At 34.7% G+C, this 144,179-nt stretch overlaps 1 protein-coding gene and 1 pseudogene across 1 annotated transcript; both read right to left on the reverse strand.

The window, feature by feature from the left end:
* Window positions 1-4,971: 4,971 nt before the first annotated feature.
* Htr1b (5-hydroxytryptamine receptor 1B) lies at window positions 4,972-104,054 on the reverse strand. The gene is made up of 2 exons (XM_063226927.1): window positions 102,819-104,054; window positions 4,972-5,095 (listed from the first exon to the last, which is right to left on the reverse strand). The coding sequence occupies exon 1, from the start codon at window positions 104,048-104,050 to the stop codon at window positions 102,881-102,883; it is 1,170 nt and encodes a 389-aa protein (XP_063082997.1). The 5' UTR covers window positions 104,051-104,054; the 3' UTR covers window positions 4,972-5,095; window positions 102,819-102,880.
* Window positions 40,761-44,556, reverse strand: LOC100717319 (eukaryotic translation initiation factor 5-like; annotated as a pseudogene).
* Window positions 104,055-144,179: the final 40,125 nt, after the last annotated feature.

Genomic DNA, 144,179 nt, shown 5'->3' on the forward strand with positions numbered 1-144,179 from the left:
TCATGAATTTTCAAATCAACCTGGAATGAAACATCAGTTTATCTAATCTTTATTATTTAGCTGATTTTGCACTGTCTGCCATTTTCGAGTTCTAGTTCCAGACAATTGGTTCCCTTTTCAGTGCCCTTGATTAGGTCCACATCTCAACCACTTCCCTTGTTGTACTCACACTCTGAGCCACACTCCATCTGCTGTCTTTTCCCCAAGACTAGATACAACACACGTCCAGAGCCTGCTGAAAGTATGTGGCTTGGCCAATCCTGACCTATTGGGGACCTGGCCTAAATCCCCAATCTCCCAAAAGAGTGTACAGTGAAGACTTAACATAAATGAGATAAGGGGTATGATTCTAGGGCTCCAGAAGGATCAAAACCATCTATAGAGTTTGAGAACTCCATGGCTAAGACAGGGAATGTCTCTGGATTGCCCATATTTATTTAGGGGGTTAGAGTTCAAAATGCAGGAGGTTGACCTGACCTTGGGAGTGGGTCAAGGACTTTGCAAGTAACAAATCACGATAACAAGGAGAAGTATCTTAGAAAATTTCCATGTTGCATTTCACTACAGGGGTGAAATGCCTGTGGCTACAGTCTATTTAGTTAATTGGAGTTGGAGCCAAGTATCCTCAGCTGTGATCTTATCTTGCCCCCTGCCATGTAGCAGCCCTGCAAGTGTTGTTCAATTTCCAGTTTCAATGGCTCCCAACACTGACTTTGTTCACTCTGCCTCACATTTCCTTCCTACAGAAACTACAATAAAGATACTTGCTCACAGTCACCCACACTCAGGGTTCCTTATGTGGGGAAGGGGGCAGTAATTCTTCCACTCTGTGGTGTGGCTGTGCTCTCTCCAGGGCATTGTGAGAAACAAAGCTGCAAAGCTCTTGCTGTTTTTCTCTCCTGGTCTGTGTCTGCCCTCACCATATTATCTTCATGCTCTCAAACAGAAATGTGCAGAAAAGGACAGACTTGCCTAGCATCTCTTGAGTAGTTCTTGTCAGAGGTGGGTCCAGAGTTCAGGTTTCTAGTCACAGCTTTCTAATTCGTTACTCCATTCTTTAGGTTTCACATGAAAAATAGATACCTCCAGAGAATAAAAATATAATGAAATAGTAATAACATAACAAATTTGCTCAGTAACTACTGGAGCTTTTTACTTTGTTTGGCACTATATACACACAATTCTTCAAGGTGTATATTATAAAACACTGCTGTACGTTAGAGATCTGATACCCAGAGAAGGGAACTGGCTTTTACCTTTTCACTTCATCATCAGAAAAAGAATTCACAGTCAAAATTCAAATATTGAAGCTATCAAATTGACAGACTACCAGTCACTGCCTTCTTCAAGTAACATGAAGCTCATTGTTAAAAAATATATAGTAATATGGAAGCTATAGTTTAAATATGCCCCAAGACTACTCACATAACCACATAATCAAAACCTAAAGTCATTCTATTTCCCCTAAATGCTGACTCTAATCAAAAATTAAATTAAAAACAAAATGTAAACTTTACATCATTGTCAGTTTGATTCAGTGAAATTAAACCAATCAGCCATATGTTGATCAGCCTAAGTAGAAACAATTGCCCTAAAAAGAATGTCAACATATAGCAACCAATCACAAAAAAGGATGACATACTTCCTCCTTTCTGCTTCATAAATGATTCTGTGACTCTTGGGAGCTGGGATTTTTACTGTGGTGGATCTGACATCTCCTGGTTCATGAATTGTTCTTTGTGAGCAGAAGAAATCTTTAATTTTTTTAAACTTGTTCTAAATTTATTTTTGACATAAAAAAATCAAAGATCCTTCTTCATATACAGGAAAAAGAGGAAAAATCAAGGCAAGGAGGAGATAAGTGACAGTTGTGAACTGTTTAATTTTAATGAATTCACAAAATAAAATTAGCATAAACTTACATAAGGAAAATGTGTAATAGCTATTACCCCTTCTTGTCCTGTATTTACATATACCCTAGGTTTAGGTTTTAGCATGTGTATTGAATGCACATGATATACCAGATACTTTTCAAAATACTTTACCTGTAATGCCCACAACCCAACAAAGTATAGTTAGCCCCACTTTGAGAAAATGGAGGCACTCAGCACATAAGCCAAGCAAAAGGACTCCAGAGTCTTCCTTGTTAGCCACTATACTAAGCTTCCTTTCCTATATGAAACACAATTATAAATCTAATATAAATGTAGTTTTTCCACTGACAAGATCCAGCAAATAGTCAGGAAAGACTCAAAATTATAAGCATGGGATCTTTACTATAATCTTCCCTCAAAATGTTTCAGTTTTCTAAAAGTCAGGATGAAGGAAAGCCCATTACCACAGTACCATTAGACTATGAACTATGGATAATATGGGTGCCAAAGGATTTTTTTGGAGAATCAAGTTTCTTGAATATTTGAGGAAGGAAAGTTTGGTTTTGTATGAAAATACTTTGTCTGCTATGATACTAGAAATACTATACTGTAAATTCCAAATCAGAAAACAAAACCATGCAGATTTGTGAATATTGATTTTTCTTGTGAAACAATGTAACTTTAAGGAGAAGGATGTGGGATCGTGGCAAGGCTGATGGTGGAAGTCTAGAAGCAGGTCTGATTGTACCCATTAGCTTCCTCCTCTCAACTTTACTTCCTATTATGGGCTGCAGTGTTCTACTATGAACCTTTACATGGTTAAGACACAATCAACTACAGAAAGTCCTGGAAGGCTGAAAGGTAGGGAACCCACTAGATGACCTAATGGCTATAGGAAGTTCCTCTTGGGCTTAAAGCAGAAATGGAACCATGCCAGAGAGAAACAAGTTGATAAATGCGGAGAAGAGGAATACTCTAGCAGCAACAGAGGGACTTTCCAGCCTGTGTTGACCCAGCTATTTACAACATCCAAGTAATTAAGAACAGAACTTTTCATTAAGCCAGCTCTCCTCAAATTTTCTTTGTTTTGGTCCTCTACAATTTTTGCAAGACTTGAAGTTATTTGAAATGTTTAACATCCAACAAGAGCCATTCTCACCAATGATATGCGATTATTTTCTACAAAAATATTGTAGCACAATGTCTAAGATACGAATGACCAAGATGGGGAGGTACCAAATGACATACTTACACTACCTCAGCCCAATACCTATTTGATTAAATAAACTTTTATTTCAATGCAGTAATGCCTCCTTTCTTGCCAATGGCTTCCTTCTACTATGGCAAAGTTGAGAACGTGAGACAGAAACTTCATAAAACCATGGGTATTTTAACAAAGCAAATCACTTACCGCAGGACTTAGAATAAGTTCACTGATTCTTGTTTTAAGGATCTTAAAGGTAACTTTCTCAGAGAATTTCTGTACTAACTGTTCTCCTAGATTATAGAAGTACCAGTGTGGTCGGAGGCATCCTCTCAATATTTATTTCTTCATAGTCAAGGGTATCTTCAAGATCAAACATACCTCCAGGGAATTTACATTCTTTCCGCTACATCAGGCCGCTAACTACTGTGTCACCTGATTATCCTTATCCCTGCGGCTGGCCACATAGCCCTCACCTCTCCAGTATTACCTCAGGGCTGGCAAAGGGCACAGAGACCGAGATTACAGCTAGCAAGCAGCCATAGCAGCAGCACTTCTACATAAAGCCAAGAAAAGCACAAATATTCTTGAATATCTCAAAAATTTCATGAGTGTCTCAAACATAACTCATATTAACAAGTTGGGTAAAAAATTGTTAGATGAAATGAAATCTACTTTTCATGTACTTCATTCAACCTGCAGTCTTGTGACAAAATTATATAAAAATGGTTTAATTAGCAGAAATTACTGCATAATAATTTATTAAACTTTAAGAAGATAGGATAAATTTAGACATTAAAATTTCCTAGGGAAGCACAGTTAAAAAGCGTATGGCTTATACTCTTTTTCTTTTCCTTAGAATAGGTTTGCATCCTGTTGGTTATACATTTGGCTTCTCAGGACTCCAACTTTGAGATAAGATTGTAGAAGAGGCCAATAATTCTTTCAGTTCTTCATTAAACAATTATTTATTTCTCCTCTATGCTTCAAACAATACTGTCTAGCCTCCTGTGTTGATGGCCTCATTCCCTCTGTACTCATGGGGTTTCAATCTCAGGACAAGGAACATTCTATGATTCATCATGTAATCCTTTGAGAAAATACACAACATCTCCTTTATTAACCACGGGCTATCTTATCTTTTCTATCCTTCTGTTTAGTCTGTGTCTTCCTGGAACAGTGTTATTCGTCAAATTTTGGGCTTACAGGCTATATGTTAGAATGCGAAATCAATTTAATTGATCAAAATAACTTTTCTTAATGGAAGGGAATGTAATAAGTAAAGATAGAGAAGATAAAAAATAATAGTACATCAAATTTACTAAGCAGACACATTTTTATATGTCACTGCAAGGATATTACATATTATTTATAGTATATTTGGACACTATACAAATGTGAGAGTTGTATAATCTACTATTCAGGTATCTTTTCTCTTCTCTCGGTTCATCTTTCAAAATTCTTCCTTTAGACCTGATTGAATCTGTAGTTATATGAAGTTATTCAGTTATTTCTTTTTATAAAAACATGTTTTCAGTACATAATGATTACATTCATCAAGGAGAGTTGTATATCTGGAGTTTTTCTGAGCCTGAAATACTTTCAAAGATTGCTTTGCTTGCTCTTTCTTAATTGTCCTTTTAGGTTAATTCAGTTGGACGACTGTTATCTGTGTCTTGCCTAAACACAGAAAGAAAGTTTTACCTTGTGAGATGTAATGTGACTGTAGGATTAGAAATTTAATTACTAATTAATGTCTTTTTATGTTTGTAAATTGATCATTTACTGGCTACCTTAAATTCTGAAATGAACATTAGACATTTATAACAGCTAGTTCATAATGCATGTTTTAGTTATTTTTTGTCGCTGAGACAAAACACCTGATGCCCAAAGTTGGGAAAGGAAAGGTTTATTTCTTACAATTTTTGGAGGTTTTAGTCCATACTGGGTTGGCTCCAAAGCAGGATGGCATGATGAGGCCTCAGTTTATGGCAGCTGCAAATAGCAAGGCAGAAACCTGCAAAAGAGCAGACACACCTTTTTCCTGTCATTATATCACCTCCTGGCTCCACCTCTATGTGGGTATAGTATTGACACTATCCATCTAAGAACTAGACAATGAAGCAATCACAGATACATAATGCAAATGCATGAGGCCTGAGGGCCACAGACATAAACCATGTCATTTTACCCCTGGACCTCAGGACTTATGTAGATCCTTTATATAAAAGATATTTAGTCCATCTCTAATAGTAGTCAAAGTCTTAACAATTTTAGCATTGTTGAGAAGTCTAAGTCTCAAGTTTCATTTAAGATCTATGGCAAACTCTTAACTGTAAGCCCCTGTACAAATGAAACAAGTTTAAACATTTCTGAAATGCAAAGGCACAAGATAAACATTACCATTTCAAAAGTTACAAACAGAGAAACATAAAGCATTGAAAACAAAGCAAGTCTAACATCCAGCAGGACGGAACATTAAGTCTTAGAGTTTTATGCTCAGCATTTGAAGCAATATGGTTGTAAATTCTAAAAGGCTTGGGTGATTTCACCTCCGTGGCACTTTTAGAGATTTTAGCTCTCACAGCTTTTCTTTTAAATCTTTTTTGTTTGCTTTTTGTAGCTTTCCTTGGATGATCCACATTTTTGGCTTTTTTAAACTTTTGGGGGTCTCTACTGTATCTTTGGCTTCACCCTTACATCTTTAGATATTGCCCTCTCAGGGGCACACTGTTTGGACTTGCAGGCCCTTTGTAATCGAGGTGGAAGCCATTTTACCCTCAGAATTTGTGCACTTTTTTGCACCTAAAATCAGCACCATGTGGATATCACCAAGGTTTGCTGCCATTTGGAGCAGTAGCCAGGCTTTTTTTTTTTTTTTTTTTTTTTCCTTGGCTGCAGGGATCCATTGCCTGGATCTCTGGGCTCTGTGAACCTGATTGTGAAGAAAGGCTTTTTTATGTTGCCGCCATTTTGGAACCTCATGTGGCCTGTGTTGCCATTTTGGAGCATGGTGTTCTGTTGCTTTTTTCTCTGAGCAATTTTTTTTACTTTTTCAGTTTTAAGCTTGCAAAGGGTGGAGACGGGCTGCTTTTTGGGATGCCCCAAGGCCATCTTTTTTATCTCTCTGTTTCTTCTCAGCAATCAAAGTCTCAATTCTGTCTTTACAATCCACAGCTTTCCTGGGATTTTTCTTTTGACCAAACTCACAGTATTGTAAATTGTCCTGTTGGGCTCTTTGCTCTTGATTTGCAAAGCTGGCTAAAAGCCCCCAGCAATAGCCATGTCACAGCCTCAACATTTGACTGCCTCGAAATTTTCTTTTCCAGATTAATCATCCCATTGCCTTTAGTCTCAGTCTCAGGCAAAGTCTCTGCAAAGTCTCTGGGCATGAGCAAAATGCAGATGAACTTTCTGCTAAGCCTAACACACATCATGGGGAGTCCAATAACCAATGAAGTCCTCTTTCCCAGCAGAAACCTTCAAGCCTGGTCTTTACCATGAGGCTTTATATCAGCCTTTTGCTCTCCTGAGCTCTGGCCAGAATCTCCTCTACAGAACAGCCTAAGGTGCTCTAGCTCTATGCATCCAGGTGACATGTCCAAACTTTTCTAAACTCTGCCCACAAGCCATTTTTAAAGCCCCTCAAAAACATGGTCAGGTATAATCACAGCAAATGACCCAACTCCTAGGTACCAAACTCAGTCTTAGTTACTTTTTACTTGTCGCTGAGACAAAACACCTGATGTCCAAAGTTGGGGGAAAAAAAGGTTTATGTCTTACAGTTTTTGGAGGTTTTAGTCCATACTCCAAGACAGGGTAACATGGCAAGGCCACAGTTTATGACAGCTACAAACAACAAAACAAAAACCCACAAAAGAGCAGACACGCCTTTTTACTGTCATTATATCACATCCTGGGTCCACTTCTATGTGGGTGTAGCACTAACACCATCAATCCAAATATAAACACATGCCTGAGGGCCACCAACATAAATCATGACAATATATAAGCTTATCTAGACCACTGTTTTTTAACAACTCAGTAAATGGTTCTTTGAAATTGAAGTAGCATATTCCAGGAAAATTCTAAATAGACAAACTTTCCTGAGAATGAGAAGGAGCATCATTTCCACTGACATGGAAATCTGTTCTATTTCTCAGCCCTGTGGACAATGGCAAAGGCAATCTCAGTTGGCTAAACTCCAGTTCATCTGATGATACAGTCTTTTGTGTTTCCATAAGATGCATGATAAAGGCCCTAGCTTTTACTAATGCCTTGATTATTTTCTCCTATAACTCCACTAATTGACTTAGTAGAAATTATATTTTACATTTTACAATAAGGTAATAAATTTTGTATCAGTGAAAAGCATTAAACCATGCATGGAGGCACACTGTAAGACTGAGGTAGGGGATGTTAAGTTTGAGACAAACTTAAGCAACTAAGCAATTTAGGTGGATTCTATCTCAAGACAAAAAAAAAAGTTTAAAAATAATTAGAGAAATAACTTAGGGAAAAGATCCTAGGTTAAATCCCTTTCAAATAATTGTTTTCTAATTTTAAACAGATTATAAGAATGACCATGATGTATTTTATACTTGTCATTCTTCAGAGGCAATATTGAATTTTGTCCTCTAACTTGAACTAAGTGACTTCTGGAGTCCATTTCAAATGTCTGTAACCCATCCTATAAGACACTATGATGTGTACCTACCTATAAACTTGGCCTATGCTTAATGCCTCTATCCATCTTGTCTGGTTCACCACTGCAAAGTGCTCAAATGCATTTACCTGACACCCTTATCCATGGACTCCCATTTGAACACTTTCTCCTTGCCTTGACTTCACAGTCCCTGTGATATGTCCATCAGACTTCACACAGAGCCTGCTCCTCAGGAGACTTTACCTGATCTTCCTCACCTACGTGGGTCACACCATCCTCTCCAACTAAGAGCCTATAACTTTTCTTACATATATCACAATAAAGTCCCCACCCTCTGCAGTGTTGTCTTGTTAGAATGCAGGCTCCATGAAAACAAGGAAAATTTTTTTATCCCACTTTACTTCTTATATCCTTTCAAGAGGGCACCATTTTTGAATGTAGGAGAGCAACAAATGGTAGAATTAGCTACTAAAAATAAAATCATTGAATTGAGTAAACTCAACTTGCAATGCTTTTAAAAATCTTGTTAAAAGTGATGTTTTTTTTTCTTCTATCGTGCTTGCCTCCTTTTCTCCTACCAAGATTGTTGTTTAAAATTAGCTACAGTAAAGAATATAATTTTAAAACTTTCTCTTTATTCTATAACAGTTCCAAAACCCAAAACCTCTGATCAGAAGGGTGTTTGCTTCTCCTCATTTTTTCCCATCATTACATGGATTTTCTCCTTTCTTCATTTGTTCATTTCAAAAGCAACTTCCTTGTTAATTCATTTGTTCACATACTTAATAAGCTTTTATTATGTCCAAAGCACTACTTTAAATACAAGGAATACAACCCTTAACAAAACAGAAAAATCTCTGCTTTCATGAAGTTTACATGGCAAAGGAATTCATAAACATAAACTTATCTGGAATAAAGAAATGTGCTATTTAGTGTTACTTTTTCTTGAAGCATATGTTAGGCGCTTGCACATAATAAATAATCAATAAATGCATTTGTAAGTAAAATGGAATGATGGTGCAATGTGGCAAGAAAAATAAAGGCTTCCAGGCTGGAAAGGAAAAAATAAAATGATCTCTATTCAGAGATGATATGATCTTGTATAGAAAAAAGACCTAAAACATAAAGGTTACCCACACACACATATTTAGAAAAGGTTTTAGAGCTAGTAAAATAATTTGACTACCAGAAGGATACAGTTAACATGCAATAATAAGGTGCATTTCTACACACTAAAATGATCAACTTGGGCCAGGAATTTAGCTCAGCAGCACAGCATTTGCCTAGCAAGAATAAGGACCTGAGTTTGATTTCCAGTACCAAATAAATAAATAAATACACAAAATTAAAATAAACAAAAATATGAAAATAATATTATAAAAGCAATTATATTAGTTACAGCATCAAAAATAATAACATAATATTTTACAACTAATTTAAACAGAGAAAAATGAGTTGTACAAAGAAAACCCTAAAACATTATCAAAGGAAATCAAAGAACACTTAAATAACTGAAAAATCCTCCTATGTTCATGGGTCATAAGTCTTAATATCATGAGAATTTTGATACTATCCAAAATATTCTATCAATTTATTGCAATAACTATTAACTTCTCAATAATAATTTTGGAGACATACTAAACTTACTCTAAAATTCATAGCGGATCTCAATGGACACTGAATATCCAAAACAATTTTTTAAAAAGAAGAACAAGGTTGGATATTTCAAACTGTCTTCAAATATTACTACAAAACTACAGCATCCAGACAGCCATGGTGGTGCCTGCCTGTAATTCCAGCACTCAAGAGGCTGAGGCAGGAAGATCACTGTGAGTTTGAGGCCAGTCTGGGCTAAAAAGTAAGCTAAAGGCTACCCTGAACTGTATAGTGAGACCCTGTCTCAAAAATAGACAAAAAAAAAAAAAAAGAACAAACCCAAAAACAAAACCAAAAAATACCTCTCCAGCAATCAAAACATCCTATCATGAAAACAGACATGCTGAGCAATGAAACAGAATAAGTTCCAGAAATAAATCTTCCCATATAAGTAAAATGATTTTTGAGAAAAGTGCCTAGATCATAAATTGGAAAACATAAATTACAGTTTTTTTCCACAAAAATGATCCTGGGAAACTGACTACCCACATGTATTATAATGAAGTTGGATACTTACATAATATCACATATATAAAACATTCAGAATGAAACAAAGATCTAAGTAAAATGCCTAGATCTATAGAACTTTACAAGAAGACAAGTGACAAATGATTCATAGAATTTGATTTCAAAGCAATTTCCTAAATATGACACCAGAGGTAAGGTAACAAGATAATGGGCAGATTTGATTTCATGAAAAGTTGAAGAATTTGTACATCAAATGACACTATCAATGACCCAAAGAATGATGGAAATAAAGAAGCAACCCAAAGAATCCAAGAAAATATATGAAAATCATTTATTTTATAAAGAATTAATATGCAGAATATATAGGAAAATTGTAAAACTCAACAAAATATACAAACAACTCAATTAGAAAATTGGAAAAAGACTCAAATAATTTTATCTGCAAAGAATACATTCAAATGGCTTGTAACATGAAAAATGCCCATATCACAAATCTTCACAGAAATGCAAACTAAAACTATAAGGTTTCTATTTCATACCCAATAAAATGTCTAGTATTTAAACACCAGAAAATAACACTGATTGATGAAAAACATGGCAAAATTGGAGCATTTATACATATTAATGAAAATAGGAAGTGGTACATTTATTGTGGAAAGTACTTATGGCAGTTCTTCAAAATATTAACAACAAAATAACCATAAAATTCACCAATTCCACTTTAGGTTATACACAGAAAGAACTAAAAGCAGGATCTCAAATAGATATTTGAACACACATATCCATTGTCATTATCATTTGGAAGCAGTTGAAGTGGCAGTGAGATGAACCAATAAGCCAATGTGGTATATCCATGTAAAGGAATATTATTTGGCCCTAAAGAATAAAGAAATTCTAACATAACTTGGATGAAACATGAGAACATTATGCTGAGATGAGTGAAACATAAAAACTACTGTCTGACTTCATTTGCATGAAATAGTTGAGTAGCTAGACTCATAGAGATTTCTAGCTAGAATGGAGATGAAGAAGTCATTGCTTAATAGATGAAAAGTTTCAGTTTCACAAGATCAGAGTGATGGAGAAAAATGTTGGTAATCACTCTACAACATTTTAAGTGCACTTAGTACCACAGAGTGTACACCAAAACAGGTTAAGATTACAAATCTTATATGTGAATTTTGCCATATTAAAAACAATTTCTTAAATATAACAATAAAAATAAATCAAACTGAGACTCCACTAATCTTGGAATCACTCATAATAAAATACAGGATATAATCTTTGATTTTTCATATCACCCATACCACCCATCTAATCAAGTAGAGAGAGAATCTTGCAATTTTCAATTCCCTCATGGTTATCTTTTTTCTCATTATAACTATCCAAATTATATTTTTAACTCGTTCTCAATCTCAATATGACTATTTATTTACCATTACTTCCAATCCACTTCATGTTGGGTTTCAGCTTTGCATTCCTGGCTTCTAATTTTCACCATTTCATCAGTTTCTCCAGCTTCCCACTACCTCCCAAATGGCTGGTTTTAATAGTCCAAAGTACTTACAGTATAATTTGAAAGTACTTTTGAAATTTACACCTCCCATCTTCTTTTGAATTTTTAAGAATCCAGCTGAATAGAATTCCAAATCTCTTCTAGCTGACTCCCCTTATACACATTTTTATGTGTGTATGCAATTTAAACATTTTTTTGAGACAGAGTTTTATCATGCAGTTCAGAATGGCTTTGAACTCACTTTGCAGCCTAGCTGAGCCTTGAATTTACAGCGATCCTCCTGCCTCAGCCTCCCAAGTGCTAGATTTACAGGGGTGTACCACCACACCCAGCAATTAAAAACATTTTTTTGAGAAATAGTAACCACAAGAAGTGGCCAACATACCAGTGAATATTTAAATTTTACTGAAAAGAAAATTTTGTCCTTTTATTTGTCTGTTTCTTCTTTGTAAAAGAGAATATTTTTTGTCTATGACTTATACACTGATCAACATTTTGGCCATTTTGTTAAGATCATAGTATATTAACAGTGTATTAACCATTATTATCTTCTAACTATTTTGCTATGAAATTTTATAGCAATAAAATGTGTTTTATATTTTCTTTATTAATACCTATTAGAATTACATTAACATTAAAAATTAAGGGACTGGGGATATAGCTCAGTGGCATAAGTACCTGGCCGGCAAGCATAAGGTCCTGAGTTCAATTCCCAATACCAAAAAATGTCTAACAGAAGAATTAAGAAAAACACAATGATAATAATTTCCATCAAATTACTACCCTTCACTTAAACTATACTTATTCTATCCTTCTTGCCACTTTCTGAATTAATTCCAAAGGTCCTCCTTCTTGTGTTTATGAAGTGTGATAAAAAATGTAGTGAATTCTGCTGCCAAATGCCATCCAACAGAAAACCAAGCTCGTAGAAAACATACTTTTTTCCCCTCCACTTTTCCATCAGATCTGACACCACGCAACTCCTGGCTCTGCCACAATGTCAAAGTTATCATGAAAGGCAAATATTTGAATCACTTTGGGACATCTAGACAGCCACCACAGCACAGCTCCGGGTACTCAGGGGAGAAGACTTCCAGAACTACTTCCAAAAATGGCAAAAATGGTGGTATAAGTAAGTTCAAATCAAGGAGCAGGGAAGAGCATTTTGAGAGGGATTAATGGCAATTTGTCTTTATATTTTTTTAAAACTTACATACCTAAATTTTCAAAGTAAATACATATCACATTGCTTGATAAATAGATTTGTTCTTAGGATTAAATATCAATACATTCAAAATTTTAGGACCGTTCCTGAACTAAATTATTCTCTCAAGAAACCTTATGTAGGATCAACATTCTATTGCTTTCTGAGGAATAAAAAGTTCCTGGAAACTCCCACAGTTGATTTGATGCCTTACATTCATACCTCTCCAGTAATTTTTTGGCCGTCTTTTCCCATTTAATGTTTGCTCATGTTTTGGAGAAATTTATAAATATGAATTATTTCCATTAAAATATTAAACATCTTAAAATAAATAATCTGTATACTCTCTTTCCAGTGATTTCTAAAATAATGGCTGCTGGTTAATTTTTTAAACCACGACTTCACTGAAATTGAATAACTAAATTATTTGTTATAAATATCATGTGTCCTGTATTATACACACACACACACACACACACACACACACACACACGCCACACACAATTTAAGTGGGGTTTCTCACAGTGGGAACTGGGGACTTTTAATGTAGAAACCAATTTCACTGTAATACTGAGACACTATTTGCCTTTTTCATTCTCTTTTTCTCACAACTACACAGTGTGGTTTTTCAGAGGCTACATGATACGTGACAACACCATATATTATTTGCAGAAACAAATATGAAAACTCTGCTGTCTTCTCTGAAATAAAACATTTACACAAGTATTACAGCCTGAGAGAAGTCATACACTGAGGAGAACGTAGCGCTACTATTTGATTAATTCAGTGACTGAAAACTCATCCTTTGAAGGGTGACAGAACAAGCATGAAAGGCAAAGTTGAACAGAGGACTTAACTGTCTCATGAATGCATTTAGGAAATGTGTGTCTTAATCCTGGATAGAAGTAAAGACACATTGGGGAAAAAAAGGAAAATATGTGAAAAATAATCAGCCATTTAAAAAATGCTTGGATCATATTTCTTTATCTATTATTCAGATTTCCCATTGATGAAATAAATAACACTCACAATTTAAATGAGGAGCATTTAATCTGACTCATATTTTAGGGGGTTTAGTACATGGTTGGACGGCTCCCAGGCAGGGACATCTTAGTGGAAGGGTTTGGTGCAGCAAGGCTGCAGGGAAAGAGCACCAGAGATGAAAGGGCAAGGCGGCCGATGTGTGCTGACGTTCAGGCTCCAGGATGCATCTAGACACTCGGAGCTGCTCACTTCACTGATCCTGGCAGCCATTCCCCAGCCGGGCAAGTCAACAATGATGTTGTCAATATTTACATCTTTTATGATTCTACTCCAAAATTCTATCAGCGAATGATGCATAAAAGGCTTAGCAATAAGTTTGAAATTCTAAGTTGCATTTTGGCTCTACTTATCATCCAAGTCCTCTAGTAACTTCAATTCTCTGTCTTGTTGGTAACTGGATATAATAATAATTACTGCTAACATATGCAGATTATTTACTCCGAAATAAAAATGTTAACATTTATTTTTTAAAAACCAAAAATAAGATGTGAATTACAATTTTTATGGAAGTTAGAGTTTACAGAGGAAAATATTTAATATGGGGCACACAATTTATAGGATTATTTTATAATATTCACTCAAAAAGTCAAAAGCAAAAGAGTACAGGAGTTCTGTCCACACATTAGAGAAGCAAAGAATCCAGCTGAGGGCCTGGATCCCACGGCAATGCCCTGTACACTCCAGCTGGGGGCCTAGAGCCCACGGCAAGTTGTCTCATGCAAGTTTGTATCAAGGATATGCAATGGGAAGGCCCAAAGGTCAGTGTGGGATCTAGAAAATCTGCACCAGTGGGATGAAGTATCTGTGCCAGCAGGTGAGGGATCTGCTCTGGAGCCAGGAAGTGATGCTCAAGGTAAGGACCAGAGCTCCCCCAGAAGAGAATTGGAGCCATCTTTGGGGATATTCCAGACCCCCAAGATCCTCTCAGGATGACAAGTGCTGAGATCATTTTGGGAAAGCCTGCATGACAATTTGTCCAGGAAAATCTGCAGCACTCCAGCTTCTTCTCTTTTTATATCAACAATGACCCTCAGGTGAGACTTCCACACGCAGCACCGCGCCCACTCCGATTCCGTTCAGCTGGGTATTCCAAGGTGACCATTAGTTAACCACCACCCAAATATTGTTCTCATTTATAGATACCATAATGTGCTTTTGGAAGGAGAATGTGCTGAAAGTACATAGAAGGTATCTGTGTGGAAACTGAAATATACCTTCTTTAACAGCTTGAAGCAGTTCAGTATACAGAATAAGCAAACTGTGAGAAAATATTTCATAAATTACAAAAAATGATATTTCAGTAAGATTTTTTATGAGTTTAAGAATTGTGTTTTTCTTAAACAGTCTTTCACAAAATGTTAATTGATATTTTTCCAGTGATTTTTGTTATGAAAAAATATGCATAAAATATGCATAGTATGTAAAGGCTTTTGAGAGACCTTCCAGGAGTTTTCTGTGGTGAGATGTGTGTGTGTGTGTGTGTGTGTGTGTGTGTGTGTGTGTGTACTTATATATCTGCATACAATTAGTTTTTCAAAATTATTTTATTATGAAAAATTTTTATATAGTATAATTTCTATACCAAAGTGTCAGGATTCTGTAGAATTTATTTTCACATCTAAACATTTCTTGCCTGTTATTAAAAGCTGTCATTAAGTTTTTAATGGGGGCCTAACTATATATCAATGCAATATGTATATCAAAGGAATGCATGTAATCTATATATCAAAATCTCATAGTTATTTTCTTTTGCTGGAATGAAGTCTTCCATATATTTAAACTTCTATAATAATGCCTATGTAAATACCTTTGAGTGGTTTTCCTATATGTGGTGCATAAATTCTTATAAATTTTTTAGCGTAATCACAAACTGATTTGTAGCAGCGAATGAGTGCATTCACTGTAGTATATACTTTTCAGCCTCACTTAGAAACAGACAGACTGCTGCCTGCCATGGGCATCAAACCATCAATTGCATGGGAATCAATGCATCAAATCCTTGGTCTTCCTCAGTATAGGGCCCTAACAGTGGCCACGAAGGAGCCACCATGATCAAGAATGAAGACAATGTTTCAGGGAAGGCTTAAGACTGGGAGAGATGGCTGATTCAGGGCGGAATAACAGATGAGCTAGTTGCAGAAAAGCCCGTGGCTGCTGTAAACAAAACAAAACAAAAACAAAAAAAAAAAAAAAAAAAAAAAAACAGGAGGTTATGCTCCGAGGGTGACTTCTTTTTGATAGGATAGAGTTTGAAAAGAAACCCAGTGTAGCATCTTCTATACTGACAAAGAGTTCAATTAGGTGCCATTCTGAGAAGTAGATGATACATGAGACTGCACCTAGACTGAAGCTTCTTTCCAGGGTCTAACTGTTACCCAACCACAGAGAATGTGTGAGAGACAGCCCCAGGAGACAGGCAAAGAGAGAAAGAGGGCTGGACATGGATTCCCCGAGGTCCTCATGCTGAGGTCAGAAAGGACATGGGGTCTGTGTTCCACGACAAGAGATGTGTCTGGATGTAAAGCAGAATGCATTGAGTCCGCAGCCTATACTCACAGCACTGCCCACACCCAGCAGAGACCAGCAGTCTGATTGCTTCCCCGTGAATCAGTGCTAATGAGGCTGTGTCTCTGGATAGTTGCCACAGTCTGGGGTTTAGAAACAGGAGTTCATCTTGAGCAGATGGGTCACCTAACAAACCCATGGGTGACACACTGTGTGAAGGAAAGCACTGCAGCTTGTTGGATTTCAAAACCTAAAGGCCTTGGAAGGAAACAACTCACTTAACAATACATAGAAAGTGTGTGTTAGTGTTGTTTTTTCTTTCAACCAAATTTTTCTCCTCTATTGTTTTCTCTTATTTGATGTATTTTCAGTTTTATTTCTTGTTTTTCCTTTGTTTTTTACTATTGCTATCTTTATTTGATTTGGTCTTCTTTTTCCCTCTTTTATTTCTCATTATAACTCATTTAATTTGTTTTCTTGTGTTTTTTCCTTTACTCTCTATTTTTTTTAAATTTCTTTTTTCCTTGTTGTTTTATCTGTTACTTTTATCTAATACTCCTAACTTTTACTCCTTGATAGGATATCATTTTATATTTTTTCATCTTCCATTAATAATTTTTCAAATTCTATTTTTTTATACTTTCATTCCCTGAAAATCTCTATTCTTCTTAATACAACCATTAAATTTTATAAAGTTATAGATATTTTACTGTATACTACTCTGACTGAACACTGTTCTGTTGTTAGTAGAGGATAAATAATTCCATTGAATAGATATTTACTATGAATCAATATCTCATTCTTGTCAGTGTTTATAGTTTAATCACAGATCATTTTTCTATTGGTAAGGATGGTGCATTGTTGGTTTTTATGGTTTGTCAATGCCCAATTTGTATTTTATTCTATTGTTGTAACTGATTTTACTAATACTGTGAAACTGACATAGCTGTTGTTCTCAATTGATTTTCTCTGTATACCATATCAGACATATACCACATTTGTCTAAGAATCATAAATACTACTCTGTTCCATTCCTAAAGAACTGTATACTGATTTCTGGAGTTGGCTGGATGCTGGGACAGAGAAAAATGCTAAAGTTACCAGTCCCCACAGGATGTCTTTAAAACATAGGCATTGACTAAAGAGGGCTCCAAACTAGCAACAGTGCTACTCATTGTAATCAACCTGCAAGCCTCAGCACAGAAAGCAAACAAATAGAAAAAATTTAAAATGAGAAATCAAGGCAACAAATTGTCTATAAATATCTCCCAGTTAGCCAAAAGCAGACCCAAGGGAGTTTAGAGAGGAAAAAGTCAAACGCCAAATAGCAGAACTATATGAAAGGGTAACAGTACAGATAACAAAGCAGATCAATGAAGTGCTTAGAGAATTCAAAGAAAATATAGCTAAACAGATAATGATCACTGTGAAATAAATCAGTAAAAGAAGACACTCTACAAAACCAAAGAGGCTAGAAAAAGGAGAAACAACACATAAATGTTTAGCATAAAAAAGAAATAAAGTCCATAAAGTAATTTCAACATAAAACCAAGAGACTAAAAAATTCTATTAAAAATGTTACACCATAAGTGATCAATGTGAGGAAGATTATCAGATTCAGAAGCCAGGGGTATGATTGGCTGTCAATTCTTGAGCCATTTCTTAAAAATAACATGAAAATCGTATCAATAGTTTCCAGATGATATAAAGAAGACCATTCAAAGATATCCTGGAATTAATAGAAAATTAAATACTAGCATAAAGTAGATTTAAAAAAAAACTATTTACACAAGTAATAGTGACAAACTTTCTAAACATGGAAAAGGAAGTTAATATACAGATAAACGAAGCATAAAATCTTCAAATAGCCATAACTAGAAAATAACCACTCCATGACACATCATAGTCAAACTATGAGAAAGTTAAGACAAGAAAACAATCTTAACATCTGAAACAGAAAAGCAAAGACTCACTGATAAACAAAAACTCATCATAATTAAAGAAGTGTTTCAGCACAAACATTAAGGGTGTTTACTGTAGTGTTTCAAGCCCAAAATGAAAACAGCTTTGAACCCAGACTAATATACCCAGAAAAACTGTCTTTCAAATCGATGGACAAATAATATATATCCATGAAAAAACTACACATGAAGAAATTCATGACCACCAAAGTAGCATTCAAAAAAAAAAAAAGCATTTTCTAGAAAGATACAATGGAACTAACAATGTCAAAGATTCAACAGAATAAATGAACCAGGTAGAGTAAACAATTAAGCACAAAGGAAAGAAACAGAATTAGTAGCAGGAAAAGACAATGACAAAAATAAGTCGCTACTGATCAATTATTACTATCATGTTAGTGGTCTCAGAGCACCAAAAAACAGATTACAGAATGGAAAAAGAAACAAATGCCAATTATAAGCTGTAAATAAGAAATATATTTAATAGAAAAGGAACATAAAGACTAAATGTCAAAGAAAAAAGAACAACAATATGCCATTGAACTGGAATGTAGAAAAAAAAGCTGGGGCAGCTTTCCTATTTTGAGACAAAGTGGACTTTATAGCAAAACTGACCAGAAGAGGCAAAAAAAAAAAAAAAAAAAAAAGGTTCCTACATATTGCTTAAGGGAATTGTTCGACAGGAAGAGAAACAATTATAAAATGATATGCACCAACCAGTGGTGCATACATCTTCATAAAACAAACACTGCCAACCACATAAGATCAAATAAACATCAACACAATTACAGTGGCAAAAGTCAGTTCCCCACTATCACAGATAAAGCAACTAGACAAAAAAAAAAAAATCAACAAAGTAATACCAGAGTTGAACCAAATCTTCAAATAAAGACTCAATAGATACATACGTACAGTTCTACCTGACAACAACATGACAGCCCGTAACCTATAAAGTATGCTTCAAATTTTATCATGCTTGTTATCAGGCCAAAGTGCAATGAAACTAATATTAAATGGCAAAAGAAACTAAAAAATTATGCAATCCCGTGGAAATTAAACAATACACTCAAGTAATCAATGAGTCACAGAAGAAATTAAGAAGAAATATGGCATAATATCCATACAAAAAGATTCTGCCCAGAAAAAAAAAAATTAAAATGTGGAGATAACTTACAAGTTAAAAAAAGTATTTTTCAATTATTTTTGAACAGAGGATTAAGATATAGGATATGTAAAGAATTCAATAAATAGACAAAAGAGATGCAATAAACAATTGACAACCAAGATGAATGGGTACTTGCTAGAAGAATAATTACATATGATTAATAAATACATTAAGAAATGTTCCACATAACTGACCATTGGAGAAACACAGATGAAAACAATACTGAGAATCAATCTTACCCAATAAACAATAGCTTTCATAAATTAAATAATAGCAAATGGTAGTAGGTTGCAGGGGAAAAAAAGAATTCATCTACATCATTGTTGGGAATGTAAATAATCAGCATGGAACTCAGAATGGAGATGCCTCAAAAACTAAAAATGGAAATTTCATCTGACTCAGCCATTCTCTTTCCAGCTATATTCCTGAAAGAGTTAAAGTTATGATATTGCAGTGATACATGCATACACATGTATGTAGCAGCACAATTTTAATAGCTAATTCTTGGAAATGACCTATACACCCATCAACAGATAAATGGAAAAGGAATGTAATATCTATACACTATGAATTACTATTTTGCCATAAAGATCATAAAAAGCCGTAAGTCACTCGTAAGTCAATTGATTCCCCCAGACCAAAATACTCCGTGAAATAGGTCAGGAACACGTGCTTAAATAACACATAGTTTCTTTTATGTGAGAAACAAAACTATAAATAAAGAGCAAGTTAAGGGGTGGATAATTGGAAATAGGGAGATCTTTTTCAAATGGGAAGGTGTTACAATTGATACACTGTGTCAACTTAAGAAATTTAGAGGCTTAACTGAGAGATTCAGCAGGGAGCCAAGATTCTTATTTTTGTAAACATACTCATCCTGTGCAAAGGAGAGTAAGGAGATTTTGTGAGTGCTACAATTGCCCTGAAATAGGAGGGTGATGGCCTGTGTATAATATAGGAAAGGAGAAGAGGCTTGTTTTCTCCTTTCGTTCTGGCTGCTGCCTTGAAATGTTTCCCCAGTGCCCTGCCATCCTGCCTTGAAGCCAGCTAATTATGGACTGAAACCTCCACAAACAGTGAGCTAAACAAAACTTTCCTTTCTTTATTTTTGCTGTCGGGTGTTTTGTCCCAGCAAATAGAGGAAAATTACCAGGACAGAAGGGCATTAGAGATGGATGGTGTGAGGAGGCAAAAGAGGGACAATTAATGAAAAACTCAAAAATGAAAACTGTAAATAGAGTTTTTGCATATGGGAAGGACATTAATATTAGGTTGGAGCAATAGGGATGAGGAATAGAGGACAAATAAAAAAATTAAATGTACTAAGTACGTGTACCAACTCCTTAAAAAAATGCAATCATTGTGTATTGCAAACAAGTTTTAATAAAAAATTATAATCAAATAAAAATAGAAAAACAAGTATACAATTTTGATGTTTTTCAAAATATTAACCCACAGTTTTCAATTTCAATTATCTAGTAATACATATAATTAGAAATTTTCAATTTTTTATGTTAATATTACTTTTTATAAGATTGATTGATTGGTGGGTTCATTATTTTGGGAGTAGAACCCAGGGTGTCCTCACTAAGTTATATCTCTAGCACTTTTCAAAAGACTATGTTTTATTTTCCTGAGGTAGAGTTCTCAGTGAGTTGCGAAGATGCTTGCACAGGGCTTAAACTTGTGATCCTCCTGTCTCAACATCCAAGAATGTTGAGATTAGAGGCTTATACTGACGTATATGGCTTCAATTTACTTATTGAGCTACAGTATTTTCATTTATCTTTATAAAATTTTTGTATAGAAAAATAATCAGTCTGTCTCAGTCTTTTGTTTTCTTGCCTATTAATTTTTGACTACATTTAATTTATGAAATAAATATGTATTAAATTCTTCTACAGTTCTATAAAACTTTTCCCACTGTTCTTATAAAATTACATAGTTATTATTCCCATTATCTAGTGTGAGTTTTAAATATTGTTTTAGTAATTCTGAAATTGGTATAGAAGAAATAAAATAAAAGCAAGAAAAATTCCAATAAAAATACTAACAACTTGCAGGGTTATTTGGTGTCAAACATTATTTTTGGGCCTAGAGTTCTAAAAATGAATGTAGTATTATGTGTCCTCAGACAGCTTAAATTGCAAAGAAAAGAAAAAGAACAAAGACTTTGATACTATCAAAATATATTTTAGTTTATTAGTAAACAGTATAATTTCAGTGTTATCTTTAGTTTGGTTTTTTTCTGTTATAAATTACAACATGACAAAAACATATGCTAGAGAAAATGTAGCCACTTTGGCAAATGGTACAAGGAAAACTGGCAATATACTATACAAATCTTGAGATCATAGGCATAGGCAAAAACTCTTTGAACACAATCCAATTGCACAAGAAATAATATCAAGAATCTAAAACTAGGATCATATCAAATTAAAATCTTTGCACAACAAAGGCATCCACCAATAGAGTGAAGAGATGACCTACAGGATGACAGGAAAAATTTTACCAGCTATTCCTCAAACAGAAGACTAGTACCTAGAATATATAAAGACATCCTCTAAGTCCCCCCAAATAAAAAACAAACTAAATTGGGCAACTGAAATGAATAGATACACCCCCGAAAAAGTAAAGATGGCCAAAACATATATGAAAAAATGTTCAATATTGCTATTAGAGAAAGCAAATTAAAACACTGAGATTCCATCTTACTCCAGAAAGAATGGCTTGATCAAGAAATCAGATGTTGGTGAGGCTTCATGGAAACCAGAATTTTCTATATTCTTGGCCAATATATAAACTGTTACAAACATCCAAATCAATATGGGGCTTTCTTAAAATCTCAAAGTGAAAATTGCATTTGATTCAGCTAGTCTCCTTACACAAATAATGCCAAAAGAGTTAAAGGCATCACATTGTAGTGATACATTCATATTGGGGTTGAGATAATGATCAACCAGACTACTGCAGTGAGAACAGTGGAGTTAAGGACATCATTCCCCTCTACCCACTTGAGTTTGGACAGCACCCAAGAGCCATTTCTCCTCCACTGTGCTTTACACTTGCCATTGGACTGTGTGCTTACAAATCTTTGACTATCATACTCAAAAGCATGGAGTCTATCTGATAAATCCATCCCAAGATAACAAGACTTCGTCCTTTCTAAGAACCCATCAAAGTAGTTCCTTTACTTTGTTATTAACCCAGACTGTTATTGATCTGGATCCACGCTTTTTTACTTTTTCAAAATAAACCCTTTCCTTCCTTGTCAGATCTGTGGCCCTCTTTCTTTCCCTCTATTTTCCAAGTAAAATGTTTTCGTGTAAATTTTTGCTGAATCTTTGAGGAAAAAAAGTTAAATAAGATATACACCTTGGCTTCTCTTATATGAGAAACCCAACATACAAATAAAAAGCAAGATAAAAGATGGATAATTTAAAAAAGGAGATAAATCTTGTGTAACAGAGTAGGGGGCCAAGAGCTGAATAGTAAGAAAAGAGGAAGGAAAGGTTCGCTAAAGAATTAACATGCACATATACCAACTCCTCATGAGAAATGTGATCACTACATACTGCAATATGCAGTAAAAAAAATACAAAAAATATTTTGAGAGTTTCAGTTTTCATTTCTATTTTCACTGAAAAAAGGCTCCAAACTATCCAGTGACACATCTCATTGATATTTAGAATATTTTTTCTCTCCCCTGTCAAAGAAACTAAATTTCACACTATGCTATTTCAATTATATTTTTTCAGAATTATTTAATTGAATATTATTTTAATTATTCTTATGTGCATTTTGCTTATTAATATTTCAATTATAATTTTTATCTGTGTCAGCTTTTTTGATCTCTTAGAACAAATTTGGGTCTCTTAGATATTGATTTATTTCCCGTAATGAGAATCCTAATGTAACCAGCACATTCTACTTTTTCTTTTACCCAATGTGGTATTCTCTGAACAAGATGCACACTCAGGACTACTGTGTGGATTGTTTAGTTTTATGACTGATATGAAAAGATTTCCATATTTAGCCTCTGTGTTCAAATAGAGATCCTTGAGATTATGACATGTCAAAAGGAGACAGGGCATGCACTTTAGCACTGCCAACATTAATGCTTTAAAGCAAATTATGCTTGTAAAGAATTTACATGAACAGCAGCAGGATGGCAAATATGATCAGAGTCAGCCCTGAAAAGGCTGCTATCATGTCAGCAGGGTTGTGTTCACATTCATTAGTTGTAGCATGTGTTACTGCATGTGTTCAAGGCAGTCTACATAGGCAGATTCCTGTCTCCATGTGCATGCCATCCTCTCTTGCATTTCCATCCTTGTTTTCAGTCCCATTCTTTATGCCTTTTTCTCTTATCCTTGTATCCAGGGTCATGACTTCACACACAACTAATTAAGGAACTCATTTTCAATATAATTTTTTAATGGAAAGATTGCACCTTTTTAAAATAATGTTTCATGTATAAAATGTTCATAACTAGGAATAAGTGATATGCCAAATACAAAGTGGAAAGATTAGAATATCTTATTTAATTTGGGAGAAGATACAAAAGGAGTTTGAGTATTTTATAATTTTAAATTTAGTTGCAATATTCATGGAATTTTTATATACAATTTTATATAAATTTTATATGAATTTTGCATCAGGATTAATGAGAACATTGTGAAATTTCAGGGGATTTACTTAGCAAACTCTTTTAAAAATCAGGCTTCCCCATTGTTTGGAAGCCTAAGTTTTGCAGTTTTGTCTCTTGTCTCTATATGGTGCTTTCTTATACTTCTAATCAGAAATCATTCAGGTATACAGAGTAACAAGTAACTTTAGAAGTCAGATTCATTTATGTGCATGGGAAAAATGAGTGATGGGTTTTTTGTGCAAATTAAGTGGTTCTGAAATAAATTATATATGTTAGAATATATATATATATATATATATATATATATATATATATATCAGCTAGAGTACATTACCCAAGTCATATCATGTGTCTAAATGAATTTAGCATGGCAAAATTATCAGAATAAAATGTTGTGGTTCAAGACTGTAGTTTAAATGACGACTTAAGCCTGCTTAAGCACTCATTTGAATGAATTTCTTACATTTCTTCCAAGAAATAACATGCACACATATGCACATACATACTCATCCCAGAACCTGCAGTCTCAAGTAACCTTTCTTACCTCCATAGAGAACTGATTCTTTTCCCATAAAATGACTGTGAGATCATCTACTTTCATTTCTTTCTTCTTCTTTCTTACATAATTCATGTAAGCTCGGAATATTTGCCCTTCCCACCTTTATAAAGATATGCCTGAGTTTTCTCTGAAGAGTTCTCCACACTCAACCTTCTAGCACTTTAGTCACTGTCTTTTATTCTTTTAACAACCACATTCTTACTTAATGTGACTACTCCTGCTTCGTACAAAACTGTGCCTTCAATGGCCTTTATGCCTTTCAATGCAGCAATGCTGCAATTAAAACATCTGTTCATATCTTTATCAGTTCATTACACAAATTTTTAAACAGGTGTCAGCTTATCATTTCCAACCATCCTTCTATTCTTGACACTTTTCTGATTGATTTTATTCCTGTGGTCAACATTTTGTCAGCATAGTTGAGTTCTTTTAAAATTATAATATCAGTCTTCAATTATTTCTACATCTTATCTTTCTGATTCAAAGATGCAGAACTTTATTTGAAGGTCGAGACCAAGTTTTCCATTATATTTTTATGATTTTTGTCTAGATGTCCCCCGCCAAACTGCCATGCAGTCATAGGTGTGTTTTCCAGAGGTGGCTGATCCAGAGTACCTGATGCTGGGATTAAGTGTATGATGCTGGGATCAATGATGTGTGATTACTAAATTAGCCCACTGATTGGTTTTGTAATCAATCAGTCAGTCTGAGAGTGGATGATGGAAGGTCCTCCCTGGGAGTGAGTGCTACCCACCTTAAGAGCAGGTAGTTGGATAGAATATAATGGACAGAAAAAAGGATGCTGTGGACACTTCTCTCTTGTTGCTTTTGCTGTCTTCTGCCTGTTGTGAACTGTTTCTTCTCTTTGATGCCCTTCTGCTGTGCCAACCTGTTAAGGAGGCAGCCAATTATGGACTGAAACTTCTCTAAACTGTAAGCTGAAATAAATCTCTTTTATCTTTGAGTGTCAAGTATTTTGTTTCAGCAATGAGAAATGTAATTAAGATGTATACTATGATTCTTATGTCTCACAAAATACTTCACAAAAAGTATTCCCAGTAAATATGTATTAATGAATGATATGGTAAAATATTCAATGATGCAATTCTAAATAATTCAATTTATTTTCTAAATGACATTTCAGCATTTGTAAGTGGCATCCTTGGTGAACATTTGGATATATGTGTCTCTTCAAGAAGATGTATTCTAAGTATACTTATTTTAGTAACATACTCTAATGCTTTATAGTACTATTTCAACCACTTTTACATCATAAATACAATTAGGTCAAGTGTATAAAAATAATCAATATTTTTATACTAAGAGTAAGACTAAGGACAACTAAACAACCATGTATTCCCTGATTTCCTTCCTGTTTCTTCAATTCAAAATTTCAAGCATGTTTTCCCATTAACAAATTCATTTAATCAGTAGATGTTGAGAAATTGCTTAAGGTGTCTGATGCTGAAATGTAAGATGTGGTAGGAAATGAAGATTGCACATAAGTAAGACAGAGTCCTATCCCCATCATGTTCGTCATCCAGTGAAGAATAAGGCTGAGATAAAATATGCATATTTTTGACATGGACATTCTACTTCTTGGAATTTATTGTAAATAAATAAACTCAGATATGTACAAATATTTTCATTTCACAGCTGCAAACATATTCATTTAAATATCATTTGAATATTTGTCAAAATCACCATCTTGACTGTTCAGATAACTGTTAACTGATCAATAAATTATACAACAATAGATAGTTTTAGATTTTCTGACTTGTTCTCTATGTATTTTAAAAGATATTAAACATCTTTATCAAATCCAGTTGCTTCAGTTTCCAGCGTCATACCTAAATAATGCATATAATTTGCTCCATACTATAGAAAATCCAATTCAATCCTCATTGAAACATCTAGCTTATGCCTTAATTTAGAAGGTATTTTTCTGGTTCTCTCATTAACATCTCTGCATTTGCTAAAAAAAAATCTTATTTCCAAAATAATAAGTCTGTTATGAACAATGATATTAAATTAAATTAAAACTTCTTCAGTCATTATCAAATATGATATAAACACATTACCTTCCCCCACGCTCAGTTATCAATCTGTATACTGTTGTACCACACACACACACACACACACACACACACATACACACATACACACACACACACACACATATATATATATATATATATATATATATAGCATATATATCATCTGAAGACTTAAAACTTCATATAAGACTACATTATTCAAAAAAAAGTATAGGCAGAATAGTACAACTGTTTAACCTATACTATGAAACCAGTGTGTTTGCCACCACATTTTTATCTTTTCATCCTGGTATTTAACTTAGTTATTATTGAGTGCACTAGTATGAGCCCTTACATTTTCCATGAATCAAGACTGCAAATGCTGCAGATACTTACTAGGTATCCTATCCTTTCAAAATGTAAAACTGGATGATCTGTAATAAAAACCATGTTGCCTACCACACAGGAGCATTTATTCATTATGCATTCACACATTATGTTGACATAATGAGAAAATATGGGATAATTTCAGGTTGAGGTAGGGACAATAACTGTGTACCGAGGTGTAGCAGAGTCTCGAGCACACTCCTTGCTAGCATAAAACAGGCACTTTTCATACCCTAAAGCAGAAAAAGTGAACTGTAAAGAATTTTTATCATGTTGTATCTTACTGGATTTTATTATATGTGATAGTATAAACAACAATTTTTATAGGCAGAGATAATATAAAAACCATTGTTTGTTTTCCGTTAGCTGGTTCTAAATACCCTGTAATGCTTTCATCCACTGAATGGTTTCACACTGCTCTTGATATGTTTGATGCTATAGTATACGAAGTTATATTCAAATATTTCAAGGAAAGAGACACTATGGTAGCTACTATTAAGTCGAGTTATCTTGTGGTGAAGCACTAGGTTGCTGAAATTGTCATGCTTTCACCTGTATTGTTATGTTGTTACATCCTCTTTTATCTCAATCTCCCCCTTATTCATAAAAAAATTATTTGTTATTTTTTTAATTAAGGGAACAAATCAAAAAATTAGCAAGATATGTTATAGTAACTTTTTTGATTTCCTATTAACTTGATTTGGAGCCCTGTATTACTCCCACTGTCTTGTTTTGACTGATTTTACTCTGTTCCATTCTGTTTGATAGTATCAAGTTTGACGGTATAGGCAACTACTTTGAGGGCAATAAGATTCACTATGATGCCCATTCTGGTTTGATATATATATATATATATATATATATATATATATATATATAATCTTCCTTTGAAGTCCTGTAATGTTTCCAATGGTTAGGTTTTATTGGTCTTGTTCAATTTTATTATACCTAATGATACAGGCAATTCTTTTTAAGGAAGCAAGAGGCATTATGGTAACCATTGTTGATAACCTTGCATTCTGTTTTTACATCATGTGCTATGTCTATCCTTTGTTTTGAATGACTGCTTTGTTTTGTCATATTTGTTTTTATTCTCTTCCAAAAAAAGTAATAAGAACTATGGGAGTAATAAAACAAAAAATGTGTAAATTTTGTTGTAAAAAAAGAGAGGAAAAAAAGTGCTCTAAAGGATACAACTGCAGGTGTGTTTAGGTGTGTTAAGATAGATGACCATATTACTGAGTTTTTGTCGGATCACTGAACACAACTATTTGCAGTCTCACTGTCTGAATGTCCACTTTGTATGCTTTAATCTTGTAACTGGAACAACTATTTTTAAGATGACAATATGTAATCTATTTTTAAGATGACAATATGTAATCTATTAATCTAGTGATTTCTTGCCATTTTTTTTGTAATTCTGTATTACTTCTACCCTTATACTGTTTTGTTTTGTTTTGTTTTTCCTTTAAATAAAAAAAAAGAATTTTTTATCAGGGAACTATAGTCTCCAGGTGTACTAGCTAACTGACTGTGTCAATCTGAGTAAGAAACACCCAGCTAAATTAGGTTAGCCTACCTCTGGGTGTGGAAGGCCCAACCTAGGGAGGGTTGAGGCTTGAATGAAGGGAAAATGAAGAAGGAAGCTTTACTTCTGTTTCTTCAAAGGAGCCCCAGCCTTGGCCTTCACCTTGGACCAGTCTTCACCGGCTTCCAGCCCAGACTCTTCAGTCTTTCAGTGCAGACCCTTCGGCCTTCCATCGCAAACTATTTGACCTTCTTATACAAATTTGCACAAGACATTACACTGAGCTTTGGGACTTCAACTAGCTCCTTCAAATTTCCAGTTTTCACTATTCCACGCCCACCTGGGTGGCCACTGTATACCAATTTTTGTAAATTCTTATGTATTTGTATAGTTTCCACTAATTCTGTTCCTTTAGTAAGCACTGATACACAGTGCCAACTGACAACTTGTAATTCAAGGTTTGAGCATTTACAGAAACACAGCAACTGAGAATTGCTATAGAATTTAGTGCAGCCACAAACTGGCAGGGTTACTTACATATGAATTTTAATGAATGTCTGGAAGTTGAGAGTAGATTACATTGAAAGTGAGCAGCAACTTATAGTACAGTTTTAAGGGACATCACCACAGTTTTATGATTAATTTCTCCCTAGGTATTCACAGTTGGCATTAAGTATCTCTTCTGGGTTCTAGGCATTTACAAACAAGCCAAGAATCTTTCCACAAGAAAGCCTCTTCTTTACCGTAAAGATTTTGTCAGTGTTAAATCATTGAACTGCTGCAGCAAGAGAGGACCCAATCCTACCGCAGTTTCATCAAGCCTTTGTATTTAGCTAAGAGGACAAGAAAATCATGGTCCACAAGTGTCAGTGCATAAGTAGAGAACACTGTAATCGGGGACAGGAATAAGGAAAAGTGGTTGCATAAAACCTATGCAACCGGGCTTGGGAAAATCAGTCCCAAAACATTAGCATACTAAATGGTTATTATGTAATCATAAGATTATAAAATACCACACCTCCTCCATACCTTACCCCAACAGCAATAGGACCCCAGGATAATGATTGTGTTAGAAACTGAAGAAGTTACAAGACACAAACACTTTGTAATAGGAGTACTTACACAAACTCAAAGTCAATAGAGAAGAAAAATTAAGGACATAAAAATTTAAACATATTATACCTATATCTGTACCTCGTATTAAACACAGTCCAACCTCTAACCAAATTAACTTCATCATCACACAAAATGTAATTACTACATTTCCATTACCCAAAATAACTTGTCCAGCTTTCAACAAAAAGTTTACAAGACATGATAAAAGCCAATGAAAACACTCTAAAAATAAAACACAATTATCAGAATTAGACTCAAGTATAACCTAGATGCTGAGATAGAGATCTTAAATACTCGGTAGGGCAAAGAGTTCTAAAGAAACATTATATAAAGAAAGGTGAATAATATGCGTAGAGACAGAAATTCTAATAAATAATCAAAGGAAAAAGTAAAAATGACAACACTAATCAGAATTCATAATGCTTTCATTTGATCCCTCAGGAGATGAGAATTTTTGAAGAAAGACTCAGAAACAGATTAATACAATATGTGTGCTGCCAAAGTGAGCACTGTACAGGTCCATACAAACTTAAACTAAAATGTCAATGTAAAAAAATCCACAAGTTTTAGATTACTATCTACAGTGCAACTTTAGATTTTAATATATTAATTAGTTAACCATAGTAATTTTAAAATCAAGAGTGCAATTGTTGGTGATTTTATCTATCCCCTTTACACTTTGCAGACACATCTTCAAGGAACATGTTTCTTTTTCGATAACAAACTATTTATGGGTAAAATTTCATTATAATTGTTCACTAGTAATTTTATTGTGTTTTGACATTTAATATTAGTTTTATGCAATAATCTATTTGGTCATTGAAGCAAACTGGACAGATGCTAGGATGTGTAAGTTTTGTTTGTTATTTGGAAAGGGGAAAATTTTTGTAAAAAAGGGGCAACAAGAAGAGAGGCAGAAGTAAGGAGACAGCAGGTGACCCACACATTCTCTGAGATGGGGTTTGTGCTCTTGTGACTAGAACTGTAAGAAGATGTTGAAGCTTCATTTAATGAATTGATAAATGAATGACTGACTATATACATAGCCAGGAAGATGTAGTTAAGAGGTTTGTGTCAAACATGCAGCATGAGCTGAAGGAATCTTCTGAGTCATGAACACAAACAAACTTTGGCTGAGAACTGTTAACTTGGTAAGCGTGTGGAGACTGCATCCTGTAATAAGAAGAGTTTGGGTCACTTCAATCAACTCCATTCGACACAAGTCATGTGAAACTGTGGCCCATGGAAAAATGGGACAGCAGATTTGTTATGGTGTTGCATTGATGAGCATTAGTTAGGCAATAAGTTTTTCTGGGTTCAAAACCTAGCTTTGACACTTAATAGTTAAGAAATCTGGGATCAATTCCTCACCTGTCAAATGAAGAGTCTAGCAGCATCCATGGTAAAGTGATCGTTACAAGGATATTTGGCAAAATAACAACAGACAAATATCACTATGCTTCATACATAACAAGTTATCAATAAATGACCACACTCTAACAAAACATTCCTATATACACAGACCTGTCAGGACATTATAAAATACCTCAGGAACACTTAGAAGTGAATTTCTGTCTACTTACAAAGACTGATATACAGATGGATATCTGGGTTATCTTTTTAAGAAGCAGAAAATTTCATTAATCAGAAAAAACTCAGGGTTGAACACTTTAAGAAATAGATGCACATTTTTTACCAAAATGTTAAGAAATTCAAATTCACTTCATCTCCATAATATTTAATTTTTCAAATGTAATATATAAAGAAAAAGGATAAAGATACACTCTGAATTGTGATGATAAAAAGAAAGATGAAAGTCAGGAATTGGAGATCCATAACTCCATTCTGTAGTTATCTCATAGGCTCAGTTACTTTAGGTGAAAACTAAGAGCTTTAGAATATTTATTTTTTTAATGACAAGTATTGTAGTGCAAAAATCTCTAACTTGGTTATTAGAAAGGCAATGTGAATCCTAGCCTTATACTTACTGGCCATGAAATATTAAGGGTCATTTTATCTCTTGGTTATTTTGCTCATGGGAATCTGACTTTTCAATTTCATAATACTGAAAAATTATTGACATACAATATCTTTAGATTTATGTTGACATGCTGCTTGTCAATTTGACGGGATTAAGAGTCTCCTGGAGAGACAATTGAAAGATGAGGGTGCCGTACTAATCAGTGGATTGATCTACTAATGTTTTTGACTAGATGTACTCTTAGGAGGTTGGGCCCAGTTGGACAAAGCAGGTTGGTTAATGTGTCGCTAGCACTCTGCTCATCTGCCATGGGAGGATGTATCTACTGCCCTGCTTCCCAACTGCTATCAGCTAAGCAACTTTGTTCCACCATGCACCTGCAACATGGTATGTCTGTCGTGGAGCCAGTTAACCATGAACTAACCCTCTGAAGTCAAATTCTGAGTCAAATTAACCATTTCCTCTGAGGTTAATTATGCCACCAATGGAAAAGATGGCCTGTATACAACTTTAAGACAAATTAAATGTAATATGAATCAAGGTAGTGAAATCATCATTTAGCAGATTTTCATCTTTGATTTGACTGAATTCGCCATGAAGGGTGTGATTCCTTCAACTCATCGTGTTTCCATTCCTGCACTAAAGAAGAAATGTTTTTGAGTTGAACACGATCTTTGAAGTTACCTGCATCAAATCTTCCATTTTATCTATTAGAAAACTAACCTTAGGATTATGGTAAGAATTTGGGTGAATTATATTCTTTTGTATCTCAACTCTCCCTAGTATCATTAAGTTTATTAAGTTCCTTTTAAATCATTTTCAATGAGTTGTAGGAAAATTTCCCCTTTCCTTCTTGATTTCCATAATTTGAGTCTATTCTCTCTAATTTTTCCTAGGTCAGTCTATCTGAAAGCTTGTCAATTTAATCTTTCTAAAGAACCAATTTTAGTTTTATGTTTTCTTAGCTTTATTTTTTCTGTTTTTAACATTTGTTTTTGTGGGCATATAATTGTATATATTTATAGGGTACAATGTAATTTTGTAATGGTATATCTTAATAGGGTATAATCTAATGTTTCAGTACATACATTTTTTAATTCTTAAAGTAAGATATTTAGTGCATACTATATGTGACATGATAAACTTATTATTTGTGTGTGGTAAAAACATTCAAAATCTTTTCTTTCTAGCTATCTTTAAATATTCAATAAAATATTACTAACCATAATTGCTGTAATGTGTAATGGAGCACCAAAACTTAATTCTTCCATGATGATTTCAATTTTTTTTTAATGTCCGTTCAATTTAAGCTTAGTTTTATTTCCAATTTCCAATGTTTGAAGATGAAATTTAACTTGGAAATTTATCTCATTTAGTATTTTCAGTGGTTGTCTTAGTGATTACAATTAACAACCTACAAAATTTAGTTTGAATTGATAGCAAGTGAATTACAGTATAACACAACACAAACCTTGCTCCATGAGCTCCAGTTTTGCTTACTTAATACTTCTACATTTATGTTCCAAAGACTATCATTTCAAATGATTTATGTACATCCTCTCTGATTGTTTTTCTACATCTCATTTCTGCATTTGAGCTCCACTAGTAAAACTTTTCTGCATTTGAGCTCCACTAGTGAAACTTTTATTTCAGTTCTTGCACTTACCATATCTAGACTTTATTTTGATTCATTTTAAAATAATAATTTCTGTTTAACATTTTTTATTATCTTTGTCCATGTTCAATTGCTGTAACATAATACCTGAGATCCAGTAACTTATAAAAAGGATTTATGTAGTTTACAGTTTTGAAAACTACAAATATAAAATACATTTCTGTTTGCTCAGACTCTGGTGAAATCCTTGCAGTGATCCCATCAATGGTGGGAACATATGGAAGAGAATTAATACAGTGAGACAGTGTGAGAGTACAGGTAAACTAGTTTGCTCATTTGTAAGAACTCACTGTTACAGAAATAAACTGAGAGTCTGAGAACTCCATTAATCTCTTTGAGAAGGGTGATCCCAGTGCTCTAATTACCTGTGCTAATTCTCACATCTTAAAGTTTTACTGTCTTAATACAACACACTGAAAAACAAGCTTCCAGAACACGAACTTTGAAGGAACAAAGTATGTACCAACCACAGTATATACTTAGATATTATTCATGACCTTTATTTCTTTAGTGAGACATCATCTGTAACTTCTAATTCTTTAGACACAATTTCCTTTAGTTTTCTGAACACTTTTTAAAAGAACTATTTTAAAAGTTGTTTGGCACCTTTAACAACTCAGGTCCCTCATAGGTGGCTCTTATGAACTGTTTCCCAATGTATAAGTCATACTTTTATGTTTGCTTGAATATCTTATAACTTTATTTGATGCTTAGCATTTTAAGTAGTTTAATGTGGCGACTCAGGATTTTGTCATCTCTTTAGTTTTTGCTAGTGCAGCTGGTTTATGTCATCTGTTACTGAAATTTCAGAACTAATTCTAATTTATTTTTCATATCAGTGAAATGTTATCACATTTACCTAGTAGTCAGTTAACGATTACATAATGAATTCCTTGACAATCTGGAAGCAATAAATCTCACTGTTTGCTGAGGGTCTGTGTGTGAACTTTCAAGATGCCTTTAAAAATCAGGAAAACAGTTCATAACTCTGTCTTAGCTTTCAGTGTTTGTTGAGCCTCTCCAAAGGCTCAAAGTTGGTGAAAGACAAGGGCTTGGGTCTCCTCAGGTTTTTCTTTCATCAGGATATCTACAGTCCTGGAAATGTGGACATCCCTACATATGCATGTTATCTTCGGGATGTCCAGGAAAATGTCAGAACATCCCCAAATTCCCTATGAATATCTCATTTTCTACATTTTCCTTTAAAGTTCTTTAACTAGTGTTTGTTTCAATCATTTAATCACCAATTCAGGGAGTCAAATTATTTAACAGTTGTCTCTAATTGTTTTTGACAGGAGCTGTGGGGAAAAAATCTGTTCTTACTAGGCAAGCTCCAAGTCAAGCTAAGTGCAAACAACCTTGCCAGCAAGAATCTTTGTTTAGGTATTAAAAAACAACCTTTCTCTGGGCCTATGTCTTTGGAGCTGTGGTATCACCAATGCACTCCAAAATGACTATTAGATTGTTGCCTTCATGGTAATTATGGGCTATTTGCTCTAAAGCCCATTACAGAACTGGTCAGGAGGGTATGAAATAAGAAAAGTTACAGTGTCACTGAGACTTCTTACTGAGATTCAGCATTGTTTGTAGTTTCTGATAAGCTTTTGGTTAATTTCCAGAACCCTGAAAAATACTCCAACAGTGTCTGCTACTAAATATTTTACTATTTTATTAAGCACTGCTACTAAATATTTTATTCACTTTATATTTGTTTTGTTTATGTTTAACATATAGCAGAAGATTATGTAAACTTCAGTACACTATTTCTGAAATCTATAATTGAAATTCGAGAGCAATAGTAATTTTCACAGAAGGTAATATTTACTGAGATATTAGTATGCACTATACAAAAGGTTAAGTCTTTCATATGTAGACAGGATTTTAAGGTGGTAATTCAACAGATATTCTTATTCTTTCTTTTTTAAAAAAAATACAAACCATGGTATAGGTAATTTGTCCATCACCACAGAGCAGGTGTTCACCAAGACTGGAACCTGTGAAAGTCATTGCTCACAAGTGCCAAGTCTTGTGCATGCCACTCTACAAAATGAAGTTAAACTGGAGGAAAATATCAGGAATCTGACATCCATACTGATAGTGACTTCATAAGAGAGGCATAGAAAGAGAAAGTACATCTTTATCTTTTATTTAGAAGTTGTTTAGTCAGCTACTCTCAGAAGCATTTATAAAAGAAGACTTCTATACTTTTAAGAAAACAGTACCTCAGTAGGACAAGCCAATAATGAATTAGATCATTACTAATTACTAAAACAATGCATGTCCTTTCTTTTGCTGTGAATTTATCAGTATATGGAAATCGCTCCAGAAGAAGGCAAATGCAATGTACATATGAATAAAGCTATCACTCAGAGTACAGCCTTTCATATGGTACTTTTCTAATAGTATATTATTATCTGTGTAAAACTCAATAATTCTTAAAAATAATTAGCTATTCCTCTCCAGTTGTTATGGTTGTGTAATGCAGGCAAAAATAATAGACTTGTATGTGTGTGCTGCAAATTGTTTGGTCTCGTATTTTATTTCAATTACTTTACAAAACATGTGAGGTATAAACTGTCCCTTAAGATAATGAAATAGATGCTCTCATAGATGGGGTCAATTCTTAATAATAAAACATTCTTTGTATTTACTATATCATAGGCAATGTGTTTACATTCACTGACTTACATTTATTGATTTTTAAAAAAAAAATCCTCCCCATTAACCAGCTCTGCTTTCTGGATTCCACGCTCTGTTAATGGCCTCTCGCCAGTTTCAGACCTGCTCTGTGTTTTGTACCCGCTTCTCATGGAGCAGCAGAGGCACCAACCAAGTGTCTAATCTGATTCCTGGGAGAAAAGTTAAGCTCCCAGTGTTGTCAGTCCTAGGGGAAAAAAAATGACCACACCAGCAGCTCTAGGCCAGGAAAAATCCATGGCTATTGTTTACTACAAAAACTCATTGAAAAAGAAATTAGAAAAATAATACCATTCACACTAGCATCAAGAAGTATTAAATACTTAAGAACTATCATAATCAAGGAAGTGAAAAACTTCTACAATGAAAACTACAATACTCTGAAAACAGAAATAAAATGGAATATCAGAAAATGAATAAAATATTTCCTGTGCTTGGAAAGACATAACAAATATTGTCAAATTGGCTATACTTCCAAAACTGATATACAGATTTATTAAGATCTCAATCAAAAAACCAACATTTCTCACAGAACTAGAGAAAACAACCCCAAAATGTAATATTGGAAGAGACACAGAATGAAGCTGTGTTACACACATGGTTCCAACTCCCCCATGATTATTATGTGCTGAAAACATGTACTAATGAGAAATAAAAATTGAAAAAATTTGAGAAATAAAATCTCCCAATTTATTGACTTACATCTACTGACATTTTTATCTTCATAATTCTATGATCTACATACTATTATTATGGTCCTTTTTAATATGGTCCTTCTCTACGAAGCACATAGAGAGGCTAAGAAACTTAGCCTATACCAAGTGGCAGAACTGACATTTGAACTTAAGTAATATTATTTCTTTGAAGGCTTATAAGTGATTTTATTCATTTCAGATGTCTTCAAAAGCTTAGTTTCCCTGAAAACTTTGCATATGATTTCCTTGAATAAAATGTCCTTTTAACTATCTTTTATTGGAAAATTCATTTATCACATTCATCTTTTAAATGTTACCAAAAAAATGGCCTCATCTGTGGTTATATTTGTGACTCCCAGCTTTTGTGTAACACTGGACTTCCCATATGCCTGGATAGTTGTACTACACACTCTTTTGAGTGTTTATTTACCTGTCAGCTCTCAAACTAGATAACAGTTCCTCTGAGGAAAAGACTGACTCCACTCAGCACAAATTCACAGGATCTGGAGAATATGAATAGCCTAATGGATCATTTAGAAATAATTTTAAAATGAGTAAAATCACTTTAAATATCATTAATTCCAAACAATGGGGTTGTTGGCAAGTCTGACTTTATAAAACATCTGTATTTGGGTTACTTTGTAAAGCAGAGGCTATCTTAAGGAAATAGATTTGATTTCTTTTAAATATGGTATACTATTGTAAGATAAAACTAGTGGATAATTTTTCTGTTTTTTATTAGTCTATTTTTGTTGTAAACAATGTTTGCATTCCTTTTTGGGATTGGGAACATGTACATAAAACATCGTAATTCCATTTATTTATCCCCTTTGCATTTTTCCATAAAAGCTGAGAAGTTAATTTCCAACAAATTACGATTAAAATTCATGGACATGTTTGAAGGACATATAAAATCCTTTATTTTCTTAGCATCTGGCTTTAAAAATATATTCATTTTACTTACATTCCACAACCTTAATGATTGGTGAAAAAGTAGTTATTAAACATTTTTACACAAGAAATAGCATTGAGTTTTACAAAAACTCATATCCCAGTAGAGTAGTTCCACACAAAAGAAACATCGTTAAAATTATTTTCTATTATTCTGTTTCATCCAATGTGTACTGTGTGATGAACATATTTATAGCATAAAGGAAAACAAAAAGATTAAATAGAAGTACATTTGACTTCACAAAAGATTTTTAAACTTTAATGATGTCAGTTGCAGATCTCTCTGGAATGCCAGTTATTTCATAAATCAATTCCAGTAATGGATTAAGGAAAAAGAAAAATATATCTGGCAAAATATTGAAATAATCTATTGCAATCATTAATTTGAGACTCATCAGGTTGTTGATGAAGTTGCCTAAGTAACTAAAGAACTCTAACTTAACAAGTAAATATGTTGCTCTGAAATAAAATGCCATCTGATGTTAATTTTCTTTTGAAAGGTATTAAGATATTGTTATTCAGGGCACTGAGAGAAGAATACGCTTACTTGCTGCTGCATAGAAGAGATAATCCACCTCATTTCAGTGAATATTTATTGCATAAAATATACTTTCCATCTTTTCACTAACTGAACAATTTAGCTGCTATGTTTTTTTTTATCTTCTTCAATAGTGTGGTCATTAGCACAAGAAAAGATTGTACGATCACCTTTTGTACTTACATATATTCAAAATCATCCCTTATAATGTCTCTGACCATACATAGAAAGGAAAAATACAAAATTACCTAAAAATGGATAAAATTTAGTTTTCTGTTTCTTTCTTAGAAATCATGGAAATTTTACTACATTTTTAAAATTATATAAAGCAGCTATCACCCAATCTGGTTATGTGAGTACCTAGTCTACTGAAATATTTAGCATGTTTTTGAATTATTTTTTTCTCTCCATATTTATTGCATCCATGTCACATTTATATTTTAATCTATAATTATAGTTTGCTTTAATATCTTTATATGTGTTTAAAACTGTTATAAAGGGCATACTTCAAGAAGTCAAATGAAAAACGAAATGTGATTCTAACTTTAGCTGCCTCTGCTGAGCTTATATTTTGTAGTAGGAATTATTTTTATTACTAATTTCAGCAATAATTGTTTTCTTTCTCATGCCCAAAAAAAGCAATAATAACATGAATACAACTCCATAGTTTCAAAAATCCAAAACCTTGTTGAAATAAGTGAATAGTTAAAATATAATTTTGTTTAACATTTTCTCAAAGTCAAAAAACTCTTTGGAAGTAAAGATGAGTTATGTGTTAATTTAGAAACAGTCATTGTCAGCTTTCCATTATGCCCTAGAACCAATTAATATAAATTCATAACTCTCTGTTATGAAAATATAGATCTTATCTTTATATGAAAGAATATGGAAATAGTATGCTATGCTTATAACTCATTACATATTATTAAATGGTACTCATCTCACCCTTTCTAATGGAATTTTTCAGTTAAAACCTTATTATTCATAGATTATTCATAGATGTGCATATATATGTAGGCAAACTTCTGTATACTTCTTTAGTATTTATGGCTAAAAGAATGAGAAGTCCTTCATACCTTTATTACTGTCATTTTTAGCATAAATATTATAAATTTATTCTACTTTTGTATTCATGAATTCTAAGTGTGGAACCATAACTTCATGTTAATTAGTTGTACATTTTAGAGATTTTTATTTTAATTTTTGTTGCTGTTTCTCTGTCTCATACAGAAAGCAAAGAAAATATCCAGTATTTCTATAGTAATTAAGCAGGCCACCCCCACCCCCTGAGCTGTTAACATGAGCTGCCAGCGTGGAGACCCTACTCTTACTCAGGAGGAGAATTTCCCTAACTGCAGCAGCTTAAAGTTCATCATGTTAGGAATTCTGTCATTTGGGTGGTAGGGAATAGTGAGCAGTGTAAAAGTACAAATACTGATGAAAATCAGTCTGCCTGTAGTAAAGTGGCTCTTATCTAAATATTTAGGTGCATCCACCTTGACAATAACTTTGCAAGGGAAAAGCATTGTGTCAACTGCTTGTTCATAGTGTTGGTCAATATTTTTATAGCTATCCTTGAAGTTATGAATGTGTGAAATAATCCATACTGATCGGATCCATATTCTGAACCACAGTAAAAATTTAATTGTCCTTTCTCACAGTTCAGCTCCTTCTGCCGTATAAACAAGCACGAAAACAGTAAAATCCCACATCAAGCTAGCCTGCGTTAAATAGTATTTTCTCTTCTCTTAATTTCCAGTTTTCTTTTTTATTATCTAAGTATTTTGAAATTTAAATCTTAAGAATAAAAGCTGAAAAACTATATTTAGCTTTTCCTAGAGATTTGGTGCAACTGTTCCCCCATAAAAAAGTCATAAATTTTCACACCTAAAACTCTCAATTTTTCCCCAATACAAAGCAACTACTATATACACACAGAACACTTATTCATTAATATATAACTTTTCTGGCTCATCCAGTGTGCATTGCACATGACTATGAAGACTACAACTGGGAAAACAAACTAAAAATCACAATTCCAAGCTTTAAAATTTGTTCTTAAAAATTATTTATAGGACACGCAGGTCTTTTTCACTCCTTAGTTAAGATGTCTCACTGCCATCTGACTGTCGCTAGCTCAGCACAAGAACTACTATGTGCCAGTTTGAGAGATTAAAGATTAAACATTGGAAAGACTGTCTTTCTAAATGACTGAATAAAGTATTTCCAAACTAGTCTGTGTTTACACTCTGCTGAATAGTCTCAGCAGTATCTGGGTAGCAGTAGCTACCAGGCTCCAATGGACCCAATCAGGATAAATGATGGTGCAACATTTTAAACAGGAGCCAATTACATAGTGTCATTCATAGCCCAAACTCTGAAAAAGGATCAAAATCAAATCCTTATTTTTATAACTGTATAAATGTAATGCAATGTCTCACCACTAGTTTTTTCAAAAGAAACATGCTACAAATAAGCAAATTACATCTGATCACTGATGTGTGTACAGTCCCTAGATATCTCATTGAGCTTAATTACAGACCTCTCATAGTAACAGATTTTTAGTATAACATGTGGTATGATGTTAAGCTATTTTAACTTTTGTTCATAAATGCTACACTTCTGTCTGATAAAGAAGAAAAATCTGCAGCATTACAAGTTAAATTGTGTTGCATCCATCCTTTTAAATGGCATCTGTATCAACATCGTCATCTTTGTTGTCAAACTTCACAATTTCAACTTTTGGTACATTGTTTTGTTTTTAAATATTCCACTTCAGGGGTGCATCCAACACGAAGCCAACCAGTTAGGTTTTCTGGTAAGCCATGTAAGCCACGCAGGTTCCACGAAGAGAAAAGTCAGCACTTCCCGAGATCCTACTGGGATGTGGGCTGAGAATCAAACACATACCCACTACCAGCTGCCATAAGCAACTTCCTGGTTTAGAGGACAGGCTGAGTTGACAGCAACTAAGATACATAAAAACACTAAATACTTGCATTGTCTGGTTGATTTTACAGGTTTGAATCAGCAGTCTGAGCATCTCTTGGGAGGCTGACAGTATGCAGTATAGCAAATATGGGGGATTTCCTTCTATATTGTTCTCACTGTTTTGCTTTGTTCTGATTGTTTTTCTTTAATTAATATTCTGTTTTTATTGGTTTTATTCTGTTTAGATTTTGTTATATCTGATGGAATAGACAACTATTGTAAAGATGACAAGATATACTATGATGGCTATTGTTGTTTTCCTAGTACCATGCTTTGAAGTTCTGTACCAATTTTATTGCTTTGTTTTGATCGACTTTGTTCTGTTTTGTTTTGTTGGATTAATTTACTTTTTTAAAAATCCAGTTTCTTATTTCCATCTTCTTCACCACCAAATATTCTTCCTCTGCCTCCTTCAACCATTTTATAAATGCTCACTTGACATGAATCATTTGGTGATTTCTTTTGAAACATACTTCTTAAAGGCCTTTTCTAATCATCTGATAATGACCTCACTTCTAAACAGTCAGCATCATACACCTCCTTCAAGATATGTGGGATTGGGCTGGGGAGTTAGCTCAGTGACTCAAGTGCTTGCTTGGTAAGCTCAAGATCATGAGTTTGATCCCCAGTGTCAAAAATAAATAAATATCTGGGATCTTAGAGAGGAGTTGAGCTCAATAACATCGCTACCACTCATTCCAAACCATGAAGAATGTACCACTGAACTTTTTGTTGCTGTGACAGAATCTTAGGAGATAGTATCTATATTTCTTAATTCATTCTCTAATCTTCTGATTAAAAAGAACTTCAGTCAGAATGGGGCTCATGGCTTTTATATCCAGTCTTTCTGCTTCAGCCACAATTTCTTTGTCAGTTGAGTGAAAAATACCCTCTGCTTTCTTTATCTTAACAAAATTAAACTGAATATTCACACACACTTCTAGGATTCTTTCTAAATTGAGACTTTCTCATGGTCACTGATTTCATCCATGTTGTGCCTTAGAGCTTCATCAGATGTATTCTTGCCCTGGTATCCTTCTCTTCTTCCAGAGCATGTTGGGAAGGACTGACTTTGTTTGAGGTTGGTGAGACGTTGTCTCATCACTTGGACATGGAGCCATTTCCCTGTCTTTGTCCTTTTCCTTTTCTTCCTTTCCTGTACCAGGGTCACTATTCTCAGGTGGATTTCAGGTGGTATTTTCGGGGGGTTTTTGAGATAGGATCTTGCTATTTGGTTCAGGCCTACCTTGGGCTCTTTGTAGCCCAGGCTGTTCTCAAACTTGCAACAATAGGTCTCCCTCAGCCTCCTGAGTGCTGAGGTTACAGGAGTGTGCTACCACACCCGGCTTTCAAGTGGATTTGAGAACAAATGTACAGCATTTATGATTAGTATCAAACATGATCCATAGCCACAGACTTAGTAAGAATTACCTGTTTGCTTCTTCAGATGTATATGTTGATCTATTTCAAGATCCTCACACTCGGGCCAGAGAACAAATTTTGTTGAATCCATCCAACACATCTTGCAGATTATTGCACCATGAGACCCACTGATAATGAAACAGTCATTTTTTTACATCAAATTGAGTCTGTGATCCCAATTTACAACCAAAGTAATTGGAGGCTGATAAAGTGTTTTTGTGACGTCAATTATGTTGACTATAACAGTTTTGATTCCATTTTCTTTCCTCTTAACATTGGTAACTTCTATGTAGCCATAGAAGTGGTTTGAAATCCTGCTGTTGATCCTGACAGATATTTTGGCTTATTAATGATTTTATCTATAAGATGAAGCGTTCTTTGATTGCAACTTTTTGGTATCAAATGTCTGGAGATGAAAGGATGACGCAAGTGACTGCAGAAGTTCTTGGTCTCTGACACACACACACAAAATTGCCTCTGAGGCTATAAACTTCTTGCTTGTACATTATGTTTCCCCAACACAAGTACCAATGGCTGCGTAACAACTCATTGTAAAGACATAAACTCAAAACAGCACACTCAAAAAGAAGAAGGAAATGGATTGGAAACCCCATCTTGAGTAGCAAGGAAGCCAGGAAGGTGCAGTGATCCAGCAGAGGGAGAGGTTGAGCCAGCAACATTCAGGTCCACTTGGGCAGGGCCTGGCCTGGAATGTTCCTGCTCTCTTACTTTTAATTTTTTAAAACAATAATTATTCATCAACTTTTGTGACTCTGATGATCTAAATCTTGTATAGAAAGGAATATAAGGCACTGGAGACAACTCAGTGGTGGTAAAGACCAGAGGAGATATTAGAAACTCATCACACATATTGTGTATGGTACACTTCAGGCTTCACAGTGCAAAGGTTTGTTTGGGGTCACCTCTTACAGCAGCTATTCAAACACAGAATACTGATCTCCAAATATCTACCACAGTCAAGGTGAAATCTGAGGCTATTTTTGTGCCCTTTAGGAACTGATTGGTAATGGCAAAATATAAAATTTAGAACAAGTTTAAAGATCTATATTAACTATAATGAGTTTCACTGAGAATGATAAATTGTTTTCTGGAAGGTAAGAACAAGAAAACAACTGAATAAAAAAAGGATCAGTTAAAATTAGTGTATTACAAGTCATTTTTCTGGTAAGGAGTATGGCATAAGGGACTTACCTGATTCAGGTAGATATAGCTGATTCTGATTCTTCATGGAAATTTTCCGAAAAAAAATTTTCCAGAAAAAAAACTAGTTTGTTTGAGGATCTACCTCAGCATTAGTGACTCCATGTTGATTTGCACTGGTCTGCTGCGGTTTGGTGAAGAACATTCCATAACGATGTCCTCAAATTAACTCTGTTTAAAAGCAGTCAGCCTATATGCTTGTCAAATGCTCAGATCTTTTTCCTTCTCACAAGCAGTTCTAGAAGTTAGGCATCAGCACTTAGCCAGAGATCAAACACTTCTATACTAAAGAAATTCAATAGGTACAGAAAAAAGTTGTTAACATATCTCCTCCTAGCTACCAAAATGGAAACTTCCTAGTCACAATGCCTCCCTCAGGTCCCTGATCCTTTTTACAGTGTTTAACATTTAAACATAAGATGAACTAAGAATAAGGACTATTTGAAAGTAACTTTTGATTCAAATAGAAATCTAAAATAGTAAAAGAAAAATGTAAGTAATGCATGAACCAAAAAAAAAAAAAAATCCAATATGTGTATCTTTAGCAAGGGATGAGAAAGAAATTGCATTCACAAAACAAGAACAAGTTGCTATGTGTCTTAGTGTTCACTGATGTGCAACTCATGACTGCAAATGTATGATTTGCTGAACACAATGATAACCTCTCAACATCTCTGTGCAGGACCTCTCAAGGTTGCAATCAGGTGTTGCCCAGAGCTGGCGTCTCACTGGACATTCATTTTTGCCTTCCAAACCAATGTGTTGGTTTCAATGTCCACTTCTTTGTAGTCATAGGACTCAGATCCCTGAATTTTTACTAGATGTTGGTTGTAGCATGCTCTCATTTCTTACAGGTCAGTCATAGTTTCTTGTTAGGTAGCCACGAGAGCAAGCAATTTACTTTACAAATGGAATGTTACTTTCCTCTAAGCCACCTGGAGTACAGCTCCCTGGCTTCTATCACTGACTTAAGAAGGACTCACCTAATTATTTCAGTTCCAATCAGTACATTCTGTCTTATTAATGGAAAGTCTAGTGATTTGCAGCTTCAATTGCATGTGTAAAATCATTGCGCTCATAATTTAATGTAATCTAGAGAATGGATCCCATCACAATGTCTTCACACCTTCATAGGGGGTGATTACATGAGGGACCAGAGATCTTGGAATTCTGCCTAACATAGTTCAGAACAGAAAGAATAATAGGCAAAGAATCATTCTTTATAATGTTAGATATTATTATTTTAAATATTTCATTGGAAGCTTTGAAAGATCACGTTGAGGATATAGACTACGCAGAAAAAAGAATGCCAAACATAGTAGAGAAATTACTCTGAAAAATTCAACATTCAGCAATTTGAAGTTCTACAGAGAAGAGAGAAATTTCAGATAGTGTTAAATGAAGAAACCAAGAGAATTTCCCTGAAATAAAGAATACAAATTTTTAATAAGAAATGTCTAGCTATTGCCAAGCACAGAAAATACACAGATCCACACCAAAGCACAGCATTATAAGATTTTAGTAGATGAAATAGAAAGCTCTTGAAGTATCTAGAGATGAACACAGGAGTAAAAATGTTTCTTACAAACAGCACTAAATGTTAAATGACATTAGAAACAGCACTTTAAAATTCTGAGGAAAAGTTCCTTTCAGCCCAGAACTCTACCCAGAAAAACTATGGATAAGGATGGGGGAACATCAAGGCTTTTTCATACGACTACTCTGGAATAATTATCTCCATAATTACTTTCAAGGAAGGTTCTGAAAAGCATCCTTCTGAAAATTTGTTAATAAATGTAAAAAGGAAAAGATGGAATTCAGTAAATTTTGGACTGAGCCAGAAAGGCAACAGCAGAGGCCAAAGTCACAGCTATGAAACTGCCGGAATCATGGCAGAATGTGCCAAGAGCGTAAAGATCTACAGGGAAAGAGGTATAAATTGAAGATACTGAGTTGGGAAATTGGGCATGTGAAAAATTGGTCCACTATTATACAATATAAAAGTCTCAGAAGGATGACTTTGTAACTTGAGGTATTACTGTGCTCTGGAAGAAATATATTTGAATGAGTATAATTATTTAAATAATGATCAATGATTTCATTTAAGTATTTGGTGGGATAACTTGGGATAAATATGAGGGTAGTAAAGAAAATTAAATAAAGAAAACTTCAATTTTATTAGAGAAGAATAAATGGTAGAATCTAAAAGTCATTCAATCACTAAGTAATCTTAGAAATATATTTAGAAAAATATTAAAAGAAACAATTGAATGGTATTTTTACTGTTGCGGAATACAGCCAGGATGAAAACAGCCCTTTCTCACTTCTGACACTATTTGTCTTATTATAATAATATCCCTGTCTTTTTAAATTTTAAACATTTTAAACATATACAAGTTATTTTGGGAAGCCAAGAAACAATGTTGCAATAGTTTTTTTTTTTTTAAGAAAAATACCTACTAACATGAATTTTAAAGAACTTTTTTTTTTATATTTTTATCTTTATTACCAACTCAACCAGTTGAAGCTTGATTTTTGTTTTTCTAGTGCTGATTACTGACTCAATTATTACTTAAAATTAGATATCTTTTTTGTTTACTTGGTTGGCTTTTGGAGACAGGGTCTCACTATCTAGTTCAAGCTAGCTTTGAACTCAGTACGTAAGCCCAGGCATATCTCGACTCACGGAAGTCCTTTTACTTCAGTCTTCCATGTGCTGGGATTATAGATGTGTACCACACACATGGAAAAATTTCTTTTAAAAATAACTATTTAAAATAAAACCATCACTTGTACTTTAGAAGTACTGTCACTTGTACGTTAATTATACTTCCAATAACCCTATGATGATGGTAGAGTACATGTTATATATTAGTTATTGATATAAAATACTAGTTATATTTTGAGAACTGGAGTTTCATATGATTAAATATATATTCAAAATATTAGTGCCAGTAATGTGACAGTGTAGTATCTTTCTTACCACTCCAGGCTTTTTCTTTTATGTTGGGATATAATTTTTTGCCTAATTTGGAATTTCCAAATCCAGTCCCATTTTGATATTTTGTTTTTGTAATTGATATTTCTGCTTCAAATACAGCACTATGTGGATCCACCTACTGTTAAACATGTTTTTATATACTTCTGTGTAGAAATATATATATATATATATATACATATATATATATGTATGGTTTCTATTTTCACTTCTACTTTAATGAAAGAAGTACATGAAATTGTATTTACTATACAGATATAGTCAATATATTTGAATGTGTACTATATCTCTTAAGGGAAACTCTCCATTTCAGAAGAGTCCCATATCTCACATTCTTGGGATCTGTCCTGAGAATTCTCTAAGGGCTTCAGACTTGAAAGTTCTCTGGAACTCGTGACAAACTCAGGAGATAAAGGAGAAAAAAAAAGGAGAACTAGCCTTCATTAGCTGAAAGAAAAGATACATCAGCAGAAACAGAAAGTAGTTCACCCCTTCTCAGGCACAGTCAGCAAGGATTTGGAACGGTCATCAGTGCATCCTAGCATTGCACAGGCAGCCACACAGTAAGCACATAATGATTCCAAGATGGGCCCCAGAAGGACAATTTCATTTATCACTTGAGAACATTAGGGAGGCAGGACAACTAGAAAAGCTGTCCAAAAGCTCTCCTGTACCCTCAGGCTCTGTACACTACTTTCTACGTACAAAATATTTATAGACATCCAAAATTTGATGCCACGGGAGAAGTGGGGTTTCCAACTTCATAAAGAACAGATGAATTAATGCTTTTTAACTTTAATTAAATATACTGTATATAACTTTGATGGTAATTTCTACCTAGTGTCTCAGTTATTTCCAACAGCACTGAGAAAAAAGAAAAATATGCCATCACAGTATTATGTTATGAAGCTGATTACTTGGAAAACAGTTATAAATGATAAATACAAAGCACAATGACACAAATGTGATATAGAAAACGTTTTTATCTGTCTACTTGATAGCCATTTATTAAGTAGCTAAAAAGTATCAGGCACAGTACCTCATACTAAGCATAATGCTGGCCCTGAAGAAGTTGGCCAGTGAAGAAAACAGAATAAAAACTTAAATGCCTCAGTGAGACAGGGTTGACAACCAGTGCAAAAGCAGCCAAACAAAACTTGTTTTTTATGGTAGGAACATAGAAGTCATCTTATTGAAAGAGCCATAAGCTGAATCTTGAAGAAGTTAGTCAGATTCCACATTGGATGGAAAAGAGCAGAGTATTTAAAAAACATGGGATTGCGTTTAGTGAGCTCAGCAGAAAGTCACCCAGTATACAGCAAAAAGAAATAACATGGTTTAAAATAATAGGATTTTGTTTCATTTTTAAAAACAATAAATGCTCATTAGGTGGAAGTTTGAGGCTGGTACAGCTGTACAGAAAGTTGTGAAATTATTTAAGGTCCTTTAGCATCCTGCTCCACCAATCCTAGTGGGTGGTTTTCATGCTCATGTTTGCTGCATAGCTGTCATATATCCAGGTACCATTTCCCAGTATAGACAAAAAGAAGGGGTAAAATGTGCGGGGAAAGACCCATGTCCTCCCCTCTATTTTTATTAGAAGAATAATAGTTTTCACAAAGTTGTACCAAGTACATTTTTAGCTCTTTTATCATGGGCCAACACTTGACCAGATGCGCACCTTCTAGATGGCAAGATGATCTAAGGAAGTCAGTGTTTACACTTTGGCGCACTGGCTTCACAATAAAAATGAGGTTGTATTAGTATTGAAGAGAACATAAACACTGGAGTCACATTACCACAACTATTTCAACTTCTTGGAAGATAGGTAGATGTGACTCCTCCCACTGAGTTCACCTAAAAAGTTGGACAGTATATGCAACATTGTGAAAGATAAAGAAAAGATGGTAAATTTGCCAGTGACTTGGGTTTGATATTTGTCTCCCATTCAACAGACTTTGAGCTCAGAGAGCCTGAAGCCACATATTAACTCACACCTGTTAGAAGGGCTATTCTCAGAAGACAAAAGATAACAAGTGCTAGAGAAGATATGCGCTTACAGCAAATGTGTGTTAGCAGAACCATCATGAAAAACAGTACAAAGATTCTCAACAATTCAATGTAGAAGTGCTGCATGATCCAGCAGTCCCATTCTTGAATATACAGGGAATGGAAATGCAATCAGTATGTTGAAGAGTAATCTGCATTTCCATTATTGTATTATTGTACAATAATGGCCGTTATTGTACTATTTATAGCAGCTAAGATACAGAATCAATCTAGGTGTATCCATCAATAGATGAACAGTGCTGTGGTCTGAAAACTGGTGCCCCTTGCATGTAAATTCACTTGCACCCAGACATGCAATTCTGGCCTGGGAAATTAACAGGCACATGACTTCAGTCCTCAAGAATGAGGGTTTAGTAATAAGAACTGTGGGAGTAATAAAACCCAAAATGTGTAAATGTTATTGTAAAAAAGAAAGGAAAACAAAGTTCTCTAAAGGACACAACTACAAATGTGTTTAGGTGTGTAAGATAGATGACCATATTACTAAGTTTTTGTTGGATCATTGAACACAACTGTTTGCAGTCTCACTGTTTGAATGTCCGTTTTTTATGTTTAATTTTGTAACTTGAACAACTATTTCTAAGATGACAATATGTAATCTATTAACTAGGGATTTCTTACTGTTTTCTTTTTGAAATCCTGTATTTTACTGTTTTGTTTTGCTTTGTTTAAATAAAATTTAAAAAATAAAAAAGAGGGCTTGAGTAGGTCTCAGAAAAGTAGAACTCACAGGAAAGAGTAGACTGGTTGTTACCAAGTGCACAAGTGAGGAAACTGGCTAATTATTGGATATCAAAGAATAAAAAATTCACTAAGACGGGAAGAAAGTTCAATAAATCTGATGTGTAGCATATTAACTGCAGATGATAGCAGTGCATATTTTAAGTATTTTTATTTGAAAATTACTAAGACAGATTGCAAGTGTACTCATAAATAGTGGTATGTGAAATAATATGTATTCTGATAAGCTTAGTTTAGCCATTCCACAATGCATACAGATAATAAAATAAGTTGTGAACTGTTCATTCAATTTATATTTGACAACTTGAATAAATACATTTACAACAGAAATATACTTTAAAACAAAAAGATGCTAGCAATAAGATGAAAAATGTGTTGTAATTACCTGTTAGATGTTAAAGTAGCCATAGCAAAATTATTGAATAAATATACTTTTAACTTGGGATATACCTCAGTGGCCAAAGCCTGGCAATAACACCTGCCTGGCGATAATAAGGTTGTGAGTTCAATAGCCAGTAAAAATAAATAAGGAAATAAATACACTTTTAACTGTGAAAAGGATTGTAAACTTCATCAAAAATAAAATATACATAATAACAAATGGAAATCTTAGAGCTGAAAATACAATGTCTTATATAACTAGGTTGGTAGTAGATGGACCAATTAAAATAAATTTAAAAACCATATATTTAAATGTCCAAAATATTCATTGTCTATAAGAAATTCACTTCAAGTATAATACTACAGATAATCTGGAAGTAAAAGAATGGTAAAATGATCATACAAATATTAGTCAGAAGAAAGCAACAGCAATGATATTATTATCAGCTAAGTACATTTTAGAAAAAATACTATAACGTACAGAAAAAGATGGTACATATAATGGTAAATGAGTCAGTCTACCAAGAAGTCATAAGGATGCTAAACATGCATGTTCCAAACAATAGGACTGCAAAACATATGAATTGAACATTGAAAGAAGAGACATATCTAGAATTATAGTTAAAGAATTCAACATTTCTTTTTCAACAGTTGTTTAACTAGACAAAAATAAGCAAGACTATAAGAAATGTCAACATTACTATTAAATAAGGTTAGATATCAACTTTTATGAAATATTGAAGCCACTGGGAGCAGAACACACATTCTTTTCTAATGTTCATGGAATATAAATCAAGCTAGATCGTAAAGAGGTGTGGAGTACAGTGGAGTACTACAAAGAAGAATAGATTCAAGGCTTGTATAGATAAATGGATGCAATTTGAGACCATACTCATAAGTGAAATAAATCAGACATGCATGTGTAAGCATTGCATTTTTTCCCTAGTGTAACAAACTAAAAGAGTAAATAAGACCCAAAATGTATAATAGATATTATGAAAGTGAAGGGGGAAGAAACTGCTCAAAAGTAAAAAAACAACTGGAATGGGAAAAGGAAAGAGAAGAGATAAGAATGTATATGTGTGTGGGCCGGAGATTTAGCTCTGTGGTGTAAGTACCTACCTGGCAAGTGCAAGGTCATGAGATTGATCCCTGGTACCCCTCAAAAAAGATTGTGTGTGTGTGTGTGTGTGTGTGTGTGTGTATGATAGAACAATTGTGCTACTATTATCTATTAGTTCATCATACATAATGGTTTGTGTTTACATTGTTTGATCAATTTCCCATGTGTTCGTCTTATAATCTGAGCAACTACTTTTTAGATAACAGTGCACATAATTAACCATTGTTAGCCTTCTATTATCTTGTTTTGAAATTCTATATCATTTTTATTTTTTTTAATAAATAAAAAAGCCATTACAAGCCTTCCTAAATTTAAGAAAAAAAATGCTGGCTGATCAGATTGGAATCAATAGGAAGACAAGAAAATCTCTAAGGAGTTTGAAATGATGAAAGGCTCAAGGAAATACTATTGTATTCCATGTTTCTTCAAATTTTTTATCCAGGGGAATAATCCTGATGTTAAATAATTAGAACAAATATCAGCACTAGTGAACTGAATATAAAGATACATTGGAAGGGAGTAAAAAATTTTTGTGTAAACTTTAGTTGTCCTAATGTATGATGAATACATGGGACAGATATGGATAGATGAACAGATTTCACCCTATTTATCCTGGTTCTTTGTCTTTTTTATTTCCAGTTGATTACCAATTCTCTGGAGAAGGATTGTAGAAGAAATGTTCCCTAGCTTTTGTTTGTATCAGTGTCTTGAATCTAGGGGTCACTCAAAAGCTATAATTGAGTTCATCATCTGCATGAGTTAGTTTCTAAACAGAAAAAGAGATTTAATTTATAAATGAACCAACTAGAATTGACCTTGAAAGCACTAACATAAACATTTCATAAATTATTTACAACTAGTTTTTTTAATAAAACATAGACATATGAAATAAGCGGAAAATAAGAAGAAACCAATAAATGTGCCAAATCCGGGTATTTGTAATTAAACTTTAATGTTTCTGACAGTTGTGACACACACACATACGCACACACACAGATGCGATCAGTCAACAATATTTTATCATTTAACAAAAGGTTACAATGACCTCAGATTGAATATGAGTAAATTTAATTGTGTAACTACCAAATGAAAGTACATATTAAGCATAGGATAAAAGACATACATAAGATCACAGGAAGTGATGGCCCCAGTGGGGCTTTGTTGGTCAGAGCATGCAGCAATCAATTTTGGTTCCTTTTTGAAAGATACAATTTAGTAAACTTTGGTGTGCTTGAGGGAAATGTGACTTGGATGGCTGCTTTTAAAGTATGCCATTCAAGTAATGGCTTAGAGAATTGGTGAACAGAAGCAATACCTATAGGAATAGATGTGCACTGTCCTTTAGTACTTGAAAGGCAATCATATAGATAATAGTGAAATTTCTAGAGGAACTGAAATTGAAATGGCATGCCAAAGTGACACTATTTGGTTCAATAGTAGGCAGTATAATCTCCATAATCAGATATGCTCTTCATGGGAAGTGATTACTCTATCTAGAAAAAGATAATGAGGTCTTGGATGAGCATTAGTCAAGGATATTAAATGGCAGATCCATGGAGACTGGATTAGATGACTTCTGAAACTCATTACAATTCCCAGATTCTATTACTATATTGGACTACTGTCCTAATATTACTGAATGTTCACCAGTTAAACTGTATGATATTACTCATTTTATCTGTTATCAAAGATTTATATGTAATCTAAACTGAAATTAAAATCTGAAACAATTTAGTCACTGCAGATTCAAATCCAAAGCCTGAGTTTCATGAAATCAGTTTTTCAAATAATTCAACAAGGAAGTCTCATATGAGGCCATATTTCTTATCTAATGTTAATTGCTAACTAAGGCTCTAGTTACCATAATAATTATCTACATAATTTGTGGTATTTTGGTTCATTTTTATTTAGAAAAGTATCATCCTCTTTGATGTTTTAACATGACAAGTACTCCAAGATTTATACTTTATAAAAAGGCAGTTCATTTTTACAAATTGAAAACGGTAACAGGTGTATAAAGGACTCCAGATAAAAACTGAGCCTTTTAAAAAATATGTAGAATATATATATATATATATATATATATATATAGTGAATTATCAAAGGCAACTCTATTTAATACGATTTATGGTTTACAGCAGAAAAATATCTTAATTTTAAAAATTATGTGTTTTGAGAAGAGTGATTATACATACAACTAGGAACAGCAATCTGTCTCACAGTCTTAACAAAATAGTAAAAATACAAGTAAGAAATATTCAGGATCCAGACAGACTCCAGTTGCTGGTACAACAGGGCAATGCACGGCTGTTACATAAAGACGGATGACGTGCATGACTTGAGATGCTGAACACATGAACTGCGTGACGCTGCAACACTTGAGTTCATTTTCACTCCATTAAGTCGACTTAAGGTTGGCGTCTGGAATATCCAAGTTAAAACAAAGGCTTCTGGGTGAACGTTACTATTTATACTTTGGTAATGAAACAGTGTTAAATCATGTCTCTTAAGTTGTATAATATGAAAAAACAATTATGAAGATAAGTAGCTTCAGGAGTAACTGTTTTTCTTAGCATTTTTAAGGGAAAACACTTAAGAAAAGACTGAAGTAGATGGCATTTAACTTCAACAAAATCATGATTCTTGACGTTTTATTACTAAAGACTCTAACATGAGGATAACGATTCTCGGGCAAAAGAGTTGTAGTTTTTATGAGACCCTAGAGATAAATTCTCAAGGCTCTTTAAGATTTGTGAGGTATTTGGGGAAGTATGTAAGTAAAATATTTTCTCATTAAATCTTTAAATTTTCTTGAAGTCTCTGAAGTATTTATTGGGGAGAAAATTTTCTAATGAAATTTTTTTTTAATATATAAGCCAGAAATTTAATAAATACATCAGAAAAAACAATATATTCTCACAATGCTGCTTTAAACCTACAATTTCTGAAGAAGTATGTAACTGTAGATTTTTTTCCCATAAACTTTCTTGAGAAAATTGCTTCATGCACGGCTGACACAGTGATTAGGACAGAAGGAGACAAAGCAAGTGCTTTCCTTTATTTGATAGGACTCACTGGAATAACTGATTCGGAGACAAGACACTTAAACATTCAGAAGCAATCTGGTTTGAGGAGAAAGACTTAGGTAGGAGACAAAGAAATAAAATACTTTTGTCGAATACCTTGAGCTGGAAAACTTTGCGAAAAGTCACTTAATATCCCATGACTAGAGCTACTTGGAGTAAAGCACAGTGGTCATTACGACTGAAGTTGTATTGGTGATGTTAGAGTTTTACCCAGCTTCCTTTTTCAAGTTTGGTGAATTTAAACATATTTCATATTTCAACACTTCAAATTTTTTTAACCTAAAGTAAGTCAGTAACATAATAGTTCTATAGAGATAAGGACTGAATGATGCACGTTCTAATCACCTTTAATCATGTGTGTTGTTACTGTAACTCCTCAGACACAACCTAAAGGTAGCCATTAATAAAGCATAGGGATCATAGTGGTGTAATGGAACTAGGTTAGAAGCCAGAATCATCATACCCTTGCATAAATTTCATAAACTGACTGGCATATTTTGTTTGGCAAGCTATATTTGGCTCACAGAATGTTTTCAATTACATGTTTTGAAATATTTCTCAAATGTACAAAAATGAACTTCACAAATCCCAAGCTTCAGTTTTATTTAATAATGTTAAGTATTTGATAATATTAGGCCTGCCAACCCAAATGGGAACCAAGGAACTGACCCAATAGATCAACTCAGAGCTGTTCTTATTATTACAGGCTCTCAAGTTTCCCAAGGTTTTAGCTTTAATATCATCTTTTTAACAATGAGAACAAAATAACTGTAGTTTATCATAGTGTATGAAAACTTGTGAACAATAAAATTATTTTCTAAGGTTTTTGTTCCATCTCTTTTTGCAAATCTAGTAGTGCTTCTTTTGTGTGAAGTATACAGATTTTTTCTTTGATATACCCAGGTAAGTGATATCAAAGTTATTTCCAATAATTTGCCATTTGTTTGGATACTATATTCTCTTGTGATTTTTCTGGAGTCATTTCTCCGCACATCTACAATAATAAATAAAGCACACATGTGTGTATGCATACATATTTTAACCAGTGGGATTCTGTGCTTAATGAATCCAAAATAGAAATGCTAATGAGTCTCAAAATATCGTGCTGTCTAAATGTACCCTAACTGAGAGAGAGATTTCAAGTAAATTATTTTTAGTTTTCAAAAAATCTACATTCCACATTCATTTAAAGGAAATGTCTCCACTTTTATATTTTTAAAAATCATACAAATAATTCCAAAGGTAACTAGTATAAGACTATATCTTTGTTAAGAAAATTAAACTATAAGTGATGTGCTTCTTGAAGAAACAAAATAACCTTTACGGGATAATTTTTCCTGTTTAGACCATACATTAGCTAATTTTATTCAGCTTACATTTGTGAAATGTTACCTGAGAGAGTCAGACATAAAAATAACACAACTATGCAAATAAAACAAGAAAAATTGGTGATCAAAAATGCAGCAGTTCATTATATAACCAGAACGCAATGAAACACATTTAAAAACAAGAACACATCTCAGTGAAACATAATGCATAAATCTTTACTGAAATCTTTAAAGAATACTATAAACAAAAATCCAGACATTTATTATTCTACTTAACTAAACCAACTTGACATTGTTTTAAGTAAATAAAATCTCTGGAAAAATAAAAAAAATTAGAAACATGATAGGCAATAGATTTTAAAGCAAGTTTTTCAAACTTATATTCATTCTTTAAATATAATTTATTTTTCAATCTGTTTTAAATGTTTTTCATGTATTCTTCTAGTCATTCAGTAGACAAAATTAGGGAATGTGTTTAATACAGCAATTTAAAATGATTTATTTCTTCAATTATTGGGGTTAATTTATGTGTAAACTTGACAGGGCCCTGGAAAGCCCTAGAAATTTGATCAGATATAATTCTGGGTGTGTGAGAATGACACTAACATTGATAAACTTGGTAAACAGATAACTCTTCTTACTGTGGTTGAGTCTCATCCAAGTAAAGGCCAAACTAGAACAAAATGGATGAATCAGAGCGTACTTAGCTGCCTGACCACTTGAAATGGAAGAATGATGTCTCCCTACTCTCGACCTGTGGCATGTACCACTGGTTCTCCAGATTTTTCAAGTCTTTGAACTTTGGTTGAAACTTAGACCATGGACTGTCCTGATGTACCCTCTTACTTATTGCATACACTTGGAACTCTTCAGAATGCATAACTTTATGAGAGAATTCCTTATTTTTTATGTGGCATATATATATGCATATTTATGCATGTACATATATATGCATATTTATATTTACATACAATGCACCTCAACTTATAATGAGGTTACATTTGATTAAAACTATTTTATGTGAATATATCATAAATCAAAAATGCATTCACTACACCTAACCTACCAAATATTATGGTTTAGTGTAGCCTATTTTAAATACTCTGAGAATGCTTACACTAATCCAAAATGGGGCAAAATCAACTAACGAAAGTCTATTTTGTAATAGAGTGTTGAATGTCTCATGTAATTTATTGATATTATATCCTCAAACTGTTGGCAACATATTATATTATAGAATATTAGTTATTTATCCTTATATTTCTGTGGTTGACTAGGAGCTATAAATTGCTGCCATAATGCAACATCACAAGAGAGCATTATATTATATATTTTTACCCCCAGGAAAAACCAAAATTCAAAACTCAAAATATGTTTTCCACTGAATACGTGTTACTTTCATGCCATTATGGAACTGAAAAAACTCTATGTTGACCCATTGAAATTCAAGGACTGTCTGTATGGGTATGTATTTTATATACATAGGTGTGATAAAAACATCGTGAATGCTTCAACTTTAAAAAAATATATAGTAAAAGACATATTAGCATTAATCTCCTTCAAAGTACACTCTTACACTCTGAATGCATCTGATCCTTTATTCTTGGCAATATGTGAAATAAATCAACAGGATTAGACAAATAGTACATCTGTAGACATATTTTGGGCTTATTCTATTATTTAATATTCTCTTTGAAAAATAAATGGACCCTGTATTAGACTTTACTAGAGGAACAGATTATTATATTAATTGTATTATATTATACTGCATAAAGGATCTACCAAGTAGTCTAACCCCTGAGAAAGCAAGGGTAAGACAATGCAAAATATCTGCACAGGTGCTGGAGAGCCAGATAATCCAGCTAAAGTCAAAGGCCTAGAGGTCACTAAAGAGTCCAATGAAAGCCTGTTTCAGAAAGCTGAAGGATGGATCTGCAATATAAGGATGAAGAGCTTATCTTGAAAGTTAAGGAACTGGAGATAAATGTATAAAGGCAATTATGAAGATTCTAGCTCCTCTAAAAGAGCAAAAGAAAGAATTCTTTTTTCCCTCTTTATTCCATTCAGGCAATAAGCCTATTGGTTGATAACACCAACATCAGGGGTAGGCCTTCCCTCTTTAGTTTGTGGGACACATGGCAATCATCCAGACACAGCAGAACTGCTGCAGGAGTTTTCTAGGAGTTTATAATCAACTCTAGTTGACATGTCACAATTAACAATCATAAATCACCATAAAAAATCACTGGAAAAATATTAATATTGCTCATTTTGTAGTTGTAAGTAAATTCATGGAGGTTGATTTCCTTGTATCCATACTTTACTAAAAACTTGAAACTCATTTTAAAGATCATTTATTGGAGGGAATAGAATCTAATTTATTTTGAGAGTAACACTATACAGTTGTATATTTCCTAAAGTCGCTTATATACACTATGTAATTGCTTATATACACTATGCAAAGTTGCTTGTATATAAAGTTGCTTATATACACTATGCAATTGTATAATTCCCAAAGTTCCTACTGTTTTATGTGGTGTGACTCTGTCATCTCCCAAATTTTAGCTCCTGATTTCTCTATTGATCATAGAGTAATAAATCATAATAAATAAATACACATTTATATGCATAAGTGTTAATGTTTCTAATTATTAAATTACTATTATGAAAATATATAATAACAATTCATATATAACATAAAACAGATATTTATATAATAATAAGTTAATATTTTGAAATAATTCTTTATCTGTGAAAACATAATAAGTAAAAACAACCATTTTTTAGATCTGATCAGTCAGATTACTATGATGTTGCTTTGCACATTCCACAGTTTGGGCAAACTTGATCTCACAGACTAAGTTTTTAAGACTCAAGTTAATCAAATTATGCAATCATTACTTCTTTATTGCCCCAGCAAGATATTTTAAAAATAATATGATGGCAATTTCCTTTTTAAATGAAACAATATAAGACACCATTTTCAAAAAATTTCATTATTTGAATATTTTCATTATTCAGATTTCAAGATAAATGATCTGTTAGAAGTCTGTGTGATTCTTCACATGAGCATCATTATTTTCTAGTTCCACACTTGTTTTTGTGACTCAAGACTTTTGAAATTTTTCACTATTACTTCTTTCCTTCTCTTACTTCTAACTTAATCAAGTTTAGACCACTTTCTCCCTAACTGCTTCCTCTACACCATATTTACATTTCAGTCCTTTTTTCTAACACTTTAGTCTATTTCTTCACTTATCTGAAATCTAGTTAACACAGTTTCTCATAAATGGACTCCTATTCAACTCTACTTCATCAATCATAATCTATTTTTACCTAACTTTTCCTACCTTCTTTTTTCATTCCCAGAACTACCCACTCTTGTCTTAAAATGTCTCACATAGCACTTCCAGAATTATTGTATGACAGCAAAGACCATTGCATTAGTTAATCATTTTGTTTGCAAATGACTGAAACACATCTCAAACTAGCAAACTTTGGACATTTATTTCAATGATTGTAGATTATGTTGTTAGAACAAAAATAAGAGTATAGATGCATTTCCAAAAACAACTGTAACCAGAATAAATGATCCCTGTCTACACAATTGTGTTCCTCTTTTCGTGTTTGCCTAAGTATCTCTTACACTTTTCCTGACCCTTGAGGAATATAGTTTTGCACATTTTTCAAATTTTGTTGCTTTAATGTACTACTCTTAGTCTCAAGTCCAAAATAGGAAGAGACCCACTGATGTGGTTTAATGTCCCCCATACAATTTAATTAAGAATGATGAAGAGGATTGGAGCAGTTTATAACATGGTTACTAAAAATATTCCTTTTATCAGTAAGTGATGGGGGCAGGGGCAAGTGGTCTAGGAGGAGAGGATATAACATTATCAAAGAAGAAATTTCCATTGTATAAAACAATAGATACCCAGTACATCTGATATACAAATATTTTGCAAAATGGTCAACATATAAATATTCATTATATAATCAATTTTTTCATTCTTTACTTAAAAGTATTTAGTTGCTTCAAAATGACTTAGGAATCTCTCAGATTTTGTTTGTTAAGGATAGTCAGCTATAATAATGAGATCTTTCAAAAATCTTACACACATTAATATTATGGAAGTCTCAGGTCCCAAATCCAGGTTTTATATCAAGCTCTACTAGGTTATAGAAAACGAAACAATATAACAGTAACCACCATAGTGCTTTTATACAATTTACTTCAGTTTAGGTTTGCCTGATGTTTTCTTATGACTAGATTGAGACTATATATTTTGAGAAGATGTGATTGGATTACCTAAGAGTTCTATAAACAGAATGGTGTTCTGTAGAAAATCACTATCATCTTCCTTTTATCTGTGAAAAATACAAGTCATATACACAGATCACTGAGAAAATGTTCTGTTGCTCTTGTGATTATAACTTAACTTACTGTATTTACATAATGTCCAACAATTTCTGAAAACATAAATGTAATGTATAAATTTTCTTTTTGACAGTTTATTATGTGAAAATAGTTTTCATATTTCTAGTAAGGAAACAAAGCAAATGAATGAAATGAAACAAGAATGCATGTCAGGAAGGATAGTTAAGGGTAAGATCAGTAGGTAAGTATTTCTGTCTCACCTGTCTCCACAATGCACATATGTGCATACATTCAACCCTGGGCAGACAGAAAATCTGTGAAAAAGATGATCAGGATCATATTCTCTTCATTATTGAAATATTAAACTTCAAATCTTTTATACATTGATTTATATTTCTGCTTTTTTTCTTGTGTTCTAAATACATGTATCATTTATTTTCTGGTAATCTAGTATAGATAGAAGGAAATGTTTTTGTTTGCTTTCAGCATCAAAAGGCTGTTCTACATAGATCTTATGAATATGAAAGGAAATTTGTAAATTAATGAAGCTTTCTGAAGTAACTGTTGAATTTCTGACAACTGAAAAAGTAGAGTCAGCTGTAATTTATGAATGTATTTATTAAGCAGAAAGCAACCAATATTTATATGTTGTGTATTTCCATATTACTTAATGTTTAAAATTCATAAACCAGTATTTCTTCTCAGAAATTAAAATGTATTTCTATTTAGAAACCTTAAACAAATATAAAATCATGGAAATATAAGAAATTTAATTTTATAGAAATTATATAGATATGCTATAAAATTGTTATAATAATATTTGATATTTTGAGTATTGTGTTTTCTAAGATGTTTAGGAGTACACTGTTTAGTAATCATCTCAGTTATCATGAAGAAAGAACACATGTAGCTAAAATTAAAATGTATGTTGGAGTAAAAATGTTCATTTCAAAATAGAAATTAGAAGAACAAACAGTGCACATTTAGAAAAATAGTAGCAGCGGAAAAGAAGGCAGTTTGGAAAATGGGTTATATAATATATACAGGAGGAAAACGTATGATGGGTGTTCAGCAACCCAGCAGGGTGACTATACTTCACAACAATTTACATTTTATACGTAAGAAGAAAAGATGAGTGTAAAGGTTCCCAACACAAAGTGATAAATAAGATGAAATGCTAACTAGCATGACCTGATCATTCTATATTGTATAAACATACGCAGTTTATATTACACAGCATAAATATGTATATTTTTTTTAATTTTTAAAAAATCATCCAACAGTGGAAAAAATTACCAATGAAAATGTCTTGGATATAGAACTCCTATTATATGAAAATGCCTCAAACAATTCTAAGTAGAAATCTAACTTAATAATTAAAATATATTGAATTTTTTATTTTTTAAAATTAATATTTAAAAATAAGTTACATGTTCTAAATTGTATCTTTAAAGTACCTTTAATTTTTCTAAAAGAAAATGTTGTCTGATATCCATTAATGCATCTTGCCTGTGGTGATTATTACCCTAGGTTTTCATGTGCCCTTTTTTCTTTTTTTTTTTATTTTTTGTGACAATAAAACAAAACTTCATAAAAATTAATAACAGATAAAGATAGTTAATACACTGTGTGTCATTGTCACCAAAGCAGTTACTCGGAGTACAGCTATACCCCTTCTAGGAAGCTTCTCCCAAAATTAAATCATGGTTGTTTTCTACTTCCTACTTTCACTTCTTTCTTTCTTTCTGTCTCCTTTCCTTTTTAGTCTTTTCAGTTTTGAATCACAAGTGTCATTCTTATTTTTAAGAACTTTTTCGAGGTATAATATGCATATTGGTGAGTTTGGGTACATGCAGACTCCCATGACAGCTTCACTATAATAAAAGTAAAGGGCATAGACATTACCCTCTTGCATTCCCTTGTTTTTGTATTGTGTTTGCTTATTTGCGTTTGTGTTTGGGGGAAGATAAAGATATTTAACATGAGATTTACCCTGCTAACGTATTTTCTGTTTTATTTTCAAATAATATTGTACACATTAATGGAGGTCAGTGTGATATTTCACCACATGTGTGCAGTATATATTCATCAAATATAGCTTTTTTAATCAACTTTCTTCCTCTTCTAAACTGTTAATAGTCACTATACTATATTCAAGTTATTCTTTTTAAACTTCTATATGTGAGAGAGAATGTGCAGTGTTTTTCTGTCTGTCTTCTTTTATTTAATAAATTCATCTACTCCATCCATTTCGGTATATATCACAGGATTTCTATCTTCTTTACAATTGAGTAATATTCCACTGTGTAGATAATACATTTTCTTTGTACATTCATTCATAGATAGGCACCAAGGTTGATTCTGTGCCTTAGCTCTTGTGAACAGTTCCACAATAAACATAACTATCAAGGTATTTCTTTATTTCTAAAGATTTTAGTTAATACAATTAAAAGGAAAATATATAGAAAAAGTTCATTTCATACTTTTTTTTTTTTATTTAAGAGGAAAAAGAGAAAAACACAAAACAAACCAAAGCGGCGTAAGGGTACACGCAATACAGAACTACAAAACAAAACAAAAAACCATAACAGTAAGAAATTACCTGCTAGTAGATTACACACTATTTTCTTGAAAATAGTTCCTCAAATCACAGTATCAAAGAACACAAGGTGGACATTCAAACAGGGAGACTGCAAACAGCTGTGTTCAATGTTCCAAAAACATTGATAAAGTCAGCTATTTAACACCCCCAAACACACTTGCTGTTATATCCGTTAGAGCTCCTTTTCTTTTTTTTTTTTCCCTCTCTTTTTTACAACAAAATTTACACATCTTGGATTTTATTACTCCTTAGTGCTTATTACTTTCTTTGGGGGGGGGAAGAATACAGTCAAATATGGCAAAACAAAGCTGTCAGTCAATACCAAGGATAGACGTAGCACATGGTGTAGAACAGAGTACAAGTTTATCAACAATGGTTATCAACGTTGTCCCTTGTTTCCTTAAAAAGAATTGTCTATCTTATTAGATATTATAAAGTTGGACAAAACAGTAGAGAACAAGACCAATAAAACTTAGGCATTGTAAACATTACAGGACTTCCAAAGAAGACAATAGTCAAACCAGAATGGGTATCTTAGTGAATCTTATTGTCCTCAAAGTAGTTGCCTATGTCTTCAAACTTGCTAGTATCATATAGAATGGAACAGTCTAATCAGTCAAAACAAGATCGTGGGAGTACTACAGGACTTCAAAACAAGTTAATAGGAAATCGAAAAGAGTTACTATTTATATATCCTAATTTTTTTGAATTTTTTCTTTAAGACAAACATAAGAAATGACTAAATAAATTTTTTTGAAACAATAAGGGGGAGATTGAGATAAAACAGGACATAACAATATAACAATAGAGGTCACAGCATGACTGTTTCAATAACCTAGTACTTCACCACCTTATAACCTGACTTAATAGTAGTTACCATAGTGTCTTTTTCCTTGAAATATTTGGGTAAAACTTCATATACTCTAGCTTCAAATATTTTCATATCAAGAACCCAGAATAAAGCCTTTCTAATTAATGAGTGAAAACTTTATAAGGCTTCAAGGCCACCTAATGGGGAATCATGATTACCACATATTTTTATATATTTGAATCATTACTTACATTAGGGAAACTATTCGGTATTCACACATGCGAGATTGATTTATTTCACTTATGAGTATGGTCTCAAGCTGTGCCCATTTATTGATAAATATCTCAATGTGATCCTTCTTTATAGCTGAATAATACTCCATTGTATAGAAATACCACAACTTTTTTATCCATTCCTCAGTTGATGGGCACTTGGGTTGTTTCCAAGATCTGGCGATTACAAATTGTGCTGCTATAAACATAGGTGCACATATATCACTGTGGTATGATGCTTTCAGTTCTTCTGGGAATATGCCTAGAAGTGGAATAGCTGGAATAAATGGGATTTCCAGTCCCAACTTTTTGAGAAATCTCCAGACAGATCTCCACAAAGGCTGTACCAGTCTACACTCCCACCAGCAGTGCAGGAGAGTTCCTTTTTCCCCACAGCCTCTCCAGCATTTGTTGTCGGTTTTCTTGATCCTGGCCATTCTTTCAGGAGTGAGATGGTATCTCAGTGTGGTTTTAATTTGCATTTCTCTAATGACCAATGATGATGAGCATTTTTTCATGTATTTATTTGCCATTTGCATTTCTTCATCTGAGAATTGCATATTCATCTCAGATGCCCATTTTTGGATTGGATCTTTGAATTTCGGAGGTCTGAGTTTCTTTAATTCTTTGTATGTTTTAGACAAGAGGCCCTTGTCTGAGAGAGAGTTCACTAAAATCTTTTCCCAGTTTGTGGGTTTTCTTTTCACTATGCTGGAGATTTCTTTTGACATGCAGAAACTTTTTAATAAGAAGTGGTCCCAGTTATTGATTCTGGGAAGTATTTCCCGTGCGGTTTGAGTCCTGTTCATGAATTCTTTACCTACTCCTATGTCTCCAAGGTTTCTACCTAATTTGTCTTCCAATAGATTTAGTGTTTCTGTTTTAATATTCAGATCTTTGACCCATTTACATTTTAATTTAGTACATGGTGATAGACATGGGTCTAGCTTTAGTTTTCGGCAAATGGAGAGCCAGTTTTTCCAGCACCATTTATTAAAGAGACTGTCGTTCTTCCAGTGAACCTGCTTGGCTCCTTTATCAAAAATAAGGTGGTTGAGTGTGTTTGTAGTTGTGGTTGTATCTTCTAATCTATTCCACTGATCTTCAGCTCTGTTTTGATTCCAATACCATGTTGATTTTACTACTGTTGCTTTGTAGTATAACTTCAAGTCAGGGATTGTGATGCCTCCTGCTTTGTCTTTGCTGCTTAGAATTGCCTTTGCGATTCTAGGTCTCTTCTGGTTCCAGATGAAATTTAGGAGTGATTTCTCTAGATCTATAAGGTATGTTGATGGTATTTCTATTGGGATTGCATTGAATCTGTATAACAGTTTTGGGAGAATGGCCATTTTCACAATGTTTGTTCTTCCTATCCATGAGCAAGGGATGTCTTTCCATTTTCTGAGATCATCTTCAATTTCCTTTTTCAGTGTATTATAATTTTCACTGTATAAGTCTTTCACTTCTTTCGTAAGAGTAATTCCTAAATATTTCATTTTTTTGCTTGCTAATGTGAATAGTCCAGTTTCTCTTATTTCCCTCTCTGTAATTTTGTTGTTCGTGTATAGGAATGCTATTGATTTCTGAGTATTGATTTTGTATCCAGCCACATTACTGAATTTATTTATTGTATCTAAGAGTATTTCAATGGAGTTTAGGGGGTCTTCTATGTAGAGTATCATGTCATCTGCAAACAATGATAATTTAACTTCTTCTTTTCCTATCTTTACCCCTTTTATTTCTCTTTCTTGCCTAATTGCTCTGGCTAGTACTTCCAGTACTATATTAAATAGGAGTGGTGATAAAGGACATCCTTGTCTTGTGCCCGATTTTAAAGTAAAGGCTTTCAATTTTTGGCCATTTAGTATGATGCTGGCTGTTGGTTTGTCATAAATGGCCTTTATTATATTGAGGTAAAGACCATTTATTCCAATTTTCTGTAAAGTTCTTATCATGAATAAGTGTTGGACCTTATCGAAGGCTTTTTCTGCATCTATAGAGATGATCATGTGATTCTTATTTTTGGCTTTATTGATATGGTGGATTACATTTATTGATTTGCGTATGTTGAACCATCCTTGCATTCCTGGGATGAATCCCACCTGGTCATGGTGTATAATCTTCTTGATGATTTGCTGGATCCTATTTGCCAATATTTTATTGAGGATTTTTGCATCTGTGTTCGTTAGGGAGATCGGTCTATAGTTCTCTTTTATAGTTGGGTCTTTCTCAGGTTTTGGTACTAGAGTAATATTTGCTTCCAGGAATGACTTAGGAAGGATTGCTTCCCTTTCAATTTCATTGAATAGTTTGAGGAGTGTCGGCATTAGGTCTTCTTTATATTTCTTGTAGAATTCTGCAGTGAATCCATCTGGGCCTGGGCTCTTCTTGGTGGGCAAGGACCCAATTACATTCTCAATTTCATTAGCAGAGATTGGGTTATTCAACAGTTTTATATCCTCTTGATCTAGCTTTGGTACTTCATATGCTTCTAAGAATCTGTCTATTTCTTCTGTGTTATCAAACTTTTGAGAGTAGAGGTTTTCGAAATAGGTGTTGATGATCCTCTGTATTTCTATTGGGTCTGTAGTGATTTCTCCTTTTTCATTTCTTATTTCATGAATTTGAGCTTTTTCTTTCCTTTTTTTAATAAGGTTGGCTAGGGGCTTATCGATTTTATTTATTCTTTCAGAGAACCAACTCTTTGATTCGTTGATTCTTTGGATTGTTTTCTTAGTCTCTATTGCATTGATTTCTGCTCTGATTCTTATAATTTCCTCTCTTCTTTTGGCTTTGGGCTTGACTTGCTCTTCTTTTTCTAGCTGTTTGAGGTGTAGCATCAAGTTATTTACTTGTATTCGTTCTGTTTTCCTGATGTGGGAACTCAGTGCAATAAATTTTCCTCTCAGAACGGCTTTCATTGCATCCCACAGATTCCGGTAAGTTGTATCTGCATTTTCATTTTCTTTTAGGTATTGTTTAATTTCTTCTTTAATTTCTTCTGTGACCCACTGATTACTCAAGAGTGTGTTATTTAGTTTCCATGTATTTGCAGAATTTTTGCAGTATCCTTTGTCATTAATTTCTAATTTCAGAGCGCTATGATCCGATAATATGCAACGGATGATTTCAACTCTTTTGCATTTGCTTAAATATGTTCTGTGAGCTAATATATGGTCTATTTTAGAAAATGATCCATGTACGGCTGAGAAGAATGTGTATTCTGACGTTGTTGGGTGGAACATTCTGTATATGTCTATCAAACCCATTTGTTCACAGGTGTGATTCAGTTCTGTTATTTCTTTGCTCATTTTCTGTCTGGTTGATCTGTCCCTTGGTGTCAGTGGTGTATTAAGGTCTCCTGTTACAATTGTGTTACTGATAATTTGAGTTTTCATTTCTGTTAATAATTGTTTTATATAACTGGGTGCTCTGGAGTTTGGTGCGTATATATTTAAGATAGTTATCTCTTCCTCTTGGAGTTTTCCCCTTTACGAGTATGTAGTGACCTTCTTTGTCCTTTATGGTCATTGTTGGTTTAAAGTTCACGTTGTCTGCAAACAGAATGGCTACTCCTGCCTTTTTTTGGATTCCTGCTGCATGAAGAATTGTTTTCCATCCTTTGACTTTCAGTCTGTGAGTATCTTTCTGGGTTAGATGGGTTTCCTGTAAACAGCATATGGTTGGATTTTGTTTCTTGATCCATTCTGCTAGTCTGTTTCTTTTGATTGGTGCATTGAGACCATTTACATTAATGGTTATTACTGTTAAATGCTGGTTAATTGTAGGAATGTTATCTCTCTGCTGTTGCATCTTTATCTTTCGGTTCTGTTTAATTATTTGCTTTGCTTAGTGGTTTTTTCCTTTGTGTATCTAAACTGTCTTTCAATATTTTTTGCAGGGTTGGTTTGGTGTTCATGAAGTTCTTCAGCTGTTCTTTGTCATGGAAGTATCGTATTGCACCATCTATTTTGAAAGATAGTTTTGCAGGATATATCAGTCTTGGTTGGAAATCATTTTGCTTTAGGATCTGGAATACTTCACTCCATGCTCTTCTTGACTTTATCGTTTGTGCTGAGAAGTCTGCTGTGATTCTGATAGGTTTTCCTTTATAAGTGATTTGTCTTTTCTCTCTGACAGCTTTTAATAATCTATTCTTGTGTTGGATTTCTGGGATGGTGACTATTATATGTCTGGGTGTAGTTTTATTTTGGTTATGACTGTTTGGAGTTCTATATGCTTCACTGATCCTGATGTCAGTTTCTGATCTCATGCTTGGGAAATTTTCAGCTATTACTTCTCTAAATATCCTCCTGACATCCTTCATGTTGTCTCCCTCTCTTTCATTAATCCCTATCATTCTTATGTTATTCTTCTTTGCATCGTCTTGCAGTTGTTGAATTGTTGTTTCCTGGTTCCTTGTTATTTTCAAAAGATCTTTCCTTTCCTGTTCACTAGCTGCAATCCTGTCTTCAAGGTCTGAAATTCTATCTTCACTTTCATTAAGGCGGTTTTTACAACTTTCAGTGGAGTTTTTTATTTCCTGTATATCTCTGTGCATCTGCATTATGTATTCTGTTTGTTTCTTATATTGCTCGTCTAGGGATTCTTTTTGTTTAGTTCCTCCAATTTTTTATCTGTGTTTTCTTTAGATATATTTAGAATCTCTTTCATTTCTTTTATCATTTCTTCTTTTATCTGGGAGATTATTTCGAGTTTGAATTTCTTTAAAGCTTCCTGGAGTTGCTTGTCAATTTCAGTGGCTATTGTGTCCGATATATGAGGTGGATGGGATATATTTTCTTCTATATACATCGCTCCTAGGGTTTCTTGAGATGGGCTGGAGGTTTGAGGTTGTAATTTGGTCTTTCGTTTTGTCATTTTCCTATATTTCTGTGTTTCAAGTGTTACTTGAAAGCTTCCTCAGGATCTGTTGAAAATCCCCTTCTATGTTTGGAGCTACTGGGACTCTGGCGCCGCGCTACTCCAAGCCATTAGGCCTACAGAACCAGTGGCCCTCCTCTGCCTGCTCAGAACTCCGCAGTTCCAGACAAGCTGGGCCTCAGGGACACTGTGCGCCCACCTGCCCCTTGGAAGCTCCACAGTTCTTCAATCGCAGCCGGGTTAGCGTACTCACCACAGGCCGCAGTGCTTCAGGAACCTGTGGACCCTCCCTGGTTGCAGAGATATCCACAGTCCTCCAGACACGCAGAGAGGCCAGTGAGGGCACCCCAGATCTGCCCAGCTCCTCCTCTGCAGACCTGTGGCCAGGCGAGGCAGCTAAACAGGCTGGGCTAGGCTGGTAGTGTGGGCCAGCCCACCTATTGGGAGCTCAGCAGGTCTCCAAATGAAGCCGGGAATGGGGAGGCTGATGTGGAAGCCTTAAACCCACCTCTCTCCTTCACTGCACCTGGAAGCCTGAGGGAACTCCAGCAGTCTGGGCGCAGAAATCCAGAGTCCTCCAGACACGCAGAGAGGCCAGTGAGGGCACCTCAGATCTGCCCAGCTCCTCCTCTGCAGACCTGTGGCCAGGCGCGGCAGCTAAACAGGCTGGGCTAGGCTGGTAGTGTGGGCCAGCCCACCTATCGGGAGCTCAGCAGGTCTCCAAATGAAGCCGGGAATGGGGAGGCTGATGTGGAAGCCTTAAACCCACCTCTCTCCTTCACTGCACCTGGAAGCCTGAGGGAACTCCAGCAGTCTGGGCGCAGAAATCCAGAGTCCTCCAGACACGCAGAGAGGCCAGTGAGGGCACCCCAGATCTGCCCAGCTCCTCCTCTGCAGACCTATGGCCAGGCGCGGCTGCTAAACAGGCTGGGCTAGGCTGGTTATGTGGGCCAGCCCACCTATGGGGAGCTCAGCAGGTCTCCAAGTGAAGCCCGGAGTGGGGAGGCTGATGTGGAAGCCTCAAACCCACCTCTCTCCTTCACTGCACCTGGAAGCCTGAGGGAACTCCAGCAGTCTGGGCGCAGATATCCAGAGTCCTCCAGACACGCAGAGAGGCCAGTGAGGGCACCCCAGATCTGCCCAGCTCCTCCTCTCGAATTTATTTTTCTTAAGTTCCGTGGTTCAGGCAGTTCATCCCTGTAGGTAAGTAACTTAATGTGAGCTGTTGAGAAACCCGCGGGCATGAGGATCACCTGTTCCAGCTGAGTCTGAGCCATGTAGTGACATCATCAAGCAGGCTCCTGAGCATTCATGGCGTGTTCTCAAATCTTGCTTCCAGGGAAGCAGGGAGGATCCTGTTCTTTGTGGCACCTATAACAGTGACAGCACTAGAGAAGCCTGCTCTCCCATAACTGTGCAAAGGCCAGTAAAATAATATGGAGACAAACAGTGGAGTCAGGAATCACACCTACATGCAGCAGTGCAAAGAAATCATTATGCAGCTTGAAGGTCTCCTAGAGTCTTTTCTATGCAGCCTATTGCTTGCATAAATCACAGAAAGGAGCCGATCCAGCTGGAGTGCTCTCAGTCTCATTTCATACTTTTAATTCAAAGCCAGAGTTTTTTAGCTAAGACAATTATTTACTTAAGTTTTTTTCTCCACATACTTACCAGCCTTCATTATGTTTTTAATCATAGCCATTCTAATTGAGGTAAGAAAATATCTCATTGTAGCTCCAATTTGTATCTTTCTGGTGCCTAATAATACTAAGTATTTTTCATGTATTTGTCTGTAATTCATATTTCTTTTGAGAAATTTCTATTCAATGATTTGAATATTTACTTTATTAGAATTCTATGAAGAATAAATATTGTTTATCTTTTTACATCAGTGTAGAATCATAGTGTTTATTTTATTGTTACAATTTTCTCTCAAGCTGTTCCAACTATGGTTGTCAGGAAGATGATAGCTACCATTCCACTTAGCTTAGCCTACCAAGACCCATCAATGGATGCTAAAGTTCTACAAATTTAAGAAGAAATAGCATGTTTGCTTAATGTTTGCTTTCTCTCTAAAAACATTTTGTGATTATAAAGACAAAACCATTGATTTTGTAAGACATTATCATAGAGGATACCATTTTAGCCAAATGATCAGGGCTAACATTGCCAATAAGATATATTAACACTATGCATTCCTTATAAGCTATGAGAAGTGCAGATGTCAAGTATCCTTTGTGTTACACCTCTCAAAAATATATATGTTCAATTTAATTATGAGAAAATATCCACAAAGAAAACTGAGGACTATCATAAAATAATTGGTCATCATTCTCTGGAAGTGTTAAGGTTATTAAACACAAGAAATAACAGCAGAACTGCCATATAGAAAAGAGGATTAAGTAGTCGTGAAAACTGACTTTGCTGTGGAATTCCATATTGGATCATAGAACTGAAAAGTGCGTAAGTACAAAAACGTAAGAGCAAAGTACTGTGCCTTAGTTAATAGTATTTGACCATGGTTAGTATCTCAGTTTTAAGAAAATTTCTGCAATTATATAAAATCTTAACACAAGTGCAAGCTAGATAAAGGATGCATTTGTAACCCTTCTACAAGGCTAGAATTATCTCAGAATAAAAATTATTATTATTACTTAAAATAAAACAAACACATTTCATCCAGTTGGTGGTAAAATTACATTGGAATAAGCATAAGTGATTTTTGAATGGTAGTTGAAAATAACCACAGAAACCTCCCAAATTCTGTTTTGTTCATCACATTGTTGGTTGCAGTGTGGTAGCCATTTTGAGATTATTATGCAGATAACATGGAACAAAACAGTTGAAAAACTATAGGGCGTTCCAATTTTATTAACTGTACTATTCTTGAGAGCTAGGATTCTCAGCTGGGAAAATAGAAGAAAGAAGAGTACATAAATAAAATTTTTAAAAACCCAAAAAGTGTAACTGTTATTGTAAAAAAGAAAGGAAGGGAAGGTAGTCTAAGGGATATAACTGCATGTATGTTTGAGTGTGTAGGATGGAAAACCATATTATCGAGCTTTTGTTGGATCATTGAACGGAACTGTCTGCAATCTCACACTTTATATGCTTTAATTTTATAATTTGGACAACTGTTTCTGGGGTGACAGTGTGTGACCTATTAACTGGTGATTTCTTACTGTATATTTTTTTCTTGAAATTCTGTATTATTCGTACCCTGTTACTGCTTTGTTTTTTATTTCCTTTTTTTCTCTTTACATAAATAATAAAAAAGACCCTCTGAATTTAAATTACATGAACTAATGAATGTATATTACCCCCTTAATTGTACCAATTAAAATCTCTAGAAACATAAAAAAAAAAATGACCAACGAAATAGCATTCCCAGCACAGATACACTCCTAGTATATAATCTCCTAATGCTATGTCCCACTGAAAGATATCAAGGCCCTTTGAAGAAATCGATTCCAGATCTAGCACAGGAAATGCATAAGATACATTTAGAGTAAGTAGTCATGTTAGATAGTAACACGAGACAATATGAATATGTTATGGCTTTTATCTAGATTTCCCCGAAACCTTATTGGAATCCTGGAGGAATCTTTTAAAGGTGATTGAATTATGATGTGATTTGATTATGTGGTTCAGAAACCTGTGGAACTGGCCTATGGGAGGAGTTTGGAAAGGCTTGGAGATGCCAGCTAGAGAAACTTAAGCTCTTGCAAGCCAAGCTTGATGGAAGATTCTGGTCAGAGATCAAAATACCTGAATGCTAATACAAATGCAGATTGTAAAGATCAGGCTCATGAACTTTCCTTTGGAAACAAAGACTCCATTAGCAATTGGACTCTGGATCATTTTTGTTATGTTGTAGCAGAAAATTCGACTATGTTTTGCTAAGGTCATGAGACTTTGTGTGATACTGAAACTAATGGTGCTGGACAAATTAATCTGGCAGAGGACATTTCAAGGCAGGTCAATATTCAGATTGTAACATAAGTACTGGTTTCCTTTTATTATTTTTTTTTTAGAATATCTATTTGTGATGTGAGAGCAAAAATCCATGTTGAAAAGCTTTCTATAACCCAAAGGAAATCCTTGTAAAGTCAGGTTCTGTCAAGTTGGAGCAAAGGAGAGGTCAGTTGCTAAAGCATTAATATTAAAAAGAAGCACATTATGTTATTTGAACAGTAGAAATGATGCCCTGAGGGCACCTGGAAATCAACAGGACTCTACCTATCCAAGACTCAAGGATGAGAGGCTTTACAGATTTCGTTCAAGAAGAGGACTCTGGGATACCATGCATGAGAAAGGCTACTTGGGCAATTATCTCCCAGAGATTCATTTCCAATGCTCAGTCCCCCAGTACTCAGAGGCCGCAATGGACTGCTCCAGTAACTGGAACACCTTGTGGTGCTCATCCATGTGGTGCTATTTTTATGGGCATTCAGGATGCGAAATTTCTGGAGTCATGGAAGCCTTATACCCAAATTTCAGAAGAATGCCTGGGATATCAGGCAGTGTGCCTCCTGAGAGGGCAGTGCATCAAGCTCTGAGAGTGAAGTTGAAACTGCACTGCGGACCCCAGAAAACTGGAGAATCCAGGAATGTGAACAATATGAGAAAAAACTGCAAGCAGTAAGCAAAAATGGCCCAAGAGAGAAGCCATTGGAACTTCAACCAACAGTAATGCCAGAGGTGCAAGGCCGCCTAAGCCTCTGGAGTTCACGTGTCATTGCCACAACTTGCCCTAAATTCTATAAAGGGAACTATGAATGCAAAACAAGGATTCAATATTTACCTTGCTGGTTTCAGTCTTGCTTTGGTGCCACTTGTTTCTGTTTCTCCATGCTTCCCTTTTGGAATAAAAATGTTTAGCCTGTGTACTGCATGTCACCAGTGCTTAACTTTTTTTTATAGTGGTTTATAACAAAGATTTTGCCTTAAGTCTCAGAGGAGGCTTTTGACTTGAAATCTTCAGTAGTAATGGAAGTGTTAGAATTTTAGAATGCTGAGAAAAGAACTAAGTACAATTCACATGAAGAGACATGCATGAGTCTTTTAGGGTACATGGGCGTAATGCTATGGTTTATATCTAGATATCCCCCTAAGGTCTCGTCCATAAGTGGCACCTCTGGAAGGTGACTGCACTGTGGGGAATTATAGCTGTTAGGAATTGGGGCCTGGTCAGAAGAAATGGGTCACTGTGGGAGTGACCAGAAAGGTTATAGCTCCCTTCTTAGTTCCTTCTCTAAATCTCTTTTTACATGTCTACCATGCAATGAGAATGCTCTTTTCCATGTCCTTTTGTCATGTTGCCCTGCTTTGGAGTCAGTCAAAAATGGACTAAAACATGTAGCAAAATGTATCTCCCCTCCTTAAATTTTAGGTGTTAAGTATTTTGTCTTAGTGACAAGAAGATGACTAAGGCAACATCAGTAGGTATAACTACAAAATATTGTAGCAAAATAGCAGAGGCTATATAACAGTGTGACTCTAGCAAGACACCTCTGTGTATGACTCTCCATTGTACTGTACAGGACAGATTTTCAGTAAGTTCTGGCAGTTCAGTACCAGAGTCGCATCTCTCTAATCCAGGGAGCCTATGTCCTCCAATAAAGGCTGTGTTCCAATCTTTGATCTCTTCCAAGCATCAATTTCAACATTAGGGGTAGTATTATTGCTTTTATCCACTCATTATATATTTCTTCGAGCTCAGTTTACTTCTTACTATCTAGTCCTTCATTATGCAAATGGTCTTTTAAAATTAATAATTACTTATATTACTATTTTCTGTTCAAATTACTGTGTGGTTACAGCCTTCTGATTAGGTTGTTGGAAGAAGTAAATGGTAGGATGAATGGGACCAGATTGGTAATGAGTTGATAGTTGTTGGGACTGGATGATAGCTACAAATGGCTTGATTATACTCTTCTAGTTTTGTGTATATTCAAAATTATTCATAAGGGAAAGGCAGCTAAAAGTAGATTTCACATTTTTTCTGTGATGAAATATATAAATATTTATACTGAGTCATAGGGTAAAAAAGACTAAAGAGTTTTACTCAAGTTTTGCCTACCAAATGAGTTTGTCCCAAATTTACTAAAAATATAGTTTAGTTTTTGGAACTTTTTACATGAAAGAAGAACACATAAAGGGGGAAAATCTAAATACACATATGTGGCATTTTAATCATTGAGGAAATGAACTGCATATCCAAAATAGGTTCCTGTAGGGAAGATATAGTGAAGAGAATATTTATAAAAGTAAAGGGCTGGGAAGCTATCAACAGCAGTGCTCTTACCACTCCTAGGTCCTATTGACACAAGGATACGAAGTTATCAGAGACGGCTGAACGGAGTCCTATATAGAAGGTTATCATCAAGTGGTGAGAGATCAAAACTCTCAGCAGTCTAAAGTGACTACACGGGAATCCCTGACTTCACTCTTCCTCCTTCAGATGCACTGCTGAATATAACTGGAAATCAGTGGCAAGGAACTATTGACATGGTCCACATGGCTCAGCTTCAGCTAGATCAGAGTGGTGGGGATTACAGGGTCAAAGAGAAGCTATAACAGAGTTAAGAATTAAGTACTCAAAATTACAAATTAATATTAATTGTATATACCAGAAAGAGTGAGGAGAAGGGAAGTATAAGACACACTAGGTATATTTTTATGTATAGCAACCAACCAATAAATCAGTGTTCAAAATAGGAGAGTGTAAGGAGTTGGGATGTAAGATTAATTTTCAATTTGATTGGTCTGACAGCTGTCTAGACATCAATAAGCACATTTATGCAGTGCCTGGGTGGATTATGGAAGAATGACCTTGGAGTCTCTGTATATGTGTGTTTTCTTCATCTCGACACTATTATCCTGCTCAGCTCTCAGCCATTATGGAATGAGCAATTTTGTCCAGTACATCTTTCCACCATGATTTTTTCCTTTTTTTATTTATTTACTTTTTTAAAGACAGGCATCCACTATGCAATTCAGACTGGTATTGAACTCATTTTGTAACTCAGGCTAGCCTCAAACTCACAGTGACCCTCCTGCCTCAGCCTCTCATGAGTTGGGATTATAGGCATGCACCACCAGACCCGTCATCTACCATGATAGTTTTGCCTTAGGACTAAAACTTATGAACATACAAGCCAAATCAAAACTCTCCCCTTTAAAGTATAATACTCTGACCCACGGAAGAGTATTATGCAAACATATAAAGATAACTGCTACAATAAAAGCACAATTTTGGTCAAGTAATAGGAGAAATACACAGACCCAAGCTGTGCCAAATGCCAATTGGCTTTCTACAGATATACAGTTTCGTAGTTACCTGCCAGAAATTTTATAAGGATATATTTTTCCCATGGCCTAAAAGTGAGAATTTTTGTTAAGCTAGATTATATATATTTTTTAAATCACATTTTTTAAAAATCACATTTTAAAGTAGCCTGGTCTATTTTATCTTCATTAATTTAAGCTACAAGCGTTATCTTGTGCAAAATTTCTATTTGAATCTGTTTGTGAACATTCTATTTCATTTCTTCAACTATTCATTTGTAAGCATCATTTTGTTATAAGTATAGAAGAGGGGCCAGAAATTTAGCTCAGTAGCATAAGCACCTGCCTAGCAAGTGCGAGGTTGTGAGTTCAATACCCAGCACCATATATATATATATATATATATATTAATTTTGGTGCATTCTCATGTCAAGTAGGATTTAATAGAACTAAAGTAATCCTGTTTAATTTTTTAGATGTCTTTTCAAATTGTTGTCTTTTATTCATTTTTCCATATGAACTTTAGCTTGTCAAATTAATAAGACTTTGAGGGTTTTATTGGCATTAGGTTATATTACAAAAGAACTTTTTTAAATGGTATCCCATGATGATTATGTATTTATAACACTGTTACAAATCTGAAACATTCACATTACTGAGAATTTGTCCTACAGATAGAATGCACATATGTGAAATGCTGTAAGTATGCTACTCATTGTGATTTCATTTGTTTTTGTTTTTGTTTTTTTGGTCTTTTTCATTTTTATTGGTACCAGGGATCAAACTCACGACTGCCTGCTTGCAAGGCAGGTGCTTATGCCACTGAGCTAAATCTCCGGCCCCTTGTGATTTCATTTATTACAGCATGCCAAAATAACACAGTAAATCATATAAAAGGCAAATGACATAATAGGAAAAATATTTCCATTTGGCACAAAGAGTTAAACTTCCTGATATATAATAAAATTTCTATAAATTCCCAAGACATATCCAGTAATCCAACAGAAAAAGGAGAAAAAACTGAAGCAACTCCCCTCCACACCAACTGCATTAGTAAGAATTCATCAGAGAAACAGAATACCTAGGAAAGAAAGAGAGAGAGAGAGACAGACAGACATACAGACAGACAGAGACACAGAGACAAACAGAAAGAGACAGAGAGATTGCTGGAATTTCTTTTTTTTTTTTTTTTTTATTGTTGGAATTCCTGAATATTTTTTGCCTCAGGCTATGTCTCATGTTGTGACAACTAAAGCTGGAACCAAAGGAGATGTTGCCATTCATTCAGTTCATTCTGAATTAAAGGCCTAGAGCCTGAGCATAAATCCAAGCTCAAAGTCTTGAGACCTTCAGAGGTACAGGACAGAGAAGTAGGTGGGACATTGCTATAATCTCTGAAGCTTGAAGATCCAACAATCTAAACTTTGATACATGAAAGCTACAGGTGATAAACATCCAAGCTCTAGAAGAGAAAGCAGATTTACCCTTCCTGCAATTACTGGGTCGTGCCTTCCTTTATTGGTGACAACAGATCTTATATATTCAGCCAACTACTTCAAACACTAATTTCTTCCAGAAATGCACTCACAGTCACCCAAAATCATGTCTTACAAGTTGAACATCCTGTATCTCAACTCTCAGATCAGAAATATTTCAGACTTTCAAAAATATTAGCATATCTATACTTAGGTATTTTGAAGGTGATGTGCAAATCTAAATAGAAAATTCATTCATGTTTCATACATATCTTATATACACACCCTGAAGATGACTTTATATAATAAATTTAATTCATCTGTATTTTGGTTGCAGCCTATCTTATGAAGGCAGGTGTGGAATTGTCTACTACAGTGATACCTCAGTTCACAAATGCTTTTATTTGCAAACAATTTGGTTTGCAAACAGAAGTGCTTAGGAACTTTTACTTTTGTTTGCAAACTCTACATCAAGAAATACATACAACCATGATCATCTCTCCCACACAAATACAAATGTGATTATCTTTTCTAAAATCATAGCAAAAATTGAGTCCATAAACTGAAGTATCATTGTATGTCATCACATTAGCACTAAAAGTTTTTTCAGATTTTGTAACACTTGTAATACAGATTTTTATAGTAATACAAATACAACAAATACAAATAACCCTTAAGTAAACACTGAGAGAGTCTGGGAAGATGGTAGAGTGCTAAGCCTCTTAGAGAGCCACCATGCAAATATTAGAATATAGCAATATGAGGAAAATAAGGAGGAAAGTGAGTGCCTTGGATCCAAAAAGAATCTGAAGCATGACTTAAAGCCACTGGAGAGAGTAAAGAGAGAAATTTCAAAAAAAGAAGGAGGTACCTGGCAGAGCTGCGACAGCACTCACTGAGTGAGAGGAGCATTTTGAACCTGCGGACACGAGGTCATGGTGATGGTGATGGCTGGTGACCCTGGAGGCCTCAGCAGAGAGATGCAGCAGCAGAGGGAGCAGCAGACATGAAGGGAGCAGTGGATGTGGAGCACTACCCTGACTGGCAGTGAGTTCAAGAGTCTCACTTTTGCCATGGGAGAAAACAACTGGCCTGGAGCCTTCTTGGAGATGGGCAGCCTGAGATCAGAACTCAGAACTGCAGCTGGCTTCCTCTAGTGACTGCCAGCAGAGCTTGAACCCTTGGAAGGTGCTTGGAAGATGGTAAGCCAAATGCAACTGACTGGTCTCCACCAGAAAGTACAGGCTTACTGAGAGTACCCACTACACCACTAAAAAGCTACTCTGTTGGCCTGCTGGGATAGAGAAACAGGGATTGGGACTTTGTCTCCATTTGTTGTCTGCTATTGAAAGAAGACACAAACCTGGACAAACATGGAAATAGACTGTTTTTGTTGTCTTCTGCCTTTTCTGTCTCATGTTTGATTTTGATTTTTAATTTTTGCCTTCTTTTTTCTTTCTCCTTCATTGTTTGATCTTGTTTTTATATAAGTATGAATGTAAGTATGAGTGTAGTTTCTAGCTTCTCTGTGACTCTGTTCTGTTCTTTTTATGTCTTTCTTTGCTCTTTTCCTCCACTCTTCCACACCAGTTTCCCAAAGTTAGCATGATTTGTCTTGGTCCTCCAACCTTACTTCTAATCTCTTCCTCTTCTTCCAATTCTGTATTTTTCCTTTACTATATTAAATTTTAACACCCAAGGGCAAAATTGACATATCATTGTTTGCTGCATATAATTTTCTGGTTTGCATTAGAGTTTATTTTTTAACCATAAATCTAGTTTGTATGGTTAAATGACAAATCAAGGGTTAGCTCAGATTGTCATTTGCTAGGCTGTATTTGATGCGATTGGTACTACTACCACCAAAACTGACATAATTGTTCTAAACAATTGTTGGTTTTGATAGTCTATGACTGAGACTGACTTAGGGTCACAGAAAATACGGTCTTACAGTGCCAAAGAACCAGGAACTGGTGCAAAAAGCAACTTTCCATCTCCAGCAAACTGAAGAGGTAAGATGTCCCAAAAGAGTCAAAACCAAAAAAAAACAGCTACACCTAGATAATATCTCTGAGAAATAATCATAATCTAAGCATTCTAAATACTAGCAATAAAGCAACCTACAATGTACCATACACAAGGATCACTCCAGGAATTAGACAAAAGAAGAAAGAAAGAAAGAAAGAAAGAAAGAAAGAAAGAAAGAAAGAAAGAAAGAAAGAAAGAGAGAGAGAGAGAGAAAGAGAAGAGAAGAGAAGAGAAGAGAAGAGAAGAGAAGAGAAGAGAAGAGAAGAGAAGAGAAGAGAAGAGAAGAAAAACTGAAAAAGAGAATACACTTAAACAAAATGCAACCCCAGACATAGAGTTCCCCAAAGACAAATCCATGGGTCAAATGAGGTGAGACAATCTGAAGTCCTCCCACCAGGCCTCTCTGAAGTGGTAACAACAAAGCAACTGAATGAGGCTCTGGAGAAAAAGCAATCAGAAATAACCTCTCAGATAACTCTCAGATAGAGAGATGATGTCCGAGATAAAATGCTAGAGCAGATACAGACAAACTATAGATGATATTAAGAAAATTAAATTCATCATAGGAAAAAAAAGGATCCATTAAACACATTCAAGAAGATATCTAGGAGCATAAAAATTCCATTGGAAATATTTGAAGTACATTAGGCCAATGTGAGGATATAATCTCAGATATTGAAGACAGACTTGCAGTTAGTGACCAGGGAAAGAAAGATTTCTCAAAAATAGTAATTAACAATGAGAAATAAATCCAGTAGCTACTAGATAAGACAAAGAAGAATAACTTAAAATTTATTGGAGTCAATACAAAAGCAGGAGATACCACAAATGATATCAAGAAAATGTTCAGACATCATGGCGGAAAATTTCCCTGGTAGAGAAAAAGAATTTGACAGATAGGTAAGTGAGGCATATGAAACTCAAATATCAATGACCAAAAAAAAAAAAATCTACAGCCAGGCATATCATAGTCAAGACTCCAGAAATCCAACATAAGAATGACTCTTAAAAGCTGTTGGTGAAAAGAAAAAAATCACCTATAAAAGAAAGCCCATCAGAATCACAGCTGACTTCTCAGCGCAATCTTTCAAGTCAAGGAAAGCTTGGAGAGAAGTATTCTATGGTCTAAAGGAAAACAACCTTCAACCCAGATTGATGTACCCCACAAAACTATATTTAAATCTGATGGAGAAGTAATATACTTTCATGACAAATAACAGGTGAGGAAATTTATAACCATCAGTCCAACACTCCAAAATTTTTTGAACAACATTCCAGAAAAAGACAGTAAGGAGTACAGTTCCATGAAATCCAATAGAAGGAATCCACCAAGAAAGGCAAACATTTAGAGGAAAAGGAGATAAAAGGGGAGTGGGGAACCAACAACAAAAAAAGTCAATACATATCAATTATAACCATCAATATTAATGGTCTCCATTAACCAATCAAAACACACAGATTGGCAGAATGGATCAAGAAGCAAGATCCAGTAGGCTGCTTATAAGAAACACATTTAATTAAAAAAATTAATTCATAGACTGAAAGTCAAAGGATGAAAAACAGTACTGCATGCAACAGGAACTCAGAAAATAACAGGGGTAGCTATTCTACTTGCAGACAAAGTAAATTTCAAGTCAAGATTGATTAAGAGAGCAAAAACAGGTCACTACATCCTCAATAAAGGAAACAATATAAGAGGAAGAGATGACAATCATAAATATATATGCAACAAATACCAATGTATCCAACTATATAAAACAAATACTAACAGACTCAAAACTCAAATAAGCCCTAATACAATTGTATTGGGAGATCTTAATGCCCCAGTGTCATGAAAAGACAGATTAGTGAGACAAAAAAAAAATACATATATTTCTCAGCTGCACATGAGATATCGTAAAAAAAATACTGGCTCATAGAGCATGCTTAAATACATTAAAAGGAATTGAAATTATCCCATGCATACTATCAGACAACAGTGCACTGAAAGTGGAAATCTATAGCAAAAGAAACCATGAGAACCTCATAAACACATGGAAATTAAATAGTACCATCCTAAACAGTCAGTGGGTCACAGATGAAATTAAAAAAGAAATTCGAGAGTTTTTACAGTTGAATGATAATGGCAATACAATACACCATAATTTATGGGACACAATGAAAGCAGTCTGAAGAGAGAAATTTATAGCAGTAAACACCCATATAAGACAACCCAGTAAACATATATAAATCACTTAATGGAGAACCTCAAACTTCTAGAAAAAGAAGAGCAAGCTAAGCCAAAAACTCATATAAGGGAGGAAATTATAAAGATCAGAGCAGAAATTAATGCATTAGAATTAGAATCTAAAAAAAACAAAGATTCAATGAATTGAAGAGTTGGTTCTTTGAAAGGTTAAACAAAATCAACAAACCCTTGTCCAACCTTATAAAAAATGAAATAAAATACTCAAATCCATGCAATTAAGAATGAAAAGGGTAGAATCACAACAGATTCACAGAAATCCAGAAGATCATGCATGCCTACTTTGAAAACTTCTAACAAGACAAAAAATAGAGAAAAAATGGATATATTCCTACATACATATGTGTTATCAAAGCTGAATCAAGAAGATACAAAAATCCTAAAAAACCAATATAAATCAGTGAAACAAAAAATGTAGTTGAAAACCTATCAACAAAGAAAAGCCCAGGCCTTGATGGATTCACTGCTGAATGCTACAAGAATTTTAGAGAAGGCCTAATACCACTACTTCTCAAACTCTTTAATGAAATTGAAAAGAAAGTAATGTTCTCAAATTCATTCCTGGAAGCCAACATGACCCTGATACCAACACCAGAGAAAGACTCAATTAAGAAAGAGAATTATAGGCCAGTCTCCCTAATGAACATAGATGCAAAAATTCTCAGTTACACACTAGCAAACAGAATACAGCAAATTATCAAGATTATTTACCATGATCAAGTGAGATTCATTCCTAGAATGCAGTGGTAGTTCAACATACATAAATGAATAAATATACTACACCATTTAACAGAGAAATCATAAAATCATTTCAATAATGCAGACAAAGTCAAGCACCCATTCATGATAAAAACCCTACAGAAACTGGAACACATGGTCTTTATCTCAATCTAATAAAAGCTATCTATGACAAACCAACAGCCAAAATCATACTAAATAGACAAAAACAGAAAGCTTTCACTCTAAAGTCAAGAACAAGAAAACGAAGTTCACTGTCTCCACTCTTATCCAATATAGTCTTGGAAACTTTAGCCTGAGCAATTAGGTGAGAAAGAAATAAAAGGTACAAAGATAGGAAAGGAAGAAATTAAACTCTCATTATTTGAGGATGGTATGATACGCTGTATAGAAGACCACAAAAACTCTACTAAAAGACTACTAGATTTACTAAGCAAATTCAGTATCATAGCTGGATACAAAGCCAACACTCAAAAAATCCATAATCTTCCTGTACACAAATAACAAACGTTCTGAGAGAAATAAGGAAAACAACAACTTTCACAATAGCACCCAAAAAATGAAATACCTAAGAATCAATGTAACAAAAGATATAAAAGATCTCTACCCTGAAAATTACAGTATTCTGAAAAAGGAAATTGAAGAAGATATTATAAAATGGAGAGATATTCCATGCTATTGGGTAGGAAGAACCCATATAGTGAAAATGGCCATACTTCCAAAACTGTTACATAAATTCAGTGCAATCCCAGTCAAATTTTCAATAACATATCACACAGAATTAGAGAAAACAACCCTAAAATTTATCTGGAAATTGAAGAGACCTAGAATAATAAAGGCAATTCTGAGCAACAAAAGCAAAAAAAGCGTGTATCACAATCCCTGATGTGAAATTATACTGTGCTACTGTGACAAAAATAGCATGGTACTGGCAAAATAACAGACACGAAGACCAATGGAACAGGTTACAAAATGCAGAAACAACTCCAGACACACTAAGCTACCTTATCCTTGATAAAGGCACTAAACACATTCACTGGAAGAAAGATACTCTCTTTAATAAACAGTGCTGGAAAAACTGACTCTTCACATGCCAAAGATGAAAGTTGGGCCCTTATCTTTCAACATGCACTAAACTAAATTTGAATTGATCAAATATCCAAATATAAAAACGTAAACAATAAATCTTATGGAAGATAGAGTAGGTAAAACTTGTAAAGACAAAGATATATTAAGACTATAAACAAAGACCCTCATTGCATAGAAACTATCACAAAGAATCAACAAACTGGATCTCACCTCTTTAAAAAGTTTTTTTTCACAGAAAAAGAAACAACCAACATAGTGAAGAGACAACCTACAATGTGGGAAAAAATGTTTGTCAGCTATTCCACAAAGGACCACTATCAAGAACACGTAAAGAACTCAAAAAAGTCAGCCCTCCCAATTTTAAAAACTCAATCCAAAAACGAGCACCTGAGATGAGTATGCATTTCTCAGATGAAAAAATACAAATGGAAAATTTTAAAAAAAGGTTAAACATCTTTGGTTGTTCAAGAGATGAAAATTAAAACGACACCAAGATTTAATCTCACATCCAAAAGAATATTTGTCATCAAGAAATCAACAAGTAAGAAATACTAGAAGAGTCATGGGGAAAGAGAAACACTTCTCCATTGTTGGTGGGAGTGTAGTCTGGTGCAACCATGATGGAAATAAGTGTGGAGGTTCCTCAAAAAACTAGTATTGGAGATTCCATTTGACCCAGCTATTCTCCTTTTGGGCATCTTCTCAGAAGAATTTAAAACACTGTACCACAGTAATATACATGCACCCATATTCATAGAGTCACAATTGGTAATAGCTACATCTTGGAAGCAACCTAAATATCCATCAACTGAGAAATGCATTAAAAAGGTGTGGCATTTTTATACAACGGAGGACTACTTGGCCATTAAAAGGGATAAACTTGAGACTTTCATTTGTAAATGGATTTAACTTGAGACCAGAATCATTATTGAAATAAATAAGACATGCATGTGTAGACATTGTATTTTAGCACTACTGTGAGTAGCTGAAACTATATATATATATATGATACTATATATATATAAAACTATATATATATGATACTATATATATATATATATGAAACTATATATATACATATATATATATATATATATGATAGTTAAGATAGTTATACTACTATTTCTCTCGGCTCAATTATGTGAAAACTTTGTGCTAATATTGTTCAGACAATTATATGCACATGCTTTGTTCTCTGAGTAACTGATTTGAAGATAACTGCATGCAATGTACATGCTATTGTTAACCTCTAATAATCGTATTTTGAAATTTTTTTCTTTTTAAAATACAATTTTAAAAAATGAGCACTTGGTTAAATTAACTCAATAACTTGAATGTGACTTCAAGTCTAACTAAGGCTTATTTGTAAAGCTGTGAGAAAGTGCTGTATCAATAGTAGAAATGCAAACTGGCCCAAAGTGCATGGAAGACAATATCAAAATAGGTACACTCTAAATCAAATGTCCTTTGATACAATTATCCCACTTCCAGCAATAGAAAATTAAGTTATATTCATAGGTATACACATAAGATGTGTAATTATAGTATATAAATTAGAAATATACCAAATATTTAAAGTACCTTATTTATTATTAATGCTATATTGTGATACAAAACAAAGTGAGAAATAAATCAGTCTCTCATGTCCCCTTAGTGTAAAAAACTGAAAGGGCAAATGAGGCCCAAAATGTATAATAAATTTTTTTGGAAAGGGGAAGAAACTGTTCAAAAGCAAAGAACAACTGGAAAGGGGAAAAGGAGAAAATAAAGAGGGGTAAAGATTATACACACACACACATACACAAGATAGATAACCATACTACTAATCTATGTTATTTCATAAAAAAGGCTTGTGCTTTCATTGTTTGATCATTTTTTCATGCCTATATCTTGTAATATGAGCAACTACTTTGATGACAGCAATATGCAATATTAACCATTGTTAACCTCCTATTATATTGGTTTGATATTCCGCACCGTTGTCTTTAGTCTTGTCTTGTTTTAAAATAAAATTAAAAAAGAAATAAGAATTTCTATAACTCTATTAACAATTGCTGATATATAGTAAGAGAAAAAAAGGTGGTTGTGTAAAATAAACACTTCAAAAAAAACAAAATACTCAATTATAACTCTATCAAAACATACTCAGGATCCGTATACCATAAATTACAAACTACTTGTGATAAAATCAAAGAAGAATTAAATAAATTTAGACATATATCATGTTCTTAAATTGAAAAATTCAGTTTAGTAAAGATGCAACCTTCCCCAACTTGAGTCATTAATTTAATGCAATTCTTATCAAAACTATAGGTGTTTTTTTGATAGAGACAAGCTTATCCTAAAATTTATATGTAAAGGCAAAATTACAAAGAACAGGTAAAACAATTTTGATAAAGAATAAAGTGAGAAAAATCAATATGAAGCATTATTATAAATCTGTAACTTTTAAAACAGTGATGTACTCATGTGATAGTGGAGTGACGTACACAGTGGCAGTAGAATAGAATACAGAATCCCATAAGTTACATGCCAATATGTTCAACTTATTTTTTATAAATGTGTACAAGTGATTCACTAGGAAAAACTATAGCCTTTTTAACAAATGGTGTTGGAGCAATTAGACATTCATAGGGAAAAATAAACTTCAATTTAAACTTTATATGTTATACAAAAATTAATTTGGGTCATTGGTTGAAATATAAAACACAAAACTATGAAATCTTTAGAAAAATAACCTGAAGAAAACATTGAAAACCTTAAAATAGGAAAGATTTTAGATATTATACCAAAACCATAATTTATGAAATAAATACTAATAAAATGAATCAAATTAAAATAAAAAATCTTATACTCTGAAAGTCCACATGAAGAGGTTAGAAAACCAACTACACACTAGGAACAAACACTTGCAAGCCAAAATTGTCTAGAACAAAAACAGTAGAACCCAAAATTGTCTTATATCTATAATACAAAAGATTTTTCAACATTATACAGGAAAAAAATCCAGTTATGAAACTGACAGAAAAAAGATAAACAGACTTCACCAGAGATGACTTACAAATGGTGAATAAACACATTCCAAAATCACTAGCCACTACACAAATCAAATTCAAAGCACAGTAGAATGACACTCCAAGCCTGAGCAGCAAAAAGCAAGAATTGCAATACCAAATGCTGACAGTGGCACTAGTGACAGGAAAATGAAATAGTACTGTCACTCTGGAGCTGTTCATTTCTCAGAAATACAAATATACACATGCTATACAACCTAGCACTTGTACTCTTAGATACTTAACCCAGAAATCTATACACAAATGTTTATTTCTGCCTATTTGTAATAGCTAAACATTAAAACAATCCAAACATCCTTCAGCAGGTGAGTGGTTACCCAAATGTAGAACATCTGTATTGTGAAATACAGTCAGCTATCAGAAGAGAAGGATATTGATCAATGCAATAAGTTGGGTAAAGGCCAAAGAGATTCTGCTCTATGCATAATATACTATTGTTTTGTGGGAAAGGAAAAGTCTCATATTTGTTTTTGCTTCCATATGCACAGTGAAACTCCAAATTATTACTAATGATAGTATTACGGTTAATAGTGATTTCCAGAATACAGGAGGCAAGGAAAAACCATAGCAAAAGAGAGACAAGACAGGTATAGGAAGAAATATCTTTTTATATGATTCATCCAGTTTAGCCTATTTCTCATTCAAAAAAACTAAATCATGGTTAAAGCTATAGGCATTAATGTAAAAATCATTACAATCAGCATATATAATCTACATCATTCTTAAAAATCATTTTAATCGTTAAAAACTATAACGAGATAATTTGCTTAGGGTAGTTACTCAAATTTAATTGTGCTATGATGAAAACTGTGCTTGATAGTTAATGTTTATCTTATTTCCTATGTGTTTAGAGAAAACTGACCACTGGTCAGCAGTGGAGTTGAAAATAACACTGAGAAAATGCTGCAGTAGTTCACACCAGTTTTGTTCAGGTGCTAAAATCAATCTCTCGCTTTTTGATTTACAGCCCTGTGGTTTCAGTGTATGCAAAGCATTGTTCTCTCAGATTTTACAAAGAACAAACAACAAAAGGGTCTTTTAAATAACCTCCAGAAATTAGAATGCAATATGATTTTAGTAGTTCTTGGAAAACAGACATATGGTACTATTTGTACACTTCTCAAAAGAATAATTAAAAAATAGGAAAAATGCAAATGTCAAGATTTTTGAAAAACAGTCATAAGAAAATGAGGAACCTCGACAAAAACGCACAAGCAGCACAAAATCAGTTTAACCACAATTTATTAATGTAGTGTATGAAAGTAAAATGCCAGCCACCTAAAATACTGAAGGAAATCAATAAATTCTAGTGTGTTCAGTGCTCTTAGGATGGAAATATTTGCTTTTCTATTTATCTGTCATAGCAGAGAAAACTGAAAGCTGGTACCTTAGGCCGATAAAATACTAAGGATATGCTGAGGTTATCCATATTAAAAACGGCAATGTTTTGCCAACTGAAACAGCTGTTCTCTGTGCATCTAAACCCTATATCAAAGCTCATTTTATTTTATATGTCTACATATTTAATATTCTCATTGCTTCTTTCAGCATTTTACAATGCAGTGGTCAGTATAGCCAATATTAATGGGAGACAGGCAATGGTTTTAAGAGAAAATGAAATAAACCTTAAGGGCACAATTAGTAATCAAAATACACATCGGAACATATGGATATGCCAGCAATTTGACAGGAAACATTACTGGGAAAAGTCAAATGTGTAGAATGTCAGTGAAAGCAATCCAATGACAACAGTGTCCAGGAGCTCTGAATAAGAACTGTGAGGTGGAAAGAGTCTAGCAAAAGTGATTGTCATTACTAATATGACTTCAATATTTCTGAACATTCAAAGCAATTATTCAGAGAAAGGTACTAGCCTCTACCCAGAATACTTTCTCTCCAAGTCAGTTTGGCCCACTCCCTTACTTAAGCTCTGCTGCATCTTCCCCTTAATCACAGGCACATTCTTGACACTCCCAATTAAAGCCCACACAATGATATCTCATTCACACTTTTCTTCATCTCACTGCCACTACATACCTCATACTTTACAGTTTCTTAATTATTGTGTGAGCACTTCCTTCAAAAACTTCAACTGTGTCAGAGCAAGCATTGGGTAGTTCCCAATGATATGCTTCTACATTCCCAGCAGCAGGGAAGGAGCAGTAACTCAGGAAGTTCTCTGTTTAAGCTTCTCCATGATTCTGTAAGGAAAAGGACTTTTAAGAAAAGTTACTTTTTCCAAGGCTACCAGCCTCATCAGTGGAACAGGTTATGACTCAAACCCACATCTTTAAATTCCACATTCTATTCTTTTCTCCAATGTATCACATAGCTTCTCACTTTGATCTTGTGAGTTACTATGAATCTGGAAATTTTCATCAAAACTTTGTGGAAATGAAGCAATGCACAGGTTCATTGCTCACCTACAAAGTTCGCTTAGTTTTCACTTATTAGTTTGATATATTATGTAAATCATCCTTCATAAGTAAAAGATGTTTTCAGAAATACACAAAAGTATTTGGCAAATTTATAACACAAATAATACAAAAACAAATAACATCGACTTCTTTGTAATAACTTTAGATGCTAAAGTCCATAAAACTAGCTAAATCATTTAACTATTTAATAAACACTTACTGAGTACCTGTTCTGGGTCAGCCTCTTAACCCTCTGCTAATGTCCTAAAATACAAAGATAAATAATATTCCATATCCTTAAATGAACATATACTTACAATATAACAAATCAGAGGTCTTAATAATTTGTTATAGGAGCAAAGGGAATCTAAGGATTAAGCATGTTGGAAGACATATAACCAATCGTATATCTAACACCAACAGAGGCAATATATGTATTTGGAGATGAAAATAGCATGGGTTTTCAAAAATCTAGGTCACTAAATGTATTTGACATTGGGTTCCCAGTGGGGGTACAGTTAAAAGGGGGCTGTCTGTGAGCAGAGGAATACATTCTGCTTGTTGAGAAAGTTCAATGAGGTAACACCTCTGAATCTTCTACATGGAACTTCATTAAGTACTGGGGGAATTGTGGCACTTGTCTTATCATGGAGGATTTGAAATTTTTATATGTCCATAATTGCAAATGAACAAAAATGATTCCAGGCAAAATAAATAAATAAATAAATTCCTTGTTTATGGAATGCAGTTCCTTATCTGGGAATCCTTGTATAATAAAAAGAGTTCACATATTGTATGCAATTGTGTTCAAAACCAGAGGCTCCAGGCACCACTGTTATCTGATGCTTTCAGTGACAAACAATACACTTGATGAGAGTCTATGAAATAATGAAGCAACCCAGTGTTTAATTGTAACTAAGCCTGATGAACTTGATTTGCTGAGATAGCAAGTTGATTTTATAGAAAAGTCATGTGAGTTTCCTTTCTTCTTCTATTACTCATGTCGTCAGTCTTTAGGGAAATGATAAGATAATTTCAAACAGTCATTTGGAAGTGTCAGTGACAAAGGATTGGAAATATTGCCCTTGCCATCACACAGCTTTTCCTATGAGTTTTTCTTTTCCTTTTTTTCTTCTGAACATGCCTTGCTTTTTCTCATCTCAATTCCAAGAAAGTAACTTGATATTGGAGCAGTAAAGCCTGTCACAATAAAAGCCTGATCTGTCAAATTTTTCTGCTTTTTTTTTTTTTTTTACCTTGTCGATTGTTTCTCCCACAAACTCCAGTTTGGTACTTGCATGGCACTTTCATGGTTCTACATAACTGAGAGCCAACAATAATTGTGAATACAACATCAATATTGTGTATCAGTCATAAGAAAATGGCAATTTTCCTTTCCTTTGCATCTTATAATCACTTAATAAGATACCTTAATACTGGCTGTTGAATTACATAATAAACAAAATTTCTCATCATTTAACATTTGTTCAAAGACTTATTACTGTGAGTTCACAGAAGCAGAAAGAAGAAAAAAATGTGCATTTACCCAGTGAATTTAATCAATGCAAATTGCACTTCTGAATTAATTATTCAGGTCTGCAAAATTTGTTATGATTGTTGTTTTTGTATTACTGCCCAAATTATTTGAAAAAAATTATCCTAATCTTTTTAAAATTAATTTTATTGGTATATTTTAGATATACATAATGGTCACATTCATCGTAGGAAATTTGTACCTGTACATGATATTTTTGGTTACCTATTCCCCAATCCTCTCTCCTCCTTTTCCTCTCCTTTCTCACAAAGCTTTCTTTCCATTTTTCCTTCTACTCCCTTTTTGCTTTTTCTTTTATTCCTTCCCCACCCCCTCGCTTGTTCCCAGCATGTTTAGATATGCCTAATAGAAATTCTTTTCTATTTTAATCGAAGCATTACTTAAGTTGTTTTGCAGATGAATACAGGAAGACACCTAGGGTAGTAGCGTTTATCAGCCAACTCTAAGGATATAAGCATTTCATTGACAAGGTCTTTTGTCCATAGAATTTTACTGTCTATATCCTTATCCCTGTGAACCTTGCATCAGTGTCATTACCCAGGACCCCATGAAGTCCTTCTCCATCATTCTGAGTGTCAGCAACTCAGTGGGAAGCACCAAGACCAGAACTTTGCCTTTGTTTGACCTTGACCCATGGTGGCTGTAGCCAATATCTCAGCAAAACATCCCTTCTGATTGTCTTGGGCTTCCTGCTACACATCCTTAGAGGATTCATCATCTCCTTTTTGCTTCAGAAAAGTCTTCCCTCACCGCTCCATGCAGAAGCACAGCAAACATTTCTAGAGTATAAATGTGATCCCATGGGAGAGGAATGCATAGAAATTTGTACTGAAAACATTTAATGACAAAAAACTGAAACCATGCAGAAAGCATAGAAAATGAGGTTGCCCTTTAAACTTTGCTTTCTTGGGTTGAGAGTTATATGACTTTTGAGCAGCATGACCTTTAATAGTAGTTTCTGTTAAAATCTTCTAAAATGAATTAGTGTGCTTTTCTCCTTGAGGAAGCAAAATCAGCTTGTGTCTTTTGGTGAATCAGCATCTCACAGTGCCTTAGAGGGATACGTATGTAGTTTCTTTTTCATGGCAACATGTGTTTCTTCACTTGTATGTTTTTAATAAAAGAGTTTTAGCAAAACCTGTGATTTAAAAAAAAATACTAAACAGTATCACACAAGGTAAAATGTTTATTTAGTCATTCATTCATACCATCATTTACTGAGCACTTAGGAATCTCTGACTAAATGTGAGGTGTGTTATGCCAGCCCCTGGAATACAATGGTAAGCAGCACTAAAATTCTCCTTTATACTCTCCAGAGATAGTGCTGAACTCTCTTGACAATCTGTTTTCAGGTCCTCAGCATTGCAGTTCATACAGTATTCCTTAGAAAGACTACAGAGAAAAGGAGCTAAATATCTTGGTCTAAAAGAATCAGAAAAGTCTCTTTAATGGTGATGGCAACTGAACTGAGACTTAAGAGATGAATTTTGGCATTCAACAACATTGTTTAAGAATCCCACTCTCCATTAACTATGTTTCTTAATTTGGGGGCTTGAAGGTTCTCATAAATAATCCAATAAAATTATTAAAAGTTACACTTGCAAGCGGTTCAACATTTTTTGTCTTGTATATTTTATTACAATAAAAAACACTCTTGCTCAATCAAAGTATGTCTATGCACAGAGGCAGAAAAATACATAATTTCATGAGTCAAACACTTCCCTGAAGGCCACTATGGAGTTTCTGGAGATTCATAAAACCTATAAGAAGCTGTGGATTAAATAATCGAAGGCAGTTATATCACTGTGTCTACATAGTATATAAAAGAGTATTTAGCAGTTTTATGGAGAATGCCTTTAAGGTGTGACATAAGAATTGATTCAGATTCATACATAGACGTTTTTCTAATTTCTAATTTGACTATGTATTCTGAGATTCTCAATAGATGTGATTTTCCTCATCAAAAGATATGTGCCAGGATTCTGAAACATGTTGTATGTGGGATAGAGCCTCCTGTGGACATCTAAAGAGTAAAACCCAGGGATGCTGTTGAGTATCCTAAAATGTACAGGTGGCCTTGCAATAAAGAATCCTGTGGCAAAAATGTCAACATGGTCAAGTATAGGACCTTTATCTACATTAATTAAATTGCTAAAATAATTTTCTACAAGGGAGGCCTAATGAACTTCAAATTGATTACAGGTAGAAAACTATAAATATACATACATTTTAATATAAATAATGTCTTTCTTCAAAGAAAAGAGGGTTGAAGTTCATTATCATCTTGATGTACTTTAGTTTTATAATTATAGTATATTTATTATTTTTTGAATTAAATATCAAATTCATTAAAATAAATAAGGAAATAAAAATATTAGATGATGGCATACTTATATCTGTTTTGCTCTGCTTTTGATCTAAAGTAGGTCACAGATATCAATTTCATAAAGGCAGGGGTATGTCCTTTGTGGAAAGAGAATAATGTGGTCAGGCAAACCACCCTGCAGTGTTAGCTTGCAGCAGTTGCTATGGCAAATATCTGTGTTTTATGAATACACCTGAATAACTCAAGCACTCTAAAATAAAAGGAGATTTGATTAAATGGAGACTAAGTGACCTTTAAAATTATTTCATTACCTCTGAACAGTTAGGCCTATTGTAGACAAATGTCTACTCCATACACATGTGTGATACTTGAAACTGCTTCTGCTAATTTTCTGGTCCTTTTGCACAGGGCCAGAAAAGCATATCACCACCAATCTGCCAGAGTAGAGTCCCTGGAGTCCACAGCGGACAGCCAGTCTGAACAAGAGAAATCTACAGTCATCACAAGGAAGGTGGCTCAATTTTGCGGGTTTCCATTCATCAGGTTGAAGGTAATGACCACCTGTAACTGTGATACATTATGGCAACTTGAAAAGTTTAGAAGCTTACCTAAGTAACCCAGCAGTTCTACATTTTAGAGTGTAGACCACATGCCCTAGGGTGGCAGGGTATGCTCCAGGACATTGCAATGGTTAATTCATTGATTCCATGTGAGAAGTTTGCACATTTAACTCAGTGACTTAGGAGGGGACCTCATTTTGTAAATATCCTTAGCCTATACAAGGAGATGATGTGAGTGCTGCACCTGTCCTAGTGCCAGTAGCCTGCATACAGTGTAAGGGAGGAAACGACATTTCTTCTCCTTTTTATGCTCTGGTTACTTTTGCTGTCCTCCACTGCCATGAACTGTTGCCCTCATCATGCCATCTTGATTTGGACCCAACTGATTACACACTGAAACCTCCATAAACTGTGAGCTAAATAAACCTTTCCTTCCTTAATTTTGGGTGTCAGGTATACTGTCATAGCAAGGAGACAAAAGTAATCAGCGCACCATCCAAAATTAGACTTTCTCCCTCTAGACTTGAATGCTTATGGTATCTAAAAAAAAAAAAAAAATTAGAGAAACATATAGTGTAAAATGCAAACATGCAGTAAACTATTACAGGGCTAAATTTTATATTTAAGACCTCTTAAATTTCACTTCAAGACCCTTGCACAACTGCTTGTGATAAACGAATTATTTTTGCCTATCTACTAATGGTATAAATCAAAATTAGTTCTGTGTTATCTCCCAATATTCCAAACTCATTATTTCAATGTTCTGGCCCTAAGTAATCTATAGCATGAACAACTAATTTGCCTTAAATTATGAATGGTTAATAGATATTGGAATGTGCTTAAACTTTAAGCAGTGTTTATAAAATAAGATAATTAAAAGACACAAGACAGAAAATGATATTTTTCTAGCATCTCTTAAATCACAGTATTTAAACAGTTTTTGAATAGGTTCATAAAACTCCTTCCAATTGCCCAAAGCTCTACAGTTCAAATAATCAATTGGATTTTAACCAGCACTAAAGTATAGCATACAATATCAGAAAAGGAGGCTGAAGAAAAGAAAATGAAGCTCTATTGTGCAAATGCCCTGCTCCGAAAACTGCCTCAGTGTTTACACTTATGTAACAGTAACACAGGCTACTTATCAGTCCTTCAAAGTAGATTATATTAATCCCACTTAGAGAAAGCAAAACTAAGATTTGTAGAGATTAAACAAATTATCCCAAATCACATGTTAAAATAAATAAAAAACCAAGATTTTAAAATGCTGTTTGATTCCAAATGCCATTATACAACTGCACACTATCTCAGAACAACAGAAATCCACATCTAAAAAGCATCCTCTATGTCCAAAACACTTTTAAACAGAGATCTGCCACATTGCAACTTGTTTAATGTTTATAATCAACTTGTGAATAAGACAATATTTTCCCCATAGTGATATATGAAAAAACTAACTCTCTGTGATGCTAAAGCCATACACCTGGAATTTAAACCAAGGTCAGTTTAGGTCTGCATTCTACTTCCAAATTTACTAAGCTTTCCATGTCATGTATGTTACTGCATTCCATTTGCACATGAGTGACAATAATCTAATGTACAGAATAAGAAACCTTTTCTTCCTTCACAGTTTCCTTCAAGCTAAAAGAGACTATTACTTTGTATACTTTTTATAACATTTGCTTCTTAATGTAAGTATATTTTCTTATATTTACTCTAAATTTGGAGTTGTCATTTGTAAATATTGGCAAACGTTCATCCCCAGAATTTATTGGATTTCTTGTGTGGGTAGTGGTTTAGGGTTTTGGGGAGATGATCAGGGAAGGGGAAAGTAATTCAAAGCTCTAGGCAAAGAGGAGCTGTGCTAGTAAAACATATTGCTGTAAAAATATAAGGAAAAAGAAACTATGCATTAAAAGTTTTCTCTATATAATATAAACTAACCATATGAACTGAAAACATCTTGTTGCTTTCTTGAATTTATTTTACCTGGAAATTTAACTTCATTACAAGTACCAACATAATGTCCTAGGGAGCCAAGTTTTTGAAATATATGTCTGTCAGTAACTTTCTATTAAAAGGAAATACCTCCTGATGCATTACTCATCGCAGAAGCATCACCTATATTTAATGGTAGCTTAAGTGTACAGTTTTACACATACCTTCTCTGGCAGAGGTGAGTGGGCATGGAATATGTCCTGGTTGGTCGTGGTCATAGGAGATAGAGAAGGGCAAACCTTGGAGGCAGAACAAAAGGAATCTTGTATTCCCTAGATACAACTTTGTGGTTACAGGTATATCCTTAAAGATCTATTCTAGTGTCTCAGAATAGAGTTCAGAAAAGACTACTCTCAAAGACAAAGTTAAATTAACATAATAATTCCTTTTCTATTCCTATTCTGAATATGAGTTATTTAACTGTGACTGTTAGAATTCTCGGAACTATAAAAGTGGGGAAAATGGCAACATCTAATTCATGAAGATGGTAACATTATAACACAAAAAACAATATTCACCTTATGATAGTGCCATTAGAACTAAAAGAGTGAGTGTAATTATTAAATGGGTTGTGAGAGCCACAATTAGGGGGTTCCTGCCACATCCCCAATTCTTTAAAAATAAAGGGGTTAAATTCCCAGTGATGCATTTTTTTCTGGAATTGAACTGGAAACATCATTATTGTCCATGTAAAGACATGAAAGACTAAAACTTTATTTTGTAATATAGAACAAGATCCTACCTGGACACTGACACTATTTAACTTCCAACACTGAAATAACAATCTAACAGATCCTTTCTGAAGTAGGATTCTTTGATTCTTACTTGTAGCCTGCGCTTAAGAAATTCAGCAGTATCTTCAGTTTTATGAGTAACTGGTTATGGTGTGTGCCAAGATGTTGACAAAATTTTTCCATAAATAATTTAAATTTACTTCCATTGAAAAACAATTATGAAATAGTTGGGGGGTAAAAAAATCAGGAGGAAATTTTTGAGAAATCAAGAGATGTTGCATCACTTCTTTAGGATAAGAAATCTTTAAATTACAGTAAAAAAATAACCTAATGTTTGAAAAGCACCTTTGTTTCAGCTTTGATCATTTGCTTGTGTTTATATGTGTAACATGTATGTGACATATAAATATATATGTCCTTTTATTAACATAAAAAATTCAGTGGGCTTAAGTAAAACAGATTACAAGCATAATTAGGCCTTATATTAACAATTTATTTATTTGTTGTTTTAGTCCCTGTGTTGCTTTATTATTATTATTATTATTATTATTATTATTATTTTTACAAAAGACAGGCCTTAGTTCAAGCTAATATAAAAAGAGAGGTCTGAATTTGAGGATCATGCTTAACTGACTCATACGTAGAGTGAGCTGATTATTTGGGGAAATATTGAGGATTTAAAGTATGTGAAAGTATTTAAAAGGAAAGTAAGCAAACATTTAATAGCAATTGCAACTGAGATATGAATAACATGTAAACAAACTGAAAATCTATTGCTGTGCTTTGTGAATCACGATTCACTCATCCGTTTTGATTTTGGTCAATTCATTATAAGTAAGCAAACTATGTTTTCTTATGGATTTTTGTTACTCAAAGTGTGATTTACCTCAGATCACTAGCCTCTCCTGAAGTCTTGGGAGTATGCAGAGTCCAAGGCACTATCATTGGCCTTCTTCATTAGCATCTGCACTCCAACCAGCTCTTCAGTAAGTCATATGCCCATTAAACGCTGAGAAATACTCGCAGCTGGTTCTCCATTTCCTGTTGAATGATTAACCACATATGCAATACTTTGTGGTAAAGCCAAGAAAGACAAAGACTAAAAAGAAAAATAAAAGAAGAAAAAAAAGATGAAGCAGAGGGGAGGAGAAGGGAAAGGAGAAGGAGAAGGAGAAGGAGGAGGTGATGACAATGAGGATGACTACCACAAGGAATTCCAGAAACTTACGGTTAGGCAAAACTGGCATGGGAAAAACAAAATGAAAAGCAAGAAAACTTCCTCTGCACAAAAGCAGAGAGCCTAGAGCTAAATCCATTGAGACTGTTCAATTAGTAAAGAAGGGACTGATAAATTATAAGGGGAGCTGCAGGTCTAGACATGCGACAGTGCATTATACTTAGCAAATGAGATAAGATGAGACAGCAGGAGTGTTTACAAAATTGCACTAGATACAGGTCTCCAACCAAGTACTTGACTCTTTGAAAACTGTTTTGTCACTGCTGAACCATCACAACATTGTCATCAGGCTTAATGATAAGGCGATATCATAAAATATGATTTTCCCAATATAGAATGGGCAGTCAGAGGCTCATGTGTGCAATGTTCTAAGTCAGGGAAGGAATGAGTCATATTGTCTTGCATCATTAAAGCAGGGTGTGTATAGACTTTTTAAAGCATTTATCATAAATGAATCCCTGCGTTACCATATGTTCACTTTTGTTACAGGAAATATTACAAGATCATCCTTGCTTTATAGCTTTCCAGCCAATAGTTTAGCTTAAAAGTAAGATATTTTTAATTCTTCCTGTCCTTCGAGATATGTACAAATAAGTTAAAAGAAATGGGAATTGTTTTTTTATAGACTATACTTGGAATAGTGGTAAGTCACTCTCATTGTCAATTGGCTCAATTCCAGGGATTAGTTTTCTCTCAGGGAGCACTAAAAATCTTTGTGCAATTGCAAGATGTAGATGTTTACTTAAAGACCATCTTACTGACAGATGTGTGAAATGGTGCATGGAATTCTGTCCACTGCGGACTATAAAATGCTGAAGAATAACAGTTATATTACAGAAGGATGACAATGACATGGCTGTATTCATTTTCTTCTCTTATATGATCCATTTGCTCATACAAAAATTTATTTTATGGCAATGTTGTAAAAAACTGTACTCTTTTATATATGACTATTTTAAAATAAATGTCAAAGTTATACAAACTTGAAGGTCTACTTTGTGGGGAAAACTGATGTAAAACTATGCCTTACTTACATACCAAAAAAAATAAAAACAGACCTGTATTTACATGCCAAATAGCCAATCTCTATAAATATATCAACTTTAAGCCAAGGAAGTTTTAAAAAAGAAAACAGCTGGGAGAAAAATCATTGCATTGAAAGACTTTTACATAAATACCTTTATTTTGAAATAAAACTATTTGCCTTCTAAACTCTGATTTCACTCAATGCCATATTTAAAGAAAACTCACAATGTTTTGCTAAATTCAGAATAATCGAGTCTATACGTACTGTATGAAGAAAAACTTTAGATTTGCTTAGGGATCCTCTGCCTGAACTTGCAGTTCTGAAAAGTATGCTTTTTTATATGAAGTTAAAATGCCTCATCTATGGGTCAAAGTTTTATATGAGCCTAGAGGAATTAATAGCACTTGCAAAATACTGAGGAAGTTAAAAGATTGTGAATTGTGAGCAGGCCCATCCACTAGGCAACTCAGATGGGCCAATTCTGCTTGTGTTTATATGTGTAACATAGATAGGCAATTCTGCCCTCTAGTGGACTGTCCCAAGTGGATTCTGAGAAAAGTTGCCAGAGCTTTATCACAGCTCAGCTCCCCTTCTTTGAAAAACTCCAGCAGATGCCCCAACTGAAAGTGTTAAACCCCTCACTCATGTAACATTTGGGTCAGCAATCTCCCCTCCTCAAATAATGGGAAAAACCTTGAATACATAATCAGATTTTCACAGGCAAAATAAAAACATACTCATTATTACTAGTTATTATGGCTTTATAACAATAAAACAAAGTGGGAAACAAAGTATTGAGAAAAAGTGTGCATGTGGTCAGATGCTTCGGACTCTAAGAAGACAGCCTGAACTTTCTAGATAAGGAAGGAGGAGGGGGAAAGTATTTAAAAGTGAAAATATTTAAGAGCCTAAAGAAATTAAATATTGGGCAATCATGTTTTGGTCATTGGAATCACTGCAAACAATTTCTTATGATCCTTTTGTTCCTTGAGGTGAGGAGTGTCTTCAAGGTGGTAATTGCAGAAGTCTGGAAACCTTGGCCTTTTCTGCTTTAGTCAGGTTCTTATTATCTGGGCTAGTTCAGTCTTCCCCAATTCACCTTCTACCAAATAATAACGGCTAATCCCACATCCATATAAGAGACATTGGAAAATGATTGCATAAAGGAGGTAATATCTCTGAATGCCAAAAAGTCAGGCATCTTGATAAATGTTTTACAAGTAGGGGCTCTAAGTCTTTGCAACAAATTGCAAGTCATTGATATTTTGCAAGAAAAACTGTACAGCTCTAACACACTTATCTTGTAGCTCAAAATTTTTAATTTCAAAATGTTCTTGTCTACTTCATTATCTTCAGATTAAGCAGTATACTGCTGTTATATACTATTCAAATTTCCTTCTGGATTAGCTTAGCTTTTGCTTAATTTTGTATTTTGAGCAGCACATAGTACTTAGAAATCTCACTACCTTTCCTGGAGACTGCATTTCTTCCAAAAATGTTGACCTTAAAAACTTTGGTAGTTGATGTGACATACTTCTTGAAGAATGTGAGAGCAAAATCTTTTATTCCTTTTTAAATTCTTCCCACAAATATTAACTAATTTTCCCAAGTTGTGGCAGCACATATCAGGTTACAAGAGCATCCTTTCTTATCAGCCATTTTCTTGTTTTCTGTTTTGGTCATTTTCTCATTAATGCCCAGACTTTTAACTGCAACTCCCAGAATCCAATGAACCCATCTTTGCATAAAAATAGAACTATTATTCAGTATTTTTGAACGCAAAAAGGACTTTTATTTCATTATTTTCATAAATTTCATTTCCAATTATACATACTCTGAAAGGTGGAAAACCAAACGAAATTTTCAGTCACAGCAACTCCATCAAATACACATGATCTGAGATTTTACTGCTTGAGTAGTTACTGTTCTGTAGGAAATTTGTGCAACTCAAGAAAAATTTATTTATTGGCGCAGTGTCCATCTTTAAAAAAGAAACCCTAAAATTCCTATAAACACAAGACAATATTGGCATTTTAGGTGAGTATACATTCATATGTGTGTGAGAATTTGTGCAATTGAACAACATGGAAAATGTTATTTGCTACCACAGCCAATGAAATATATTTTCATTTCCATGTGAGTTAAACATTTCCACTTGCCATTTAATGTACTTCAAAAAAGCCATGTGTCTGTTTTATGAAACAAACTACATCATAGGCAATAGTAACTGAAAAGGAGCTTAACAGTCTTAACTGTACCCCTGGGATGAATAATATACTTTGCATAATCATGTGCAATGTTGGAAGATGATTCTAGATCTCTTATAACTACAAGGGTTTGCAAGCTTCTATTAGATACAGTATGCCCCACATAAGTCAATTTAGCCAAACAGTCAAGCAATAGTTAAGGTGAGTAATTTACAAAATGGCAAATAATCCATTTGACTAAATTGACTATGTTTTGCTGACATGAGGACACAATCATTGTAGGCGTCCTATAAAGAAATCATTTGTAAGTGGCTATTTGTTTCAATTAATTTTTCCCCCTACGGATCTCAGAGGTTGACTTAATTGCCTCCTAGGCTCAAGAAAATACAGTTGCATAAACACAAGACTGACATTAACACAGAGACAAATACCATGCTCTATGCACATTCCTCCATGGGAGAAATGTTGCAAAAAGCAAACAAGGAAACTTGGGATCCAGCAGAAGAATTAGGATTATCAAATAGCTAAGACTTTATCTTTTTTCCAGTGATAGGCATAATGTTAATCAAAACCTTCCCTTTTCACCTAGTTTCACATGAACATCTGAAAAATCTATTTTGAAGAATCTTCCCCAGAGACAGTATCTGCACAGTAGGCAAGGAGCAGACTTCAGCTCCAGAGAACTGAGTAGCTGGGCTGGGGAGCTTCAAGCAGAATGTGAATCCGTTTTATCAAGACAACTTGCTTCTGCAGACAAAAGGTATCAACTACAAAAAGCCCTCTGAAGAAAGAGGTGTGAATCTTCTTTGGCATATTGAATATTTCACATACACATTTTTTTTCCTCTGTGCAGATGATCCTTCAGGACTACCTTTTATTAAGATCATGTTTTTATTGTTTTCATCTTATAGTGTGTGATTTGACCCTGCATTGACAAGCCCTCAGAGTGACTCTGAAATAACTAAGTATTGTTTAAACTTGAAAAAAGAGAAACATTGAAAGTATTTCAGGTGATTTTATTCATTAAGGTGTCAGACCCTGGTGACAGGTTTGCAAGATTAAAAGGCTTGCCAGATTCCTGATCATTTAGCAAGTCTGAGGTCTGGTTCTGTAAGTTATAAAAAACAGGCTCAATTTCAGCCTCTTTAGGCTTTTAAAAATTTCTTACATGCCATTTTTCTAGCAATCTTGTTCCTACTCAAACTTCAATAGCAAGGCAAAAGAAGTAGGTTTTTTTTTTTTTTTTCCCTCTTTCTCCAATATGGTTTTTAGGGTCCTTGCTGCTTTTTGAAGATTTCCAGAGAAGAAAACTAGTTCTCTTGGTAACTTCATATTTTTGCACACAAAGGAATCACAGATGGGAAGGAGAGTGCAAATGATTATCAGAAAAGTGTCTCATGCATTTTAAGATTTTTTTACAAGTCAAAATATACATCCTCCTATTGCCCCTCATTCCTCAGCTGTATACAAATCATTCCTATTTCATATCCCCTTTATTTCCCTGACTTGCATAAGGAACAGAGATGCTTTCTTGTTAAGCAAAAAGGATTGCACTGGTAAGACATATAGCAGCAGTTTGGGCTGAGTCACCCTCATACCCTCCATTTATGGGGATTCAAATGTGTAAAGTGACAGATTCCTGAAATCAGGAGAAAAAATAAAAGCAATCTGCAGACTTTGGCACTAGCACACATAATGTTTCGTTTGTTAGAGCTATAGTTTGATAATTGCTTTACAAGAATTAAAAAATTAGAAATCTGCAGAAAACAAACAATTACAGGTGTTGATTCTCAGTGTAACTCTCCCCATCTCCCATTCCCACCCACCCACTCCCATATAGTTTCAATTATAATAAAAATAGAGCTCTTAGCATCAGAATTTTTCTGTTAACTCCTCAAGGTTTCTTTGTGCCATCCAAGCCACATTTAGGGTTTGAAGCACCAAATCCACAATTCTTTCCAACCAAGTTTAAATAAGCAAAAAACTGAAGACTGGAGGATGCCAAAGTAACTGTTCTTAAATTAAGCTGTAACACAAAGTTCTCCCCAACACACTGGGTAATAAGCATCAAGTACTGCCAGGCTGTGTGTAGATCCGTCTCAGAGAGGCTTCGTACTACACCTACCAAGGGCCAGTGGCTCTGGAGGGCACCATCATCCATGACACCAAGGTAGTGCAGGAATGCCCTATCCACCATCAATTTTAAAAAGTCGCAACCCCCTTTGTGATTGGCTGCCGCGGGATCTGTGCTGAATCGGGGCTTGAGGGGAGGAGGTGAACCTGCTCCTCAGCAGGAAAGCTCTACATTTAGTTTGAACTGTTCTGCTTCCAGAGCTCCCTAGCAGGGCTGTCCTGGCTTCTCAGGACCTGTGCCCTTGCCCAGAAGAGAGAGCATTGCTCCGACCTAGTAACAGCAAAGAAGATTCCACCTACCTGTGGAAAGACCCAACTTGGTCCCCAAAGGTCGCTTGGGCGACCCCACTGCATTGGGCAAGTCAGGTTGTGCACTTAAAGCGTATCAATTTATGGAAGGCCTGTTTGAAGTCCTCGTTGGACATGGTGTAGATGATGGGATTGATGAGGGAATTCAGGTAGCCCAGCCACGTGAAGAAGTCAAAGATGGCCATGTGGAACCAGCAGGCATCCTTACAGATGGGCATCACCAGGGAGATGATGAAGAAGGGCAGCCAGCACACAATAAAGGCTCCCAGGATGACCCCCAGCGTCTTGGTGGCTTTGCGCTCCCTGGCGGCCATGAGCTTCTTCTTCTCCAGCAGGGCGTCAGAAACTCGCACTTTGACCTGGTTCACGTACACAGGAGACCCGGAATCGCAGGGCACCTCGGGAGCCCGGGAGTTGATGGAGGTGACTGAAGACGTAGAACCGGGAGAGTCGGTTATCAGCTGTGCTCGGGTCAGGCGCTTACCGGTCTTGTTGGGTGTTTGCTTCAAAATGCGGGAGCGCGCCTCCACATAGATACGGCCATAGAGGGCGATGAGGAGTAGGGTAGGCAGGTAGAAGGCACCCCCTGTGGAGTAGACAGTGTAGAGGACGTGGTCTGTGTTCACTAAGCAGTCCAGCACCTCTTCCTCGGCCTTGGCTTGGCGCCAGAAGAAGGGCGGCAGCGAGATGCAGATGGAGAAGACCCACACCAGTGCGATCATGCCCGCCGCCCTCCTGGGCGTCCTCTTTGCCGAATACCCCACAGCGTCCGTGATGGCCCAGTAGCGGTCTAGGGCGATGACGCACAGGTGCATGATGGACGCGGTGCAACAGGTGATGTCCGACGACAGCCAGAAGTCGCAAAGTGCCTGGCCCAGGGTCCAGCGGCCGGTGACCGTATACATGGTGCTGATGGGCATCACCAGGATGGACACGAGCAGATCGGTGAACGCCAGGGACGCGATCAGGTAGTTGGCGGGGGTATGCAGCTTTCGCGTGCGGTACACGGTGGCGATCACAAAGGCATTGGAGAGTGTGGTGGCCAAGGTGATGAGCGCCAGCAGCACAACCAACAGCACTTTCCAGGGCAGGGCGATGGAGTCCTGGTAAATGTGGCTCGGTGCGCTGCAGTTGTTGGGAGGCGCAGAGACGTTGGCGTGCGGCAGCCCAGTCTGGGAGCCCAGGACCGCCGGTGGGGTGCACGAAGCCTCAGGGTTCCCCATGGTTTTCCTTGCCCAGGCACCGGAGCGCAGCTCTCGGGCATGGGGCGAACGCGGGACAAAGTGCAGATGCGCGAGAGAGTGCAAAACAGAAGGACCATGGAGACCACAGGCTCCGTTTCCCTTGTCTGTCAGCTCCGGGGTTCCTCAGTGCCTCCTGCTCTGAGAACCCGAGGTCACGGGCGCGCAGCCCCGCAGAAGGGCGCGTCCTGCACCCCAGTGCGCCAGGCGCCGCCCCCCGTCTCTGATCTCTGCCCTCTGCGCCTGGGGTTGCTAAAGGACTAGCACCCCAACCCAGCTCGGCCTGGCTCCTCGAGGCACGTAGTGGAGGGAGGTATTGCTGAGGAGAGGCTGGGACCAAGGAGGATCTCTTACCCCAACTGCTCAGAACTGAGTCTCTCCTAACCTGGGCGCTCAGGGATCTGCAGACTCCGCCCGCAGGAGTTTGTCAGCGCTCCCGCCCGCAGCGTGCAGGCTCGCGAAGAGTCCGGGTCCCGCATCCCCGCGCTAGCCTCGGTCTGGGGCACTTTCCTGCTGCTGCAGGTTGGGCGAGGTCTGGAGCCGCGCCCTCTTTACGCGCTGGCCACCTGGGCGCGCCGCCCAGCAGCGTTCTGCAAGCTTGAGACAGATCTGAGGAGTCCGAGCTGCAGCTCTGCAGGGGCTGCTCCTTCCACCCGGGTACCCCGAGCACCGCTTGGAGCCATGAGGTTGGGGGCGCGGGTCTGCAGACCCGCAGGGAACCCGGGTGGTCGGAGTTTGTGGCGGCAGAGGGACTTGGTCCTGGCGGGGAGCAAAGAGCGTGGAGCCTCTGGGCTCTTTATAAGGTCTGGGACCCGGGCGCCCAAGCCTTGCAACTCTTGCGGCGCGGCAGGCGCGGACGCGCACTCCCCATCACCTTCCTTTTCTCTGTCCCTCCCTGATTTCCTCCCGCCCCGTTCCCCTCCCAGCCCAGCAAGCTCCCGCCGGGTCCTATTGCCCTGGCTCCCGGTTCCTACCCCCACCCCTTTCCGAGCCTTAACGTGGAAGGGATGTTCTGGGCGCAAGAGGGCAGGGGCTTTGAACTCCACACGCACTTTGCAGCCAGACCCATAGCCTCAGTCACACGTCTCCTCTGGGCGTCCCAGCCTGGGCTTTTTTGCTCACCCTCCTCCCGGGAGACCAGTGCTAGGCTGAGCTTAGCCCCAGTCCCGACCACCACAGTCTGGAATTTTATCCGTCAGGAGAGCCACACCCAAGTTAGAGGATGGCATCAAAGGTAGCGCCTTAGGAGGAAACAGCCAGTACTGTTTGTGAATGTTATACTTTGGGCTTCAGGCTCCAACTCATCCTTTGCTTTTACATTTAAAAACTATTTCCTATGTAGGCTTAGAGATTTGTGCTTGTCAATCAATCCCTCGTCTTTAACTTTGTGAGTCAACTTGGCAGAGAGTGCTGGAAAAAAAAGTGTCACAAGCAGACGCCAAGTGCATGTGAAATTAAACCTTCCACTCCACCCTCCCACCTCAGCTGCTCAGCAGTTCCGTGCTTCTGGAAAACAGTTCCCAGTGAGCAACTTGCTTCCCACGGCCGCCTGGAAAGGAGGTCATCAGAATTCACGGAAAAACTGGGCATCCTGAGTAGGCCTCCTTTGCCCTTAACAGTTATGTCTGGCTGCCAGCCACAAACTGTGACAAACATGGCATTAGTTAGGTCCCATAACCACTAGCAGATTCCTTGTTCTCAGTTGTCTCCTCCAGCCTCAACAAGGGAGAACAAATACAGGGTAGAAGCAGAAATCAGCAAATGTAAAGGAAAGAACCAGCATACGATAAATTTTCCGTCACAAAGTTTTCCCACGGGGACTTCCTTAGAACCCAGATAAGTGTCTGGCATGTGAATGCACCTAATGAAAAATATCACACTGTAAATGTATTTATCAGGTTAAGTGCACGTACATTTTAAAGAGAACCATCCAGTCTCAGAGCCAAAGATTGGGAGATTATCTAATGCAAACACACAGTTTTAGGGGGAGTGTAATTGAGATCCTTTACATGAAGTGACTTTTAATCAAGTGATATGGCCTTGGTCCCAGTTCTCTTATTTCCTGACTCTCCAGGCCAGTATGGCAAGCAAGCAAAACACACAAACACAAACTTAGTGTCTCTCTTTTATGCTGGCTGTCTTCTAGACACCTAGACTATGGGTGGACTAGACCCAGTTTCAAGTGGCTTGCATTCTAGAAGAGGCGGGCACAATAAATACTTGGACAAGTAGACAGTAAACATACTTTCAAATAGCAGTGAGTGTCATGAAGAAAATAAGACATGGCCATGTATTGAGAGGGTCTTCCTTTAAGGTGACAGCTCTCTAAAGATGTCCCCTAATCAGAAGTTGCTTTTGGTGTCCTGCTGAGAATTAAAGCTCCCCCTGTTTTCTCCTCTGTCCATTTCTTAGCTCCCAGCACTTCTCCCTCAAGTTAAGCTTGTTTCCACAATTTAAGGGTCCCACGCCAACCAGCCACCATGCCAGGCGCCTAGCTCGATTTCATTACTTTGCAAACTGTCAGGCTCTCTGAAACTACAGGCAAAGAAGCAGAGAAGGTGAACGGAGACCGCTAGGTGGGGGAGTTGTCCAGGATGGAGCTGCAGTGTGCGCTGCGGGTGGGGAGGCCGGGCATAATTTTCCTGCCATTTTAGGAGAGCCAGGGACGACTTGAGAGGCAGTAAGACAGAAAGGACTGTCATCAGCTGCCACCGGCCTTTCCTTCTTTTATTTCTGCTTCAGCAGCCCTTGGAGGACAAAACCACTTGTTCCTTTAGGGCCTGCATGTAGTCCGAGGTGGACCTGTGGCACGATCCCTCCCCTGTCCACAGAGCCAGGGACTCTGCACACAATCTCCTGCTGCTGGAGGGAGTTTTATTTTTGTCCTCTTTGATCCACAGTTGCACAAACACAGTCAGAAGCAAGTCGACTAGATTCTGGCGGGGGTCAGCAGAGAAACAAGTCTCACTAATCTGGCTTCTGCAGTTTCACTCATATCTTGAAAAGCACACAGAACATAAAATGTTTGCACGTGCAGTCACATGTTTGAAAGAATCAAGAATTAAGAAAACAATCAAACAGTTGAGTTGCCACCTCCAGTCCCTCTCCTGGGGAGTGGAGTCCTTGCCCACCACTCTTACCGTGGCGGCCTCCTTTAAGTTTCTGGCTAGTTAGGCAGACACAGACGCATGAAGAGCGAGGAAAGGAAACCAGCCCCTGGAAAGGGTTGGGCTGGAGTACTACCGCTGAACCAGATTTAGCTGTTTGACCACAAAACATGAATGCGTACTGCTTATTAAAATGCTTCCCTATCAGTTGCACATCTGCGGTTTTTCAGCAGAAGCTTAGTAAGCTGAGGATAGTACAGGACTTGCAGCGAAGGCTGTGATCCGACCAGAGGCTGGACAGGTATTTAGCTGGGTGGGGGTGAAGAAGTGAAACAGGGAGCATGAAGATCAGCCCCTCAAATTGCCCCTTAAGACCTCCCCTGTGCCAGAAGGATGCTGTGCTGCTCTGATAGAAAGTGCCAGAAGAAGACTGGAAAGCTTGGAATACTTTTGCCTAGATCAGATGCCGGGAAGAGACTCCTCTAGCCCAGAAAACAACCTCTAATGACACCTGACAGCATCTGCCTCAACTCTGTCTGGGGAGGAAACTGCAAACCTCTGGCTCAGCATCCCTAAAGAAATCCTCTTGAAGCATCTACATACACTCCCTAATCCCAAAATGGAGAGACCTAGGGAGCTACGTGTTTCACAATCGTGATTCATCAACATATTCCTCAAATCTTGATTCCTCAACCTGGTGTTTTTAATTCTCACCCTGGAAATGAGCAGTAGGAGCCCCACCCAGCCTCCAGTAGAAAACAACATCCTCATATGTGGTGATAGCCCCTTTCTAGGGGCTCTTATATTTACTTGGTTCGGTATCTGTGTTTGCAATCTATTGGTAGTAATGAAAGCACAGAAAGGTCTACACTGTGCCTTGGTTCTTACTATCCTTTGTGTCTTCCTAATGAAACTATGGAAATGTTCAAATAAGTGAAAGTATTCACACACACACATACATATATACACACATGCGTACTCATATACAAGGAAGTTTTGCAGACAAATTCCGGATTTTTTCAGAATCATTTTCCATCTATATTGGCCTTTATACGTGGCATCTGAGCTGTTATTCATGTCATGATACTTATGTGCTATTTGCTTTATTAAGAATCATTAAGCCTTACAAAATAATAATACAAGTGCATTATTCTCTAAATAATAGATATGTAAATTAATGTCTCAAATTCAGTAACTGTACTATATGTCTATATGGATACAGCAATTGTATTTGCCATATTTATGTTTAAAGAATATAACAGAAATTAAAGCAAATATATTTAACTTACGTTGTAATTGCTATCTTTGTAGTAACACATGCTTTACAGCTTTGAACAGATACTTGAAACAAGTAGAATCCTGTTGCTTCAAAGTCAGCCAGTTCCAAATAGTTCCTAAATAAGGTATAAATCATATCTGTTGTGGCTGAGGACTGATTCTTAGAAGAAATGTCCTGACTTAAAGCTACAATTAACTAATACAACTAAAAGTTGCATGGAAAATGAAGTGGTGAATTTTTCTTCTTAGACAAAGAGTAGGACTTAGCAATAATGAGAACTCTTTGAATGAAAAAACATTGCCAATGAATCCACCAAATTTAAAAGCAATTTGTTAGCCAAATGTAGGGAGCGTGCTGTAATCCCAGCACACCTGGAGGCTGATTTAGGATGACTATATGTTTAAACCCAGCCCTGGCAACTTAGCAACTTTGCACCTTTCTCAAAATAAAAAATGAAATATTTGGAATATAGATCAGTGCAAAAAAAGCCTGGGTTTAACCTCTAATAGCACAAAGCAAACAAACAAAAACTTGCTGCTATAAGTCTCATTTTGGTGAAGCAGTCCTCCAGCCTAAGGAAAAGAGCAACAGAAATGCTGCTTTCTACTTTGAAAAACCAGAGGTTTGTCCTTTAATCAAAACAAAAACATTATTCTGTGTTTTGGCCTTTCAAAATAAATAAACCAAGCTGTGTTGTATTGTTTATATATTTGTAATTCATGAATAATAATCATTATCCTTTATTGAGTACTATATACTAAGCCATATGCTATGTATTTTACATACATCCCTCATTTAATTCTTATAACACTTAGAGTTGTCATTATCACCCTCATTTTCTGGAGGAGGAAATTGAGAGTTAGAACATTTAAGTAACTTTGCCAATATCAGACAGCTGGTAAGTCACAGAACCAGTTTCCATATCCAAGTCTCTAATTTCAAGTTCCAGCCTTTTACCAGTATTCAGCACCGAATCAGTCATGCAATGCAGCATTGGCGGCCTTGCAAACTTACCTGCCTGAGATTTATTTTCTCCTGCTTGTGAGATGACATCATTGTTTATAGTTATTAAGTTTGTGAAATAACATTTTAAGTGCACTCAAATTTTTCAAGGGGGAAAGAAGACAGGTGGTGGCAATTATGGTAAAACTGAGGCAGAAAATTGTGCACCATGACTAGGTGTAGTCAGCAAAGTATCATGCAGAAAGCGGTGCTTACAGGTAAATATTGCGTAGCTTGCATAGCCTGATGTCAATGGCTTGAATGCAAATCAGGATAAGCTCTTCCTTAGGAATATTTTTGCTAATATATCTTTATGGTTTGCTTTTATTTTTTCTTATCATTGAGTTAGTTTTTTTCCTCTTCCTTCATCTGTCTCCTCATTTTTAACACTTCATCCAAATCCTGCCATGAACATAATTTTAACACTGAAAAATTATTTAAAGATTTTTAAAACTGTAGTTTATGATTGTTAAATAGTATGAAGTTCCCTGTTTTCCATATTTAACAATGTTAGTTTTAATATAAAAAAAACCTAGAAAATTTAATTGAATTTCTTTTTACTATGTTGAACATAACTGACTTCTTTTTTTCCCTGTGGGTCAGTCTACCAAATATGGACTATGCCTGCTGAAAACATTATTCAATTATAGGTACTTAAAAAGCAACTTAAATAGAAATCAGCAGTTTAGCTTGTTCACCTACTAAGAATAATGTCAACCAAAATAGATTTAGTTATCAGTTTACAAAACTTTCTGCATTAAAGTCTTTCTTCTAGCTTCAATCTTATTTCTTCTTAGTTTATAAACAGTTATTTTTCCTTATGTGCCTTCCAAAGCCTCAGATGACAAAAAGCATCACATTTGAAGTGAATCAGAAACCATGGCATGCAGGTAAACTTACTGACTGTAGCAACATTCCCTATCTGTCATTATTATTGTAAAATACAGGAGTATGAAAGACAAACCTTAAAAAATAAAAACCTAAAAGCATGACAATAATAACAACATTACTATTTGGGTTACATTTAATAGTACAACTAAAAATTTTATTGCAAGTGATGGAAAATAAATTTGATCATATCTAAAAAGAAGAGGAAAACTATTTCAAAGAAAGTGAGGTCTCTCAAAATTGAAATATGAATTTCACCACCAGGCTTTACAGCTAGTCTTTAGGAAAAGCTGGAATTCTGAAGCCCTAGCAGCATTCTTCTGTTGGTTGCCTTCTGCATGCAGGTTTCTTTAATCTATGTCACTGTAGACAGGCTTTTCCCACATTGTTGAAAACACAGCCATTAACTAACACCTTAGAGTTAGAATCTTACGGTTTGGATCATATTTCAGAAGTGAATCTGGATTAGTTCCAAGGTCAGAAATTCTAAGAAATAGTTTTTTGCTTTGGAGTAACACTTTGAAAGCCATGAAAAGTCAACATTCCCAAAATAGTAACTGAAAAACCATATTTTTTAAAGTGTAAAGAGTCATGGAAACAAGAATTTTAGATAAACTGAAATCACAGGAAAAGTAAAAAAGTATTTACTAAGAGAGCTAAAGATCTTCTCCTGTTTTATTTCTTTTAGGCATTTGCTGATTCTGGGCACAGGTGTGAATTAGACATGGACGAGCCAGAGGAATTCTACTGGGGAAAGGGAAATAAACAGAATGAATTTGGGGTCAGGTGATATGTGGATATTTGCTATGTTTTGCAGCAAAACAGGAGACTAGGGCTGGGGTAGGGAAATTCTATCAAATTAAGTGTTCTATAATCTTGGAGTGCTAAAGGAGAAAAATCATTCCTCTGAAGAAAATGTCCCTGTATTAAATACATCACTGATCTTGCCCTTCAAACAATTTAAGAGACTTGGAAGCTCAATATGGCAGCATACAAGAGGAAATCTTTGAAAGAACATAATCTGCTTGCAGTATTTTAGAACTGAAGAGACAGAGATCTTCTAGGCTGTCAACTAAAAAAAGCAAGGCCCAAAGAGTAGGGTGAATTACAGTTGAACTGACTGTAGCTACAGATCAGGATTTATTCAGTCAGTTAGAACTGGAAGTTGTAGTTAGCTCTCCATACATTCCTAAAAAGAAAGGGTGAATATTATCTGTACAAAACAACATTTTTTGGTATCACTACAGTGATTTTATCTACAATATCTGATTATTGTAAAAAGTATGATGTATGCATACTGTCAGTAAGAATATAACTAAAAGTACACAATATATGCAATAGATATAAGTACACTCACAATTAAAATGTTAGAGTTTGGAAAAAAACTTTATTATTACTATAATACTAAGGAGAATAAAGGAAAATTTATTAAATGATTGATAGGTAAGTATAAATGTAAACATGTGTTTAAGTTTATATATATACACAGATCTTTTTTTGGCTCTATCCACCAAGATGGCCAAAAACCAGTGACAATTCAGTAGCCATCGGCAAGGTTGCCTCAGATTTTAATTTTAAAATATCATTCTTCAAGAAAAGAATGAAGATCTTTTTGAGAATGAGTTGATTACAGGCAGAGATGAAGAAAATAAAATTGAAGATAAATCTGAATTATCCATGATGCAAGAAAAGAAAGTGCTAAAAAATATTTTTTAAAAAAGAGAGAGCATGAGAGGGAGTAGAGGAAGGAAAGAAGAGAAGGAAGAAAGGAAGACAAAGAAATATATCACAGGTATATATCAAAAGCACATAAGGACCAAACAGAATGACCAAAGATGGAACAAATTGAGCAAACAAACAATTATATTTTTACATAATATAAGTAATCCAAACCACTATAATCAAAATTAAAAGCAGGGCAAAGTAACTCTTTCCTAGCAAAAAGTTGCAATCAATAGAGGTAAAGAAAATAATCCCAACATCCCTCAGCAATCAATGGTTTAGATAAGAACCAGTACTAAAGGCTAAATTCAAAGAAAAAAATTAATCAGACAGAAGATATTTGTATAGTTGCAAAATATCTCTCTGAAAGTACTTAGGAATTAGAAAGAGGTAAGTAGGACATTTAGAATGGAAAGACCAGGGGAGCAGACATGACCTGAGTCAAGTCAGTTTAGCCTTTTTCGTATGTCTTGAAATTCTCTACTATCACACTCTCTGCCTCTATATAAGCCACAAGAAGGGCACTTCCACCCCATAGTACTCCCTCAGTAACCCATAATCATGGTCAAAGCATAAGAAAACAGTACACAAAACCCTCGATGGATTTCTATAAAATACCTACTCAGTATTCTTTAATATTAGACTCAAATGATAAGGGGAACTCAAAAAACTGTCACAGAGTATAAAAGATCAAGGAGTCTTATTCCATAAATGAAAAGTTGTATCCCAGATTGAATTCTAAAACAGGAGAAGGACATTAGGAAAAGGCCAAATTGTACCAATGCTCATTTCTCAATTATGATAAATGTCAGTTATCCTAGAGGTTAGCATAAAAAAAAATGAGTTGCAGTAGTTAACTGATTGGGTCAACTTGAGTAAGAAACGCTCAGCTAAACTGGATCAGCATAGCCCTGAGTGTGGCTGAGGGAATTTACCAAAAACAGAAGACCCACTCTAGAGTAGGTTGTCCCCTGAATGGTATAAAAAGGGAAACAAACTGGCCAGGGATGTAACTCAGTGGTAGAAATGCCTGTTTGACAAAGGCAAGGTCCTGAGTTCAATTTCTAGTATCAATAAATAAATAAAAATAAGCATGTACTTTGCTTTTCAAGTGCTTGCCTACTAAGCACAAGGTTATGAGTTTGATCCCTGGTACAAAAAACAAACAAACAAAAAGTAAATAAGTAAGGTGGGGGGCAAACAAACAAGGAGGATTGACTTTTGTTTTGTTTTCTTTTTGTTTTTGTTTTTTTCCAGAGAAGTTCCAGGCTTCATCTTCACCTTGGACATCATCTCATGGCTCAGACTCTTCAGCCTCCTGATATGGACTAGCACAGAACACCACACTGAGCTCCAGGCCCTCATCTGAGTCATTTGGTTACCCAGTGTGCAGACAGATGCCCTGCACTCTTCTACACATGACTCAGTGGGTGGTCCTTGTAAGCCAACCTTATAAATTCTAATATATTTTTACATTGCACATTAAATCTGTTCCTCTAGTAAGCACTGACTGATACATGGGAGAAATTAAGTAAGAATTTTATGTACTATTTTTGTAGTTCTTTTGTAGCTATGAAATTATTTTTAAAATTTAGTTTTTACTGTAAGAGAACTGAAAGAATCAAGATGACAAATTATCAGTACTAAGGAGGTTTCTTATGGTTTATGTAGTTAGGATTTTTAAATACCATGAAAATATTATTTAGAAACTAAGTTAATATTTAAAAATAAATATTAATAAAATGAGGATGATGTTTTAAGAAACTTATTTACACTCTGAGTTGTGCCCAAAGACTTTTGCAAAAGGCTGTCCATATGGAAAAGAAATATAATAAAATGATATGCCCTCTTAGAATACATGCTTCACTGATAAATGTCATAATTAAATAAAGGCAAAGGGATGAATGCAGAGCTAATGGCAGGAGGCATTCAAACTAGAAGATCACATGTTATAAAATCAAAATGAAGTTTCCACTGTTACTGTTTGTGAAGCACAAAAGTATATCACTATGCCAACAATAATTTAGATATAACAATATAATTTGCCTTTGTCAGATTCCTGATAAATGTTCAGTGAAGAGTCACTACTGTCTTTGTCTACTTCTCTGTAGATCCCAGGGGCTGTGCTCCAATAGAAAGGGAAAAACAATCAAGAAAGGGTTTATGGCAGCCTTTCCCTAGAATGAAATATACTTTAGGTCCCTGAATTCATGAGCTAGGTAAATAGGCTGGAGGGATATGGTAGTCATATTCAAGATAAAAGCTTCTCGTATTTATTTTTAAATACTATTATTTTCATGTTTGATTGACAATCTAATTGTGAATACTGTGTTTGGGTTTTCATATTTGAAATTTTTCATTGTACAGAATTTTTATTTATTTATTTACTTATTTATTTTTATACCAGGGAACAAACTCACAACTTTGCATTTACCAAGCAGGCACTTACGCCATTGAGCTAAAGCACTGGCCCTTAGAATTGTTTTTATTTTTTATAATTTAATTTAATTTTTATTTTTATTTTCTTGTACAGAATATTTAAAGGATGCTTTTATTTGTATGTGGCATTATATGTTTATCATATCCTATTCTATAACCATGTTCTGGTTTTAAAAATTGACTGGATTTTGTAGTGAGGTTTTGCTGTTGACAGTTATTAAAGTTATTATGTGTTTGAAGTCTCATTTGTGATCACAGCTGTTCCATGGCCCCTCCATCCAGTAGGAAGTTTTCTTTACATTATATTTTTCTGTGTGGTGATCATCTTAATTTACATGAATTTTTAAAAAAGTTTCGCTCTTAACTATAAGAAAATGAAGTAGGATACATTTTACTATTTTATTCAGTTACTCTATGTGCTTAGAGAAAGTGCAGTATTTTTTAAAGGGAGGCTACCTTTTCTTTAGTGCCAGGATACTTCATAGCAAATAGATAGAATGATGTACTCCATGGATTTGCCAGTAGCAAACCTAACTCTACATTGCTTGTCAGGTTCTAGTACAAAGTTGTATTCTTTAAAAAACTTCTGCCTCCCTGTCATGTATTTTGTCAGGCCTGATTGCTAACACAAGGACTCTAGAAATATCAAAATGCTTCTTCTTGGTCAATATTTTTACACAGTAAAGATGATTTGGGTGGGTTATTCTAGCAGATATATATATATATATATGTATGTATATGTATATATATATATATATGTATGTATATATGTGTGTGTGTGTATAGATAAGAGAGATAGAATTAGATATATATAGCATCAGATTATATATATAGCATCATATATATTACATCATATATAACAAAGATTTCTATATATAATATATATTCCTATGTTTTATATATATATATATATATATATATATATATATATATATATTTCTATAATGAGTGGAAAGTTGTGAACTGGAATGATGATGTCTTCTTTTGGGTAATTTCACTTGCCTGTCGAATTGGTATTCTGTATTCACCTTTTTCCTTTGTGTTATGATACATTTTCATGTCTTGGTCTCCACTGTAATGTGGGTCTTTGCTGTTTCCCAATTTCCCATATGTAAAAAGTTTGGTCCCCTGGACAATTTTTGTGCCATGGTAGAAAATTTTGGAATGGAGTCTTTTGGAAGATCTTCAGATCACTGGGGGCTTGAATTCATGGCATGTTGTGGGACCTTGATTTCTTCTTCTTTCTCTCCTTTTTGCTTTTAGGCCATGAGTTGAATAGTCTGATCTGCAACATACCTCATACTGTTGCTATCTATTACCAAAGCAATGGGTCTTCTTAATCTTGGATTAGACTATCCAAAATCCTAAGGCAAATAATACTTTTCTTTATAATTTTCTCAGCTATCTAATTAGAGTAACAGGAAGCTGTGGGCAGTTTCTTTATGTCCTGAAAGACAGCCCATGTATGGTTTGTATCTGGATGTCCCCACTGCCAAGGTCTCATGCAGTCATGGAGGTGTGCTTTTCAGAAGTGGCTAAATCTAGAGTATGTGATTGATTCATTATCTAGTACTGGACTATGGGTGTGAGTGCTACACCCACTCTATAGTGGGTAGCCTACATACAGTATAAAAAACAGAATCTTCTCTTACGTGCTCCTTCTCCCTTTTTGGCTCTTGTTGCTTTTGCTAATTTCCGCGCTCCAAAAACTGTTGTTCATCTACCATGCCATCTTGCATTGGAGCCAGAATATTATGGACTGAAACTTCCACAAAGTATGAGCTAAATAAACTTTTCCTTTCTTAATTTTGAGCATCAAATATTTTCTCAGCAATGAGAGAAAAATAACCGAGGCAGAATTTAGTACCAGAGGAGTAAGGTTGTTGCTGTGACTATACCTGACCATGTGGTTAAGAGCCTTTGGAAGTGGCTTGTGGAAAGAATTTGTAAAGGTTCGGAGATGTCACCTGAAAGAGGAGAGCTGGAATACCAGAGGCTGTTCTGTATGGGAGATTCTGATCAGAGCTCAGAAGACCAGAAAACCAGAAAATTCCAGGCTTGGGAGGTTTCTTTTGGGAAGAAGGGCTGTTTTGGCTATTGGACTCCAGACAATGTGGCTTGGCAAAGTTTGTCTGCATTATTCTTGTGTCCAGAGACCTTGCCTGAGACTATGATTAAGGGCAGCAGAGTAATTAAACTGCAGTTCAATATTTAGTCAATGGCATGGCTAATGTTGGAGGCCTTTTAGCTAAATATATGTTGAGAATCAAGAGCAGAGAGTCCAGCAGAATGTTCTAAAAGGTTATGAGTTTGATCAAAAGGAAAACTCTAATACAGCTGTGGACTGCAAAGACAGATCAGAAGAGATCTCAATTGCTGAGAAGGAACAGGAGAATAGAAACGATGGCCTGAAGAGCATCACAATAAGAAACATATCTCTACAATTTGCAGTCTCAAAGCTGCAAAATTGAAACACTCTGCTTGAGAAGAAACCCTCAGACCACCATGTTCAGAGTGGCAGCAACAGCCACGCCAGGTTCCAAAATGGCGACAGATGAGTCAGGTTCCAGAATGGAGGCAGCTCAGAAAATTTGTTCCTCAGAATTTGGTTTAGAGTACACAAAAATGCAGGCACTTGATCCCTAAAATTGAGAGAAAATACTCGACTACTTCTCCAGCTGGCAGCAGACCTTGGCATTATCCACATGACCCTGGTTTTAGGTGCATAAAGTATGCAGAGTTCTGATATTAAGAAGGCTTCCATGCAGATCTAAGAAGAGGGCCTGGGAAACCAGGCAGTGTGCCCCTGAGAAGGCAAGGTGTAAGCTGTGAGTCTGAAGTGAAAGGTGTATTGGAGAATCCAGAAGTTCAGAAAAGCAAGAAACATGGATCATCTAAGGAAAGATGTGAGGATTGAGCAGAGCATGCCTAAGAGAAAATTCTTATTGAGGTACAACCACCAGAAGGGTTGTAGAAGTGGAATCACAAAAGCCATTAGTAGCTCACAAGTTACTGCAGACTTCTTCAGACGTTCCCGAACTACAGAACTTGGTGCTTTCTCTGCTAGAACTTGGACTTGTTTGGGTGGAATGTTATGGTTTCTGTCTGGATGTCCCCCAAAGCACCATGCAGTCATGGACGTGTGCTTTTCAGATGTGGATAAATCTAGAGTTTGTGATTGATTCATTGTCTAGTGCTGGGATTACAAATGTGAGTGCTGTGCCTACCCTATGGTGGGTAGTCTACATACAATATAAAGGACAGAAAGAGTCTTCTCTTTTGTGTTCCTCCTCCCTTTTTGGTTCTTGTTGCTTTTGCTGTTTTCCAACATGAACTGTTGCTCCTCTACTGTGCAATCCTGCATTGGAGCCAGCTGATTATGGACTGAAACTTCCACCAAGTATGAGCTAAATAAACCTTTCCTTCCTTAATTTTGGGCATCTGATATAAAAGTAACCAAGACAGCCTCATTTTTCTTAATGTATTTGCATGGTGGTTTTGTTATTGTTGTATTTGCATTTATACGTGATTATGTGTTAAAATTCTTTGTTTCACTGAATAAGAATTTGGAGATTAAAAATTCCTAAGTGCTCTGATCAATATGCAAGCCTGGTTGTCTCTCTGAAATTATGTGTTACTAAGCTTTACAAAGATCAAGCTGTAATGTTGGATTTACCACAAAACATTTAATTATGTATGTTCCTTTTATTTTAAGTAGCTGGGGTAGAACAATGCTCTACTACTGTTTGAAATTTAGATTTCAGTGCTTACTGAGGTCCTGAAGTTCTAGTTCTGCAAAGCAAGCTGAGAGCCAAGGATCACTATCTTGTGGTCTCCTCATCTACACAGCTGTAACCTTTACACAGCACATTTTGGGGTGCTTTATCTGGTATTCCTTTCTGGGTCTGTGTTCTGTAAAAATGTCGGATTCATCTGAGACTTGGAAAACAGCTCTGTGAACAGACAATCTTATTAGAGCAAGGTCTGGGGATCCACAGCTGTACCATGAGATCCCAGGATGGGTCTGTGGAGCTGTAGTAGCAAAGAGGACTTCACAGAGCGGATGTAGGTAAGAACTGTTGCCTAATATGAAAGCCTGCAATATTGCACCCAATTTAAGAAGCCATCAATGGTAAAATAAACCTTTATGTACCACTGAATAACAAGGCACCAATTAAAGTGTCAAAATCTCTTCTTAGCATTTAGAGTTTTAAGTTACTACATTGAGTGTTTTTTTATTTTGAGAAATCAATTGTGTATTAGTTTTCTATCTATATAATATAAATGAAATTAATTCATAAAGGGTATTTCTAAAATTTCTTCACATTAAGAATCTTAAACTTCTAAGTCATTTGACATAATATTTTCTGTATTTTCCTACACATTTGTGTCATTAAGAACAGTTTTTGCAGGAGTGCTCCACTATTATCTCTGATATTTTTTCCCAAAGCAATATTCTGACATCATTTTCTCAAGATACATCAAAACATTGCAACAAATGACTATCACATCAAATATTCCTTCTGTTATTATAGCATATAGTCCTTTTTTAGAGATGTTCAAATGTAAAAAATAATTTAACCTTGGATTTGACATAAAACATTAATTTATCTTAAAATTCATATGGAAGTTTGGTGATTATGTTTTGCCTGAATATTCATACAGCTGGTATTTACATCATCCATTTGTGTGAAAGCATATGATATTTAAAATAGCAATAGTATACATTCCACTGATAAATCCTTGAAAACTATAACACATTATATTCATCTCAGAAATTTGACAAAGATTAAAATTTCATTATTTGCCAAGAACCAGATACATATCTGGAGAAGTTAGATTTAATTTTTAAAAACAATGTGTAAGACTAATTTTGGTAGTCTGACTGAATGTGAGTAGGCAGGTAAACAAATCTAAATTGAAACCAATTAATAAATTGTAACACAAGTAAAATACAACTGTTATAAAATTAAGATTATAATGCAGAATAAATTTTTTATTATAATGTGAGAAAAAAACATTCAAAAGAATGTGTAAGGGCGTAAAACTAAGGAATCAGTGTAAGGAATTATGTAATGCAGGTAATAGTTCTAAAGAGAGTTTTGAATAAGAAATAAATGCCCCAGGCCTTAAAACATCAATATGCAAATCTATTATAGAATTAAGAAAAAAATAGCAATGGTTCAGAATTTTTAATCAGTATAAGCAGTACAAAAATATCATGGAATATGGTAAATGAGAAGCAAGAGATAAATAGATATAAAATGACAGAGCTCTGTGGAGATTTCTATGGTGAAAGAAGTCAGAAGACATACAATACTGATATTCATTGGGGGGGAAACTATTGTAGTGGGAACAATACATGTTTAAATACTGTAAGTGCTTACAAACTTCAAGTCAATTAATAAAAAAATATTATGCATATAAAACAATCTATGCCATTAGTTTCATTTTCTAGATAATTTGTTGAATATCTTATAAGAATCAATAGAGCAAAAAAAAAAGATATTGTCTTCAACAAGGGATACAAATCCTTAATATTTCTTTGTCAATACTTCAACATCAGAAGATGATGGAGAAATGAATGCTGGTTCAAGAGAATAAGTTACAAAACAAGATTGCTGTACTGCAACAATTTGGGTTTATGTGTAAAGGAACAAGAAGATAGCCCAGTGAATTTAAAGAATTATATATTACAAATAAATAATAGCATCTATATTCAACTGGAAAATTTAGAAATAAATGTGTCAACTTGTTAACCAATGATATTGTTCAGGTGAAAGGATTATAAATGATTGTCACTTCATTCTCTTGAATTTCTTTTATTTGAAATTAAGTATGGATTTTAAAGAAATGTTATAATATTTTTATTAAGCACTTCATTCCAAAGGGAGAAAAGAAAGCATGTTTAAATTTCTGAATTAATGTAATGTGTATTATTTACAATGGAAAAAAATAGGTTCAAATTTAGCAGTTACTGAATAAATTGTTCTCTAAATTTTTAAAAAAAAAATTTTTTGAGATAGAGTTTTGCTATGCATTTTAGGCTGGCCCTGCACTGACTATGTATCCCAGGATGGTCTCAAATGTAGAGTGATCTTCCTGGCTCATTCTCCCAAGTTCTGGGATTACAGGAGTGCACATCACCCCCATCCTTGTTCTCTATTCTTAAAAACAAAATTCATTCAATTTAAAACCTGTGGTCAGACAATAACTGAAATACTTTTTAAGTAAAATTTTTTTGCTCTTGTTCATGGTCTTTTGGGTGGAATTCATGATCTCATGCATGCTAGGTAAGTGTGCTACATCTTAGCTACAGCCCAAGTACAAAAGTCTTTAACATACAAATTATTCTGAAGTATCTAATTTATATGCCCTTTGTCTTTGTCAAGGAAATTTTTGTTATATCTGGAAATGATAGTAAGTATGTGGAAAAAGTTAAATCAAATTAAGTTGAACTTCTCCTCAGATCTGGAAACATACTAAACAGGTAATGTATATTTTAACTATTTAGAGGATATTTCCAACATGTTTAAATATATCAGATATATTAAGACCCTGGCTCTTTGTAACTGGTTCAAAGTTCAATAAATCTGGTGATTTTGTTATACATCTTTGGCTTTGTGATACTGCTTATGAAAAACTGTTTGGTATTGGTAACATGTCTCCTAAGTTCAGCCAAGAAAATATTTCCCAAAAGTGTGGAGTAATTTAAATATTTTTTAAAAATTTACCAAAATTTCATGTTCATTTTGACTATAAATTTCAGAAAAATGTTTTATACCTCACAATAAAGCCTGTTCTTAAAATATTGGTCTATTCTGCATTTCTTACTGCTAAATACTGTATTTAAAGTAACAGTAATAATTTATCTTATCTGAGTGTTTTATCACAACACAAATATTTCATAATTCTTAGTCTCAAATCTGAGAAATATGCTTTGTGTAAAGCCCTTTCTTCTAAGTCACATTTAGTATGATTTGGCCAATGTTGTTACTGTAATAAAGTAGTGTAAACACCATCAAAACTTCATTATTTAATGTTTGGATGTTAATATTTACTCACGGGGCTGGGGATTTAGCTCAGTGGCATAAGCGCCTGCCTTGCAAGCAGGCAGTCGTGAGTTCGATCCCCGGTACCGACAAAAACGAAAAAGACAAAAAAAAAAAAAAAATTTACTCACAAAGTAAAGCAGAGATCTAACACTCTTATGTTTTGTGAGCTTGAGACCATGATGCTGCACATTCATACAACAGACTCAGGGCCAAGTGAGCACTGAGCTCTCAGTATGAAAGGCTATAAAAATTTGTAATTATGAGTTAAAAATAACTTCCAAAATGGAGCTAGAAACACAAAATATATAATTGCTACTCTGAATATATTTTGAATATGCTTTAAAATTCAACATAAATTATTTCTCATTTGCCATTATAAATTTTTTACTCATAAAATCATTATTTCCCTTTTTAAATATTATTTTTAATATTTTGGCATTAGAGCTAAGGTCATCTCATAGTCTTCTCATGTATTTTTGGTCTTATTTTAAAATATTATGCTGATTCTCTAGTTGTAATCAAGGGATATAGCTTCAGTTGCTATGCACTAATATCTGCTTATTCCTTTGAAGGAGAATGAATGATACCCCCCCAAAAAAATAAAACTAAGAACATTAAGAAATTTGGTTTATACAGCATTTGGTTTTAGGGATAATATAATATATTAGCTAATATCTGCCAATTATTTACATAATACCTATTCTTATTTAAGAGGAAAAAACTTGTGTGATATGTTTGTCTAAATGTACATTTTTGCATCTCTTTTGTAGGGAATAGAGTAATGTCAAAGCATAAGACAATACATAGGACTTCAAAGAAATTCTTCTTTGTGACTGAGGGGGTTGGAGTCATTGAGCCTTCTAGAGCACTAAAGTCACATTGGGCACAGAATCATCTGCTCAGGACACTGAATCAGGACCAAAAGAGCCTGTGGTCCACCCTGCCCTGTGAACCTGCCATTACAACTTGAATCGCAGAACTACTGACCTCCAGGTGCCTTTACTTGACCAATAGTTTCTACACCTGAACATTTCACCAAAATAATTTCCAAATTAAGGTAGACAGAATCTTTACTCTTAATGAATATAGTAAGCTTATGCTTAATTTATTAGGGTTCAGTAGAAGAACATACGTATGATTTATTAGATAGACTTATAATGAATGGTCCTTTGCAGAGTTAGGTGTAGAAAAATGCAAATAGCATATAGCTATTTGTACTTCTGTGTACTAGAACCTCTGTGTACTAGAAAGCCAAAAGATCCAGTCAAAATTATAAGACCTGGAGCTCACTGCTGAGTCCCATGCAAGTCTGTATCAGGCAGTCTGCACTGGAAGGCTTAAGACTCTGCACTAAATTCCTGGAGATCCAACTAAGGGTGAAGATAAGCTCCTCTGAAGAAGCAGAAGTGAAACGTTTTTCTTTCCCTTTCAAGGCACCTAGGCTACAAGCTTATTTGTTGGTGCCATCCACACCCAGGGTAGCTCTTTCCTCTTTGGTAAGTGAGTCATCCAGATACACTCAGAACTATGCTAAACCATATGCTAGGCCTTTCCTACTCAAGCTGATGCCACAGTTAACTGTCACCATCACATGTCAAACTCAAATGTCAAATGCTTCTGTTGTTCTCTTTTAAATTATTTTTCATGGTACTAACTGATCTCACAAGCTTTGCATGAGCCTTAACTGCTTATGTCTTTTCCTTCTTTCTTCAAACAGTTTCTGAGCAGCCAGGTTAGTTAGGGCTTTGGAGATGAGTAGTATATATTTCAGAATGTGTGAAATGGACTAAACTTCTAAGAGATGTAGTGGTGTTTTTTTTTTTTTAATTTTATTTTGCTTTTGTTTTTCTTGTACTTTGGGTTGAATTCAAGACTTTCTACTGAGCTATATCCCCAGGCATTTTTTTACTTTTTATTTTGAGACAGTCTCACTAAATTGCTAGGTTATCCAATTTTCACTAGAAATTGTGATCCTCCTGCCTCAGGCTCCCAGAGTGCTGGGATTATAGGTACACAATACTGTGCCTCCTTGCTAAGTATATTTTGATTAATCATGTCAACTAGACCAACAATAATTTTCAAAAACATAATTAACAATTTATGAATTTGTATGTTTAATTTCATTACATGGCTAAATAAGTACAATGATGTATTTATTTAAGGTCTACTGATAGTGCCTTTTCTCCTTCAGTAAAAGCACATATTTGAATTTTCTGGCAATTTTTTATTCTTTAGTTATAAAAATACACACTGTGTAATTCTTTTTTATTGTTTACTTTTGATATCAGAAATTGAACTCACGGCCTCGTGCTGGTCAGGCAGGCACTTAGGGTGCTTAGCTAAATCCCCAGCCTGTGTGTAATTCTTTTATTTTGGAGAAAGTCACAAAATTATCTCAATGCATTCTCTTTGTTTGTATTTAAGCAATATTTATTAAGGACGTTTACAAAAGGCCTGGTACTGGGCTGAAGGAATTTATGATAATGTCTGCATACTGTATATGAAAAAAATGTATAATTTCTGTTCTAATTATGCTTTAATTTTGTTAACTATATCAAATTTTCCCTAAGAGGTGCCATTATAAATTGTATTTGTTATTTCCTACCTAGAGAGAAATGCTGTTTAAAAAAATGAATTGAAATCTTGGAAACACATGCTGAAAGCAAGTCAAGAGCATTGTTCTTGAATTGGAAGCTCAGTTTCATGTAGAAACTAGTAAAAAATACTGTCAACTGAGATTTTCTTCTTAGGACTGAAAAGAAAAAAAATTAAAACCTCATATTTGAATTCAAAGCTTTGCCTAGATTTAAATTAATTACAAACTGAAGAAATTGTTTGAATAGTTAACAATTATTTATTTTGAGATATTAGGAAATAAATAACTTCTGTAATTTTGGAATAAAACACAGCAGTGTTTTCCTATGGCACATCCAAATACCTAAATCAAATGCATTCAATATTTGCTTTGTTTTGTTTAAAATATAATTTAAATATAACATATGGATAATGCTTTAAATGTTCTGTCTTGAAAATATTTTCTATTCAAGATGTTAAGATCAAAATCATCTTTGGAAAATTATCAGCTGCTTATATCTACAAGAGGGGTGTGCTATCTGTCCTTTATGATTGACGTAATTTCCATCTTCTAAAATGAGAGTATTCTCACTTGACATTAGAAGAGTGCTTTATTCCAGGGGATTAGTGATCAGGAAAATTGTCCTCCAGCAACACTGAATAACTCATCTTTTCAATGAAAGACGCTCCTTTTGATTTCCACTACATACATGAAATTTCTGTTGGAAATTCTTCAGTGCATAAAGCTATGTTGGAATTTTAAAAAAGTCTCTCTTGGGCTGAGATTTTGCTCAGTGGCAGAATGCTGACATAGCATGAAGCATGCCTTGGGTTCAGTCCCTAGCTCCCCCCACACCAAAGAAAATGAAGCATGACAACTTTTTTGGACACTAGTTTCTTGAGCCAGTATTCAGCACATTATTTTTTACCTGTGTTACATGAAACTGTTTTCTAGGTTTTAACATATTTGTTTTATTATTAAAAAATAATCTTTGTACAAAGATCAAAGACATGAATATCTGATTATTTAACCTAAATAAAACAATATTTTTTATTTTAAAAGAAAAGTTAAGATAAAAGAGGACATAACAACAAAAGTCAGAACAGATCAATTTAAGCAACATAGTGTTTCACCACAAGACAACTCGGCATAACAGTAGAAACCATAGTGTCTCTTTCCGTGAAATATTTGAGTACACCTTCATATACTATAGTATCAAACATAACAAGACAGTGTAAAACCGTTCAAGAGAATGAAAGTATTACATGATATTCAGAACCAAATAACAGAAAATGAACAATGGTTACTATATTATCTCCTTATCCATAAAAAATTTTGTTTATACTATCACATATAAAAAAATCCATTAAGATACAACATGATAAAATTGATAGAGACAGAAGTACAAAAGCTTGGTGGGACTTCAAAACAAGATGATATTAAAGCACCACTAGCTATTATAATGTCTTGTTTTCTTCAAAATAGCTGTTCATACCATCTCAGACAATAAAATTAAACAAGACAGAATAAAACTGTTCCAACTAATGAATGAAAACATAAAGTTTTAAAGCAATATAATGGGGAATCATGATTACCACATACTTTTAGGTATTCTTACCATTTTTTACACTAGGGAAACTATTCGGTGTTTATACATATGGGTTTAATTTATTTCACTTATGAGTGTGGTCTCAAGGTGCATCCATTTATTTATAAATATCTCAATGTGATCATTTTTTATAGCTGAGTAGTACTCCATTGTATAAAAATATCACATCTTTTTTACCCATTCTTCGGTTGATGGGCACTTAGGTTGTTTCCAGGATATGGCTATTACAAATTGTGCTACTACAAACATAAGTGCATACATACCACTGTGGTATGATGTTTTCAGTTTTTCTGGAAATATGCCTAGAAGTGGAATAGCTGGAACAAATGAGACTTCCAATCTCAGCTTTTTGGAAATCTCCAGACTGACCTCCACAATAGCTGTACTACTCTACACTCCCACCGACCGTGCAGGAGAGTTCCTTTTTCCCCACAGCCTCTCCAGCATTTGTTGTTGGTGATTTTCTTGATCCTGGCCATTCTTTCAGGAGTGAGATGGAATCTCAGTGTGGTTTTAATTTGCATTTCTCTAATGACTAATGATGATGAACATTTTTTCATGTATTCATTTGCCATTTGTATTGCTTCATCTGAGAATTGTGTATTCATCTCAGATGCCCATTTTTGGATTGGACCTTTGAATTTTGGGAGTCTGATTTTTTTAAAAAAATTCTTTATATGTTTTAGACAGAAGTCCTTATTCTGGGGACAGTTCACTAAGATTTTTTCCCAGTTTGTAGGTTTTCTTTTCACTATACTGGAGATTTCTTTTGACGTGCAGAAACTTTATAATAAGATGTGATCCCAGTTATTGATTCTGGGAAGTACTTCCCATGCAGTTTGATTCCTGTTCATGAATTTTCTACCTACTCCTATGTCTTCAAGGATTTTACCCAATTTGTCTTTCAATAGATTTAGTATTTTTATTTTAATATTTAGATCTTTGATACATTCAGGTTTTAATTTAGTACATGGTAATATGCATGGTAATAAAACTAGTTTTAGTTTTAGGCATATGGAGAGCCATTTTTTCCAACACCATAGACTGTTGTTCTTCCAGTGAACCTGCTTGGCTCCTTTATCAAAGATAAGGTGGTTGAGTGTGTTTTGTAGTTGTGGTTGTATCTTCCAACCTATTCCATTGATCTACGGCTCTGTTGTGATTCCAGTACCATGTTGATTTTACTACTGTTGCTTTGTAGTATAACTTCAAGTCAGGGATTGTGAGGCCTCCTGCCTTGCCTTTGTTGCTTAGAACTGTCTTTGCTATTCTAGATCTCTTCTGGCTCCAGATGAATTTCAGGAGTGATTTCTCTAGATTTATGAGGTATGTTGATGGTATTTTTATTGGTATTGCATTGAATCTGTGTAACTGTTTTGGCAGAACGGCTCTTTTCACAATAATTATTCTTCCTAACCATGAGCAAGAGATGACTTTCCATTTTCTGAGATCCTCTTCAAATTCTTTTTTCAGTGTATTATAATTTTACCTATATAGATCTTTCACTTCTTTCGTGAGAACAATTACTAAATATTTCATTTTTTTGGTTGCTAGTGTGAAGGGTGTGGCTTCTCTCATTTCTCTCTCTGATTTTGTTGCTAGTGTATAGGAATGCTATTGATTTTTGAGTATTGATTTTGTATCCATCTACATGGCTGAATTTATTTATTATATCTAGGCATGTTTCAATGGAGTTTTGGGGGTCTTCTATGTAGAATATTATGTCATCCACAAATAATGATAATTAACTTCCTCTTTTCCTATCTTTACCCCTTTTATTTCTCTCTCTTGTCTAATTGCTCTGGCTAGTATTTCCAGTACTATATTATATAGGAGTGGCGATAATGGACATCCTTGTCTTGTGCCTGATTTTAAGGTAAAGGCCTTCAGTTTTTGATCATTTCATATGATACTGGCTATTGGTTTGTCATAGATGGCCTTTATCATACTGAGGTAAAGACCATCTATTCCAATTTTCTGTAAGGTTCTTATCATGAATGAATGTTGGACCTTATTAAAAGCTTTTTGTGCATCTATAGAAATGATCATGTGATTCTTACTTTTGGCTTTATTGATATGGTGGATTACATTTATCGATTTATGTATGTTGAACCATCCCTGCATGCCTGGATGAATCCCACTTGATCATGATGTATAATTTTCTTGATCATTTGTTGCATACTATTTGCCAATATTTTATTGAGGAATTTGCATCTGTGTTCATTAGGGAGATTGGCCTGTAGTTCTCTTTTTGTCAGTTGGGTCTTTCTCAGGTTTTGGTACTAGGGTAATATTTGCTTCCAGGAATGACTTAGGAAGGATGGCTTCCCTTTCTATTTTGTTGAAGTGTTTGAGGAATGTGGCATTGTCTTCTTTGTATTTCTTGTAGAATTCCATAGTGAATCCGTCTGGGCCTGGGCTCTTCTTTGTAGGTAACGACTTAATTACATTTTCAATTTCATTAATAGCAATTGGGTTATTCAGCAGTTTTACATCTTCTTGACCTAGCTTTGATACTTCATATGTTTGTAGGAATCTGTCTATTTCTTCTGTGTTATCAAACCTATGAGAGTAGAGGTTTTTGAAACAGGTGTTGATGATCTGTATTTCTGCAGAGTCTGTGATGATTTCTCCTTTTTCACTCCTTATTGCATGAATTTAAGTTTTTTCTTCCCTCTTTTTAAAATAAGGTTGGCTTGGGGCTTATCAATTTTATTTATTCTTTTAAAAAAAACAACTCTTCGATTCATTGATTCTTATTGTTTTCTTAGTCTCTATTGCATTAATTTCTGCTCTGATTTTTATAATTTCCTCCTTTCTTTTGACTTTGTGCTTGACTTGCTCTTCTTTTTCTAGATGTTTGAGGTGTAGCATCAGGTTATTTATTTATATTCATTGTTTTCCTGGTATAGGAACTCAGTACAATAAATTTTCCTCTGAGGACAGCTTTCATTGCATCCCACATATTCCGGTAAGCTGTATTTTTATTTTTGTTTGTAGGTATTGTTTAACTTCTTCTTTAATATCCCCAAAATAAAACAATTTAACATACCATTAGTTAAGTGAGAGGAGCAGAAATCAGTTTAAAAGAAATGCCAGATTGAAGCTATTGAATTGAAAGTCATGGTAAAGTTACAAAGTGTGTGAGTTATGTTGTTTTTAACGGAAATCTGCTGGAAATTCATAGCCATTACATGCCAAATAAAATTTGTAAATACTTTTTGTTTTGCTTGTGCTTAGAAATATGAGTGCCCATTCTCTTGGAGAGGGGAAATTCACTCATAAGAACTTGTTCAATTTATATGGAGAACATTTCCACCCACCTCTTCTGCACACTGCATTCTTCATTAAGAGACTCGCCAATGATTAAGAAGCCAAAAAGTTTAAAATTAAAACAATTACAATTTCCCTTTTCATCTTTTAAACTTTAAACTTAAAGAAAGACCTTGATCTTGACATCTTAAACTATGAATGTAGTGGTTAATCGTATTTTAAATAATAGTATCAGTTGTTTCCTATTGTGCATTGGGTTTGCAAACCATGCAGCATGGTTTTAAAATTGGCATCAATATGGTTCTTCAGAATTGTAGAAGACTATTGCAACATATGTATAAATCTAAGTTGAGTACTTTGCTGAGAAATCAGGTTTCAGAAAGTTTTTGCATGTAATAAGTAATCAGGTCTCAACCACTTTTTGTTTACTAAAAGCTGTTTTTTATTTTTACTTTTTTTGTGCCTACTTGGAGACTTTTTAATGCCACATGTAAATGTGTTTTCTCATAATTTGGGTTTCATTCTGAGAGAATAAGAATCCTATGCTATTTATTAGAATATTTTTTTCCTTCTTTTAAAGTTTTTCTCTACCTTGTCTTGTGTGGACTAAGAGTAAGAAGAAAGAAAAATCCAGGCACTATTGTCAAGATTCAAACTATCACTAGAGGGACACCCAGGTTCCATTTGCCAAGAATTTCAGAGCAGTAAGATACCTACATTGGGTACCTACATTCCTGAGTCATGAATTATATGCATACAATAAGCAAAGCTTATTAATTGTGCAGCAAAGTCAACAATATTAAAGGCTATTCTTTATTACTTATGAAAAGAACTGTCTCCACCAAATATTCAGTAAATATTTTTCACTAATGTCTCATGATTCTTTATACGAAATAAGAATTTAGAAACTCATAACTTAGAATTTTTCCAACTTTTGATTAAGACTAATAACTTGATGTAAGAAAACCATCTACTCTGATAATAAATCTCTAAATAATACTTACTTTTTGCACTATATACTTGACACAATGTTGTCAGTAGTGAAACCATGTAAGCTTGCAGATACCTGATGACTGTGGAACACCCCTGTAAATACTGGTGCTCCTTCCACCTAGAAAATCTCTGGTTGTCACCAATGATAAGGACTCTATTTTACCTTCCAGCTCTTTAATCGGAGTAGTGGGCTGTTTTTAAGGCTGATGTGAATTTTGACCAATTTGGAGTCACATATTAACCCACATATTCCCATTTCTTAGGAAACCAATCCCTTCTTCTTTCTTATTTCTCCTTTAGATTTTTTCACATTCTGCTTTTCCAAAGATGAACTCCAGTGCTCATACAGTCATCTAATAAGTATCTGAATATTATATTTTTATTACATAAGCAATTTGTTTACAAAATCACTTATTCTCCCTCAGATTCTTTCTTTCAATGAGTACTTTTCTAACTGTTTCTTTTAGGTCTTATTCCAGGAATACTCAGATGAGTAAGGCCCAAACATGCCTTTCATGAACTTGCTGCATGCTATGACTGGAAGATTCCTGCAGTACTATAGTGTAAGTATCTACACACATGGATATAACTAATTAGGTATAATACTAGTTCCTATATTGCACATTGTTGTATCCCTTTCCTACTTTACTATGGCTTCCATGGAATTTTTGAACAAATTGTGTGGCTTGAAATAATAGAAAACAATCCTTTTATAGTTCTAGAGGCCAGAAACCTGCAATCAAGGTACTGACAACATATGTAGGGCATATCATGTTTCTCAAGGCTCTAGGGTAGAATTCTTCCTTGATTCTTGTTTTCAGTAATCAATGAATTCCTTGACTTATAGCTGCATAATTCCAGTATCTACTGCTTTATCACATAGACGTCTTTTCTTTTTCTTTCTTTCTTTCTTTTTTTTTTTCCTTGTCTTTTTCCTTTTTATCGGTACCAGGGATTGAACTCACGACTGCCTGCTTGCAAGGCAGGCGCTTATGCCGCTGAGCTAAATCCCCAACCCCCATAGACGTCTTTTCTATGTGTATCTCTGTATAGGCTCTCTTTATAAAGATAGTAGTGACTGGATATGGATTCTATCCTAATTCAATATAACTTCATGTTAACTATATCAAAAAGATTGTATTCCAAGTAAGGTACCACTATAAGGCTACACACAGACTTGGAAGTTTAGAAAACACTACTACTACTACTCTCAAACCCACTATTCTCAAAAACATTCTTTAAACTCAATATCCAACATAGAATACATCATAATATTTAATAAATAGGAATAAAATCACTAAAGGAATCACAGAATCACACTTGAAAAGCTAACCAGGATTCAGTTAGAAAAGGCTATCAAGAGGATTCAATCTCCAAACTAATATCTTTAAGTCAAGTTAGAAGTAAAATAAAGGGAGGCACAAAGGAACAAGAACAAAACAAGAGTGTATCAGGCTGAGAGGACAGCATGTACAAAAATCCTGCTGATAAAAAAAAAATTAAGGATATTCAGGAAGTTGCAATCCAAATCTTCCTAATTATATCTTTCCATAGATCTGCATTCCTTCTACTCACTCATTTGATTGTCAGCCAGAATACAGAAGTTAATTATAGCTATGAACCTTTATATATTAGATATTAAACTCTTCTCATTAGGGAATCAGTTATTATCATCATTCTAAAGATAAGCTTTAAAAGCTTATAAAGCTATAAGTGACTGAGATTACAACATAGTCTTGTCTTACTCTAAAGCTAGAATTTCATTATTTATCTACTTTAAAATATATTTAGCCATTCTCTTAGCTGCTCTATGACCACAAATGTCTAAACCTTGGATCCATAGTTGAGTAAGACCTCAGGTAATATAGGAAGCAGCCAAAAGACATTGTTCTATTCTCATTTTTATTCATTTATTTTTGTTTTGCTTTTTTAGTGATTGGATCAAACCTCCTGCATGCCAAGCGAACAGTACTACTGATCAACTTATTCTTGTTCTTGACGTTTAAGCAAATATTCCTAGGCTAACCTGTAGATGCAGCTTCCTTCTGTCTCTTGGGAATGTAATGAGTGCTTATGCTCTAAGAATAACTAGAATAATTTTAGTTATAGATCAGTTAAAAATCAACAGGATAGATGCATTGTTTCTATTCCGTAATATTTTGCAAATAAGAATGGAAATTTGTTGTATTGTTCTAAAAGCTATACTTAAAAATCGATACAGTAAATCCAGTGTAAAACATTTACTTATCCAGGATGTGAAGAGACATGAATATTTCAGCTTGAAAACTGAACGTGATATTTTCACTGTTTTATAGAACTGAAATTCCTCTGAACAACAGAGAGTTGATTATTAAAATCTGTAGCATCACTCAATATAGTGATGTAGTATAGTGAGTAGTAATGGTATGATTTATGAAAACCACAGTGAGAAAATTAGCTAATGGATTATATTGTACATTTTCTTATTATAGCTAACTGGAGATCAGAAGCTAAGATGTGTTAATAGAAAGATATGGAGACACAGTAAGATGGTGACTGAGTAAACTCCTATGATGATCTCTCCCCAAAGACACGCTAAGTTGAACAGCTATTCAATTGTGTTGGAGATAGACTCCAATACAGTAATAGTTGAGAACTTTAACACTCACTTTTGGAAATGGATATATCATTCATAAATCAACAAAGTAACAGAATTCAAACTACCAGAACAAGAATTAAGAAAATTAGCTGTTCTAATTAAAAGATGTTTCTATAGACTTCGTGATAATCAGAAAGCTAAAAATGTATAATAAGAAAATAAAAAATAAAAAGCAAAGAACCAAACTATGTTACTAAATCAGTTCATTTAACTACCAAAGAGACTATAGAAGGGAAAAAACAAAGGAATTACAACAAAACAAGTTATATAATATTTATAATATGACCATAACCATTGAAAATGGAGCAAATGCTCTAATCAAGGGACATATGGTGACAGAATGAATTAAAATAAAGGGCCCAATTATACATTGCTCACAAGAAACTCACTTAACTCAATGGAAGCAAAGGGAAAGAATAAGATAGTCCATGCAAATTAGAAAAAATCCAGTAGCCCTCATACTGACAACAAATGCAATAGATTTTATATCACAGGAAGTAAAAAGACATGTAGAAGGTCACTAAATAATCATAAATGAGTCAATTTAGTTAGAGGAAATATATATATATATATCTCCAATATTGAAACAGTCGAATATACAAAGCAAGTATTAACATATCTAAAGTAAGAGATAGACTCCAATACAGTAATAGTTGAGGACTTTAACACTCACTTTTGGAAATGGATATATCATCCATACAGAAAATCAACAAAGAAACAGAATTCAATTACATCCCATTCTAAATGAACCTAGCAATTGTTCACAAAACATTGCACCTAACAGATACCAAATATACATTTTTATCATCAGCATTTAGAATATTCTCTAGAATAGATCATATTGGTCACAAAAATCTCTCCACAAATTAAAAAAATAAATTATATTGAGTATCTTTTCTAACCACAATTCAATGAAGCTGGAAATCAATAACAAGAAAAATTTTGGAAACTATACAAATACATATAAGTTAAACAATTTACTTTTAAAAAATCAATCAGAAAGAAATCAAAAAGATAGTTTAGCCATATCTTGAAAGAAATACAAATGGAAACAAAACATGTCTAAATAATGGGCTACAGCAAAAGCAGTACCAACAGGGGAAAAATAGAATAATTTCACATAAACAATTTATCACTGCTTCTCAAGAAACTAGAAAACAAAGAATGAAATAAACCTAAAATTAGCAGAATAGATGACAAGAATTAGAACAGAAGTAAATGAAGTAGAAACAACAACAGAAAAGGATTAATGAGACAAAGAGATGGTTCTTTAAAAGACAAATAAAATAGGTAACCATTTAGATAGACTATGAAAAAGAGGGAAAATTTAAAGAAAGTAAAATCTGGGTTGTAAAAGTAAACATTATGACTGACATCACAGAAATAAACAACATGATTAGTGATTCTTATGAACAACCAATTGCCAACAAAGTTTAAAATGCAGAAAAAACAGACAAATTCAAAGACACATATACTTTACCAACCTTATAACAACTCATGAAGAAATAGAAAACAAGCTTGTCATCAAAGAAAAGACTAAGATCAGATGTCTTCAGCACTGAAACTGACAAAGTATTTAAAGAAATAACAATTTTCTTGTTATTTAAAAGAAGCACAAATGAAATTCTTTTAAACATATTCTATCAGAGTTACCCTGATATCAAAATGAGATAAGTATAACCCAACAAAATAGAAAGAAGAGAAATAATGAAAAAATCTTCAACAAAATATTAGCAAACCAATCCAATAACATATTAACAATATTATTTTATCATGACCAACAGGGTTCATCTTAGGAATGCAAAATTGCAAGGCTGGTTCACTATATTAAAATAAATAAATATGGTGTACTATAACAACAGAGGGAAAGATTAAAGCTATATGGTCAACTCAAGAAGAAAAGGCATTTGATAAAATTCAGCATCCCTTCATCAGAAAATGCTAAGCAAATTAGTTTTATAAGAAATATACATCAACACAATAAAGGTCACTTATTTTAATCCAACAACTAACATTATATTGAATAGAGAAATGCTGAAAACTCTTTAAGAACTGGAACAAGACAAGGATGCCACTTTCACCACTTTTATTCAATATAGTGTTGGAAATTATAGCCAGAGAAGTTAGATAAAATAAAAAGAGAGACATAGAAGGCATCAAATTGGGAAGCATAAAGGAGTCAAATTTTCAGTTTGTTGGTGACATAATTGCATACATACAAAACCCCCAAATTCAAAAATAAAAACCAATTATTAGAATGAATGAATTCAGCAAAATTGTGAGATACAAAATCAACATAAAAGTCAGTAATGTTCCATATGCCAATAATGAACTATCTAAAATAGAAATCAAGAAACCAATCCCATTGAAAGCAGCAAACAAATAAATACATACAAATAAATTTAGCTGAACAGATTGAAGACATCTATAATAAAAATGATAAAACACTGATGAAAGAAATCAAAGAGGATAGGCAAAATAGAAAGTATATGAAAAATACAGTGCATTTTTCACTGAGATGGAAAAAATCTATAACTTACATGGAATCACAAAAAATTGTCTCTGAATAGGCAAAAACACAAGAAAAGGAAGTAGTATGCTTCTTGACATAAAAACATATTACAAAGCTGTCATAATCAAAACAGACACAAAGACTGATGGAACACAATAAAGAGCCTAGACATAAACCTACACATCTATTGCTAACAAATAAAAATTAAGAACATGCACTACAGAAAGAATAGTGTTTCACTGACTGGTGCCAGAAGAATGAAGGCATATGAATATCTTTCAGCAGTTAATAATAATCAACTCAAAATGCACTAGAGATATACAAATGGCCAACAAGTAAATGAAAATGCTTAACTTTGCAAATCATTATGGAAATTAAAGTCAAAACCACAGTGAGATACCATTTCACTTTACTCAAATAACTATTTCAAAAACACCTTTTAAAGATAATAAGTAAGGATGTGGAATGTTAATTATGGAAAACAATGTGAAGATACCTCAAAAATTTAAAATAGCATTATCACATTTGCCAGAAATACTTCTACTGAATATGTATCCAAGAGAATTGAAATCAGTATAACAAAAATATATTGGCACTCCCATATTCATTGCAAAATCATTCACAATAGCCAAGAGATGAGGGGAAAATATCTAACTGAAAGAGTTGAGTCTTTCTGTAGAAAGACAAGTAGGTATAATCTCACCCATATGCATCTAAAATAGTGATTTCACACAAGTTGAGAATAGAATGGTGGTTAGCAGAGACTGTGGAGAGCAAGGGGTGAGAAATGGGTAAGGAAAAGTGATCAATGGGTTCTGAGTCACAGCTAGAAGTAAGAAGACCAAGGTTACTATCACACAGGATGGTGATCACAGATAAAACTATACCACATATTTCAAAATGTTAGAAAATATTTAACATGAAGAAATTTTAAATATTCGGGAGGATAAAGATATTGAACATGATTTAAACATTATAAAATATATACATATGTTAGATATTACATGGTATCCTATTGATACATATAACTTATGTTTGTCTGGATTACTTAAAATAATAAAATAAAGAAAGAACATAATATATCTAGATTTCCAACTCAATAATATCAAAGATCAGAAACATAACAGAGAAATAAAAATACAATGTTATATTCCCTAGTTATTTAATGATATCTGTTTTCTCTATTTATATGGCACAAAGTCATGATAAACCAAAAGAATCCATACACCAAAAAATGACCTTAAAAATTGTTTCAGTAATGGAACAGAACATTTTAATCTCTTTTTAAGTAATTGGCCCACTTTTCAGTAGTTATTTTTTAATTTTTATATATGTACATTGCAAATGTGGACGCATATCCTCTCCACTGGGCTACCTATTAAGCTTTGATATTTGTTCTATTTCTGAACAGTCTGAAAATATATCTTCCTCCTATTTGAAACAGTATCTATATATCATGCTAATTTTTAATAATAATATTGTAACTATACTATAAAATCTTTGCTGACATACTAATTGAATGCTTTCATTAATGAGTTTCAATACCTAAAATGTTTTGCACTGTTTCTATAAATTATTATAGTTTACATCTAGAAGTCTGCCCAAAATCTCATGTATTCATAGGTGGGGCTTTTGAAAAGAACTGAGTCATGGGACATGATTCTGATCCATGGATTAGTCCACTGATGGGTTTATAGCTAAGGTAATGATGGGAACTGAAGCCTGGTCAGAGGAAGTGAGTCACTGGGATCCGGAAAGTATGCCTCCCAACCCTTGCTATCTCTGCTTACTACCTATCATGTCATGAGATGTCCCTCTGTCATGCTTCTGCATTGCCTTAGATCCTGCAGACTATGAACTGAAACCTCTACAAACTGTAAGCCAAAATAAACCTCTCCTTCATTAAACTGTGAATGTCCAGAAGTTTGTCCCAACAACAAAGAGAGTAATTAAGATAACAACTTTTTTACTTGCTCAGAACGTCCAGTTGGAAGAACTTTAGAGACATGTAATCATAAAGCATTTCCACCAGAGTGGTTTTGCAAATTACTGAGCATTTCTAATGTTGGTGAAGTGGTGATAATATTGCCTACATTTTCAAACCACTGTTGACAGGATCAAAAGTGATAACAAGTTCAAAGCATTTGGCATTTAGTATTCACTTACTAAATGCATTTTTTTTTTGTCTTCTCCATCTGGGCTTGTCCCTGTGTCTCTATATATTAGCCCTTGTGATCAGAGCTCTTGGCATCCTTTCTCAGTAGTCCTCTCTCTTATCCTCCATTGGCTATTTGAATATAAAACAAGTCTTGGTCTACAATATTTTCCTCTTCTCACTGATAAGAAAGTAGTCTACATGAACACTTTATATTATGTGTCACTTTCCAATAACATATGAAGTTAACATTTTCTAATTTTATCACAAGATTTGTGATCCATTCAAGTCCATTCATTCAGTTAAGCATCACAGACATTTCCTTGACAAATTATTGAAAACTGATAGCTCCTCTTGTGTGCATGGTGTGGTTTCCCTTATGAGTTCTTATCATGTGACTTTCTCAGGAAAAACTCCATCTTTTGACCAGAAGAACTTTTGTGAAGGTAGTGACACAGTGATGGTGGTGAGGGTGTCACACGTTAATCATCTTTGAGAGAAGGTACACTTTGTGGACGATTTTTGGTTCTTTTTTCAATATTTTCAGTGTTCTGGTTTATTCACAAGAATATGTATTTTCCAGATTTTGTGCTTAAACTGGAGAAGAAGGAATGTTTTATAAAAACTGTCTGTTGTTTATTTACCATTTATTATAAGGTATTATAACACTAACATAGTCATTCTTTTAAAAATATCTCTCAGCATTTATTCACTAATACCAATTTTTATCCCTTGTGTTTAAGAAGGAACATGCCAATTGTAAGTCTGAAGAAAGTCCCCAAGGTCTTTTATCAGGCTTACAAATGATCTACATCGTGCTTAGTAAACTGTAACCTATGGGTAAAATCCAGCCCTGTTCCTGTTCTACACAAGAAAAAAAAAATGGAGCACAGTTAGCCCACTCATTTACAGAATGTGTGTGTAGCTGCTTTTGTGTTACAGAGGCAGAGTTGAGTAGGTGTTACTGAGGTTGTAAAAGCTGCAAAGCTTCACTTTTGAAAAAATTGATGACCTGCAGCCTGCATAAGAAGTTTGGATACTGTTTCTTCAACTAGTGCCATATAGAATTCCCTGTTTTTGTTTTCCTTAGTACTAAGAATTCTAGAGCCTTCACAATGTCCTAGCCTTTTATTTTATCTATATATATATATATATATATATATATATATATATTTTTTTTTTTTTTTTTGATACAGGGGATCACTGAGTAGTCCAGGATAGAACTGAACTTGCCATCCTCCTGCCTCCTTTCCTGAGGCTATAAGCATGCACTGTTTTCCTGGAGACGCTTGTCACTGTGGATTTCAAGCTCCGAAATCTAGTAGTATTAATGGAGATGAGTATATAACTTGGCCTACACAGTTGACCTATTCAAATAGCTCCTTACGGTGGGCAATCAGTAAATGTGACTTTTTTTTCTTTACAAGGAAGATTTGTGTTAGAAATATGAATGTGTAAATCTTACTAAGCACTGAAGTAGTTAGAAGCAGAGTTTTCAGTAATTGGAAGGTCTAGTGCTCCACCCATTTCCTTAACCAATTTTCAAACATCTGCTCAGCATCTAGCTTTCTGATGGTGTATCACCTAAATTTGAAACACCAGTTTTTATGTTCTACTCTTACATCATCCACTGTTATATTTTAAAAAGCAGGTTACCTTATTTCTGTTTCCCACTACCTTTATTTCATTTATTTTCCTATATCATTTGCAGGTAAAAACAGAAATACATTTAATAGTGCTAGAGCACTTGTCCTTGAATTCACATGCTTCACTAACTACATATTCACTTTTATGCCAAGATACACAATCAATCAATCAATCAGCAAATTATCATCAAAATTTCTAACTTTCCTAGTTTCTCTTTCCAAAAATGAATATACTTGGTAAATACTGGAACTGTTTATTTAGCTCAAACACATACTTATATTCTTTTATCTCAGAATTTAACTTATAAAATATATTTCTCATGTATATTTAGATAAACATTTAGATATTTACACACACACATATAATTTTAACTGATTGGTTAAATCTTAAACTTAAATTTAATAGAAAACAAGAAAAAGCCTTTTAAAAATTTGTTTTTTGTTTTCCCCTGGTAAAAAAATGAATGAATTAATAGAGATTAATATTCTTGTTCTACATGCTGAAGAAATGTTATAGTCATGTTCCAGCAGAATCCTCTACCTCAGGGCATGCACCTAAGCCATTTCTAATCACTTTGACAAATGCTACTACAGTTCAACTTTATGAGTCAGTTGGGGAAAAATTTAGAGTGGGTCTTCTTCCAAAGTAGTGGCAGATCTGTTCTATACAGGCATATACAGTAAATCATAGTTTTCATATATCATTGCCTGAAACTAACTCCTCAAACTGTCAGTAGGTAGCTGGATATAAATTGTGCAGTAAAGAAGGAAACCAGCAAACAACCTAACTTTCTCTTTTAGATACTAAAAAATATTTGAAATTCTATGGCAAATAATCAACTAAGAAAATCAAACCTAATGCTGATCTTAAGGTTATAAGTGCATAAGTTTTAATACAAAAATTAAAAAGTGAAGCCAACTAGTCATTAATTCATATAAAAATAATAATAAAACAGAATCTCATTTATTAAATTGATAAAAATATTTACTGGATACATGAATTGCCAAGATTTAAATTTAGATTTAAGAATAAGTAAATATCATTATATGAACATAAGATTATATGAGTCCTGTTGCCACTAATTAATAAACAAACTTCACATCTGTGACAACCAATATTTGGGTCTCTGAAAATTGTGTATGGTCCACATTTATACTTTCTTAGGAGAAATTTTATGAGTTCACCTAGGGCAACAATGCACATATTCTTTTTCTCCTACCTAGATAGTGCTCAATATTTTCAGCCAAAGTGACACATTTAGAGCTATAATAAGCCTTAGAATTCACTCATTGCCATCTTTTCACTTTAGAGATAAGGTAACCGAATCCAGATGATGCTTAATGAGTTGCTGTATAGCCATTGGATACTGACTTGACAAACATATGAGTTTGAATCATAAATCTACAGATTCAACTTTTAAATCTTTCTACTTTTCAATTTCTTCTTTTATATAGGACAAAACAAGAATATGAAATATTCTCCTATTTTCCTTCTGTGAGACTTTATTTTTTTCTCTAGCCCTAGAATCACTCATTCAGAATTTGAGGTTTAGAATCTCTATTTGTCCCAAATACAGTTTTAGTTAACATATTAGGACCCAGGAGCAAAGAAATAAATTCTTAGCTTTTTAGGCCAGAATGCAAGGTTTAAGCAACAATCTGAAAAGACCTGAAATTAGATATAATTGACAGGATAAGGTCCCCTCCCCCAATTTCTCTAGTAGTTTCTCAACTCTTACTGCCACCACTAGATGAAGCCATTCGAGTTGTAGAGTGAAAGAATTATAGAATGACCCAGTTTAGAGGTTTGTCTGTCTCCTCACTCTGTCTGCCCTATTTTATAGAGGGTGGAAAGTGAAAACAAAAAGATTATTACATGTTTTTGAAAGATCAGATATTTTGAAGGACTGCTGGTTTTTTTTTTTTTTTCTACATTTAAGTGGTCAACAAACTCACTGATGTCCCTCTAGCCAACCTGGGGACGGAATATAAAGAGCAGGGGTTTGGGGGAAGAACGAGTTTCAGCCACAGCCTCAGGTATCTGCAGGACATGAGAACAACTGCAGCTTTTCTATGTCTGATGAAAGAATGAAGTGCTGGTGAGCATTATGCATAGGCCAGAAAAACCAAAGGGACCTACAGGTGAAACAGAGAAATGTAACTACTTAAGCTGCTTCTAGATGTGATATTTCAAGATCAGGCAAGGCATCTGAAACGGTTATAGATGCAGTTATTAATCTATAAAAGATATAGGTAAAAGTCACCAAAATTCCATCCTATGATGCTTCTCTGTCAGGTAGAGATGTGGTCACTCACACAGTCTTTGTTAATGATTTGTTAAATCATTGGGTCAGCAAGAGACACAGAGATTTATACTGGGCAGGAAAGCAAAAATAAATGCATAAAATTATTGAATTAGATTATATTAACCTGAAAATGGCTAACTCTACTTTTTCTGATTAAGATCTTTGATTCAGAAAATAAACTGGTTAGTAAGAGAAATGAAGTTACAATTTTTGCTCATGTGAGGCAAAATATTTAAAATGGATACCATATTAGTTACCTAGTATTGCTATAATAAATAGAAATTTAATAAATAGAAATTTAAAACGCTAAAAGAAAATTACATCCTTAGTTCTGAAAACACAAGTTCAAAATGAGTTTCATTAAAGCCAAATTTCTACAAGAAAATGTTTTGAGAGACTCCCTTCACTCTGGTGACTCCTTTCTCTATATTCAAAGACAGTAAGTAAAAACTTTAAATCTTTCTCTGCATCTGACTTTTGCTTTCCATTTCCACCTTTTTGGTACTCTTAGGATTATACAACATTCTCCAGGATAACTTCCCTGTCTCAAGACCCTGAATCACAACTTCAAAGCTCCTTTTGCTGTATAAGGTGACATATTCATACATAATTTGGAGGTAGAAATGTGGACAATTTGAGTGGCTATTCGTTTACCTAACACAGCACACATGTATATGACAATATGTACGTAGAGAGAAAAGTAGTATGTGTCACAGACAAGGATTCAGTTTAACATTTAAGTTCTCAACTTCCAGATTGGAAGTTAGTTAATAAAAGCATTTATTAAACTGAAAGTCTTTATTACTTGTTACTTCATAAAAAAACTCCTTTTGGCTAAATAATAATGATGCATAAAATCTTTAAAAAGATCAGAATTACAGTATCATTCCTGAGGATTTCATTAGGTCTTTATATCCACTAAGAAATTTAAAGGGACTTGCAACATTTATTATCACCTAAAAGTGTGTTCAGATCTCTATCCTGACCTCCCAGTTTCCTCCCTACCCTGTCCTACCTAACTAGCCTTTTCTAACCTTTTCAACACAGTTTCCCTTTACTTCCCCAGTTCAGTGCAACATACAGCTTTATTAAGCTATTCTCCCAAGACACAACTTTCTCTTGGCTTTCTGTCCTGTCCTCCATTTTAAAGGCCATTTAAAAGCCCTTAAAGCTAATGGTAGAATGCTTTTCTCATTTATTAAACACTATAGCAAGCCTTCTCTCCCCTGTGAGTTTCTAAATTGCCGTCCAATACAGACTGAAATAATCTCCCCATCCACAGTTTACTCTTTGCAGTTTTTCAGGCTCTAGTTTAGCCTTTTCTTCATATATATTAGCTTTTTACCTCACCTCCTCAGGAGATCGTTAGTCTTTGGAAGTTGCAGATTCAAGCATCATCTCGTTGCTTACTGTGAGGGAGAAAGAGAGCAAATAATGAACACATATATTAGCGCTCAATTATGTCTTTTGAGTTGAAATGGGAAAGAATACTCTTAGCTCGCAAAAACATTCCAAAAGAAGTGAAAGAATGAAAATTTCCTTGAACAATGTCAGTACATGTTAATGAATACAACATAAATGTATTCATTTTTGTCTAATTTATTAATAAAGATTTTCACCAATGGTCACCTTGTTTCAAATCCTTCAGTTTGAGAGGTACGGAAAATTCTCTTTTATGCTGGAGGAGGAGATAAGTAAAACAGTAGTATAGATTTCGTAAAGGTTTTGATTCCATGTTTTAAAAATTACTTTATATTGTTTCTAAAGTCACTGAGTCAAGAGGTTTTGTACTGACTGAAATAATGTAAAAAAAAAATCAAAACACTTACAAATAAACTAATAAGCTTATACTAAAGTGTAATAGGGGATGGATGAAATAAGAATCTGCAGTCTAGTCCCTGCCATCCCCTATGGTTATGCGTGAGGAAAATTCTTTGGAGTACAGAAAAACATGACAGCTGATATTTCAGGATGAAAGTGTGGTTTCAGTTACTCAAGGCTAACAGATATTATCCACACCATTTAAGGGGATCCTGTTTGAGACCCTAGACAAAAAATAGGCCCCTCAATTGGCCCTGGCACAATGGAGTACTCCAAAAGTAATGGGAATAAAATGGAACATGAATGAAACCATTGTCGATGGATGATACATAAGATTCACACCAGTTTCTGGAGATTAGCTCCTCAATTCTCTGTTAACAAGGCTCAGAGCAAATCCAGGGTAAGCATGAAGAATGCCAGGGGAACAGCCAGTTTGGCAGTGGTGAGGGTGACAGCAGATAGGCCAGCTATATTACCAGTGAAGATCTAGGACCTTGCATGTAGCTTATGGGACTACTGAGTTTAAGACATTCATCTCAGTTATCAATATATAATTTGTATACCTGCAACATGTTGCGGCTACGAAGCATGAGGTAGCAGAATATAGTAATCCATGACAGTGATGCCATAAAGAATTTTGTTCTTCTGTTTGTCCGGTGGTTTATGTTTATGCCTTCCAACACTAAGTCCTTGCCTAAAGTGAGTAATTACTTTCTTAGAAAGAAAGTAAAAGATACTGGTTCAAATGTCACCTTCATGCCTACATTCATCAACTTTGAGGAATGACTTATAAACCTCAAATAATTTATATCTTGGAGACCCAGGTGAAATTTTTTTTTAATTGGTTCCACTTGAGTCATTCAATAACAGATACCAATAACACTTTAATTACGGAGTTTTCAGTTGTCATCTTAACACACATTTTAAAATACTCTCAAGCTTTAGTCTTTTGACTGAACTTTGACAGTATCCTATAAAAATAACCTTACGTTATCCTCCAGTATTTCATTATACAATTCCACATACTACATATAGAGATTAAAATACATTATTCAAGATAAAAGCTATACTCATTTGTAATAAGGGTGACC

This window comes from Cavia porcellus, unplaced genomic scaffold (assembly GCF_034190915.1).
Source record: "Cavia porcellus strain 051 isolate PalLab524CR breed Dunkin Hartley unplaced genomic scaffold, mCavPor4.1 scaffold_16, whole genome shotgun sequence".
In the NCBI taxonomy this organism is placed as follows: domain Eukaryota; kingdom Metazoa; phylum Chordata; class Mammalia; order Rodentia; family Caviidae; genus Cavia; species Cavia porcellus.

What these genes read in the sequence shown, in the direction of transcription:
- Htr1b (XM_063226927.1), bottom strand. Translation starts at nt 104,050, where the DNA reads ATGGGGAACCCTGAGGCTTCGTGCACCCCACCGGCGGTCCTGGGCTCC.